Source organism: Tenrec ecaudatus, chromosome 1, assembly GCF_050624435.1.
Source record: "Tenrec ecaudatus isolate mTenEca1 chromosome 1, mTenEca1.hap1, whole genome shotgun sequence".
Taxonomy (NCBI): Eukaryota; Metazoa; Chordata; class Mammalia; order Afrosoricida; family Tenrecidae; genus Tenrec; species Tenrec ecaudatus.
The window spans coordinates 160,051,052-160,170,692 of record NC_134530.1 but is presented as its reverse complement, the minus strand read 5'-3'; the positions used below and the strand labels follow the sequence as shown (position 1 = coordinate 160,170,692).

At 45.7% G+C, this 119,641-nt stretch overlaps 7 protein-coding genes, 1 non-coding gene and 2 pseudogenes across 12 annotated transcripts; 3 read left to right on the top strand and 7 right to left on the bottom strand.

Moving 5' to 3' along the window:
• Nucleotides 1–6,461: 6,461 nt before the first annotated feature.
• Nucleotides 6,462–20,069, bottom strand: PSMD4 (proteasome 26S subunit ubiquitin receptor, non-ATPase 4). 2 transcript variants are annotated; one of them, XM_075561867.1, is made up of 10 exons: nt 19,938–20,069; nt 14,251–14,391; nt 9,698–9,812; nt 9,204–9,290; nt 8,945–9,013; nt 8,548–8,763; nt 7,795–7,912; nt 7,508–7,639; nt 7,361–7,428; nt 6,462–6,747 (listed from the first exon to the last, which is right to left on the bottom strand). In XM_075561867.1, exons 1-10 carry the CDS (start codon nt 19,961–19,963, stop codon nt 6,577–6,579), a joined length of 1,143 nt encoding a protein of 380 aa, XP_075417982.1. In that variant the 5' UTR covers nt 19,964–20,069; the 3' UTR covers nt 6,462–6,576. The 2 variants fall into 2 exon arrangements, with proteins under 2 accessions (XP_075417982.1, XP_075417990.1); XM_075561875.1 differs by having other exon boundaries at nt 7,804–7,912.
• A 6,201-nt stretch (nt 20,070–26,270) lies between these two features.
• Nucleotides 26,271–26,900, bottom strand: LOC142437050 (small ribosomal subunit protein uS4-like; annotated as a pseudogene).
• A 4,495-nt stretch (nt 26,901–31,395) lies between these two features.
• On the bottom strand, nt 31,396–75,885 carry PIP5K1A (phosphatidylinositol-4-phosphate 5-kinase type 1 alpha). Of its 3 annotated transcripts, XM_075561835.1 has the most exons (15): nt 75,376–75,885; nt 52,125–52,156; nt 49,690–49,770; nt 47,638–47,768; nt 46,951–47,068; nt 46,640–46,792; nt 45,539–45,838; nt 41,970–42,175; nt 40,389–40,472; nt 39,535–39,583; nt 39,257–39,341; nt 38,141–38,281; nt 37,830–37,956; nt 33,258–33,306; nt 31,396–32,985 (listed from the first exon to the last, which is right to left on the bottom strand). In XM_075561835.1, exons 1-15 carry the CDS (start codon nt 75,470–75,472, stop codon nt 32,983–32,985), a joined length of 1,656 nt encoding a protein of 551 aa, XP_075417950.1. In that variant the 5' UTR covers nt 75,473–75,885; the 3' UTR covers nt 31,396–32,982. The 3 variants fall into 3 exon arrangements, with proteins under 3 accessions (XP_075417950.1, XP_075417969.1, XP_075417959.1); XM_075561854.1 differs by lacking the exons at nt 52,125–52,156; nt 75,376–75,885 and adding an exon at nt 51,434–51,670; XM_075561844.1 differs by lacking the exons at nt 52,125–52,156; nt 75,376–75,885 and adding an exon at nt 50,062–51,174.
• Nucleotides 50,897–50,965, bottom strand: LOC142438331 (U7 small nuclear RNA; annotated as a pseudogene).
• Nucleotides 65,101–65,204, bottom strand: LOC142438274 (U6 spliceosomal RNA). Its single transcript, XR_012782683.1, has one exon. It is a non-coding gene; the product is annotated as a U6 spliceosomal RNA (small nuclear RNA).
• A 3,998-nt stretch (nt 75,886–79,883) lies between the features above and the next one.
• Nucleotides 79,884–91,796, top strand: VPS72 (vacuolar protein sorting 72 homolog). Its single transcript, XM_075561823.1, has 6 exons — nt 79,884–80,078; nt 84,912–85,064; nt 85,229–85,343; nt 86,318–86,494; nt 90,817–90,961; nt 91,256–91,796. Exons 1-6 carry the CDS (start codon nt 79,962–79,964, stop codon nt 91,641–91,643), a joined length of 1,095 nt encoding a protein of 364 aa, XP_075417938.1. The 5' UTR covers nt 79,884–79,961; the 3' UTR covers nt 91,644–91,796.
• A 1,655-nt stretch (nt 91,797–93,451) lies between these two features.
• On the top strand, nt 93,452–96,878 carry TMOD4 (tropomodulin 4). Its single transcript, XM_075540343.1, has 9 exons — nt 93,452–93,574; nt 93,809–93,965; nt 94,257–94,373; nt 95,011–95,100; nt 95,264–95,394; nt 95,484–95,591; nt 95,932–96,075; nt 96,258–96,402; nt 96,856–96,878. The coding sequence occupies exons 1-9, from the start codon at nt 93,452–93,454 to the stop codon at nt 96,876–96,878; spliced, it is 1,038 nt and encodes a 345-aa protein (XP_075396458.1).
• Nucleotides 96,879–97,478: 600 nt separating this feature from the next.
• Nucleotides 97,479–99,820, bottom strand: SCNM1 (sodium channel modifier 1). 2 transcript variants are annotated; one of them, XM_075561780.1, is made up of 7 exons: nt 99,664–99,820; nt 99,342–99,412; nt 99,049–99,137; nt 98,865–98,959; nt 98,678–98,769; nt 97,795–97,989; nt 97,479–97,644 (listed from the first exon to the last, which is right to left on the bottom strand). In XM_075561780.1, the coding sequence occupies exons 1-7, from the start codon at nt 99,712–99,714 to the stop codon at nt 97,545–97,547; spliced, it is 693 nt and encodes a 230-aa protein (XP_075417895.1). In that variant the 5' UTR covers nt 99,715–99,820; the 3' UTR covers nt 97,479–97,544. The 2 variants fall into 2 exon arrangements, with proteins under 2 accessions (XP_075417895.1, XP_075417905.1); XM_075561790.1 differs by having other exon boundaries at nt 99,342–99,465; nt 99,664–99,788.
• A 104-nt stretch (nt 99,821–99,924) lies between these two features.
• LYSMD1 (LysM domain containing 1) lies at nt 99,925–118,754 on the top strand. Its single transcript, XM_075561803.1, has 3 exons — nt 99,925–100,838; nt 109,078–109,439; nt 109,835–118,754. Exons 1-3 carry the CDS (start codon nt 100,659–100,661, stop codon nt 109,971–109,973), a joined length of 681 nt encoding a protein of 226 aa, XP_075417918.1. The 5' UTR covers nt 99,925–100,658; the 3' UTR covers nt 109,974–118,754.
• On the bottom strand, nt 111,046–112,211 carry TNFAIP8L2 (TNF alpha induced protein 8 like 2). The gene has a single exon (XM_075561810.1). It carries the CDS (start codon nt 112,069–112,071, stop codon nt 111,517–111,519), a length of 555 nt encoding a protein of 184 aa, XP_075417925.1. The 5' UTR covers nt 112,072–112,211; the 3' UTR covers nt 111,046–111,516.
• Nucleotides 118,755–119,641: the final 887 nt, after the last annotated feature.

Sequence of the window (119,641 nt, the reverse complement as noted above, 5' to 3'; positions counted from 1 at the left end):
GCTGCTTCCTCTGAAGCGGGGTGGCGAGCCCTTCTGCATTGTCTGTTCTTAGTCTGGAAGCTCTGCTGAAGCCTGTCCACTTTGGGGTGACTCTGCTGGCACTTGAAATACCAGCATCACTGTAACACACAAGCCAGCAGTGGATGACAAACTGTCTGTGCTGTATTGAATCACAGCGACTCCGCTGCACCACAATTCAGAGAGGCATCGGTTCTGCTGTCTTTCCTCCTCGTCCATCCAGCTTCCACACACAGGAGGCAGGTGAAAGTACCATTCCTTAGGCCAGGCACATCCTAGTCCTCAAAGTGACATCCTTGTTCTTTCACACTTTAAAGAGGGCTTGGGGAGCAGATTTGCCCAGTTTGATTTCCTGACTGCTGCTTCTACAGGGGTTGTTTGAAGATCTGAGAAAAATCAAATCCTTGACAATGTCAACCTTTTCTCCGCTCATCACCATCTTGCCTTCTGCTTCTGCTTTTTTCTTTATAGTGAAATCTAATCCATATTCAAGACGACAGTCTTTGATTTTCATCAGGAAGTACTTCAAGTCTTCTTTAGCTTTCAGCAAGCCTACCACATCTGTGAGCCTTCTTCCTCCAATCCTGACGCTGCATTCTTCTCCACACAGTCAGTTTCTTACACTCTACACTTAGCATACAGAGTGAGTAAGTATGGTGAAAGGATACAACCCTGACCAACACCTTTCCAGATTTTAAACCATGTAGGAGCCTTAGGAACTCTGGTGGCATAGTGGGTTATGTGTTGGGCAAGGTCAGCAGTTCAAATTCACTAGCTACTTCATGTACGAAAGAGGTGCATACCTGTCCCTCTATTCAGTCTCAGAAACTCAAAGGTGCAGCTGTATCCTGTCCTACAGTGTGCCACTATGAGTTGGAATCAACTCAATGCTAGTGCATGAGTAGCTCCTTGTTTTGTTCAAAACTGCCTCTTATGTACAGGCTCCATATGAGCACAAGTAAGTGTTCTGAAATTCCTATTATTCATAATGTTATTGTTTGCTATGCTCCACATCAATGCCTTTGCCTAGTCAATAAAAGACAAGTATACATCGTCCTAAGATCTGGTGGTGTAATGGGTCAAATGCTATGCTGTTCACCGTAAGGTGGGTGGTCGGAACCCATCAGCACTTCATAAGAGGAAGATGTGCCTGTCTGCTTGCATAAGGATTTACAACCGTGAAAACCCTCCGGAGCAGTCCTACTCTGTCTAAAAGGTCACTAGGCCAGAATCAATTTGACGGCAGTGGGTTTCGTTTGGCGTCGTTTAAACATCTTTTTGGTAATCTCCTTTCAGACAAGATCCATCTGACAGCAGCAGTGATATATTTTTACTTCTGAATGTGGCTTGAATTTCTGACACCCCTGGTCAATGTACTTCTGCAACCATTTTGTAATTATCATCTTGCAAATTTTACTTGCATGTGAAATTAATTACACTGCTCAATAATTCCACATTCTGTTGGATCATTTTTCTTTGAGATGGGCACAAATAGATCTAGAAAGGTAAATGTGCAAGTAAGTACTTATCCATGCCTGAGGTTCAGCTGGCTGACTGTATAGTAAAAATGAACACAAGAAATAAAATCATTAGTAAGATACTGGTTTAAACAGATTATGGTAGGGATTCAGCAAGGGCAATGTAACCAACAGAAATTACTGAAACCCAAATGAAGGCTGAGCATGATAGTGAGACAAGAGGAAACTAAAAGGAAATAGAGGAAAGAATTAGAAGGCAAAGAGTATTTATAGAGGTTTAAACATAGGCATGTACATATGTAAATATATTTAAATAGGGTGGTGGGAAAATAGATTTATATACATATATTTATAGTTTTAGTATTAAGGCAGCAGATGGATATTGGACTTCCACTCAAGTACTTGCTTACTCAATTCAAGAACACTTTGTTCTATTAAACTGGCATTCCATGATGTGCACCGCATAAGCAAAGGTGGTGAAGAAAGCTGATGGTGCCCGGCTATCAAAAAATAATAGTGGCTGGGGTCTTAAAGGCTTGCAGGTAAAGAAGCAGCCATCTATCTCAGAAGCAACAAAGCCCACATGGAAGAAGCACACCAGCCTGTGTGACCACGAGGTATAAAAGGGACCAGGTATCAGGCATCAAAGAACAAAAAAAATCATATCAGTGGATGCCCACCTGCCCGATATGAACCCTGAAGACAAATGTGTACGCAAGCAAATGTGGTGAAGAAAGCTGATGGTGCCCAGCTATCAAAAGATATAGCATCTGGGGTCTTAAAAGCTTGAAGATAAACAAGTGGCCATCTAGCTCAGAAGCAACAAAGTCTACATGGAAGCACACCAGCCTGTGTGACCACAAGGTGTCGAAGAGATCAGGTATCAAAGAACAAAAAGTCATACCATTGTAAATGAAGGGGAGTGCAGAGTGGCGACTCAAAGCCCATCTGTAGGCAACTGGACACCCCCTTACTGAAGGGTCATGGGGAGGAGACGAGTCAGTCACGGTGCAGGGTATCAACGATGAAACACAATTTAGTTCTTAAATACTTCTTCTCCCATCATGATCCCAATTCTACCTTACAAATCAATCTAGACCAGAGAGCGTACATTGGTACACTACACACAGGAAATGGAAACACAGGGAATTCAGGACAGATGATCCCTTCAGGACCAGTGCTGAGAGTGACGATACCTGGAGGGTGGAGGGAAGCTGGGGTAGAAAGGGGGAATCAATTACAAGGATCTACATAACCTCCTTCCTGGGGGACAACAGAAAAATGAGTAAAGGGAGATGTTGGACAGTGTAAGATAAGACAAAATAATAATTTATAAATTATCAAGGATTCATGAGAGAGGAGGGTGGGGGGAAATAAGGAGCTGATATCAAGGGTTCAAGTAGAAAGAAAACATTTTGAGAATGATGATGGCAATAAATGTACAAATGTGCTTGACACAATGGATGGATGGATTGTGATAAGAATTATACGAGCCCCAATAAAATTATTTTAAAAATAAATAAATAAAGAGTAGATGATGAGGTTCTTTGCTCACTGGAGGAAGTAAAACAAGAAAGAGGCTGATATTGAAAGAAAACAGAAACTCAAAGAACGTTATTTTTTTTACCTATGTTCTCAGAGTATTTTGACATGTATTTCTTCTCGCCAGAAATAACCAGTATGACATTTCCTGGTCAGTTTTTCTGTTTTGATCACACTTGAAAAATGATTGGTATTGCTCTGTGACCTATAGCAATGTCGACTGTTTGTGGTTAAATGTTTACAGTTGTGGACACTAGAGCCAAACTTCCTGGTTGTGAACCAGTGGTGTTTTTAATTTTTTTTTGGGGGGGGGGGTTGTGTCTCAGGATCACTTTTACATTCCTAAAAGATGGAAGATTCCCAAGAGGTTTTTGTCAAGTTCAATAAATATAGCTACCATATTAGAAATTCTAAGCTGAATTTTCTGTCTCAATCCATCTAAATTAAGAACAATAAAACCATTACATGGGCTTATGAAAAATAGCTATGTTTTCCAACACAAAAATTTCATGAGTTAATTGTTTTTTAACAATTTTTGCAGATCTCTTTAATGTCTGGCTTAATAGAAAACAGCTAGATTTTCATTTCAGCAATTAAGCTATTGCAGTACTGGGTCTGACTGACACATACAACCAGCTGGTTTCGCAAACACACTGTAGAAAACAGGAGTTTCCATGGCCTTTTCAAATAGTTGTGGGTAATCTTGATACTGTACCAAAACTTGATACACAGTTCTTCACTGTTGGGCTGTGTATTTAGAAACTGTCCCAATGAGCATTGTGCATGACTACATTTGATGCTGCTGGTCTTTCTTGCATGGGGAGTGGATGATGGGAGTTGTGAGCAAGACTGTGGCCATCTTGATTGAATCCGTCCTGTTTTCTGTACGATCACTTTTGTTAAGATGTTTCACAGCATGTTTTGATTGTTTCCAAGAGTTGAAATGAGTTTGGAATGTTAATTACTACCGTAATCTTGCTCGGAATTGAATTCCTTTGAACCTACTAGTTACCCAAGCCTCTGAGCCACCAACTGTGCCTCTAGTTCAGCCATCAGGTCCCAGGCTCACTAGTGTGCTAACCCCACTGGCAAAGTCTCGGGGCGCAGTACATAAGCGTACCCGGGCCCGGCAGTTCCAAGGTCCCAGGCCCAGGGCTGCCTTCTTGCATACTATCAGTTTTGCACAATAACTTGGCTTTTGGAACCTACCCATGTAGATAAATGAGGAGTGGGTGTACTATCTAAGTACAAAGTGGGTTTTCTAGCTTTGTGTTGGTAGAAACGTGTTCCCCTAATTATGACTCCAGGGTCCTGGAAATGACAGTCATGTAATCTTAGCCCAGAGGCAAGAGTACAGAATACAGGGGAAGGATGGATTTTATCAATAAACGGTGTTGTAACTGGTTTTCCAGCTAAAAAACATATGTGTCGGGCAGTGATCCATATGGAAAGCAGTTCAAACCACCAGCGAGCTCCAAGGGAGACAGACTGGGCTTTCTACTCCGTAAGCAGTTGCGATCTCGGAACCCACAAGGGCGTCATCGTCATGAGTCAGCATTAGCTCGATGGCAGTGAGTTTGGATTGATTTTCCTTTTTTAGCTTAACAAGACAGAGGGACTCCAGAAGGAATAACTGTAAAAGACAAAACTAAAACTTTAAAAAGAGAACAGAGAATAGCTTTCTGACCTCTGAATATGGAAGTTTGCTAAACAAAGCACAAGAAAATGATATTCTTGAAAAATTTAACTATATTAAGACTTTTGGTTACCAAAGAACTATTTTATAAATACGATGAGTTGAATCACAATGTGCATGTTCTACTGACTATAAAACTATGATCTGCTCTATATACCGCCACCTGATTCACAATAAAAAAACTTAAAAAAAACCACAAAAACGAAATTTAAAGAGCTCCTGAAAGAACACAAAGACACCGGGGATGGAGAAATGGACCAAGGACATGACGAGGGACTTCACGGAAGTGGAGATAAACGGCTTAAATAAAAGAAGAAAGATGGTCAATCTCATTAGTTATCAGGGAAATGCAAACCAGGAGCACAACCAACTACCATTTTACCCTCACCACACCACTGAAGTTAAGAGGGGTTGAATGATACCCAGGGCTGGAAAGGGTGTGCTCATTAGGGAATCTCACACTGCAGGAGGGGGCACAGGACAAGGGAGTTTCAAAGCGTTCGTTGAAAATGTAATTAAAAGATAATAGAACCTCTTCCTCCCTGCCAAGCATAACCACAAGTGGCATTATCTTGTAGGCTGTATTCCAAAGAAACTGTACAAACTCCACTACTGTCCTGCTAGGAGAGCAAACTAAGTGGAAGCAACGCAAAGCCCAGGCACAGGAGTGGACAGCGTGCTAGAGTGCCAGCGGAGCGCTGTAAGCCGGGAAGAAGGAACCAGCGCTTGTCATGTGCAACCACTGTCATGACGCTCAGACACCATATTTTGTTTGAAAAAGTAATTCCCAGAGGATTTAACAGGGCACAACCATTTATTATAAAGCCCCAAAACAGCAAAGCTAAACGTATTCTGGTGAGGGATCTGTACGTGTGTGTCCAAACTATAGGAAATGAAAAACTCCAAATTCTGGACCAGAGTTCCCTTTGCCAGGGATGCCCAGGGATGTTCACTGCACAGCCCCAGTGCTGCGCTAGCTCTTGTGTTAGGAGGCTTCCTCGGGGCTCTCACTTGCTAGTGCATGCATGTCTTCCCTTCGTGCCAGGTACTGATGACCTCCTTTCATATCACTGAGAGGGCTTAGGGAAATGTGGCCCTCTACCCGGTAACACACATGAGACACTGTGTTTGTCCTGGCCTTCCTTCAGCCCCCTTGTGAGTCGGGCCCAAAGGACGCAGACTCCCTGGTGCTCTGGACACTGGCTACTTTCCCATCGCTCCTGCCACAGCCCAAGCAGTCGATGAAGCCCTCCGCTCCTCAAATGTGCCTCCACACTATCAGTACAAGCCGTTCCTACTGCTGGGGAACATCCCTCTCGCTGCCTCACCTGCTGGTGAACTCGCTCCTTCAGAGTGCTCAACTGTCACTTCCAGAAGCCTTCCCAGGCTCCGCCTCTTCGCTGCCCCCACTTCTCTGTCAGCACTGGCCACACACATTCAATGGCTCATGGCCCTCTGGATGCTGAGTCCCCGGAGGCCAGGATGGTTTCTCTTCTGCGGGTCCGTGCCTAATACTAAGTGGGCCCTCAGCTCCGCTTCCCACCACGAGAAAGCACCATGGTCGCAGGGCGGTGGAGCCCACCATGGAGAGAGAGGAGACGAAGAGGAGCTGGTCAGGATTACAGACCAAGAACTGGGGACTTAAGAGAACTCAGTGGAACTCTCTTTCACACCACATGCTCCCTCTTCCCCGACACTCAAAGCTACCACTAACTGAAACAAAGGGGAAAAAGATGTCAAGGTTTATTTAGGGTGCAATAGTTACAGATTGCGTATCTAGCACTATCTCCTACCCCACTCTATACAGTCCCCCGAGCCAGCTCAGCCAGCCCTCCCCAAGCCTCACTTCTTATCCTCCTCCTTCTTGTCCTTCTTCCCATCCTTGGTGGCCTGGGAGGCCAGGGAGCCCATGGCATTTCGAATGGCCTCATTGTTGGGGTCCACACCTGGAAGGTTCTCCAAGACGCTCTGAAGGAACTCGGGGTCCTGCATCACGTCATAGTCATCTTCCTCCTGAAAAGGGGTACCATTAGCTTGTGGGCGGGGGAGCAGGTCAGCTGGGGAGCAGGACATGAGCATGCTGTGGAGCCTCTCTTTCCACTTGACTGAGGGTGGGGGCATCTCTGGCCAAGAGTGGGAAGGAGAGTCAGCAGAATACCCAGGCCTCATGCCTGACCTGACCTGAGAGGACTGCTCCTTGGGCCTACAAGGGTAGTCACGTGTTGTCAGGTTCCGGCTCCGTATCAGTCACTCCCACTCCTTTGTGTTTTCCCCAGACCTCTCTTCACTGTCCTGGCAGCTGCTACCCTAGAGTTTTGTCCAGAATGTTCTACCAGCAAGGACAGAAAACTAGAGCATGCTGGGACACTTCTCCAACTTTGGCCATGAACTTTCTAATGCCTTAGCAAGGCTTACGCACAAAAAATAGGAGGCTTCATACAACCAGTGAAAAAGTTCCATACCCTCAATTCCATTTTTTCATAATCTTTTAGAAGCTCCTTCATATATACCCTCGTGCTTCCTTCTGCTCCCCAAAGAACCCCTCTAGGGAGCTGCGGGCAGAGACCTTTCAGGACACCGGAGGCTGGAAGCCTGGTAGAGGAGGCTCAGCAGGGAGGGCCCTCACCTTTGCAGGCTCCGACGTGTCCATGGCAGAGCTGGCATCGATGTCGGCTGATTCTGCCTGGCCAAACTCTGAGGAAGAAAGGCCTGCTCAGTTTGGTTTCTCTGTCAAGCCCACCTGCCTAGGCCCTGTCCCCAGGCTGCGGCTCACCTGCTCCCTGCAGGGACATCTGCATGGCATACGCGATCTGCTCTTCCTCAGTCATACTGCTTAGGTCAGGGAGGCCCGCACGACCAAACTCCTGCTGGCTGATGGTCATCTTCAGCAGGGCATCGTCCGAGTCTGGGGAAAAGAAGAGAGCAGGGGGCTGGCACTGGTGCCTCACCTCCAAAACCATTTCCTCAACCCGGTCCTTCCACAGTCTCGCCATGCCAGGATGCTGCCCACTCCCACTCCTCCCAGGTCCAGCCCCACAGCCCCGGGACGTCAGATTCCACCTCTTTCACCTTCGGTCCCAGAGGAAGCAATCCCGGCTTCGGCTGCAGAGGCCGCAGCTGCCCGCCTGGCCTCCTCCTCCTGCCGCTGCCGCTGCTCTTCCATGGAAACACGAAGGGCCTGGGAAAGGGCAAGCCAAGGTCAGATAGTGACCAACTCTCACCCAACCAGCACTGGGAGGGAAGTCAGCCGGAGCCAGAGGAAAGGAGCAGGAAGGGGCAGCTTCTAGTGGACACAGGGGAAGAGGCTGGGGAGATAAAAAGTGGTAGAGGGGCAAGAAGGATGGACTTGGGGGAAGTGGAAGTTTAATCAGGAACAACCAACAAGGAGGAGTCTGGCATGGGTGGCCCTAAAGATCAGATGGTGTTATCAGGAAAAGGAGAACAAGGTTATGGGGGTACTTAGAATTGTCTAGTACTGTCTAGGGCGTCACTCTGAGTCGGAGCCAATGAGACAGCAGCGAGTTTGAGTAATATAGGTGTCTGGTAGTGTAAACTGCTAAGAGAGCTCAGCTGCTAACCAGAAGGTTGGCAGTTCAAGTCCACCCAGACACTTGTCAGAAGAAAGGTCTGTCAATCAACTTCCAAAAAACCAGACACTGACAGACAACCCAATGGATCAGAGTTCTGCTCTGGCTTACACGGGGTCACCATGAGTTGGAACAGACTCATGGGTTGGGTTTGATTTCGCCCTGTGGAACACAGATGGGATGTGTCAGCAGAGTGCAGGGAAGGGCCCAGGGACAGTTTGCTCACCAGGGCCAGCTCAGGATCAGCACTGGGATCTACTCCAAACTCAAAATCGCTGGCACCCAGACCCAGCATGGCGCCGCCTTCGCCAGCCAGAATGGGAGAACTGATGAGGGCATCAGCCAAACTGGGTCCAGGAGGCACTGTCACCAGGTGAGAACCGGTCCCATCTTTGCCATTGAGAGTGTTCACAAAGGCCGTCAGCTTGTCTGTGTTCACCTCCTGGGGAAGAAGAACAGAGGAGCTCTTCCTCACGCCCCTCCCCACCCCCGCCCCTCTGAATGCCCTTTCAGCCTCTGCCTGGAGCTCGGCTCGCCGAGGGCAGGCACCCCTTCTGCATAAGGATGGCTCTCTCTGCTTATAACCAAATCTAGTTAGAGCCCCCCAACCAGACCCTACTCACCTCCTCCCCAAAATTGATAATGTCCACATTTACTTTCTCCTTCTTGAGGCGTTTGGCCAGTTTCACCAGCTGGGAAGAAGGGGCAAGAGATGAGGAACACAGCCCCACACCATGAGGAAGTGACATGTCTCATAAAAGCATAGGACTCTGCTGAGCCCGCCAAGCTCTACGTCTTTCCCCAAAGTGTGGAGCACACGGGGTCCCTGCCAGCAGTCCTAAGGACGGAAGGACCCCAGCCCCCAATGAGGCTCGGACTCACATCTTTCTCGTTGTCTTCCACGGGGCTTCCCACAAAGGCGATGATGCGCATCTTGTGATTCTTGCCCTGCCGGTGCTTCAGAGCCAGCTTGGAGAGGAAGAGGCGGTTCTCAGAGTCGGCCAAAGCAATCATCTAGCCCCTTTCTCTGGCCAGCTCCCACTTTTCCTGATGGTTTCTACAGACCGCACATGTACTACGAGGCTCCACAAGGTATAACCCTCTCCCTCTCTCACCCTTTACTCTTGCCGGGCCTCTCTGTGGATAAGGGTGGTTTCCAATTATAGGGATTTTCCCCTTCACCGTGCTGCTCATGGTGTCTGGGGCTCAGCTCACCACCCCCCTTCTCCTGCAGCCTAATTATTGCTATCTCTGGGTCGTCTCCTTTCCCCAGATTTGGCTTGAACACAAGACTGTCAGTGGGAAGGGAGAACCAAGGGCATGGAGATGGGACCTGTGAGCAGGGAGGAGTCATCAAGGGATCCAGGAGGACTCACGTGGGCCACGCGGATACCGGTGCAGAAGGTGATCTTGCCCTTGGGTTGAACGGTGTGGAGCTTGGACAGGATGCGGCCAGTGTCAGGGGTGAGTGTGGTCAGGACCTCACAGTCACTAGGGTATGGAGAGGAGCAGTGCAGTGACTTCGTGGCAACCAGGGCCCACAAAGTGAAACCACGTTTGCAAAATGTGGCTGAGCCAGAAGAGGAAAGGATGGCGATGCTCTCCTGGAAAGGAGCCTCGCTCTCAGGGAAGAGGGGCAGTGCCAGCATCACACAGCTACCAAATCCCGCCACCCTGCTCAAGCCGCAGCCGCGTGTGCCACTTAAATCTGCACGGGTGCGCAGGCCTGGCAGTGATCCCGGCTCCCGCATCTCCCACTTCTTCTAAGTCTCCTATTCCAGGCCTTTGAAGCACAATTGTTTTGTGTTCTGCCTATCACTAAATTGTTCACCTAAATCTGTGAAACTGAATGAGTTCCAATATTGGCTATGAATGGACTCATTCCAACAGGTTCTAAACCCTGGCTAAAAGGCATAGGCCCATAACCTTGGGTGACACTCGGTCAATTGGCACAACACTGTTCATAAAGATAATGTTCTCTAAGCAGCATCTGGCGCTTTAAAAGCTTGTGAGTAGCCCCCACTGTGGTGGCTGGATTTCATGTCAACTTGATGTTAACTGCGTGGTGGTAAGGATGGTGATCAACCTGTCAATCAGGTGGTAGCCTGGTGATGCCTCCGTGGGGTATGGCCTTTTTATAAGAGAAACCGTGAGAAATCTTGTCTCTCTTGTCCTTCACCTTCCCTGCTTGCTGAGATTCTGTCTCAGGGGTGGCCCCATGGGGGCCACTGACCCTGGGAGCGGTCTGCTCCCTGCCATGTTCCCAGTGACCTTGACTCCAAGTCATTCTGCACCCACTGGCCTGTGATCTCCCGGCTTCCCATTTCTGTTGGCTTGGCCTGAAGCAATAGGAGTCTGAAAAAGGTCTCAGGCTTAGACCTAGAGACGTGAGTTGGACTGGGCTGGGGTGGCATCCTGATATAAAATTACTCCTTGATAGAAAGTTATTTCTTATACATATGAGTGTCGCTGGTTTCGTTTCTCTAGACAACCCAGCCTAACACAACCATCTAAGATACAACTATTGGTCTCTACTCATATTGAGCTTAAAAATAAAAAGGAAACAGCTCAAAGAAGAAACCGTGCACAGACTCTAGCCCATAGGCACCGTGGTCTCTCCCAACCTAAGACCACAACTAGATGGCGCAGAGCTACCACTGCCGACTGGCTCTGACCGTGCGCAACAGTCGGTCCGGATAGAAGGGGAGAAAATGTTGAACAAAACTCAAATTCCTCAAAAAGACCAGACCTCCTGGGCTGAGAAGACACTGGGAGAACCCCTGAGCTTTGAGACCACGTCTCTAACACACTCTTTGAACATCGAACCGAGGTTATTTCCAGAGGTGAATTTTCAATCAAGTAATAGGCTGGCTTAGAAAACAATCACCTGTTTTTGAAAAAGTAATCACGCTCTTTAAAGCCTCCCTGTCCACACCACTCACTGCCAATGGAATCAATGCTAACTCAAAGCAGCCTCCTGTGGGTTTCTGATACGGTAGCTGTTTCTGGGAGCAGAAAGCCAGTTTTTCTCTCCAGGGGCTGCTGGTGGTTTTGAATCGCCAACCATGCTGGTTGCAGTCCAATGCAAGGCCGCTACACCACCAGCCTCCTAATCAGTTACATCTGAGGCATCTCTTCTTTGGAGATCTGGGTAATAATTAAAATCCCTAATCTTCTTAAGCAAATTACCAAATATTTTTTAACCAAGCACAGAAATGGTTAAGTGACTGATCTTGTAAGAAACCTTCCTTCTCACTTACACTGTTATAATAACAATTATGTATTTCTTTGTGGTTAAAATTTTTTTGTAATTTTACATAAAGCAGTTTTCTATTTTTTAGTCAGACAAAAAAAATATTTGTGCACTGGGAAAGAAAAGAAAGCTTCTTTCTAATCCCCAGTATTTTCCTCTAACTTTTTGATCTTCCTCACAATAATTTGATGCTACTTTGTAACTCTCCCCACCCTCTCTTGTTCTAGGCCCTTTCCCAGCTCACAGCATGGCTATTGGGGTGAGAGGTTACTCCCTGGAGGATTTCCTGTTTCTAACATGCATCACTGAGGGAGCAACGGAACATGTGCCGTCTGCCCAAGAGGGTTCTACACTAAAATCACTTTGCAATGACTTCAAAATGCACCATGACATTTGCCCCCCGTAGATTTAGCTTCCTAACGGTAATACATTCAGGATGGCATTAAGAAGTTGCTAATGTCCTCCTTGAGTACTGTGTTCTTTTAAGATCTACCGATTTGGGATCAAACTGGTAATAACTGAGAACATTAGGTTGGAAACATAGGGGGCAATTGCTACTGGGGAGGAACGATGCAGAAAAGGAGGGTGACAAAGGAATGTCATCAGCACCACTGGCACGGGCATGCAGAAACTACGGAGTTGGTTTATGTCTGCTGTGTATATTCTTAAAAGATTTTATTTATTCCTCATCATTTTATTGGGGGCTCATCCAACTCTTATCACAATCCATCCATCCGTTCTGTCAAGCACATTTGTACGTTTGTTGCCATCATCATTCTCAAAACATTTCTTTCTACTTGAGCCTTTGGTATCAGCTCATTTCTTCTCCCCCTCCCCTCCATCCCTCACGAACCCGGGATAATTTATAAATTATTATTTTTTCTTGTCTTACACTGTCTGATGTCTCCCTTCACCCACCTTTTTTGTTTGTCTGTTCAACTACAAAGACTTTCTAAGAACATCACCCTGTGTTCCTGGCTACACCACAAGGTATCAAAGCATATATTCAAAAAGCAAACTAAAATTAACTTTAAAATAGTTGAGTTGATTTTGATTTTAGGGGATGACTGAATAACCCTACTCAGTGCTCACAGAGAGATCACTGGAGACAGGAGTGCTACAGCAAAGTGTGGTGAAGAAACCAGATGGTGCCTGGCTATCTGAAAGAATTGTGCCTGGAGTCTTGAAGGCTTGTCTTGAAACGAGCATCAACTATCTATGGGAGGTGAAGCTACGTCCACAGAGAAGAAACATACCAGCTTTTGTGACCCAAGGACTGAAATGATAAAATCCAAGACTGAAGGAGCGAACAGTACTAGCCATTAAATCCTGAGCACAGTCACAGAGGGCTGTGGGTGACAGGGAAAGCCCAAAATTCATTTACAGAGTCCCCACTTGGACTGGCCACCAGTGAATTCCCTCTGACCACGGACTGGGATTGTGAATCGCCTTGAAATCAGAGAGTGCGTTAGAAAGTGGACTGAGGTTGTTCTTGAATGCTTCCTCCCCCACTATCATGACCCCACTTCTCCCTTACATATCCGTTGGACCGGAGGATGGACACTGGCACAGATAGCAATTGGAAACACAGGGAATCCAGGGCAGATGAACCCCTCAGGACCACTGGTGAGAGTGGCGATATCAGGAGGGTGCAGGGAAGGTGAGGGAGAAAGGGGAAACAGATTACAAGGTCTACAGATAACCTCCTCCCTGGGGGACGGACAGCAGAGAAGTGGGTGAGGAAGACGTCAGATGGTGTAAGATATGACAAAATAGTAACAATTTATAAATTATCAAGGGTTCAGGGGGAAGTGGGGAGCGGGGAGGGGAAAATGAAGAGCTGATACCAAGGGCTCAAGTAGAAAGGTGTTTTGAGGATGATGATGGCAACATATGTACAAATGTGCTTGACACAACTGATGTATGTATGGATTGTGATAAGAGTTGCATGAGGCCCTAATAAAAGAAAGTGGATTGATGTATATGTAATTAGGTTAAAACTTAGCATCTTATCATTTTAAATTTGTTCTAGTTTTTATTATGTTGTCATCTCAACGGAGATTTTTCTGTTTTGTTATTGTTGCTAGGCTTGGTTGTTTTTTCTTTTTGTCTGCTTCTCTTTATATGAACTGCAGGACCGGTAGAGCTAGCGAGATAGTGACTGGATTAATATTTCGTAGGGTATGGCAGGGGAGGTGGGGAAGAAAGGAAGCGCTAATACTGATGAGCATAAGAAAGAAAGAACGCTGAGAGACTGACTGTGGTAGCTGCACAACGCTACCACGCTCAAACGCCTGAACTGTAGGCTATGAGAATTATGTCAGTGAAACGCAAAACTTCTTTTTCAAAAAGGGGGCTGACTAAATAAATGACAGGATTTAATGATGTTACTGAGAATTAAAACCACTTCAGTATGAACTAGGAATTTTTTTAAGTCGCTGTTTATGTTACATAGAATAGTAGAGCCCAGCTAAAAGAAGCCTCCTGGATTCTGCTCAAGAGTAACTTAACTGCCCACAGGCGAGGTTTTCAGAAAGTGAGGGGGGAAAAAACGGGCTTGAAAGATACTGAAAATTTCCCATGAATTTCTGAAGCTCTCCTCTCTGGTGTATCACCATGGGGCACAGACGGGAAAACCACTGCTCACATCCCAACCCCTTCCTCAGTCCCACATACTTGGCTAATGTGATGAGGCCCACGTTGTTCTCGGGGTTGCTGCGGGTCTTGGAGTGACACACGATGTTGACAGCGTCCTGTTGGGCCTGTAGCCGGGTGGGCAAGAAGTCCCCATTGCGCATATACTCACTGTTATCCACACTGTCAGGTGAAGGAAAAAAAGGATAGCCTGAACATTACGCACTGCCTCCAGTCCCAGAGCCCCCTCCAACATCTTTCCCGCAACAGGTTCTGTGGTGGCAGGCAGCAGCTCTCAGTCTCTGTGGATCAGAGAATCCCCTGCCAACTTGTTTTTCGAACAAAGAGATGACCAAGCCTTACCCCAGACTTACCAAACTCCTGCAGTGATCCTGATGAGTGTCAAAGGCTGCCATCTGGTTTTAAATATGCCACATTTAAGCATCATAAGCTGTATCCCATTAAAATGGGAGCATTCCCAAGGGAGGAAATGAAGACAGCAACTTCCACACATTTCTACAGTAACGTACATTTGGTGGCACTGAGTGGGGCGAAGATGTGGAAGTGTGTTTCCAGACAGATTGCATCCTGGGAGACTGCATGGGGCAGTTGGCTCTGTCCTGCAGTTTCAAGAGGCTGCAATTGACCGGATGCCACTGAATTTGGACAGCACTCAGTGCAAGGAAGCAGAATGCGACCAACGGCTTCAATGTCTAACAGCTTGGGCAGCTGGAATGAATTGGAAAAATGAGGGCTCATGGGTTTGGGTCCCCAAGCTGCCTTACCTCTTTTATCCCTGCAACTTTTCATAACCCAAAGACTGCAGGTAATACTAAGTCCAAGCTCCAGTTGCTCAGCGAGCAAAGGAGATCAGGTAAACAAATCGCTTTTACAAGTCCCTGAACAGGATCAATTCTTGATGGCCTCTGTGCTCAGCCAATGAGGCTCTGTGCCAACGGAAAAGAAGCAGTGTTGTAGATACCTCATTTCCATTGGCAAACTATGGGCTTGGGGCTTCTCTCCACCCTCCCTTACCCCCCATCCGCTTCACAATGCTTTGTTTGGCAATAAATACAAACCAAAAATGGCAAAGAGAAATAAATAGATACTGAAAAACACATACAGAAGGCAATACAGGTAATCCCCTACTCAAGAGACACAGTATGAATTAGACAAACTATGCTTACAACTATTGGGGACTTTTTCTTTTTTTTAAAACATTTTATTGGGGGCTCATACAACTCTTATCACAACCCACACATAATCCATTGTGTCAAGTACATTTGTTGCCATCATCATTCTCAAAACATTTGTGATTGGGGACTTTTCTTGTACATCTTATCATTCATTATAGTACTACAAGTAACATTGTATCGTTTAATTTGTTAATGTTATCATTCTCAGATATTCACTTGCAGATGTTCAAATACTGCCATATAGATTTAGTTTTCTAAACCAATCAAGAGCTTCTGCTACGTGAAACCATGAGTCCGAACGCTGAGCGCTTTGCTAAAGTGTACAGGCAGATCTGGGAAGCAGGATGTGTGTGTGTGTGTGTGTATTAGTGATTAGGAAATTGAAGCGGGCCTGAGTTCAAATTCTCACTCTGCTACCGACTAATTCTATGGCTCAGAGTTGTTGCCTTCCTTTATGGTCCTGCTTTCTCATCAGTGCAGGGACATTTATCATTCCTACCATTAGAGAGTCGCTAGGAAACATGCACTAAGGGGAAAAACAAGCAAATGAATGGGAGCTGGACTTCCGAGTACAGCAGGGCTTGAGGGAGAGGACAAACGGAGGCGAAGTGTAAGACTGGGTCTCTCACTGCCCTGCACCAGCACCACCTGCGGAAGGGGGACTGTTATGATTCTTGTGACTATGGAAGAGCTGGCTGTGCCCATAAAGAATGACAACCTGGAGGTCCCACATAATATTAGGCGTCCAACCAGTGGCAGTGGATTGGGTTTGATCTATCCCTAAAGAATTACTGTTTTTGATACCAAGGACTCAAGTAGAAAGAAAATGTTTTGAAAATGATGATGGCAACTTATGTGCTAATGTGCTTGACACATGGATTGTGAAAAGAGCTGTAAGAGCCCCGAATATAATGATTTTTAAAGAAAAAAATACTGTTTTTAAGTTTTCCCAATTTGAACCTTACATGAATAGAAAAACAGTATATACTTTTTCCTCATCAAAACAGGATTTTAAAGGCATTACCCAGCTATCCCATAAAGTTGTCATTAAAAAAAAAAGATGGCAGTCGCCCGCAGATTCTGGGAGTCACGCAGTCCTGTGCAAAAAAGCTTTTCCACCAGAAATAAGGACCTGTCCACTGCGATGGAAAATCTTCATAAGGAGCCCCTTAAAAAACGTCGCTTGTGTGGAATGTGTAGATTATAAGAATGCACAGTTTTTATCCCTGTTCATTCTCCGTTGACTGGACGCACTTTTATTCAAGGCACCAACAGGTCTTTGTGGGAAGAAACAGAGAAATCACAAACGCTGCAGGGCACCAATAATGGGTTGTATGCCAGTCACTTACGAAGACCCCACATATCCCAAACACCCCAAAATGTGTATATCAAATATTGGGGGCAAATTATTTAAGATTATTACCGATAAACTTACTTTACCAAAAAAAAAAACCAAAAAACTATTCATGTTGGTGGCACCCTGCAAACAAGGTGAACGTTCCTAAAACCCACTAGACTCTGTATGAAGTGTGGCAAGCACCAAGCCCACACCGTGGCACAGTAGAGCCTGTGCATGCCCAGGGAGAGCGGCGTTCTGTGAGGCAGTGGACAGGGCGGGCAGACTGAGACAGGTTTTCGGAAGCGGGCTAAAACGACAAAGAAGATTGTGTTGAGACTTGAATGTGTTGAGCCCAAGTGCAGATCGAAGGGAATGTTGACTATTAAGAGTTGCCAACATTTTTTTTAAACTGGGAAGCCTAACCAGGGAAAGGGCCAGGTGATCTAGTACTAAACTTACTAAACTTCATTGTGTTTATTGATAACACAATAGAATCCTGATGTTATGTTAAAAAAGAAAAACCAGAGGCCTGGACTCTCCTGGTCAAGGGAGTGTGACTCAACAATTCCATAGTCAAAGCTTGCCTTTTCACACATTCCCCAGGGAACCATGACCCACAGCAAAGCATGGCCCTACAGAAAAAAATTGTTTTAATTAAAATAGGTGGCCCTCATCAGCATCCTGTGTCAAGCCTATTAAAACGGAAAACAAATACGGTCCTTCTGTTAATTCTGACTCACAGCAACGCTGTCGGCTGGAGTAGAACGTCCCACCAGGTTTCCAAGAAGGTAATCTTTACAGAGGCACCCTGCCACATTCTTCTCCCGCAGAGCAGCTGAGGGCTCCAAACAGTGATCTTTCAGTTTGTAGCTGAGTACTGAACCCGTGTGCCACCGGGGCTTCGAGGCTATTAGAAAAGGCCATTCTGGAACGCATTTACCCTATATTCACCAACGCAGACCGATATTCTTAAATGCTATTTGGTATACAAAGCTGCCTCTACCACACTCGAAGCTTTTTCGATGGTGCTCAAGGAAAGGAAGGGTACAGAACAGGGCTCCAAGGCCTCTCAGGTCGACATTCTTGTCTTCTCTGTTGTCCCAGCTACCTTCCAACACAAAAGGAACCACTGGAAACCAACCACGAACCAGCCCCTCAGGAGGCCTGGTGGCGTGGTCACCGACAAGCTGGACTGCCAACCACAAGGTCAGCAGAAGGCGCTGGCAGCCGCTCTGCTTTAGAGAGATGAGGTTTCCTGCTCCAGCAGAGTCCCGGCCGCAGAACTCCCCAGGGGCAGTTCTGCTCTGTCCTACAGGGTTGCTGTGGGCTGGAATCAACTTTGGGGAGTTGGAGTCGATTCCCTTTTCACTTCGGCAGCTTTGGTTAAGCCTGTCCCTGTAACGATTTAATGGCAGCTCCGTCTCAGCATTCTAAGCCCCTTCACATGAGGTCTTGAGGCCTTCCCAAGTACCACTCAACTGGCACACATGCAGTGCTCACCAGTTTGCAAAAATCTATCATCCACACTCCACATTCACGACGACCTCAAACTATAAAGCATGTGAATGTTACTGTCACTTCCGTTTTACAAATAAAGAAGGCATGGGATTAAGTGCTTCGAGCACATCCAGCTGGTTAAGGACCAGGAAATAAAAGGCTTTGGATTCTAAACCCTGTCCTCTTGTCACTCTGAAATGATCTTTCCGGGAGAGAGGGGGAACCGATCACAATGATCCACGTATACCAACACAACACCCCACCCCACCTGCCCGGGGGGATGAACAACAGAAAAGTAGGTGAAAGAAGACAGCGGTCGGTGTAAGATATGAAAATAATAATTTATAAATTATCAAGGGGTCATAAGGGAGGGAGGAAAAAATGAGGAGCTGATACCAAGGGCTCAAGTAGAAAGAAAATGTTTTGACAATGATGATGGCAACATACGTACAAATGTTCTTGACACAATGGATGCATGTATGGATTGTTATATGAGCTGTAAGAACCCCCAATAAAATGATTAAATAAAAAAAGATATTATCTTCCCCAGATGTTGTTAGATTTAGGGCAGTGGAATCTGCATTTTAGATAAACAACAGTAAGCTTTTTTAACACAGGCATTGTATCCCTCATGAAGTAATTGGGAGATTATCCAAAAACCAGACCCTCTGCTACAGAGTTGATTCCAACTCTTACCAACCCTACAGGACGGAGTCAAAGGGCCCCCACAAGGCTTTCCAGGCTGTACATCTTTATGTAAACGGGCTGCCACCACGTCTGTCTGGGTCCAAATTGCCATTCTACTAGCAGGCAAGAGCTATCATCGTTTGGTTGAAATTCAAATTTAACTGGGTATTCTCTACTTTAACATGCAACACGATCCTCTCCCAAAAGATGCCATTTGACAACGTGTGTGTCTGTGTACTGTTCTGTATTCTACTCTGTGCTCACACTTTGAAGGAAATCCTTGAAACCGTGCACAAGTTCATCGGCTTCTAATCTTGCCCACCAGTAGACGCTCGACCAAAGGTGCGACTGCGAGAGAGAGAGAGAGAGAGAGAGAGAGAGAGAGAGAGAGAGAGAGAGAGAGAGAGAGAGAGAGAGAGAGCAGCCTAGCTCACCCGTTGGTGTCTGTGTGTCGGGTCACCGTGGGTTTAAATCTTGGCTCCAGCACTTACGAGCTGTGTGACTTTGGGGGAAATGGTCTCCTCGTGTGTAAAGAGATCGTTACATTTGCCGCGAGGTGTACGTGAGGTAAAGTATGGAAGAGGCCTGGCCTATAAGGAATGTAGAAAGGGTACTTTGAAAGAAGACAAGACGAGAGTTGGGGAAGAAGTGAATGGGCCGGGGAAGAAGTTTCTAGCCTCTCTTCTTAATTCCCATTATCGTGAAGACGGACGTGCTGTCCCAGCAGCAGGACTCTGGCTAAGGACGGAGCGGGGGCTGGCCTCGAGAAGGCAACGCCGGGCAGAAGAGGGCAGCAAAGGCCAGCAGGGGTGCCAAGGGAGGACCCCGGGCCTGTCCTCCTCTCCTGGCCCCGGGATGACTCAGGGAGTCCCGCGAGCGCCTTCTCGCCAAGGCCAAGGCCGCAGCTCGCCGGTCAACTCCCCGCCCCCACCCTGGACCGGCCTGGCCTGCGCGTAATACGCATCCCCGAGCCAGCCCGCCTCCCGCGGGACCCCCGGGCGGCTCCTCACCAGACCATAGTGCTCTCCAACACCATCTTGCCACCTTCTCCCTCCCGGACCGGGTCTCTGGGACATGCCAGCAAAAGGCCCTCCAATTGGCCCAGTGCTCCTCGCCAATCACGGGCCTCGGCTCCGCCAGCTGCTTCCGCCTCCGCAGACGCGTTGCATTCTGGGCTTTGTAGGCGCAGCCGAAAGACCAGGGACGTTCGGAAGCTCCCCGGTAATCTACGAAAGCAAAAAGGGACGTCCCAACTCCGCCTTCCATGCCGTCTGTTATCAAGACTGAATCAAGGAAAGCTGTGGAGGAGCTTTCGCAAGTGCATGTGTCTGTCCCAACTGGATCATTTTAATTTTTAAAAGTGGCGAGTCAGTAGGACGTTTTAGCTTGCTCCATTTTGCGAAGTCCTTTGTTCATCCCAGTATGACAACCTAAACTGATCTGCCTATCCATCTCGCCCATTTAATTAAACGGCAGGAAAGGTGCCGCAACCCGAGTCTGCTAAAGAGGCTGGCATAGGATAAACCAAAGCGAATCTGGTTACAGTGGTTTCAAACTGCCGACCATGCGGATGGCAGCCCTACGCGCAACCACTGCACCACGAGGTCCCCACTGTAAACAGCTGCAGTCCTGGATGGAAACCCAGAAAAGGTTTGCTGGATTAAATAATTTATTCCAGTAAAGCTTTTTTCATTGATTCGTTACGTATAGCATTCAAAGTTGGAACATAAATTGCAAAATACAAAATTGTCCTTGATTTTCAAGCTGTCTTCGTAAGCACATTATCCTGGTTAACGCCGAACATATTTTATTGGTTATTTTTTATAAAATATTCTTCTCTTGGTCTAATTTCATGTGAGTTAACTTCTACTTTGTTCACTATTAATATAGCTACAATGCCATCTTTTATTACTACTGCTTGGTATATTTTCTCCTATCCCTTTTTTGTCAACTTTTATTAGCACATAGTTTGATGTGTCCCTATTTGTATTGTGCTGCTGGTCATTATGTTTGAAGTGATCTTGTCACTGTTATTTTCCAAAGCCTTTCTATCCACGCTGACACTCCATTATTCTGTCCTATGCTTATGTTGACAGATTTTCTTTTCCCCTCTAGTTGTATGGAAATTTTCCTCTATACAAGCGTGATGGTGACCAATAACTTGTGAACATATCCTTTACAATTTATTATGTGGGAAATATCTCAAGCATTCCTTTCTCTGGTCTCTAGCTATGCTGTTATGAGGCCATACTTGGAGAAATATCCTCTAGTACAGCCGGGGTCTTGCATTTTCCAGTTTGGCCTGTGTGTGTGAACATCAAGGACAATTTTGTTAGTGTTCCTCTAAATTAAGACAAAAACAAAGATAAACACATGCCTCAAATAAACTGACAAAGAGCTGAATGTGTCATCCTTGTTCAGGGAAAACAGGATGTCTGGTATCTGTGTAGAGAGGTGTCCCCTTCCACCAAATCCAGCTTAAGTCAAACATTTAATAGGTTATCACCAGATTTTAATTCCTACTGCTTTTTGTTTTGTGCTCTTCTGTATTCATGGATATATTTGCAGCACAGGTAAATAAAAATATAGAAATGTTGTCTTACTTTTGCTGGAAATATATCCTTTAATGTGGAGTCTATAGGGGCCAAAATTACAAAAATGTATTTTTTTAAAATAAATCTCTTTACTGGGGACACTTGCAGCTCTTACAATAATCCCTACATCCATTGTATCAAGCACATTTGTACATATGTTTCCACCATCCTTTTCAAGACATTTTCTTTCTACTTGAGCCCTTGGTATCAGCTCTTCTTGTTTTTTCCCCCTTCCCCACCTTCCCACCTCCTGAACCCTTGGCAAATGATAAATTAATGTTATTTTCATGTCTTACACTGATTGATGTCTCCTTTCACCCACTTTTCTGTTGTCCATCCCCCAGGAGGGGGTTATATGTAGATCATTGTACTCAGTTTCCCCTTCTCCCCACACCTTTCCCCTACCCACATAGTATTGCTACTCCCATTACTGTTCTTGAGGGGTTTATCTGTCCTGAATTCTGTGTGTGTCATGAGCTCTTATCTGCACCAGTGTACATGCTCCGGGATAGCCAGAACTGAAAGGTAGGACTGGGGCCATGATAATGGGTGGGGATCCTTAAAGAACTAGAGGAATGTTGTGTGTTTCATCAATGCTGTACTGCACCCTGGCTGACTTGTCCCTTCCTTGTGACCCTTCTGTGAGGGGATGTCCAATTGTCTACAGATGGGCTTTGAGTCTCCACTCTGACCCCCCTCTTCGCATCAATATGACTGTTTTGCATCTTCTGATGCCTGATCCTATTGACACTTTGTGATCACACAAGCTGGTGTGTTTCTTCTATGTGGGCTTTGTTGCTCCCCTGCTAGATGGGCGCTGTTTATCTTCAAGCCTTTAAGATCCTAGATGCTCTATCTTTTAATAGCTGGACACCATCAATAGTCTTCACCATGTTTGCTTAAGTACCCATTTTGTCTTCAGTGATCTTGTCGGAAGGTGTCACAGAATGTCAGGTTATTAGAACAAAGTGTTCTTGTGTTGAGGGAAGACTTGAGTAGAGGCCCAATGTCCATCTGATACCTTAATACTTGACGTACTTATAGGCCTATTGTTATATATAATTATATTTACTTATGTATTTGCCTGTATTTAGACCTCTATAAATGTCTTTTGCCTCCTAGTTCTTTCCTCTATTTCCTTTGACTTTCCTCCTGTCTTACTATCATGTTAGACCTTCATTCAGCTCTCGGTAATTCCTCTCCACGAAAGCATCTTAGACATAACCACACACTTTGAGAGAATACGTTAATCAGTGTAGCTTAGTCACACACACAATGTTCCACATCCTAATTTGATGAATAGCAATGGAGGCCTGAAAGCAGTGGTTTTTATGGCTCAACGGGTCCTGAGCAGTCATCTAAGGGACAGCTTTTGGTCTCCCTACATCCATTCCTCCACCAATGGGCATCTAGGTTGCTTCCATCTTGTTGCTATTGTGACTTGTGTGCAGTGAACATGGGTGTGTGTGAGTGTGAGTCTGGGAAGACTAGAGAAACAAATCCATAGGAACTCATATGGGTATAAGAAAGAATTTTATATACAAGAGCAGTGGAATATTGAGAAAACATCCCAGCCCAGTTGAGATCAAGTCCGTAAGTCCGATATTGGCCCATATGTCTGATACCAGTCTATAAAGTCCTCTTCGGACTCACGAAACACATGCAATGATACTGAATGCAGGACGATCTCAGGCCACTGGGTAGAAAGTCTTTAAATCCAGTGGCGTTGAAAGCATCTCAGCGCTGGCAGGGGTCTCTCTGTGGCTTCTTCAGTTTCCAGGGCTACATCAGGGTAGGTCCATGTGGCTTCTCCTCAGGGATATCTCAAGGGAAGTGAGCAGAGAGCGTCTCCCTCCTCCAAGAAGTAATAGCAGATTTCCCAGAATTATCAGGAGAAGGGCATGCCCACACAGAGACCTCATTGGCTATGATCTGATTGACAGACTGGACTCCACTCCTTCACTCTTAATCCGCAAATTGACAGATGATTATATAACGACCACAGTGTGCATATTATCTATCCGTGTCATGGATCTTATTCTCTCGGACAGATAGCAGGCCGAGAACTTGCTGGATGCCATGGTCTTTCGAATCCTGCCTTTTGTCAGAAGGGCTGCACTGCTTTCCGCAATGGTTACACCCTGCCACAGTCCCACCGGCAGTGTGTAAGGGTTGCAGGCTCTCTACTGGTTCCCTGCATAAAATTATTTTTGTTGCAACTTCGTAACTCTAATTTTGCTACTGTTATGAATAAGGTGACCCCTGTGAAGGGTCGTTCGACCGCCAAAGGGGTCGCAACCCACACTTGAGAACTGGTGCTCTATAGGGTCACCATGAGTCAGAATTGATTGGAAGGCAGTGGAGTGTGTGTGCGTATGTGTGTGTGTGTGTGTGTTGAAGGAGTGAATGTCTACCAGTTTGTCACACTGTGGGGGACAAGATTGGACTCATTAACAACTGTACTATGCTGATGACACAACCTTGCTTGAAAGGAAGGGACCTTCAAGCATTCCCTACTCATGAAGATCAACGATTACATACAGACTTGCAACTACATGGAGAGAAAATGAAAATCTTCACAACTGGACTGTGTTAGACCAGGTTGACGAGAGAAACAAATCCAGAGACACTCATATAATGTATGAGAGAACTTTAAATCAAGAAGTAATCATGTATCAATAAAATATCTCTGCCCAATCCTGACCAAGTCCAGAAGTTCTGTATTAGCCCATAAGTCTGATATTAGTCCATGAATTCTTCAGACTCACGCAGCACATGCAATGATGCCAAGTGCAGGAAGATCAGAGGCCGGTGGGTGGAAAGTGCTGTGGGTCCAATGGCAGTGGACGCATCTCCAGGGCTCTGGCTGCCATCAGTGTGGCTCCATGTGGCTTGTCAACAGGAATGTGAAGCACAGTGTCCTGCCTCCAGGAAGAGAAGAAGCTCCCAGAATTCTCACCAGGCCACATACACAGGAAGACATACATTAGGCAGTGACCTGATTGACAAGCTAGACTTCACCCCTATAACCTACTTATCAAGTTGACGTTAAATTATATAACCACCACATGGACCAATAGGTAACAACACGATAAACAGAAAAGATTGAAGTTGTCGTAGGAGTTCATTTTTCTTGCATGCACAATCAACACGCATGAGAGCTGTAGTCAAGAAATCAAATGACATATTACGTTGGACAAATCTGCTGCAAAAGACCTTTTAAAAATGTTCAGGAGCCATATACGAGCAGGTACCCTCCAAAATCTGATGCTCATTTGTTTTTGTTTTTTATGTGAAGGGGATAGTGCATTTGGAGTTCATTCCACCACCTCAGACTGTTAATCAGGCTTTCTATTTAGAGGTTCTGAAAAGATTGCATAACTGTGAGGGGCAACAAAGACCTGGTTTGTTGCAGAAAGGGGACTGACTTTGCCACCATGACAATGCACTTGGTCACACAGCCATCTCAGTGCGCCAGGTTTGGGCTAAAAACAGCATGCCTCTCTTGCCCCACACACCTTGCTCAATGGGACTTCTTTTTGTTTCTTTTGTTTTAAAATGTTTATTAGGGGCTCATACATTTCTTACAACAATCCATACATACATCAATGGTGTCAAGCACATCTGTACATTCATTGCCCTCATCATTTTCAAAACATTTGCTCTCCACTTAAGCCCTTGGCATCAGGTCCTTTTTTTCCCCCCCTCCCTCCCCACTTTGCCCACCCTCATGAGCCTTGATAATTTACAAGTTATTATTTTGTCATATTTTGCCCTGTCCGACGTCTCCCTTCACCCACTTCTCTGTTGTCCGTCCTCCAGGGAGGAGGTCACATGTAGATCCTTGTAATTGGTTCCCGCTTTCCATCCCACTCTCCCTCTAACCTCCCAGTATCACCATTCATACCCCTGTTCCTGAAGGTCTCATCCACCCTGGATTCCCTGTGTTTCCAGTTCCTATCTGTACCAGTGTACATCCTCTGGTCTAGCCAGGTAGAATTTGGATCATGATAGTGGGGGAGAGGGGAAGAAGCATTTAAGAACTAGAGGAAAGTTGTATTTTTCACCAGTGCTACATCAAACCCTGACTGACTCAACTCCTCCCCAAGACCCCTCTGCAAGGGGAGCTCCAATGGCTGACAAGTGAGCTTTGGGTCTCCACTCTGCACTTCCCCCTTCATTCACTATGGTAAGATATTTTTTTGTTCTGATGATGCCTTATACCTGATCCCTTCGACACTTTGTGATCGCACAGGCTGGTGTGCTTCTTCCATGTGGGTTTTGTTGCTTCTGAGCTAGATGGCCGCTTATTCATCTTCAAGCCTTTAAGATCCCAGATGCTATACCTTTTGATAGCCGGGCACCATCAGCTTCCTTCGCCACATTTGCTTATGCACCTGTTTGTCCTCGGCGATCATATCATGGAGGTGTGCACCCAATAATACGATATTTTTTTCTTTGATGCCTGATAACTGATCCCTTCAGAACCATGTGATAACACAGGCTGCTGTGTTCTTCCATGTAGGCTTTGTTGCTTCTGAGCTAGATGGCTGCTTGTTTATCTTCAAGCCTTTACGATCCCAGATGCTATATCATTAATAGCTGGGCACCATCAGCTTTCTTCACCACATTTGCTTATTCTCCCACTTTGTCTTCAGCAGTTGTGTCGGGAGGGTGAACATCATAGAATGCCAATTTAATAGAAGATAGTATTCTTTTTTTTTCCTTGATTATTTTTATTATCTGATTGGGAAACTAGGCCCAGGAGGGGCTGGGCGGGCTTAATCCTCTTCCTCATCCTCACCAGCTCCAGCCCCGCCCTGGCCCTTCTTGGCATTCTTCCTCTTCACGCGCCCGGGCGTTCTCCTCCATAAGGAGAGTGGAGGGAGAAGTCGATGTGTTTCTGGGAGTCCAGGCGGACGATGAAGGATGGGATGTTCACCACCTGCTTGTGGACCCTGATGTGGCGCTGTCGGATCAGCACTCAGGCATGGCGCCTCTCCAGAAAGTCTTCGATCTTCAGGCCCAGGATGTAATCCAGCTTCATCTTGCCCTCGTCCAGCACCCCAATGCGGACCAGCCGCCGCAGCAATGCATTGCCTTCAAATAGACGCCGCTGGTCCTTCTCGTCCAGCGTCAGCAACTCCTGGGCGGCTTTGCGGATCTTGGCCAGAGTGAACTTGACCCTCCAGACCTCACGCTTGTTGCGGAGCCCGTACTCGCCAATCAGCTTCAGCTCCTGGTCGAGCCGAGACTTCTCGAAAGGTCTCCGAGGGGTGACATAGGTCTTCCGACAAACCCAGCTCCGAGCGACCGGCATGCTGGCTCCGCTGGCTCGTGCGCCTGAACGCCGGCCCCCGTGGCAAAAAAAGCGAATAAAGTATTCTTGCATTGAGGGAGTACTTGAGTGGAGGACCAATGTCCTTCTGCTACCTTAATACTAAACCTATAAACATATGCACATAGATCTATTTCCCCATCCTTATATATATTTGCATATGTACATGTCTTTATCTAGACCTCTATAAATGCCCTGTGCCTCCCAGCTCTTTCCTCTATTTCCCTTGACTTTCTTCCTGTCCCACTATCATGCTCATTCCCCACCTGGGTTTCCGCAATACCTCTTCATCACATTACCCTCGATCATGCCCTACCAGGCCTCCCACACCCACCTCACCACCGATTTGGATCACTTGTTGTTCCCTTGTCCCTGGTTTTGTTAACACCATTTCCTTATGCCCCACCTCCCCCTATCCCATTTACCCCCGGAACTGTTGGTCCCGTTGTTTTTCCTCCAGATTGTTCATCCAGCCTATCTTATTTAGACAGACCTGCAGAGATAATAACATGCACAAAAACAAGACAGAACAAAAGCAAGCAACAATATACAACAAAACAACAACAAACCACTGATAAAGAACAAAACAAAACACAAGAAAGAAAAGCTTATAGTGAGTTCAAGGATCGTTTGTTGGCCTGTAGGAGTGTTTTCCAGTCCCACCACACCGAGGCAAAGCACTGGGGGAGTGCAGCAGAACAGCCAGTCAGGATGCTATGCAGCAATGATGAAACATACAACTTTCCTCTAGTTCCTAAATGCTTCCTCCTCCCCACTATCAGGATCCCAATTCTACCTTGCAAGTCTGGCTAGACCAGAGGATGTACACTGACTGGTACAGATAGGAACTGGAAACACAAGGAATCCAGGGCGGATGATCCCTTCAGGACTAGGGTGTGAGTGGCGATACTAGTAGGGTGGGTTGGAAAGGGGAAACTGATTACTAGGATCTACATGTGACCTCCTCCCTGGGGGACGGACAACAGAAAAGTGGGTGAGGGTAGACATCGGACAGGGCAAGATATGACAAAATATTAATTCATAAACTATCAAGGGTTCATGAGGGAGGGGGAAAATGAAGAGCTGATTCTAGGGGCTTAGGTGGAGAGCAAACGTTTTGAGAATGATGAGGGCAATGAATGTACAAATATGCTTCACACAATTGATGTATGTATGGATTGTGATGAGTTGTATGAGCCCCAAAGAAATGATTTTTAAAAATTAAATACATAGCTTGGAGGGGGGGATCTGTTTTTTGGCGGGGTATCCTGTTGTATGTCACGGACTAAGGTATGATTGCCCCAAGCCATGGTAAGTTTAATTGCCTCAAAAACGTGTAAAAGCTGGGCAATGAACAAGAAACACTGAATTAATACTTTTGAATTACAGGGTTGGCAGACCATTGACTGTATGAGAAAGTGCTTACGGAGCCTTAGTGGTGTAGCAGGGTGTGTGTTGGGCTGCTGACTGCGAGGTCAGTAGTTTGAGTCCAGCAGGCTCTCCTGATGAGGCATTCTGCTCCCACAATGATGTAAAACTTCAGGAATACAATAGGTCAGTCTTACTCTCTTCCTGTATGTCAGAATCGGCTTGATGGCAGTGGGCTTGGCTTTGCCTTTGATAGGGCTTTTAGAAGAATGACAGCGATCTTTGTTGGAAGCAGTACAGACATAATGCTCCTTAGCAACAAAAATTGCAAGACTTTGTCTCATATTGTGAGAGGCCAGTTCCTGGAGGGCATCACACTTGGTAAAGCGTGAGTAAAGAGAGGAAAACTCTCTGTGAGATGGACCGTCACATGGCTCATTGGTGGGCTCGGACCATAGCAATGGTGAGGCTGGTGCAAGACGACCAGGCAGTGTTCTGTTCTACTGAGTCAGAACCGACTCTAGGGCACCAAACCAACGGGAGTGAATGTGCACCAGGAAGGGATAATGACTGACCCGTGGAACATCAACATTTAGAGGTCAGCGAGAAAGGATGCAAAGAAAGGAGCTCACTGGTTAAGAATGAAGGCAAAGTACTCCAGAAGGAAAGTGAAGGAAATGTTTCAAGTCAAGAAGGATGGAGGACTGCGTCCAGTAAGAGGAGGGATATATTTATTAACAGGAAAAACGGCCCTAGCACGACAGGTTTTGATTAGGTAGAAGAGACGTACACTGGCAACTTGGATCAGCTATCTTATTTGTAAAGATTCATTTGGGAGACAACTGGTGGACCTTGGACACTGACTAAGAATTTGATATTAAATATAGTTTTAATCACAATGATCATGCTGTTATGGTTAAAAAAAAAACTATTGAAAGAAGAGACTCCATAGAGGTCTGAGGTAGTTAATTGTGCCAACCTGGCCGATAAAACACATGTGGGGTTAATTGAAGGGCGGAGGGATAAATGACTCGGTGAGCCTCGCCTTTCGAGTTCTCAGGTCTCTTGCTTTGTGGTCGGACCAGGGTGCAGCTGCCTTAGCCAGTTCCCTGCTTCAGCTGGCAAGGCTCACTTCCTGCAAGACATCCCTGAGAAGCCACATGGACCTACCCCGATGCAGCCCTGGGTGCTGGAGCCGCCGTGTGGAGACCCCTGAGATGTTTAAATATTCACTAACTTGGCTTTCCTCCTGCAGTTGGCATCGTTGTGTCTGTTTTGAGATGGAGGAGGACTTTGTGGATTGGTGTTGGACATATGGGTTAATGTTGGACTTGTGGGCTTAGGCAGCACTGGGCTGGGATGTTTTCTTGATGCACACTTAACCTTTATATGAAACTCTTATACATGAGTTTCTATGGATTTGTTTCACTAAAGTACCCAGACTAAAACAAGGTCTTTACCTGTTTTATATGATCATTGCTGTTGGGTTTGCTCCTGTTTGTGTGTTTCTATAGGGAAATCGGGATGGGGGACCTGGATTGATGATTGCCCAGATGAGGGTGGGGTACCATCAAGGGGGACAAGAAGGAAGAAAAAGTTCCAAAGTTGACTGTGGCGATGATTGCACAATCCTTTTTGATGGGAATGAATTATTGAATTGTATGTTAATTGTACAGATCAATCTCTTTTTAAAGACTCCAATTCTGCTTCCCGAATGGCTGCAATTGTCTCATGCTTTAGAATAAAACATTAGAGCATATTAAGATTTTGTTTTTTATCCTATAATTTTCATTCTTTTAATTATATAAATTTCACACCAGTGGGGCCCACCAATTTTTCCTGAGTATGTAGAAACTTCCATGAACAGAAATGATTGGCTGCTGTTGCTAGCCACTAGGGGGACCCTCTGAGCACAAGGCTATCTACAGCACCCTTTCAGCAGTGGCAGTACAAAGGAGACACAGACATCCAACTCAGCCTTCAAGGGTATTTAGACCCACTGGCAAGCCTGTAAGCCAGAGAACTGCAGCCCCGTGGGTCTCTGAGACTAAATCTTCACGAGAGCAGACAGCTTCATCTTTCCCACGGAGTGCTGGTGGTTGCTTTGAACCGACGATTTGGCTTTTGCACCCCTATGAATAACCAGCCATACCACCAGGCTTCTTTGGGGGTCAAGTCAGAGTAGCTAAGAGACCACTGAAGCCTCACATTTACGCTCCTACTAGAGAGAAATGCTTTCTCCTTAGTCACACCTCAATTAGTCTAACTGGTCTATTTTGTATTTCCCGCCACCCCACCTCCAAGAACTTTGCTAATAAATTGGTTTCTCTATTTTTTTTATCATGTCTTTTAATGCAGATGTCCCATGGTTTCCCACGGCTTAGCTTCAAACAAATGTGCCACAGGCTAGGACAGGCTGTCCAGTGTTGCCCCCACTGACATCTCAATATCACCCCCCTCGGGGCTCCCTCCCTCCACAGGGCTCTCTCCCTCCACAGGGCTCTCTCCACAAGGGCCTTCCTTGTGGCTTCTTTCTGGTTCTCTACACAGACCTGTTTCTCTCAAACTCCCAGCCCACAGTAACGGAAGTCTCTTTGGAGAACTTAAACCCTTAACTGTGTCACATTCATATGCTTTTGTATTTCCCAGATGCTGTTTCTCTCTCGAAGGGCGAATACTTCTTTTGACCTCCAACCGTTCAGTACGATTCTCATGAACTGCTGCACAAACATGTGTACAGGGACAGGGAAGAGTGGCAGGAGAGAGCATGCTTTAATGTGCTTCTCTCCCATGCTGTCCCTTCTGCCTGCTCATCCAGTCCTCGGAATGTGCCCATCTTTAGTCCCGTTTCTTATCCCAGTACAGAAGGGGGAAACCGAGTTAAGGAAAAGGGAGCCCTAGGAGCAGGGGGCTTCCAGCAGGCTTTCCCACTGTCCTTTCCTCCTACCCCAAATCAGTGTTGTTTGGTCTCCTGCGTCACTGTCAAGTTCACGTTGTTAGGAGGGTGGTGGGTCCTGGGAGGTAGCTGAGCTAGACTAAAGCGGAGTTCAGGGGTCTTGGAAAGGGCGCAACTTCCGTTGAGCAACACGAGGAGCCTGGAGGTGGGGATGGGCAGTAAGCGGCAGGAGCAAAAGGAAACAAAAACACAAAGTAGGAAGCCACCAGATGTCTAAATAACTGACAAAAGTTTAATACATTAAAACCAGAGATTTATCACTTATACTGCATTTGCCATTTCTGAACAATACAAAGAGGCAAATAGTGACATTTCATAAAAATTTTGATACGTCATTCCCCAAGACCCAGCCCTCCCTCACATATTCCCTCCCATTCCTACAGAACTCTGTCCTGAATGAAACACTTAAATACATCATAAATAGTACATTATGAAAAAAATAGCAAGAACTGTTTCTTTCCTTCTTGTAAAAAAGAACATGGCAGCAAAGACAGGCAGCCAGAAACTGGCTGGAGGTGTCTAATATAGACAGTTACTCGGGGGTACAGACTAAGCTACTATGTCAAGGCAGGGTGGAGAGTCAGAGGGTAACATGGGAGTTCAGTAATCTGCCTGAGGTGCTAGGCCCCCTGCTCTTCCTGACCAAAGTAGGCGGGTCCACCTGATGAAGGACCACCACCTTTGGAGTGGATTTGCATAACCCATTTTAACCTTTTCTGCACAAAGAGGGGACAGGGCATGTGGCACAGCACTGACCTCACCCAAGGCAAGAGTCTGCTGGCTCCCCACATACGTTTAAGAAAATAGTTTCTCACTTCATAAAATCTGGACTGCCTGCTCCACTGACACAGGTGTCCCTCCCCCCCAGTTTCACAAACAGCAGAACACTGTGGGAACAAAAGGGGAAGAACAAAGAGGAGATCTCCTTTGGAGAAGGCGCAAAAATTCCTTTGATAAGTCTTTATATTTAGAAAACAAGCAGAATATATTTCAAATTGCAAGACAGTAATAATCATGATGGCTTGGCAGTCACTCAGGTCCTGCCTAGAAAGGGAGCTATTTCTCAGCCCCATTGTTTTAAAACGAAAGGGGTAGAAATTACCCCAGGTCCCACTCTCCATTCCTTCAGCCTTAACAAATCCATCCAGAAAGACATGGAAGGAGAGAGGCTCCTGGCAGAGCAAACACCACTTCTGCTTCGTGAACCCGGGCTCTTCGAAGGGAGTCCTGTGAACACACATACTCAGCTCTCTGATACTTTTGATGTGAACGAGTCCTCAGTTGAAATGTGTGCTGTGCACTTTTTTTTTCCTTTAAGAAAAAGAGTTTTTTAAGTAAAATAAATAAAGGTTTGGAGGTGGTTAAAGACCTTCATGCCACCAAAAACCTTTCCGAAGATTGCAGGGATCTTCGGCAAAGAGCTAAGATAGGATAATGTGCCAGCCCGTCTGTCCTGAGGGAATCAGGAGCCCACCTCCTGGTGAAAGGTGGACGAGGGGGAAGAAAACCACGTCCAGCACCCCCACTTCGTGGAAGTCAACACGAGCCAGTTGGAAATACACGCCACCCCGCTCTGGCGAAGAGGAGCGCTGCTGTCCTCAACTGTCCAAGGCACTGATGCCCAGTTCCGAGGAAGGGGAGGGGGAGCAGGCTCTTCTTCAGGCAGGAGAGCGCGAGCCAGCAAGCTCCTCTGGCCTCCGTGACACTCCTTTTCCTTTCGATGATCAAGAAGAAACTCAGCACTGCTGGGGACCACAGAGGCTTCGAGGTCTTACTCCAGGGGTGCCGAGGCTTGACACTCACTGAGGAGAGAAGAGGCCATGTTAAAGATGGGGCAATGAGTGAGAGCGGAGGGAGGGGGCAATTTCAAGAGACTGTTTCTACGTGGCTGGCAGTTTTATTTCAGCCTGTTTCCAAACACTAAGGTACAAAACATACAGAATAAAAATAAGCGATTTAGGTGGCACCTGGTGCCTCTACCCAGGCCAACGAATCCCGCGCTCCATTCCACCAGTGGTCCTCTTTAACTCTTTGAAGCGTTTACCTTCCCCCCACATCCCTATCACATACTCACATGGGAGAACTCTGACTCTGTAATTTCAAGCTTTTCCAGGAGGGATGAACTGAAAGGTGGGGGTGGGGCAAGAAGAGAAGAAAATTAGAATAGGGAAAAAAGGATTCTCCTCTCAAGTCAATTCTCATGCTATCACGCCATATCTCATCTCGGAATCAATCTCATCTCGGAATCAATCTCAGACTCAGAAAGGGTGGCTAAGGAACTACGCAGGAATTCTTAGCTTCTCGAGCATGAGGAATGACTTCCTAGTAGCCTTCCTGTCTTCAATCCGCAGTGCGATCGGGAGCCTCTAAGGTGGCCACAAGTAGCCCTTGCCTCCTGACACCCACTGCTGGGGCATTCACTACAACTCAGGGTGACCCTACAGACAGAGGACGACCGCCCCACAAGGCCTCCGAGACTGCAACCTCTGTGAGAGCAGACTGCCACGGCGTTCTCCCCAAGAACAGCTGGTGGGTCCACGCTGCCAGCTGCCACTCGTAGCCAAGTGCTTACGCACTGTGCCACCAGGGCTCCTTCCTGGTACTGTGCCTTCATGCCGCTCCCCCCTCCACCAGGTGGGCCATTTGTGGCTCTTTCCTAATGAACAGAGGCAGCACCAGGGAAGGGATGTCGGTTCCAAGAACAGGTAACAAAGAGTGTCGTTTTCACTTGGGCTCATGCTCTCACCTCTGTCTTGCTTGCCCACCAAGAAGGGAAGCAAGCTCACATGCTAACATCAAACAAGCTTGTGCAGAGGGTCACTTGACAATGAACTGAGAGTACCAAGGGCCCACAAAGAACTGAATTCTGTCCCCAGGTGAGCCTTCAGATGAGATAGATGTCTAGTGAACAGTTTGACTGTAATCTCCTGAGACCCTGAGCCAAAGGCACCCAGCTAAGCCACACCTAGATTCTTGGTGCTCAAAAACTGTAAGGTGATAAACATTTGTTGTACTTAGTTGCTAACCCTTAGGGTAATTTGTTATGCAACAATAGGTAATACAGAATTTAGTCACTAAATGTAAGGTGCTGCAATAAGAATAGATTATGTTGCATTTGTGGAACTACATAGGAAATAAAACCTCCTGAGAACTCCCTCTATCCAATTATTGAGGAATAGGAGAAAAGTGGCTACTAAACAAGGTGCATTAGAGACGAGTATAGAAAACCAAAGGCATAAATCTGACTTGAACAGTTAATACTTTGTCTACAGACTTCCCCAATGATGTATGTTGGATCTGATCTGGTTTCCAAAATGTTCTGTATTGTTTGGTTTTTGTTTGTTTGTATTACAGTATATCTCAGAGGTGCTATGTCACTGGGGTCACCCTCTAGAAGTTGTGCTCTACGTTCTTCAGTTGTTCGGGCTTGATGAACCTATAGACACAGCAAGTAGAATAAGAATTTCGGAGCGGAGGGAGTTAATGGTGGTGGGGGGGGGGTGAAGGGGAGGCGATGTCAAGGTGTCCATGTAGGAAAAAAATTGGTGGAAACTGATTGTGGTAGCAATTGTACAATTCTACTGGAGGTGGTTGAATTCTGGAATGATATGTATTTAATCACAATTAATGCATTTGTTTTTTTAAAAAAGGAATATATTATGTAAGGATGGTTTTTGGACAAGGAAAGTAGGCTTAGAGGGCAATTTATGTGAAAGCTGAACACACAATAGAATTCTGTATTGAAGGGAGTTTATTAGTGAGACACTGAAGGAGTAAGAAAAAAACTTTCATGAAACTGGAGGGAAAGAGATCCCCGTCATGCAGTATCACAGAGTTTTACAACAATGTTATTTGAAGAGATGAGGAAAGTAAATATGTGCCTAATGAACTGGGTAATCTAACTAAGGAGATTTCCAAGCAGAGTGTTCAAAGTACCACATAGTTTCCTCTGGAGATTTACAGTGAAACGTGAGAGGAAGGAGAAAGATTGAAGCAAGGGCTGGTCCAACAATCTAGGAGCCAGGACTTGATGGTCTGGAAAATGCTCAGGATCTCCAGATGGCAAATGATTCTAAAAGGAGAGGTTTTCTAATAAAGATCCAATTCAGGGCAGTCCCAGAAAAATGTGGTCTGAAAATAAAGCTGAGAAATTGACTATAAAATATTTTATTAAGATCTCAGAAAAACTCAAAGATGGTGCCTCTGAATACTATTCAGTCATCAGAAAGGCCATTCAGAGATTAAGGCTCTCACAAATCCTCTCAACTGCTTAGCAGGGTCTTTCAGAAGAGATTTGTAAGTACAGGTATGTCTAAGAGTAAATCCAATGAAATGCACAGGACTACTCTAACAGAAAAAACAAGGCCACCTGACTACAAGAGAAGAGGGAAACCAAACCACACCAGGGCCGCAGCCCTCGAGCCAATTCTGACTCCCGGTCATCCCCAGATGTGGCGAAACAGAACAATTCCATGGTGCTCTTGACTACCATGTTCACAGAGGAGTGTGCCAGCCCCTTGTCTTCACAGTGCTGCTGGGGGAGCTCAAAGGCCAACCTATTGATTAGCAGCACAAGCCACTCATGTGACATTCAAGCTCCCCAAAACAGAAACAGTAGGAAGTGCAGGGAGTCTGGAGGGCCCCACCGAATCCTGGCAGGAAGGCAGATGGGAAGCACAGCCTAGCACAAAGGATGAGCCAGAGGGCAAAACCCAGAGTCCAGAGTGTTGGGTCAGAAACCAGGAGAACGATGCTCAGCAGGTGAGATTTACCAGTGAACGTCTAACATTTTCAGGATTTCAGAACTGCTAAGGATCAATGGCTCCTTTGTGCCTCTCCTTCCCCTCCTACGCGTGAATGTATCGTAGCTATCTTAAGCCTATCTTAGCCTCTACTGCAAGTTGGTTGTATGCAGAGCAGACAACTTGTCCTTTAGTTTCACAGGTCTACACATCACATGAAGGAGTACTGTGTTAGAAGAGCTGGACTAAGGAACTTCAGCCAGGAGCCTCATTACACTTGGATCTGATCTAAATGACCAAAGTCTGACCTGCGGCGAACTGATGCTGTCTCAGACTTCTGAAAGGCTTGCAAGGGCGTTGCTTTGTACATGGGAGGGATGTGAATCACTGGAAAATAGAGGGTAAGCTGTGACAGCTTCCCCAATGCTCAATGCGCCTTCTGGTATGCACAACATTATGCAATCTCTTCCTCTGAAATGTGGGCTGGATTTAGTGATGAGAATGCAGTACAGGAGATGGGATGTCAATTCTGAAACCGAATTACAAAAAGACCGTGGTTTCTGTGTGGGTGTGTTTCTAGTTCACTCGTGGAGGGGACGTAGATAAGGGTCTGAGATGCCCTACGGCGAGGGCCCTTTGGCAGAGAGCCAAGGACAGCCTCCAAAGAAGAGGGTCCCCGTTCAACTGCCTACAAGGAAATGTGTCCTGGCAGTAAGTACATAAGTGAGCTGAAAAGCAAACCCTCTTCCAGGTCAGTTCAGTTCAGACTCAATAGCCCTGACTTGACTGGGATTTCCTAAGAGATCTCGAGGGCAAAGCTTAAATTGTGCCAGAATCTTGACCCCCAGATCCTATGAATTTAGTTATTTTGAATAGTAACATTTGTGGGTAACTCACACCATAAACCCACTGTCGTCCAGTCACTTCTCTTACCAACCCTATAGGACCGTAAAGTTGCCCCACCAGGTCGCTCACGTTGCAAACCTTTACAGAGAGACTGCTCCTGTTGAACTCCACAGAGTGGGCTGGTGTATTTGAACCACTGACTTTGCAGGTAGTATTTTAAGCACTGAGGCACCAATACTCCTTGTTCACACACCAGGGAACAAAATTAAGCCACAATCGATCTGCTGGACCCTTTTGTAATGTTGACTATCATTGTTTTCCCTGTCCAGGAAATCTCTCCAGACTTAAAAGTCCTAAGCTAAGAACAAGAACCCTCTTGAACTCCACAGAATGAAGATCAGCTGGGCTAACTGATTGAGCTAAACGCCTCCCAAAAAAGCCTCTAATATGAAGGCTTCCCTCTAACTCTAAAGTAGTAGAGATGTTGACATATTTTTCTTTTTTTAAAAATCATTTTATTGGGGGCTTGTACAATTCTTATCACAATCCATACATACATCCATTGTATCAAGAACATATGTACATTTGTTGCCATCATCATTCTCAAAACATTTGCTTTCTACTTGAGCCATTAATATCTGCTGCTCATTTTCCCCCTCCCTCCCCACTGCCCCTACCTCATGAACCCTTCATCATTCATAAATTATTATTTTGTCATATATTACACTGACGAGATGTCTCCCCTTGCCCTCTTCTCTGCTGTCCCTCCCCCAGGGGGGAGGCTATACGTAGATTCCTGTAATCATTTCCCCGACAAACTTTTGTAAACGTTGAAAAATGAGTTAAGAAGGTGAACCTGCAATGAATGTACAAATGTGCTTTAAATTGATGTTATGTATGGATTGTGATAAGAGTTGTACAAGCCCCTAATAAAATAATTTTTAAAAAAGACGAACCTGTACAAATCTGGTGAGAGGAAAAAAGACAAATAATGGTCCCTAGGAACAAACTATCTTTCTCGATGGTATGCACCTGAACAAAAGGAGCAGGGGACCGACCTTGCAGCTAGCACGTGCAAATCCTGTCCAGCTCCAGGTGTGGAGCTGGGGTCGGAAATAAATGACTCATTGGTTTCTTCCATAGGTGGAGTCTGAGGTAAAACATCCGGGCGACCGAGGTGGACACCTAGAAAGAGAGAGAAGAAAATCAATAAATATTAGAGGGAAGAAAATAGGGTAGGGAGGAATCAAGAAAAACATGCAACAACTTGATTTTTCCTGGACAGGAACGGGGAGCAGAATCTTTGTCAGTTAAACAGAAGGAAGGGAGGGGGTACCCATTACATGGGGACCCCACTCCTGGGGCTGACCTGGCTCCACTTCCGCCTTTGTGGTCACTTGGGCCTTGTGTTCCCCAGAGACTGTTGGCTGGCAGTAGGAGTTGCCGCTGGAGCCTGCTCGCCGAGAGAAAGACGCTCCAGACCGAAACTTTTTGGAAGGAGAAGGCTTCACTTCAAAAGGGAAAGAGAAAGCTACTTAACACCCACCTCAGAAACCATCACCAGTGTCCCAGCATGCACCCAGACTTGTTCTGCAAGGTAGGAAGAAGGGCTATAGCCACAAAGACGGCCTTAGGAGCTACTCTCTAGGAGAGTGTCTCAGTTCATTCTCTCTGGAAAGGAGCAGAGAGCCCAGAACAGTGAAGCCACAAGCACATCTCCCCACTCATACCACTTGTAAACTTGACGGATGTGTCAACCTGATAAAATGTCCTCTGTCCCTTTAATTCCCTTTAACAGGGTCCTCCAGTGAAACCTGACAAAGATAACTCTTTTATTTTTACTTGTCCTTAGTACTGGCATGCCCAGCTCTAGGACAATGTATTTACACACCACTTAGAAAAGGCTTCGGAAGGCTTTTCCCACCTTTCTGAGGTCTGTCGCTAAGTCGAGGTTCTTCTTGCCTGACTGAGGGAGAGCTGATGCTCATGATGAGGTGAGGAGTTGGAATGTGCCAGTGGAAGGCAGCATGGGAGCTCTGAATAGAACAATACTAACACTTCCCAACCCCTAAGACAGAAGAGACTGAGAACACCTGCTAAGCAGAAATCAGAAAATGCTTCTCCAATAGTTTGAGCCTCATCTGAGAAGTCCTCAGCCTTAAGAAGATTACCGACGGAAAAACACTGGCAATATCCCTGCTCATCTCTGTCCACAAATGTCTGCTTCTGCAGTCCCACTAGCTCCCCGAGAAGCACCCCTCACCTCAATGGCACTTGTAGGGAGAGCCAGAGGGATAGCAGCAACTTGGAAAGGACTGGGACCGACAGAGCAACTGACACAAGGATGGGCAGCAGCTCTCACAGGATGTCAGTGGAGAAGGAGAAGAGGCCTTTGACCTTGGCAGCTCTCTGACAAAGGTGTCCTGCCCCCCATCTCTTGGGGGGAAGGGAGCTCTTGGGGGGTCATCTGGTAGAAGGCACTTACAGGGGATCTTCTTGAACACTGTGTTGCACATGAAGCGCTGGAACCGTTCAGCATAGAAGCCTGGGCGATGCACTGACACGGTGTCCTGCGGAACAGAGGGGTGGCTGTGGGGTTAGAGATGGAAAGCTTTCCAAGGGGGCACTAATCTATGAACCCTTTCCCACTAAGTTGAGACCACCTCACAGATGAAAGGGTTAAGGACTAAATAGAAGGAACTGAGAGGGAACGCTAGAGGAAGGGAGGCAGATCAGAAGAGTCTCCAGCTGATTGCTGCTTACCCCATCGTGTACCAGAGCTTTCCAAGAGTGCTCCAACTTCTTAATAAACCTGCCAAGAAAAACTTCTATGAAGCATTCACATAGTTTCATATTTTTCTATTTTAGAAGACTAGAGGGATAGTAGTAATGGGAAAACGTAAAAAAAGGAAGTACTCTCACTATGATATGCTGACTTTCCACGGAAAAGGCATGTTAGAGTTTGTTCAGCTGGAGAACAATGCTGTTTCTAATTTAAGTCAATTAACACCCCTGGATAAAGGTTAGGCAAAATGCCACTAGCAAGTCAGGCACAAGAATACCAATTGCAAAGCAAGCGCTTGACAGGGGGACAGGCAAACCTAGAGAGGGGAGTTCAAGCTGGAGCATACCTACTGCCCGGTGCTCACTGGAACCTGACGCCCCAGAGAGCAGAGCTGGGCTCCAGCTCCTCCCTCCTCACCATTCACGGCCGCTTAGTTGCACAGGCTGACAGTTTTTACAGAACACAGTGATCTTCTTGTTTTTCCTCTGTAGAAGAGGAATGTGTTTCTAGCTATGTCCCAATGTGGAGTATGACTCATCTCACAGGTTTGTCACAGAAGAGGCAGACAGATGGCGTATTCTACCCTGGTGTTTCCAGGGACTGACTCAGCTTTCCACAGAAAGGATATGTCATGTTTGGGGAGATGGTAGAGCGAAGAAGCCCAAGAGAGAAGAACTTCAAGGAAAAAAACTATCACTTGAAACTCCATGATGTAGACAACCACTCAGAATTCTTGCTTCAGGAAGAACTTGCTGACAAACCAGTTTGCAGGAGACCCGTGAAGGGTTAGCCTTCCTCCCTGCCCCCAATCTGAGACCCACATGCTCCTCACCTGTACGACTGTAGAATGTCAATGATGCCAATATAAAGCAGCAACCTTTCCCCTTTATTATTCCGGGCAGGGATGCCACCCATACTGGGAAAGACAAGAAGGAAATGGTAAGAAAATAGTCTTGACTAGACGGTAAAGGCTGCTTCTAAGCTTGGGTCAAAACAGCACATGGGAGAGACCGAGAATACAGCTCTTACCATTTCCCATAAGCAGGGGAAGAGGAGGATTCTCCCCACTACCCAAAGGACCACTCTGGAGAATGTCCAATAACTTCTCTCTCTCCAATCTCACATACCGGCTGTTCCACCCCAGCTTTACCAAAAAAGAATGCAAAATCACCCTAGCACCGTAATTTTGAGAACGCTCTGGCAACTAAGTACATTCACATCTTGTTTTTTTTAATCAATTTATTTGGGGCTCTGACAGCTTTTATCACAATCCATATATCCATCCTTTGTGTCAAGCACATTTGTACACATGTTGCCATGATCATTCTCAAAACATTTTCTTTCTACTCGAGCCCTTGGTATCAGCTCTTCCACCCCCCACTTCCTCCACCCTCCCACCCTTATGAACCCTTGATAATCCATAAATTATTTTTTAATGTCTTACACCGACCACTGTCTCCCTTCACTTACTTTTCTACTGTCCGTCCCCCTGGGAGAGGGTTATATGTTGATCATTGTGATAGGTTTCTCCCTTCTCCCCCCACCTTCCTCCTACCCTCATGCTATTACTACTCCTATTACTGTTCCTGAGGGGTTGATCTGTCCTGGAGTCCATGTGTGTCAAGAGCTTTTATCTGTACCAGTGTACATGTTCTCGTCTAGTCGATTTTGTAAGATAGAAAGAGGGTCATGTTAGGGTGGAGTTGGGGGGTGGAAGCATTAAAGAACGAGTCAAGTTGTATGTTTCGACGGTGCTATACTACTGCACTTGACTGGCTCGTCTCTCCCTTGTGATCCTTCTGTATTGTCTACAAATGGGCTTTGGGTCTCCACTCCACTCTCCCCCTCATTCACATGGATATGATTTTTTGTTCTGGGTCTTTGATGCCTGATACCTGATCCCATCGATACCTCAGGATCACACAGGCTTGTGTACTAATTCCATGTGGGCTTTGTTGCTTCTCAGCTAGATGGCTGCTTATTTATCTTCAAGCCTTTAAGACCCAAGACACTATATTTTTTTGATAGCCGGGCACCAACAGTTTGCTTCACCACATTTGCTTATGCACCTACTTTGTCTTCGGCAATCGTGTCAGGGAAGGTGAGCATCACAGAATACCAGGTTATTTGAACAAAGTGTTTTTAGTTGAGGGAGGACTTGAGTAGAGGCCCAATACATTGACATCTTAATATGCCTACTAATAGACTCTATGGGGTACCTTAAAAAAATAAACCACCTAAAAGAATTGAAGACATCTTTTCCTTTTGCAGTGTTAAAAGCTGATTCTACTGTTTGATGCTATTGACTTACCTGCTAACTCAGGGTTATTTCTTCCCAGAAGCTGGGCCCTTCTCTTAAGAAAAAGTGCGGTAAAGTTATGCTTTCCTTTCTCATGCCCTTGAATCCACTTACTGGTCATCAGTTTCCATCGTGCCACCGCGCCTCGCCTCGCCTTGGATGGATTCCATGGCTGTGGAATACAGAGCCTTTTGGGGGGCTGGTCTTCGAGTGTCAGTTGAATTCTGTGCTTCGCTGCCTACTGCTTCTCGTTGTGCATGATCTGTGTTGTGGACGGATACCAAAAGGCTGTAGTCCATTATCTTGAAGCTCTGAAGCACCTAATGGGAGGAAAGACCACAAAGACTTGGGAAGTATGTGAACTTTTGTCACAATCCCACAGTTCTCATGATATAGTCTTTATTGTGAGCCTTCAACACTAACTACAGGCTTATCCTTTGTTCCTCCTGCTCCTTGGAGAAGAGTCTATTAACCTCCTCATGTCACTCTTTAAGGAACCCTGGTGAGGCTACATGTGAAGTGTTGGGATCCTAACTGTAAGTCGGCAGTTCAAGCCCACTAGCTGCTCCAAGGGAAAAATGCAGACTCTACTCAATGGCAGTGGGTAAGGTGACGGTATTCGTTAGGGACACCTTCCCTCTCTAGCACAGTCTCTTTACCAAAGTCACACTTGGTAAGTGGAGGGAGAAAGCCTCCACAAGACGGGCTGACACCGTGGCTGCAACAAAGGGCTCAGACAGCAGAGCAATCCTGAGGCTGCACAGACCGGCGGGGGGGGGGGGGGGAGGGGTTCTGTTCTGCACAGGCTCCCCTGCCTAGCCCGCAAGCCCTGCTTTATCTGTTCTATGCTGCACTTCATAAAAACAACATATTCTCAAAGAAAGAAAATGTACGTGGGGGAGCCTCAAAAAAGGGGAAAGAGCTCTGCTGGGCCGAGCTGTCACAGTACTGGTTTTCCCCGCGAAGCGAGCATCGAGCAGCTTGCTCTGAGTGCGTGCACCCAGTGGCACTGCCTCGGAAGGTTCGCTCTGGTCAGTGAATTTTTTTCGTAAAAGCAGTTTTGCTCAAACCTCGTTTTTTGTGATGGCCAATTTATGAGAACAGCATGCTGTTCTAAGTGTGGGAAAAATGCCACAGAAACTTATGATGTTGAACACAGTACACATGGAGAGTGTTATGGGAAAAACTCAAGTGTACAAGTGGTTTTCTCATTTCAAAAAAGGCAGAATGTTGATTGGTGACAAACCTCATTCTGGAAACTGTCAACTTCCCGAACAGACGAAAATGTTGACTTAGTAAATTTGGAGTTCATTCCACTAGATCAGGCTGTTAATCAAGCAAGCTTTCTATTTAGAGGTTCTGAAAAGCTTACCTAACAGAGTGTGTGCAACAAAAATGCCCGATTTATATAGCCTTCCCTCCCCAAAGGGGGATGAATAACAGAAGGGTGTGTATAGGGAGACAATGGACAGTGTAGGACACGAAATAACAGTAATTGATTAAGGAGTCATGAGGGTGGGAGTGTGGGGGAGGGAGAGGGAAAAAAGAGAAGGTGATACCAAGGGCTCAAGTAGAAATTGTTTTTGGAAATGTTGATGACAACATATGTACAAGTGTGCTTAATACTATTGAAGGGTGGATTGTTATACGATTTGTAAGAGACCCCTAATAAAGTGATTAAAAAAAAAAAGGCCTGATTTGTGGCAGACTTGAGCGGGAGGGGGCAGGGCAGGACACTGTTTTTACCACCAGGATAATGCACTCGCTCACTGCGCCATCTCACTGTGTCAGGATTTGGCAAAAAACTAGCATGCCTCTCTTGCCCCACGCACCTTACTCACCTGACCTTGCTCAGTGTGACTTCTTTTAGTTTCCAAGAATGAAGAGGGACATGAAAGGACAGTGGTTTGACGAGGTAGAAGACATGAAGAAAAAAATGTGGGAGGTGCTGTCAGCCATACAAACAGATGGGTTTGAAAAATGTTTCCAAGAATGGAATTGCAGATTTGTCAAATGTATTAAATGTAATGGAGAATACTTTGAAAGGGACAAGGTTGTTTTGTAAAAAAATTTAAATACATAGCTTTGAAAAAAAATTCTTTTGGGGGGGTACCCCCTTGTATATTTGTGCTGTAAAGAATACACCAGGAAAGTCCACTAAGAGGACATACCATGGCAGAGGACTCTGTTGGAGGAGCTTGTATTCTCAGTTTCAATTCATTTCAAGATTTACTGAGTTCCCACCATGTGTAAACACTGTGCCTCATTATGGAGATTTAAAAGCACATGAGAGCCTTCCTGGCCTCAAGGATATTATAATTTAATGCAATACATTAAAGACGCATACATACAACAATAGATGTAATTACTGAATGAAAAGCACTGTACAGAAGACCAGTAGGCTTTACAGAAGATAAACGGGAGCAAAAAGAAGTCCAAGTAAAAAATCAGAAGAAAAGAGTATTATCAAGGCCCAGAGTCATTATAAAATATGATACCTTCAGGGAAGTATGATTTGGTATTGGCGGAACATAAAACACAAGGAATACGAGTAGTAGATTAGAGAGGGTGACAGCTGTAAGGCAATCATTGATCTGATTTGTCATGATGAAGAGTATCAACTGTACTCTAAAGTTGCCAACACTCCCATCGGCTCCAAAAACTCAGCCAGAGTTTGTGAGTAGGAGGGTGAAGTGAGAAAGGAGGAGAGCACAGGACTGATTAAATCACTTGTCCTTGCAACCGAAGCTGACTGACTGAAGTAAGAACCACCGTGGAAGCAGACGCAGTGAACGAAGGAGGGTGGAGAAGAGCAGCCTTGAGGAAGGAGGAGCAGGCCCCTCCAAAAGTAGGCTGAAGACACCAAGTGCGAGCGGTGGAAAGAGGCAGCAAAAGGTGTCACAGAGCCAGGGTGTGTGTGTTCAGTACAAGGAACCAACTTCAAGTGACCAAAGGTCTACGGCTGTGACATCTAGGTGGCCACAAGATGTGGCAGTGCTTATGGAAGTGGTCACCACAGAGGCCATGGACTGTGGCCTGGAACAGAGATGAGAAAGAAAGATGAGCAATGGAGTGGCCGGTGGTTGAAGATGAGAGAAAGGACGGAAGTGATGAAGAATGGATCGCGAGCACGAGCTGGGGAGGAAGGAGACTAGAATGGTTTTAAGTGTAAATACAGTAGTAACTGGTCACGGAGCAGGACAAAGGGATGGAACAAGATGGAAAGGTGGCGTCTTTCCCTGAAAAACAAGGGGGACCTGGGAGTTGGACAATGTTGAAAAGAGTTCCAAACATCTGAAATCTCTGTTGAGAGAAATAGGAAATTGAATGATGAGCAACACAAAAGGCTCAAGTGAAGCTGGATCTCCCAAATCTGTAGTTTATTAAAATTATCAACTAGTTCAGATTTCAAAAAGGACAAAGTTCAGAGTTAGGAAAGGTGGAGGAGTGGCAACCAGAAGCCAGGAAAAAGCAGGGTAAGTGAGGGTACCTTGAGGGGATGGCAATGGATGAACTGAGACAAACTGTATATGAACTGTTGCATGTACACTGTGATTTACTCAGGAAACCTTCATCTGCTTTACAATAAAAACTTTATAAATAAAGCTACAGAGGAGCCGAAATGTGAAGCTTAACCACCAGGCTGTTTTAGTGTCTAAGAAAGGCAAATACGAGAAACTCACCAAACAGTCACGCTGCAGGGTCTTACACAGAGCATTGTACATGTCAGCATCCAAAAAAAGACCGTCAGGTATGTCTTGTATGAAGTCCAGGTCTTTAAGGGTGGGGAGAGGCTTGTCTCGCTCTTTTTGAGAAGCCCGCCGTTTGTAGGTTGAGCCCTTAAGGTCATATTTGACATGCATTTTGACTGATCGTGGCAAGAGATTGTTCATCACTACAATTCGAATATTCTTACCACCTGCCTGCACACAGTACAATCCATAGAATTTAGGGAGCAGCGTCCGAGGGTTCTGGTTGAGGTTCTGGGAGCACAAAAACACAAAGGAGAGCAAGTTAGCTCTTGTCACTCAAACTCAAGAGCTAAAGCTGCTAGCTCCTTTAGTCTCCTACGCTGGACTCAGGCACAGTCTGTCTGAAATGAGCCCACACGATGTGTTAAAAATTCCTCAATATACTGATCTCAATGGTTGAATCACCACTGAGCTGAGCCACAGGCCCAACACAGTCATCAGTAAACCTTCAGAATGTATAACGAGTCTTATTTATTCAACAGGGTTGAAAGAGTCTTGACATTTACCCTGGCGAGAGTACAGGTAAAACCTGTATTATCTAGCACCTCCAAAAGTTCATCAGTCAGAACGAGAGCAAATACACTATTGATGGAAATAACCCACCGTATGTCACTATATAGGGCAGTGTGTCACAAAGTGGGTGATTCCATTCCTTGGGGGTGGGGGACAGAGGGGAGCTGTAAAAGCAGACACCTACACTGTATCAGGATTGTAGGCTATAGTACAAAAGTTTTTAACTGCTATGCGGGCGCTGAAGAATTCTTTTCATAATGGGAAGCACGACAAACAAGTCTGGGAACTTATGATCTAGGAGCTAAATGTCACTAAACCTTCCCTGTGGACAAGGTCATCTAAGTGAAATAACACTTAAAATAGGACAGATAAAATCCTTTTAGCCACTGAGAGGCAAGAGAGATGATGCAACAAGTACAAAAATAGACTAGTTTCTCAGGACAGAAGCACTGACATTGCTCAGACCCCAGAGTTGTCCAGGCAGCACAGGCAGCCAGGCGAGGCTTCTTTCCCCCTCACCATGTAGTATCCTGGAAGTAGCTTCTGGAGAAACTCCGCTTCTTTATGCTGGACCGTCTTAATGATGAATTCATCATCACTGGACACGTAGAAAAGGGAGCCACTAGCCCCAGAGTTGCAGAGTTCAATCAGGGGCTCACTGCAAAGAGAGTACTGGCCAGAGAGAATGGAATATGAGAGTCAGAGACATTAGAGATGCAGTTGTGTTTTAAAGAAAAACTGACGTGAGATTGTCGGTGGGTGGGTTGGTGGGTGTCTTCCTTTGGGAATAATCCCCTAGCATCATGGGGTCCTGATTTCTAGAAACTCACCAAGTAATCATCAGGCCGGATGCCAAATAGCTCCCGAAAGTAGCGAAAGGCAACTGGTGCATATGTCTTGAAACGAAAGTCATTGTAGTGATGAGCAGGAGTCAGATTACTCCCTTCGCTAGGGGATTAAACAGACAAAAGTCCTAATTTACCTGGCTCTGTCATCCAGGGAGTCCACCCCCAATCACCCATCTGCCCGAAGACATTCAAAGGAAAGCTAATACATCCCTGCTTTCAGAACCAGTAGAATTAGGTCAGGCAGTTACTTAAACGTGAGAATTAAGTCACAGGTCCAAAAGATTAAATTTATCTCCTACTTACCATACACACTCGTGTATAAGCTGAATTTTTCAGCACATTTTTATGCAGTTTTGTGATAGAATTAGGTGCGTTGGCTGATATTCAGGTCAGCTTATACTCAAGTATATATGGTAATGCATTAATTTGCTAGGATTCATTCTATAGGCCAGAGGCTCACAAAAGGATCTAGGAGACAGCATCTGATCTCCAAACTCTCCAGTCCCACATCACCTTAATTTGTCTAGCTGCCTTAAAATCAGGTTAAGGGGGGGAAAAAATCAGGTTAAGGACTGAACAGGTGACTAAATTAGCTATGCCCGAACTCTTAAAACTGCCCTGGGGCAGCTAAATTTCCCAAGACCTTCCCCAGAATATTAACCTTTGTACCTGGGGAAGAATATACTCTCCACCACGTAGAAATCTTGCATGAGGACATCCCGTTCTGGTTTGGTACTTAGGCTCCCCACAGTGTGAGTAATGCCTAATTGGATGGCACCTTTCAAGGCTGATGAGGTTGTCTGAGAAACAGAAAAGAGAAGAAATGTTCTAGGACCAACACAGACCCAGGAGGGAAGAGCTGGTAGGGAGACTTGAAAGGAAACGTTTTCCAGTATCTCCTCCTTGCAGGGTGCTGTGCTGGCAGTGAAGCACAGATGGGATAATGTGGACAAGGTGTACCCTCCTATTAGCCGGCCTACACCAAAAGTTCTACATCGATACTTGGGAGATCTACAGCTCAGATCTTACTCCTTAGTGGCCCTTCAAACATTTTATTCAGCTAGCATACAATGCAACTAAAAATTAACCAATTTTCTGATTGACTACCTGGTTACGAAGCATCAGCTTCTCTAAGACTGAGCTTGATGAATGGCCCAAAGACAGTGCCATGGCAAAAAGAACTGCATGAAAAACTCAAACTATTTCTGAGGAAGAAATATTTGTATTTATAATTATTACACTATGGCAATTCTAAAAACAGAAATACAAAAATCCCACTCAACCCATGATGCGACATTAAAAAATAATAATAATTAAATTCACTTTCTCAGGCTTACAAGTCACATTTCTAGAGGTTACCATGTTAGCACAACTATAGTACATTTCCATTACTGTAGAAAGTTCCATGAGACAGCTTTGCTGCTCTAAAGTATACTCCTCGTCTCTAATGCCCATCCGACATTACCTGTATTTCTCTCTAGTCCTCATTGAGTATTAAAATTACAACAAATTACTTATGTATTTGCCTTTCTAACTAGACCGGATCAAACCAAACCAGAAGCATTGACACTGAGTCCATTCCAACTCACAGCACCTGAGAACAGAGGAGAACTGCCCCTGTGGGTTCCGGAGACGGTCCACCTTTGCACAAGTAGAAAGCCTCCTCTTTCTCCCACAGAGTAGCTGGTGGTTTCGCATAGCTGACTGTGCGGTTAGCAGCCCAACGGGTAACCACTAGCTCATCTTTTTATTTCAATGTTCAACAAGTAAAAGGAGCTCAATACACATCTGCTGAATTGATAAGGGCCTCACAGCCTATTCCAGGGTAAGGTCACTGACTGGAAACATGGGTCAGTCCATGTTTGCTTTTTGGACAACGCAATAAAGGCGGAGAACAGACACACACTAACATAGGCCAGAAATGGGAGTCTTAGGAAACCAGCAGAATGTACCAAGACAAGGTACCAGCCTGAGTGCTAAGAAGGAAGCGAAGTACTATCCCTAGGGAAGCCTAACAATCCACAACTAGACCAAGAACTGAAAGGGTGGGATCACTCCAGCATACTTCTCTCTTGCTTTACTTCTCAGTTCAATTTTGCCTTTGGGGCTATTATGACCACCTTTCCACGCTGCCTAAGGGGCACTGGTCACACCAGTCACACCTCAAAAGAACGACGAGGCTATCTGCTCCCATAAAGATTTAGTCTCACAAATGACACAAGGTTGCCCAGAGCCGAATCCACTTGATGGTAATGGATTTGTGGGGGTTTCAATTGTTCAATATAGCTCAAAAGGCAGATGTTCTAGGCGTTATCCACAAGATGGAACTTTTTTTAAGGAGAGAACGAATAAAATAATTAAAAAATAAAAACCAAAACACTCCAAGCTGCTGCCTATCCATTCATGTACCCACAGCACCTGGGGGGCGCTGTCAAGTAATCCGGTTCCCTACAGTCAGGTAATAACGACTTTGAGGAACCACTTCAACTTTATACCTTAAAGAAGGAACACAGTTTCGCAGCACCAGGTTTACCTATTAACAACATTTTCATTTCAATACACGTATAGGAATAGGAGACAATTCATCCTTTGAGGAGCACATTCCAAAGCTCAAGTTGCATGAGCGCTGCAGTGCACAGGCCTAAGCTAGCACGGGATCACAGAACGCAGTGTCCCCTCTGCGTTCCTGGAGTAAGATGAGAGGGTCTCACCCAAACTCACCTTTTTATATGTTGTTTCTCCTGTGGAATCAACACTCCGGTGGCCTATTTTCTTAATGGGCATGCCAGAGGCACAAGGCACCTAGAAAGAGAGTCAGGATTAGTATACAGTTGCTGCATCAGACATCCAACAGCTACCCTCATGATCCATCAAAACAAAATCAATAAAACACTGAACACATTCTTTCAAGGTGGTTGTTGGCAGGCGCCATCTAGTGAGCTGTGGCCCATAGTGACCCTATGCTCAAGAGAACAAACCCTGCCCGGGCCTGGACCACCCTCCCGATTGTTGCCATGCTTGAGCCCGCTGCTGCAGTGCCTGGGCCAATCCATCTCAATCAAGGTATTCCTCCTCACTGACCCTCTACTTCACCTGGGTATTGCTACACTTTCTCCAGGAATGTGCGAGATAAAGTCTATTCTTGATTCCAAGGAGCATTCTGCGTGTACTTCTTCCAAGACAGATGTTTGCTCTTCAGGCAGTCCATGAAACATTCAATATTCTTCACCCAAACCATAACTTATATGGCATCAATCTTTCTCCTTATTCATTGTCCTGCTTCAGAATGAACGCATGTGAGGCAACTGAAAATGCCAGTTTGGGTCAGGTACACCTCTCTCTAGAAGACCAGCCCTATGCATATCACAGCTACAGTGCTGCTTTTCCCATGGAACTAATGTAGACAAAAAAACTCTATGGGACACAGAGTTCACTCTTGGTTCTCCTAAAACTGCTGTAGGAAATAAAAGGGAGTATCACTGAAGAAAAACAAACAGAAAAAGGGGATTTTCAGTCCCAGAAAATGCAATAAATCTCAGTTCACCAATGCAATTCAAGTTAATGGCAGAGTCCCACAACCTACTGTTGCCCAGCTTCCTCTCAGAAATTACTTCTCTCTTCCCCCTCACCTTCAACCTAACCCAAATTATCTCTAGCACAAGTGAACTAGCCACTGCCAAATAGAATTATAATGTGGAGACAGTAACACGATGCTTCTGAGACACGAGCCACAGGGCTTTGTTTCCACCCACGTGAATGCCCCTTCAGTCAGGGAGAAGACTAGGGGGGCAGAGCTTAAAAGACTATTCCCCAAAACTGAGCTATCAGGGTAACAGGCTGGAGGGCACACTTCATTATGTCAATACTCATTACATTAAGAAGCCAGGAGGCAAAAAGGCTAAAGGAAATAAGATGTCACAATTTGTGGGGGGGAAGTTTCCGGAAAAAAAAACAAAAAAACCCCTGCTAGACAAATTCTAAAAGAGCTGTAACACTAAGATGTCACAATTCTATGATGACATTCAAGTTCCACTTTCTTGGCCAGGCCCTTAGTACCAGAAGACCCTCGGTAGATAACCTGACAGATCTAGAAAGCTCTTTGGGGTAGAAAAATCTACATCTCAGGCCAAAAGGGTCAGCATTCTGAGCCCCTTCACAAAACCTTAGCAAGGCAAGAAATAAGAAGAGGGTTAAGAAATGCTCCATAGGAAGAAAGTTAAAGATAGTCAACATAGGAAAGAAAAACAGTAAACTTCAGTTTCTGGTAAATAAAAGAAGCACTTCTTTATAATCACTGAACGATTGGGACGAGGAAGTCAGTAATAGCAAAGTAATTAAGGGTTTGGTATCAGACTGGCTAGGTTTGAATCCCAGTCTTAACATTTATTAATTATGTGACTTTCAATAGGTTACACTATCTCTAAGATTCACTCTACTGTAAAATAGTGATAACAATAGCACTTACCTCATAGACTTGCTTTCAGGATTAAATAACAATATCTATATAAGGAAAGGTGCCCCAGTAGCTTAAGGGTTAATTGCTTGGCTGCTAACCAAAAGGTCTTCAGTTCAAACCCACCAGCTGCTCTGTGGGAGAAAGATGTAGCAGCCTTCTCCTGTAAAAAAAGCAGCCTTGAAAACCCTGTGGGCAGTTCTGCTCTAGCCTAAAAATCCTTATGAGTTAGAATTGACCGCACAGTACACAATAGAAAGGAACTTACCACAGTCATTGATAGATTTGAAAAATGCTCAAGAAATGTGAGGTATTAATAATAAACTGCAATAAAGGGAGAGTGGCATAATTTCAGATTTGAGTGGCGTAAGCAATTTATCACTGGTTGCTAACATAAAGGTCGGCAATCTGAACCCACCTAGGAGCACCCTGGAAGAAAGGCCTGGGAATCTGCTTCCATAAAGAAATTACCAAGAAAATCTTTGTTTGCTTTTTTCTCCAGGAAAATCTTATGAAACAGTTCTCCATAATACATGGGCTACCATGTGTAAGAAATCAAAACTTGATAGTAAGTGGTTTGATTTAAAAAAAATAAAATGTCTGGCTTAGACTTAAGAGTTTTAGTTTCTGAAACCTAAAAGGGGGTGGAAGTAAAGGTTTCATAAGGTATCCAAATCCTGAATCAGTTTTATATCAAACTCACCTCAGCTGCCATGGGTCTCCTGACTGCAGATGCTGTTAAAAAAAAAATTCAAATTTAAGTGTGTACATAGTACTTTCACCATCCCTGTCAAGTACACTGAAAGAATTAAGTGTGTGATTCCAACTACACAAGACAACACGCTCCTGCCTCTTGCTCCATGACCCTAGGTTCTTTAGGGTAAGGGTTTGATACGTCTCTCTGCCCTCTGCTGCCACATTCAGAGCCCTTAGGCCTTTCCACTCTTGTAGCCACATTCTTATGTGTTAATATTTCCTCTGGGAACTATAACTTTGTTCTTGATACATTTAACCAGGAGACTGGGCCTCATTTGACCTGATGACTGAAAGAGAAAGGCTTAAAGCATAGCTAAGACTCAGAATTAAGCCTCGGCAAAGCACTGGGGGAGTGTAGCGGAACAGTAAGAGAATGTAGCGGCAAGGTCCCCAGGGAATGCTGAAAGTGGACTTTGGGGCCAGGGCACGGTGCCCCAACAGACTGGACTGGAAAACACTCCTAAGGGCCAACAAACGATCCTTGAACTAACTACAAGCTTTTCCTTCTTGATGTGTTTTGTTTTGTTCTTTGTCAGTGGGTTGTTGTTGTTTTGTTCTCTGGTTGTATACTGTTGCTTTGTTTTCCTCTGTCTTGTTTTCGTGCATGTTATTGTCTCCACAGGTCTGTCTAAATAAGACAGGCTGGATGAACTATCTGGAGGAAAAACAACGGGACCGACAGTTCCAGCGGGACTTGGGATAGGGGGAGGTGGGGGGTAAGGAAGTGGTGTTAACAAACACAGGGACAAGGAAACAACATGGGGCCCAAAATGGTAGTGAGGGGGGAGTGGCAGGCCTGGTGGGGAATGATCAAGGGTAAGGTTGCGTAGAGAAGAGGTATAGCTGTAACCCAGGTCGGAACGGAGCATGGTAGTGGGGCAGGAGGAAAGTCAAGGGAGATGAAGGAAAGAGCTAGAAGTCAATGGGCATTTATAGAAGTCTAGACAAAGACATTTACATGCAAATATATATATATGAAGATGGGGAAATAGATCTATGTGTCTATATTTATAGGTTTAGTATTAAGGTGGCGGAAGGACCTTGGGCCTCTACTCAAGCACTCCCTCAATGCATGAATACTTTCTTTTATTAAATTGGCACTCTACGATGCTCACCCTCCTGACACAACTGCTGAAGCCAAAGTGGGTGAACAAGTACATGTAGTGAAGAAAGCTGATGGTGCCCAGCTATCAAAAGAGATAGCGTCTGGGGTCTTAAAGGCTTGAAGATAAACAAGCGGCCGTCTAGCTGAGAAGCAACAAAGCCCACATGGAAAAACACACCAGCCTGTGTGATCATGTGGTCCCAAATGGATCAGTTTTCAGGCATCAAAGAACAAAAAACCTTATCATTGGCAGCACACCTCCATGATATGATCGCCGAAGACAAACGGGTGCATAAGCAAATGTGGCGAAGAAAGCTGATGGTGCCCGGCTATCAAAAGAGATAGTATCTGGGGTCTTAAAGGCTTGAAGGTGAACAAGCGGCCATCTAGCTCAGAAGCAATAAAGCCCACATGGAAGAAGCACACCAGCCTGTGAGATCATGAGGTGCCAAAGGGAACAGGTATAAGGCATCATGCAAAAAAATATATATATTATATATATATATATACCATAGTGAATGAAGGGGGAAGTGCAGAGTGGAGACCCAAAGTCCATTTGTCGGCCACTGGAGATACCCTCACAGAGGGGTTTAGGAGAAAAGATGGGTCAGTCAGGGTGCGATGTAGTACCGATGAAGAACACAGCTTTCCCCCAGATCCTGGATGCTTTCTCCCCGCAACTACCATGATCTGAATTCTACCTTGCAGGACTGGATAGGGCAGAGGTTGTACACTGGTGCATATGGGAGCTGGAGACACAGGGAATCCAGGGTGGATGATACCTTCAGGACCAAGGGTGTGAGGGGCGATACAGGGAGAGTAGAGGGTGAGTGGGTTGGAAAGGGGGAACTGATTACAAGGATCACATGTAACCTCCTCCCTGGGAGATGGACAGCAGAGAAGGAGGGGGGGGAGGGAGACTCCGGATAGGGCAAGATACGACAAAATAACAATCTATAAATTATCAAGGGCTCATGAAGGAGGGGGGAGCGGGGAGGGAGGGGGTAAAAAAAGAGGACCTGATGCAAAGGACTTAAGTGGAGAGCAAATGCTTTGAGAATGATTGGGGCAGGGAATGTGCAGATGTGCTTTATACAATTGATGTATGTATATGTATGGATTGTGATAAGAGTTGTATGAACCCCTAATAAAATGTAAAAAATAGAAGAAAAAAAAAAGAAAATGATGATGGAAATGTATGTACAAATATGCTCGAAACAATTGATGCATGAAATGTTATGAGCTGTAAGAGCCCCCAATAAAGTGATTTTTTAAAAAAAAAAAAGAAAAGAATTAAGCCTCGGACTCGACTGATATTTTTCCTAGTCAAGCTAAACTTTGGATGGAACTTTCAAGGCCTACCTATGGTACTGTGTGCCTGTGTTCATTATTTTGAATGACAGCGATGAGGTGGATGCAATGAGTCTATGGAGACAAGGTAGGCTAAGGATGAGAAGAGGCGACGTCAGTAAGCCAGAAACTGACTCCTCATCCTGATTTCTACTGTCAGGAATTTTTTTGGTTTAAGATTTACTTACTAAATATTTACTCAGCATAAACATGAAAGGTAAGTCTGTGGCTAAATGTCACAAGTATCAGTTATGACCTTTATCTACTTAATCTACTGAAGAGCATATCTAAGAAAATTTGCTCTGAAAGGTTAAATCAACTCTAAAGGGTTTGCCATCCCTGTGACACTGAGACAGCCTAGCCTTCTTCTCATAATGGAGAAAGTTGGTTTTTGGAATAAAGATTAGCCATATTAAAGAAAACAAAAAATTGAACTGGGATGATTTTCCAATATTGTAAACTATTATCTGAGTAGAATGGTCTCAATTCCAGTTCATATAAGGTAATTAATAGGTAAGGCAGTAAACATAAACACAAAAAATTTGATGGTAATTAGGTAAAGCTCTGATTTTTGACGATGAATGTGATGCTATTCCTCCTGAATCTGTCGTTCTTGGCATAGCAGATACAATTGTCTGATTCAAATGATCAATGCTAGTCCATTTCAGCTTACTAATGCCGAGGGCATGGTTCTTTATACATTCCATTTAATTTTTGATGACTGAGTGAGCACTCAGACCAAGAAACACAAGAAAAAGATAAGCAACACACAAGACTTACCCTCTTCATTGATTAAAATTTCACCCTTAGGGTGGATCCCAGTTATTACAGAACAGTAAACCAAAATAGAAAATAAAAACAACACCTGGAGAACCTAATCAGTCTTGCTATAAAAAGGTGTGCCCCAAGGAAGACCAGCATAGGTATACAGGGAATGAGGTGTCATCTACTAAAACTACTTGGCCACTTGCACTGGGCTTCCGGTCTCAGGAAACACACTCAACTAGCATACTATAGTCCATAAAGACTACTGAGGCCTTACTATGGCATGAGAGCAACCATCTATAACACAAGGATTGGGCCCCCAGCCAGAGCAAGTAAGAGTGAAGAAAACCACAGATGCAAGGAAACCATTTGTTCAAATGACCAAGGGACCCCCACCCTGAAACAAGAACTAGATGGTACCTGGCTGTCAGTACCAACCACTCTGATAGAGATCACACTAGAAGGTCCTGAACAGTGTGGGCGGGGAAAGGTGAAACAAAATAAAAAATCATTGTAAAAAAGCCTAGAGATACTGTTTCAAAGAGACTGGTGGATTTCCTTCAAACCTGGAACTAAAACCCATTCCCAGAGCTCAACTTCCAGCCAAACACTAGACAGGCCTATCAAATGAACAGTAGCTTACACTCGTGAAGAAAACATGTTCACCTGAACACTCAACTCTACCAGACCAGAAGTATTTGCCCCCCCCCCCCCGGCCAGTTTCCTGCCCTGAAAGGGGCAGGAAAGATGTGGCATAAACTACAACACAACAGGATTGGGAAAAGTGCTATTACACTGAAGGGACTGTAACTAATGTCATAAAACAATGTGTTAAGAAACTGTGCAACAGAAAATTAATTCACTTTATAAGCTTTCACTGACCCACAAAACGTTCAAAACAAAACTTGACCACTTGGCCCAAAGCTTTGCAACAAGAAAATATCTACTGGAGAGGTTCATGAGAAAAAGCAGTACTGTACCTGTTTATCTATTAGGCCTTGTTTTTAATAAACACCGAAACACTGCATACCTGTGAGAGAAATGCTAGGAAGCAAGGAAGAAAAAAGGAGAAAAAAAAAACAGGGTAATGCCTGCCATAGAAATGCCAGTCAGATAATGTTGAAAGGTAATTAGGATTCAGCCTAATGAATAGAATAGGCCCAGAATATTCTTCAACAGGAAAATTATCTTCTGTCATTTTTATGAAAAACACTCTAGAATAAGTCCATCTTTATCCCATACATTTTTTTCAGGTGGGGACTACATGTGTGTGTTTGAAAATAATGATGTGTGCTATATATAGGACCAATTCTGACTCACACAAACCCTATACACCAATGGTTCTCAACCTGTGGGTTGCGACCCCTTTGGGGGTGTTGAACGACCCTTTCACAGGGGTGGCCTGGTTCATAACAGTAATAAAATTACAGTTATGAAGTAGCAATGAAAATAATTGTATGGCTGGGGGTGTCACCACACCATGAACTGTACGTATTAAAGGGTCGTGGCAATAGGAAGGTTGAAAACCACTGACCTAGATTCTAAGTGACCAGGAAATTGAATAAAGATAGTTAAGCTGCTTTTGCTCTATGATTTTGAGTATATTCCTTAACATCTTTGTTCCCCTATGCTGTCATTTATTAAAAAGGTTCGATTAAAAACTCTTAAAGGAGCGACTCCCTACTTCAGTAAAATTGGTTATGAACTGTTAGCTTGAAGCTTCATTTGTTGCTACCGGAGCTAAATCCTCAGCTTGAACTACTCAATGCAACCACTTTCATTACCAGCTGTAGCTTTGCACCCAGATTGAGATAGACTTTGCAACATAAAATTGTGCCTCTGGGTCTTTTGTCACCTTACTCTCTTCTGCAAAGGCTGTAGGGCATGGTTGGGTCTGGATTATTTGATCCATTAAAAAATAAGTTACTTGACCATTATTGTTTACTCTCTGATGCAGCCTGTTTGTCCTGAATGTTTATTTTTTAGCTCCCAATAAAGCAGTCTTAGCTAGGAGTTTAGAATGTCTCTTGGTACAGGGCTTATTAATAAAGTAGGAGTTCCACAGTCATGAAAGAAGCAAATGTGGCATGAATTGGGAAAACACTGGAATATAAAAATAATTTCACTGACAGAACTTCAACTTTAATGTTTTCTCCTGAGAAAACCTTTCAGAAAGAAGTCAGGTAAGATGAAGATTTATATTCTATTATTTTTCCCCTAAACTTTATTATGAAAAATTTCAGACATGCACAAAATCAAAAGAGTAATAACGTCTCCTTTCATGTGCTCATCACCAAGATTCATCAGCAACATTTGACCAATTTCTTGCTTCTGTACCTTCTCATTCTCCCATCTCTGCTCCCAGGAATTTTTGGTTTATTTATTTAAAATAGGCTTTGGCTTTTTACTTGTCTCAGAACTCTCTCTATGGGGAAGGGAGGGGAAAAAAGAGGGCTCAAGTACAAAATGTTTTGGAAATTATGGCAACATATGTACATATATGCTTGATACAATTGATGTATGGAACATTGTAATAGAGCTATAAGAGCCCCCAATAAAATGATTACAAAAAAAAAAAAAAAAGAACTCTCTCACCCCCTCCCTGCCATATAGTCAATTTTGACTTATGGAGATTCTCTCGCAACTCTTACATCTCTAATAACAATTCATACATCCATAGTGTAAGCATATTTGTACATACATTGCCATCATCCTTTTCAAAACATTTTCTTTCTACTTAAGCCCTTGGTATCAGCTAATTTTTTTTCCTCCTTTCCCCATCCCCCCACTCTCATGAACCCTTAATAAATTATGTTGTTATTTTTACACTGTCCACTGTCTCCCCACGCTTGTTGTTCGTCACCGTGGGTATGGGTGTGGGGGTATGTATCCATCATTGCAATCAGTTCCCCTTTCTCCCTCCACCATCTCCCTACCCTCATGGTATTGCTACTCCCATTACTGTTCCTGAGGGATTTATCTGTCCTGGATTCCATGTGTCAAGAGCTCTTATCTTTGCCAGTGTACATGCTCTGGTCTAACTGGATTTGTAAGGTAGAAACGGGTTAGTAGGGGGGAGGAAGCATTAAGTAACTAGAGGAATGTTGTAGGTTTCATAGGTACCAAACTGCCCCCCGACTGACCAGTCCCTTCCTTGTGACCCTTCTTTGAGGGGAATTCCAATTTCTACAAATGGGCTTCATTCGGCTTTCCACTACAGCACCCCCTCATTCACATGGACATGCTTGTTTGTTTTGGATCTTGTGAGGCTGGACACCTGATCCCATTGACACATCATCATCACAAGGACTGGTGTGCTTCTTCCATGTGTGCTTTGTTGCTTCCCAGAGAGATGGCCACTTGTTTAACTTCAAGCCTTTAAGACCCCAGACGCTGTATCTTTTAATAGCCCGCCACCATCAGCTTTCTGCATATTAGCTTATGCACCCATTTTCTCTTTGGCAATCGTGTTGGGAAGGTGAGCATCACAGAATGCCAGGTTATTAGAACAAAGTGTTCTTGCGTTCAGGGAGGGCTTGAGTAGAGGTTCAATGTCTGTCTGCTACCTTAATACTTAACATATAAAAATATGTATCTAGATCTATGTCCCTATCGCTATATAAAAATATATTTACATATGTACATGCCTGTACTTATAACTCTATAAATGTCCTTTGCCTCCTAGTTCTTTCTTCCATTTCCTTTTACGTTCCCCTTGTCCCACTATCATGTTTAACCTTCATTCACCTTTCACTAATTCCTCTCAGCTACACTGCACTTAATCAAACCCCACCAGACAGTCTATGCCCTCCTGGCCATCAATTTTAGTTCACTTGTTTTTTACCCTTGTCCCTGGGTTTGTTGGCTTCCCCTTTCCTTTTCCCCACTTCCCCCTCTCCCTTGTCCCCCCAGAACCATTGGTTCCATTGTTTTCTCCTCAGGATCATTTATCTTGCCTATCTTATATAGACAAAAAAAAAAAGAGCCTATAAATCGTTCCAGGTCTGTCTGTTGACCTTTATGAATGTTTCCTGATTGAGTCTGATGAGGTGCCAAGCCCTGCCCCCGAAGTCTATTTTTGGCATTCCTCGGGGACTTCATTGCTTTGCTCCCCTTGCTGCTCTGTTGCGCTCCCTTCACGTTTCACCCTGGGGCGGGGAGTCCGACTGGGCACAATTCCTGCACTGTCTCCAGAGCTGTCCCCCTAGTGCTAAGGGTCATTGAGGGGACACTGTGTCTCAGGGTAGGGCTGCTGTACCGCCCTCTTGTGCAGTGGCTGTTCCAAGCAGGAATATAGTCCTCAGAGCTTGGTGGTCCTCTCTCCCTCCTCCTCTCCCTTCTTCCCTTAGCTTGCTCCTGAGTGTCCTGAGCAGACCTGCCTTCTCCCCGAGCTGTATCTTCAGCGCTGTCCTCTGAAGAACATTCTTCTGGCGAGGGCCCCAGGAATATCTTAAAGGAAGCCCCGTCTTAATGTGAATTCATGCATAAATACCTGAGAATGTATTTCTACAGGTATGCCTGCCTACATGCATGTGTGTAGCGTGGATGGAAAGGGTAGGTAAAAGGAACTTTAGCAAGTTATAGCTAGAATGCTAATAATTATTATTTTTTGTGTGATTCCTGTCTCAGAAATGTATTTTTATAAGATATTTTTGTTTTTCTCCCCTTCATATTTCATTTGGTAGATGTGCTTCTTAAGTCTATAGTTAAGAGGTAGTTTAGTCTTTGTAGTTGACAGTCGAATGAGATGTGTGTAAGCGCTTAAAGTACTGTCTGTGTAAGTATAAATTATTTAATCAGAGAAGAGAAAGAGGCTTTTATAAGATGTATCATGTTCAGTGTAGTCTTAAACTCATCATTTAGGAGAAATAAAACGTGGAAATACCGGAGTGATGGGAGGAAAAAAACTTAAGTAATTGAATATTGAACGAGTGCTAAGGTGTGTTAAGTCTAGGTGTGGTCTATCTAGGGCAGTGGTTCTCAAACCTTCCTAATGCTGCAACCTTTTAATACAGTTCCTTATGTTGTGGTGACACCCCCAGCCATAAAATTATTTTTGTTCAAGATATGACAAAATAATAATTTATAAATTATCAAGGGCTCATGAGGCAGGGGGGAGCGGGAAAAAGATGACCTGATGCAAAGGACTTAAGTGGAGAGCAAATGCTTCGAAAATGATTAGGGCAAAGAATGTGCAGATGTGCTTTATACAACTGATGTATGTATATGTATGGAGATTGTGATAAGAGTTGTATGAGCCCCTAAAACAATGTCAAAAAATTATTTTTGTTGCTACTTCATCACTGTAATTTTGCTACTGTTCTGAATCAGGCGACCCCTGTGAAAGGGTTGTTCGACCCCCAAAGGGGTCACGACCCACAGATTGAGAACCACTGATCTAGGTGAATGAACTAGAATGATATAAAAGATTAATTTCAGAATTGCTAATGGATAATACAAACATTTGTTTCCCAATGAGTCAAGAAAATACTTCAAAATGTTCTTTAATGAAGGACTAAAACCACAGTTTTCCTTCAAGTTCTTAAAATGAAATGTACAATAGCGATAGACTTCAGACACCCTGGTGGTGTGTGGGTTCAGTGCTGGGCTGCCCACCAAGGGGCTGTGGTTTGAACCCACAGCTGCTCCAAGGGGGACAAAAGAGCACAGTTCATACAGATGTACAGCCTCTGAATTCCCATGAGACAGTTCCACTCCGTCCTATTCGTCTGCATCAACTCTACAGTAGTGGGATTGGCTTGTGGTACACGTTCATCCTCTGGGAGCAATCATCAGTGTCAGTGGCACAACTTGTAGAAAAGTATCTTTCACTTCTTTCGAGATTATCTTTGTTTTGGACTAAACAATGCCAGTATTCTAGAGAAGCAGAAAGTATCTTTTGAATCTGATACTTAAAAGAGCAGTTTCACAGCTTTATAAGCAGCGAGGTCTTCTTCCTTTAAAGAACTCTGCTGTGTCTAATGGAAATAAACAATTCAGAAATGGGGGGTGGCAGAGCTACATCCACCAAATTTTCTTTTTAGTGTATGTAAGTACCTATTGGATCACTGTGAGGACGAAGTTACTTGATGGCAGTTTTATGTTGTTTAAAAAAATTTTTTTTAAACTACCATGCTTTTCTCTGACTAGAAACATAAGACTTAATGCCTAATGGGTTTGCAGTGGCCAAAAAAATCCTACGAAAACGATTTCTGACAGGGAAACTCTTTATATGCTGTTTTAAAGACCTTGGCATTATTGGCTGCAAAATCAGTTATCAATCTTTAGAATAAATGCACATTAAATTTTAAAATATTTTCTGGAAAGAATGATCAATAACTCTATATATTATGCAGAGAAGCTCGGGTTTTTATTTGCTTTTTAGGACTTAGGGCAGATGAAGTTCCCTTCTGTAGTATATTCTCCTTCACCAAAGACTGGTTCAGGAAGAAAGTACCCATTCAACAACAAATTTTTAATCTGATTTAAAATCGCGTTAGTTCACACACTTTCAACTTTCAGATTAGTGAGGAAAGCAGAAACAGCAGAGTGCGGAGGAGTGTCTGACAAAAGGACCCACTATTTACTAACAATGTAACCTAGGTAGGACACGGTGGTTAAAATGTCTCTGGGTCTGAAAAGTGGAGGAAAAACATCATGGTTGTTATGAGATAAATGATGTACAGCATTCAATATATACTAGCAATTATTCTCACTGTGAACTATGAATCCCCTCTAGAGAATGGGAAGGGTCAGAGGAAATAAGAAGTACAGCAGAAAGCAAAAAGGTAGAAAGCTGAGCAAATTTACTGAAACAAAAGGAACCAATGTTACGGAATGACAAAGGGTAGTCAAATGATTCATATTATGATTTGGAACTACTATGTGAAAAGATGCATCTATGTTAAGATAGCATTTTCCTTTTTCATTCTTTCTTTTTTAATAGAGGAGCAAGACCAAGGGATATGAAAGCTATAGTTAAATAACGTTTGCCAGACAGCCACAGTCTTCTCAGGAGAAGACTGCATGCACTACTGCTACAAGAAGTGTGCAACTGTTACAGGGAGAAGAGCTGGCTGCTAGTTACTGCCAGGAGCTCATGCCTTCTGCAGCACAGGTACACATCAGATCTACCTCTTTCACGGCTGACCCCACAGCACAGAAACTTGCAACCTAAGTGAGGAAAAACAGGGGAGTCTACTTACTTACAGCACAGCAGAATAAGCATACTTTAAAAGTACACTTAGGTTTGAAATTAAGAACAAGACCTGGTCTGATCCCCAGCACCATAATATCAAATGTGAGATGACTTTGCATTGCAAAGTGAGTGAGTGAGTGAGAGAGAGAGAGACCTTATAGAAAAATTCCAAAGGGTCACAAAACTTGTACCCCAAACCATTTCACTCTGAAATTATTTCACGTTGGCCAAGCATTTCAGGCACTAAACTACTTTGTATACAGGATTCTATCCTTTAAAAAAAAAGAGTAAAGCACCTACATCTCGAAGGGCAATTTAACACTAACAAAAACCTTAAAAATACAAACACTGGCATACCTTGGAGATACTGGTGGCACAGTGGCTGCTAACTATAAGGTCAAGAGTTTAAATCCATCAGCCATTCCTATCGAGAAAAGGTGAGGCTTTCTACTCCAAAGGCAGTTCAATTTGTCCTGTAGGTCACTATGCATCTGAATCAACTCTAGATTGAGATATTGTAGAGCAGGGGTCCTCACACTTTTTAAAAAGGGGGCCAGTTCACTGTCCCTCTGACCGTTGGAGGGCCAGACTATAGTTTACAAAAAAAAAACTATGAACAAATTCCTATGCACACTGGACGAGTGGGCTGCTAAGCAGGACAGGCAGCGGTGGCAAAAACACCGGGTGTGCTGGATAAATGTCCTTGCGGGCCACATGTGGCCCATGGGCTGTAGTTTGAGAAACCCTGCTGTAGAGGTTCGGTTTCAGACCAGCGAAATAAAATGATCATTGTAATGAAGCAAGTCATAGGAATTTCTTTGTTTCCCAGTGCATATAAATTACGTTTATACTATAATCTACTAAAAAAACCCTCGTGGTCTAGTGGGAGAAGACTTAGGCCAGAGGTTCAAACCACCAGCTTCTCCAAGTGAGAAAGCTGAGACTGGCTCTCTGTAAAGATCTTCACAATCTCAGAGGCCTAAGGAGCAGTCTTACTGTGTCCTCTAGGGTCACAGGGGTTGAAATCGACTCGATGGCACCAAATGGAGGTGCTGCCTATATGCTAAATGTCTAGAATACTGTGAAAAACACCACAATGTGACACAGAGACACAAAGTAAGCTGTGGATCCAAGCAATATGAAATCCTTGACAACTTCAACTTTTTCTCCACTTATAAGCACATGCTGGTGGTAAAATAGCACCAACAGACTTTGCCTAAGCCTGCAATTTATAAATAATACAGTATCTGTGAAGTGCAACTAGATGAAGCACAATAAAACAAGTGATGCTTGTATAAAGGATATGGGGAACCCTGTGAGGAAATGGGAAGGTTATTATAGTGAGCAAAATACAACTAAAAACTTGAACAAAATGCATATAAATTGTTGAATGGAAAACTAATTTGCTCTGTAATTTTTTTCAATTAGCAATTAATTGAATAAACCTCACTAGCTACGATATTGCCACTGTGTAAAGCGTGCTCTGTAAATTTTTTAAAACTAATAAATATATACATATAAGTAGACATCAAAAAGTTTGTGGAGAGCTATTAGGAGCCAGCAATAAAATGATTTTTTTTAAGTTTGTGGAAAAATTCTATTATCTTTCATTGTATTTCCCATGAACTTTTTCAGGTCCCCCTGTATAATTCGGCCCAGCAGTCTACTTCTAGAAATGTATCACTTAAAAATAATCTGTTCCGCTTCTTTGTACCCCTTCCCTCCACCTCTCTCTTGCCCTCTCATCTCCTATCTCCACCTCCTCACGTGAACCACCAAGCAGGGCTGAGGAAAAATATCCAAATATCGTGCCACTCCCAGAAGGTGCCACCTCTAACTACATGGCCAGACATGCTGGGACTGGACAAGAAGAAAGTTACAGAAAGTGCACCTCTCAACTTCCACACCTTGCTAGGAGTGCTTGGAATCAAAGCTTCTCTAAAAAACATGATGGAATTATTTTCAACACAGAAGAATGACTAGTTTACGAAACTGAACACTGACGAAATAGATTCTGCACTAGGTAATTTATTATTTTATTGAATATAAATATTTGCTATTGTCCATTTAGAAATCAAACCCTTAAAACATGCGATTAATGCCATCGGCACATGTATAAGCTGTCATGACATGAAAAATAACCACATCAGTCAAGGGAAGAGAGATGGTTACTGCACTGTCTACAGCAGCCATAACTGAAAGGACTAACATGAAAGCCGTACTACACTACACAATGGGCGCTACGAATTATGGTGCAGCCGTAAATCAGAACATTGTACAAGTCATCCCCTCCTGCGCCTCACCAACAGGCTGCCACAATAAACTGTGAGTGGAAGAGGGTGACGAAATTATAAAGCACATCACTCCCCCCCAATAGTTTTATTGGCATATAATTCACATATCATACAATTCACTTGTTCAGTTAAATCAAGAACTGCACAATCATCACCACAATCTGCTTTAGAACTTTCTCTTCTCTCTTGGAATTGTTGATAGCTCCCATTTAAAAATATGGAACGCTTCACAAATTTGCATGTTATCTTTACACAGGGGCCACACTAGTCCCCATATCGTTTCCATTTTAGTGTACGTGCTGCTGAAGTGAGCACATGTCACTGTTTTTGTTTTTTGTATGTATATGGAAAGAGATTGTTTTATCCTTCCTGAGCTTTGCAATTAAAAAAAATAATTTTATTGGGGGCTCACACAACTCTTATCACAATCCATACATACATCAATTGTATAAAGCACATTTGCACACTCACTGCCCTCATCATTCTCAAAACATTTGCTCTCCACATACGCCCCTGGCATCAGCTCCTCATTTTTTCCCTTCCCTCCCACCTCCCCCTCCCTCAAGAACCCTTAATAATTTATAAGGGTTTTACAGTGTCTCACAGTGTCTGACGTCTCCCTTCACCCACGTTTCTGTTGTCCATCAACCGCACATGTCACTTTTTGTAAAGCATTTTCTGTATCACGTTTCATGACTATTTCTAGATGAAGGGATTAGGTTGATTTTTTGTAACTTGTAAGTTTCTGTTTCCTTTATCTAAATAAATTGTCTATAACAAATATTTTCGATGTATACTATTATGTAGAAAAATTAATGAAAGGGAAACACAAGGATGACTTTATTGTTGCTTTTGCATTTCTCCCAGAAACCTACTACTCAATAGCCCCCACACAGATAGTCATCCCTGCCCCTCCTCCATGTTAACACTAGCTCATGACACATGATGCTGCTATAGAGACAAGCTGGAAAGAAAATGCCTAGAAAACTGCTGACAATCTCAAACTACAGAGGAGCATGATTCCTATACACCCACACCCTCTTCCTCAATTACATGCTACACTGAGATACCTGCATCACTCGAAACAAATCTATATTAGTACCTAAAAGAGGCTCTTCCTGTACAGGTGTATCTTTCATATCCCTGTGAAAATAAGTATTTTCCTACAAAACAGGAATATCTAATTTTAGCATACTTTTTGAATGTCAAGCATTAAAAAAATCTAAAAGCCCTAGCCTTAAAATTCTGAAAATAAGCTGGGGAACCTTTAAGATTACTAAAATAATCTCAGAACAGCTAGGCCAGCCAAGACAAGGGCCAAAGGGAAAGCAACCCAGTCAATACTTGTCCAAATACGAAGTTGAATCATCACACTGTGCCACAGAAAATTTTTCTGAATTACTCGGTGTCAGTTTTAAGGCAGTACTTCATTTTAGCTCTTGGTCTCAACCTGAATTGTCTTGGGGAAGAAAAAGTACTGGTCACTTGGTAAAACACTACTGAGACTCTGCTAGAGGGAGAGAATAAATTTGCCTGCTAAGCCACTGGAGACTAAAATTCACTATTGAATGGCAGATGAACATGGCACATGGCACATGACAAATTATTACTATATTTCTGAGAAGTGTGACAAAGGCAAACTTCAGAAGGAAAAAGAAGAAGCACTCTAGAAGAAGAGATCATTGAAACAAAGAGACTTTCAGAGAGTGGATAGCTCTGAAATGAGAGTGTTTTCTCCCTGGTGCATGGAACAAAACCGAGTTGGCCTTAGTGCCAGCGCCTCTCCCTGTGCTTTCCGAGCAGAGGCATTTCCTTCTGGCAGGAGATGACATCATCTGCCACAGGCAGTGCATGACTGACTTCAATGCTTGAAGTCCATATAAAATTTGGGGACGCTAAGGCTTACCGGATGTGCATGCCTCAGACAACTGGAGTTTTGCATGAACAAGTCATAGAAACAGCAGTCCCTAGACTCAGCTCAACAATGACCTATAAACATTACTTCATAATGTACTAGTAATTCTACATGGAGCACAAGTGATAAAGCAGTCTTCTTAGAAGCAAATTAACTTTTAGGGGGTTCTTGGTTGATAAGATTGAGAAACAAAAACATCGGAATTGGATGGGGTGGGGTGTGAAAAGCAAAAATTCCCGTCAACAACCTATCTGTAGCAACCTAGTTCTAGTTAATTTGGAATACCGCAATCCATTCTAACTATACCCCGCAGGTGGGAGGCACAATATGTTCTCCATATGAAACTACTCTGAAATGTCAGTACTGCGGAACACACAACTCTAACGGATAGGGTTAAAAACAAAAGAAACTACCATCAGTAATAAGGACTGAACAGAGACAATTAGGAAACCCATGCCGCATCAGAAAAAGACTAAATTTTCTTAGCATATGTTGATTTTCCCAAAAGCTCTTCTGATAAAAAGTTTGAAAGGCAAAGATGATCCTGTAAAAACCTTGAAGGCATGGCACTTTAATCTGCAGGCCCTGGGGTCTAGTGAGAGTCCACCAAATGCAAGGCAGCAGGGGATGAGCCCCACCTTTACTAGGACTTCTCCTCATGACATGCAGTCCTCACACACCTTCACTCAACTCGCTCTCCTGGGAGTTTCCTCATTTGGATAACAAAGAAGTTAAAGCATCTCAACATTGCCTTCTAGTGATCCTGTTAAGGTTCTTCTCAGGCTTCAAATGGGCCTTGGCATCGAAACTGTGGTTACTATGATGAAAAACCAGCCAAAGTCCTTTATAAGACTTGGGCCTCCTGGATAAACTGGACATGGTCAAGAGGCATTTGAAATTTCTGACGGAATTCCACCTCCCAATTCTATTTCCAAACCTGACTCCATTCATCTTGAGAGAGTAATAAATCCTGCTAGATTAGAAAACACTGACTTAAGCAGGGAAAGCTTAACTTTAATGAGTAATATAATGAGTACTGCCCCCAAAAGTGCCCTTCCAGGCAATTAGTGCCCTCCAGGAAATAAGGGACCTGGCCATCAGGTCGCCCCGAGGGCCTGGAGGTTGACCAGGCGTGTTTATCTGCTCTGTACACCAGAAAGCTAACTACTGCTCTCTACTGTTGTTAGTGTTGGTCACTGTCAAATTGATTTTCACTCATGTTGACCCCAAGTGGGCACAGAATTTCATTCACCGCAGAGTCTCAGCCTGTGAACGTTTGGAGATCAGATTAGCAGATCTATCTTCCAAGGACTCTAGGTGGGTTAGAATCACCAATCTTTCTGCTAGTCAAGCACTTCACCCTTTGTGCTACCCAGGGGCTCCTCTCAGTATTTATATACGCAAAAAAAAAAAAAAAAAAATCAAACTCACTGCCATCCAGTCAATTCTGACTCTTGACAACCCTCACAGGACAGGATGCAACCGTCTCTAGGGGCCGGACTGGTAACTTTTTAATGGTAGTAGAAAACCTCATCTCTCTCCCATGGAGCCAGATATTTATATAACCTAGAAATGAAAATAAAATGTGCCTATTCTATTCCCAGAGCTTCTGCTTATCTTTCGTTGAACCCACCCCATCAACCTCATTGATCCTCTGGAACAGTGTATTCTGGGTTTATTCCCTATTGCTCAGTTAAGTATCCAAGTCAAATCTTGAGAAATAGTTCACTCCCTAGAAGGAATCTGCCGTCCCCTCACTTTTTTTTTCTTTTTTTACATTTTATTAGGGACTCATACAACTCTTATCACCATCCATACATATACATACATCAATTGTATAAAGCACATCCATACATTCCCTGCCCCAATCATTCTCAAGGCATTTGCTCTCCACTTAAGCCCCTTGCATCAGGTCCTCTTTTTTTTTTTTCCCTCCCTCCTCGTCCCCTCACTTTTGATACAATCTTCTTCACATCCCAATAACATTATATGCAGTTATTACAAATAAAAAAGACCAGAATTTCTCAGGAAGGAGAAAAAAATGACTGGAGACAAAGGCTTTAAAAGATGGAATGGCTAATAGAAAATTTTCACTTAAAAAACAGATGTGAAGATATGCTCAACACATATATGGAAACATCCTTTTTTTGGGAAACATTCTTTGGTTGGAAAAGCAGGGGGGGGGGGAATAAGGGGAATGTGCTCCAAAGGGGTTTCCTATGGGAAACACCCACCCAAAGCCACTAAAACGGAATGGTGGGCTGGGTTTGAAATCCAGAAAACAGATATTCCCTCTCCCAGGCTATCAGGTAGAGGCTAGCCGCATTTTCCTGAAGTAATGCCAGCAAAAGGAGAGGAGCCATCACAATGCTGGCCTTCTCATTACCTCACGTCGAATAAAAAAAAACACACCCAAATTCTAGGAAGGGAAATGCTCATCTAAATAACCACCCACCCTTTCCTCAGTTCTACCTCTGGTTAAGTGTTACTGTTGCCACTCACATTACAGGTTACAGTTTCCATTGTATTATCAAGAAAAAGCAAGCTAATAAAATATGTAATACTTATTGGGCAGTACCTATTTGGGAAAAGTATTAATCTGAAGTTTTATATCAGCCCATAAGAGCACAAGAAATTTACAAACAAAAGTTACTATTTTGATTTTCAAAGCTAACTTCTAACCAATCACTAATAAATATCAAGATAACTGGGGAAGAGGAGCTAAAGTAGAAGGCAAATGTTTTGAGAATGATGATGGCAACAAATGTACAAATGTGCTTGACACAATGGATGGATGTATGGATGGTGATAAGAACTGTACAAGTCCCAAATAAAATGATTTAAAAAATAAAATTAAATTAAAAAGATGAAAAAAAAAAATCGTAAGATTAGTCAAAGATCACAACAGGAGGTCCTAGAAAGGGAGAAAAAGGTAGACCATAACTCAAAACAGTAATAATAAAGACCAGGTTTACTGGTCTGATAAGAAAATGGAGGAAGCCCTGAAACTATGGCCTACAGGTTTCCTTCAACCCTGGGACCAAGCTCATCCAGCCACTCACCTGCCTCTCCACACCCCACTCAACTTTTAGCCAAAAGATAGACAAGCCTACAAGGTGAACAATAACACTAAGGAGGCATGCATTCCTTTAACAATTAACTACAGGAGATCAAAAGGGCAGTATTTGCCCACGGATAAAGCTCTGAAGGCAAGAAAGGATAAGAATGGTCAAATGAAAAAGGTAAACATGGGGAGAAAATAAGTAGATTGTGATTACACTGTGGGGATTGCAATCAGCATTACAAAACAAAGGATGCTAATTGTAAAATGGAAAATCAATCTGTACTATGAACTTTCACCCAAATCACAATTAAAATAAAGGCTAGTTGTACATAAATACCTGGGACACTGTGCTTATTAAGCAGCCCCAGCAGAAATACACAGTTAATGCAAAAAAAAAATCTGACTTCAAACCTTAAAATAGTTTTGGAGTAGAATCTATCAAAGGAGAGAAGGGAAAGGGAGTTTCAAATCTCTCTGTGGAGAGAGCAAACAACAAAGTCTCCTCCTAAAATACCAACCAAATGAGATTCTAACTACATGATATTCTGATCTATCTACCAGTTACAAATTTCAGTTTCTCGTGCAAACCAAGTGACAAGAACCCCTATCATTTGGAGTTACAAGATTACAGCATCATTTACTTGTGGGGCACTGCTGGGTACTGAATAAACTGAATAAACTAAGACAAAACTCTCAAGCAAAAATAATTCACATCATGTCCCCTGGGGTTTCCCTCAGCAGTTTAAAAAAAAAGTGGAGAAAGAAACTGTAAAATTATCTCCAAATCATTTGTGGTCATGATACAATCGTTTATGTAAAAGGCGACCATTTGGATGTTTTGAACTGAAGCAGAAGGGGATGGCAGCTTGTGATCATCTAAGGTTTCAAGTGCCTTTCCTTGGGAGTCAAACGTGATTTGATCACACAGCTCTTGTTTCAGGGGACTAGTGTTTACCTTAACACTTTACCTTTCCTTCAACTCCTCCACGAGCTACAAATTTAGTCTCCAAAACAGAAACTCTCTCTTTCCCTCACAGTAATAGGAGGGAGGGCTCAGTAGCTGAATTTCAAACTCTCTCTCCATGAACTATAGGAAGTTTAATAGTGAAACAGGCTCTCTGCACATTCATGTGACAGAGGGTCACGCTGTCAGCAGCATCTCATCAGGGCTGATTTTAGTATTACCTGGTGTTATTGTCCAAATGATGAAGATGAAGAAGAAAAGAAAGGAGTAAGTTCTCTTTACACACAAAAAGCTGAGCCTAGGTGCAAATTGCATCACCTTTTCTTAACAACGACTGGTGTTAAGCAGCAGCACATGATGGAGGCTGCTTCATGGGATAGTCATTTATAGTGGCCTGACCCCCACAACCACCCCAAAACCAGACATGGTAATTACTGTAAAGGAAAAGGATGTTAAACATCTGTTAGAGCTTATGATTGATTGGTCTACCCTCTGTATTTCAGGTGCCGGCAATTTAAAAGACCGGCCCAAGCTTAAGGGTCAAACAACTAGGCTCACAGCCAGAGTTCATTCTAACTCATAGTGACTATAGGCAAGGGGTTAATATTGACAGAGAAAAACTCTTCTAAATCACCTCTCCTTCCTAATTTGAATGTCAAAAGATTTTGAATTCCCAAAGGTTAGGAGCGGATTCTCTAAAACAGAAGTCAGCAATCTGTCACCACAAACCTAACATTTTGTATCTATTTTCAACCCTGCAAGACAACCTTGCCTTTAGGATTTCAAAGTTTTACTAAAATTTAAGTGGAGTTCGGCTAAACATCTAATAATAATAAATTGGTTTTAGGATGGTTAAAACAAATACACATTGAATTTATACAAAGCTGGCCTTCTAGGATTTAATAATTTCAACAAGCACAAACCATCTCATTCCTGCCAACTTCCCAATTCCCTGTTGTCACCCAGAGAAGTGCTCTTCTCCAATCAAAAACAAAAGTCTGTCTAACAGACTCGTCCCCGTCAGGGTCAAGTACCAAGCACCATGTCCTCTTTGAAAACATATCCTTGAAAGGAAAAATATGGAATTCACTTAAGCCCACGCCCAAGTGAACTTGCAGTTACATGTGCAAAAAAAAGGCAACACTGTGTACTTGCATAGTTATCCCAAAATGTTTTTAATCCCAAAATGTTTTTAGGTATATTGAGGAACTGAATTTTTCTTTAAATACAGTGGAATCCAACAGTTTCAATTATTTACCAAAGAGGCAAGCAACAAAAAGTAAGGAAAAAAAAGAGTGAAAAGGAAACTTAAAACTACTTATTTTTAATTTGGACAATTTTAAACTTTGATCTCACATATGAAAATAGAAGCAAAAAATAAATAAATAAAAATTAAAAAAAAAGAAAATAGAAGCAAGGAGGTGTAAAGTTTACTAAAACCTATCTTGACTTTCTGGTGAAAACAGTATGGAAAAAATTTTTTTTCTTTCTTTCTACACTGAACCAACTGGCTCGTCTCCTCCCTTCCACCCTTCTGTAAGGGGATGTCCAGTTGCCTACAGATGGGTCATGGGTCCTCAATCTGCACTCGCCCTCATTCACTACGATTTGATTTTTTGTTCTTTTATGCCTGATACCTGATCCCTTCGACACCAAAAAATTTTTTTTCATCTTTTTTTACACAGTCCATATTATTAGCTAACCCTAGATTTAACAGAGAACATAAAAGACTATACAAGTATCAGAGAGTAACCCTTTGAAAACATATTAGGACTATCTGAATTTGAAGTATGGAAAGAAGAGGTGAAAGGCCTATCAATAAAACAATAAATAATTTTCCTTTTTACTCTTAAGTCTGTCTACCTGGTCAAAACCTCCATGAGAGAGAATGAGCCAAATTCAGAGATATAAACTCCTTAAAATTAACATAATTTCTAACATCCATTCTATATTACCTGGGTCCATTCTGATTTGACAGTTAAGTTTGCTTAATACAAAAGAGTGTAAACTCATTCATAAACAAAAGAACCCTGGTGGTATAGCATATTATATACTGGGCCTATAACCCCAAGGTCACTAGTTTAAACCCACCAGCCACTCCAAGGGAGAAAAGATGAGGCTTTCTGCTTCCTGTAAAGATTTACAGCCTCGGAAACCCACAGGAGTTGATCTACTCTGTCCCTACAGGGTCACTATGAGTCTGAAATAACTCAATGACAGTGTTTTTTGGTTTTTAATGCAAAGTCAGGCCAGATGCCTATTACAACATGAATTGAGTTTGGGAAACATTATGGTGAGGGAAAGCAAAAACAAAAAAACAACACACTGAGTCAATTCTGACTCATAGCAACCCTATATAGGGTTTCTGAGGTTGTAAAGGTTTACGGGAGCCGAAAACCTCATCTTTCTCCCTCAGAGCAGCTGCTGGATGTAAACCAATGACTTTGAGGTTAGCAGTCCAATGCTTACCCAACAGTGGCACCAGGGCTCCTTATGCCAGTGAAGCTGGCAGCAAAAAGAAAAATATTGTATGATCCACTTATATATAAAATATCTCAAAGAGTTGAATGCATACACATCAATGTGTACTAGTAGTTACCAGGAGTGGGAGAAGGAATTATTGTTTAGGATACACTAAGTATCAGCTAAGGATTCCTGGTTGAACAGTGATTATGGTGGGCTGCTATCTACAAGGTCAGCAGTTTGAAACCACCAGCTGCTCAGAGGGAGAAACATGAAGTAAGCCTGCTCCTACAATGATTGACAGGCTAAGAAACCCTTGGGAGCAGTTCTACAGGGTTGCTATGAGTCAAAATTGACTTGGTAGCAATAGGTTGGGTTTGGAGTATCTGTTAATGGTGATGGAAAACTTGACAAAAGATTTGAGTGATGCTTGTAACGCGATTCATATAACCAATCTCACTGAATTGTTCATGTAAAAAATATTGAATTAATAACTGTGTGTTACTTACTCCTTTGCCCTCCGACCCCCCCCAAAAAAGTCTGCTTACACATCTAGTTTACCATAAGTTAGGCTTTAGGCACACCTCAGGGCAAGATTGGTAGTTCAAACCTACCAGCCACTCAGAGAGAGGTAGATGAGGCTGCTTGCTCCCATAAAGATTCACAGCCTGGGAGTTGCCATACAAAGCCTAAGTTGGAATCAACTCGATGACATTGGGGTGGATGGGTTTGATGGAGCTGAGGGGAGGTTTCAAATTAAGTAGCCACTGTATAAAAAAAAAAAAAAAAAGAGGCCACTTTTTCACTTAATCCTTCAAGCTTACTTAGGACACAACATGAGTTGTTCTGGTTCTCCAATGCTTTTATAGGAAAGGCAAAAATCACCTCACAGGACACTAAAAATAGATGTACATAAATAAAACTGCTGCTTATAAAGAGAAGGTAGTTGTGACTATGCAATCACTCATCTGAGCAGGAATGCCAGAGGTGGAACCCTCCCTCTACCAGTCATTTCAAAATGGCCAGGATGCAATCCTAGGCCCAAGGAAATGTCCACATCGCTAAGACAGCCAAACATCTGGCAATCGCGGAGGCAACAGTCACTGGGGGACACCAGGCACTTCTGATGGAACCTCTAGAACAGTTTCTGACTCAAACTCACCACCACCTTTTCCCTCCTACACACAGTCTGTTGTTTTTCTTGTGGGCTCCTCCGCCCTCCCTCAATCTTCCTCTGTTTCTAACCACCCCGAGTTCTCTCCATGCCTTGGCTCCCCTGCCAAGTTCCAATTTCCTGATACATCCTAAGCATGTTTCCAGTTCATTTCCTATTATGCAACTCCCAGGCACCCCCTCCTCCAGCACTCAGGCTCAATTCTCAGCATCACTCCCCCATCCTTACTGCAATGGCAGGCTCGAGGTCATGCCTCCCACTTAAGTCTTTGGACCCCAATTTTCCACCTTCCTCCGCCTTCTTTTCACAACACCCGTTCCTTCTCAAAGTCAGGCAGTCTAGGGAGAGTGGAGTCACCAAAGGCCAGGTGTCCTGAGAAAATTGGGGTGGGGGGCTTGTCTGTGTAAGGGGGGGCTGAGAAGGAATGACAGGTGAGCGGTGAAACAGAGGGGTCGACAACTCCCACCACAAAATTCCCGACTCCCCAGCTCCCCAGCCACCGAAAGCGCCCTCTAATGCGTCACTACCTGTGCGTCCCAGGGTTTTTCTTCCACTTTGTTTATCCAATTAACCCCCCAACCACTTGACGTCTCCCATCCTTCCCTCCCTACTGTTCGGCGCTCTCCCTACACAAGTTTCTTGACCCCGGGTTTCTCCTCGTATTCCCATCTTCCACCTCCATCCCTTCCAGAGCCCTCAGCCCGGTCTCCTCCCAGGCAGCCAACGTCTCCGACAGCTTCCCTTTTCTCCACCGGACCCATCCTTCTCTCGCTCCGAAAGCCCTGTGCCTTGAGAGGCCAAGCCAGCCCTCGGACGCCCCCAGCCACAGGTGCCCTGCCGGGACTCGCTCTCTGACCCCCTCCCACAGTCGTCACTAGCCCCCTTCCCATGCCCCGCCCTGCGTACCTGCGGACGAGGTGTTGCAGGAATCCGCGAGTGAATACGCGGTCGTCGACGGCCCTGAGGAGGCGGTCGTCGACGGCCCAGAGGAGGCCGTCGCCATCTTGGTAGCCCCCCAACTCAGCGCCCTCGCTCCCTTTCAAGCGAGCACGTCTCCTCGGAATCGAATCTTCCTCACGTCTCTTCACAGAACGCGCGTTCCGGGGGCCACCTCCCCGCCCCCTCCGGGGCCTCCCTCGCCGACACGTCGAGCCGGCTCCGGGGCCAGTTCAGGGCCGCACCACTAGGCCAGCATGGGGGGGGAGAACGCCCATCTCGCAACCCCTCCGCAACTTTACCCGCTTTCCGCGGGGCTCCTCTCGCCCTTCACAGGGGCGTCCGGCTCAAGCCAGAGTCCCACACCCCGCGCTGGAACCAAGCCCCGCCTAGAGGAATGAGGAGGCGTGAGACGCCCTGCCGGAGCGGACGCCCCGTCCCCCTCCTCCCGCCCGCAGCCGGTGTGTCGCCCAGCCCCACGGCTCCTGTCCGGGAGCCCAGGGAAATCCGGGCACCGCGCATGCGCCGACCGGCCCAGCGCGCCAGCCCACGGAGGGGACGGAGGCCGCCTGGGGCGGAGCAGAGCCAATCGGGAGGCGGCCCCTGGGCACGTGACGCGGGCCCCTCACGCCCAGCGAATCCTGCAGTGGGAGACTTGTGCTCCCTACGGTGCCTGGGAGGGCCCAGTTAAAGGCAGCAATTTGAAAGAACTGCGTTCCGTGCCCCCAGCTTCTGGTAAGTCGACGGAGCCTCGGCGGCAAACTCTTTGCCATTGAATCAATTGCTGCTGGCAGCGACTCCGGAGGACGGGGTAGAATGCTTCGTGGGTTCCCGAGACTGTAACTCTTTACCAGGGATAGAAAGCCTCATCCTTCTCGTCTTTCTCCTGTGCAGCGGCTGGTGGTTTCGAACAGCTAACCTTGTGCAAGTACTATGGACTGCCAAAAGAACAAATATACCTACATGGAAGAAGTACAGGCAGAATGCTGCTTAGAGGCAAGGCTGGCGAGACACCCTTCCTGTCCTTTGGACATCAGGAGAGACCAGTCCTTGGGGAAGGACGTCATGCGTGGTAAAGTGGAGCTCTGACAAAATGGATTGACATGGTAGCTGCAACAATGGGCTAAACATAACAATTCCAAGGATGAGCAGGACCGGCCAGTGTTGCGTTCTGTGGTGCATCGGGTCGCTGTGGTTCGAACCGAGTGGACAGCACCTCACAGCCACCACTACCTTGTGGTTAGCAGCCCAGCGAGTTGGCACTACCAGGGCTTCTCATTCTTCTCAAAGCCAAGGAAGAATGCTGGGAAGAAGTACTTAAGTTGAATCTAAAACAAGAAACACTCCAACACAACAAAACATCACAATGCATCAACAATCCTTCCTGGCCCTTTACCGGCTTTTCTGCCTTGTTTATTAGTTCACTGTGCTTGCACGTCTTGCCTTTTGAAACATCTCCTGTGTTTCTGATTGCCTCAAACACAGGGCTTGGCATAAATATTTGGTAAATGAGGAAAGTCTTGTCAAAATAGGTCACGAAGACCATTAAATATATCACAATCTTTGTGTGATCCAAACCCTTAGTCTTAATTCTCTATGCTTCAAAGAACATACAGACAAAACAAAAAAATTACCTTATTCTCATCATCTAGACTTGTATTAACGCACTCGAGTTTTTAATAGAAAACCTTGGAGATTCTGAACCCTGGTGGGGAACTGTCTGAGCATATTGTAAGCTACTAGAAAGATAGTCTTGTGTCTCACCATAATTGGGTTTGGGTTTTTGGTTTTTAGGTACTGCCCACTCAGCTCTGATGCATAGTGACCCTGTGTACAACAAAATGAAACACTGCCAGGTCTTGCACCATATTAATAACTATCACTGTGTTTCAGCCCAGTGTATCCCCATGTGTCAATTAATCTCATGAAGTATCTTCCTTTTTGCTGACCCTCTCCTTTCCAAGCATGATGCCATGCTCCAGGGACTGCTCCCTACTGATAACATGTCCAAAGTACATGAACTTAAGTCTTGTCAGTCTTACTTCTAAGGAGCATTCTGGCTATACTTCTTCCAAGACAGATTTTTTTGTTTTTCTGGAAGTCCATAGTATAGTCAATATTCTTTACCAATGCCATATCAAAGGCATTGATGCTTCTTTGGCCTTCCTTATTAATTTGCCCAGTTTTTTTGTACATATATCAAGCTCAATAATCATTTGTGGCATGAGAAAATGGAAAGGTATAGGGGGGGAAATCAAAACACCTGGTTTGATACCCCTTAAAATGTCCTGGCTATTCTATCCAGATGTCTTTTGGGTTCATGAAAAGGTATCTAGGACCTGAAAGACCATAAAATATCCTCTTCTATCCCACCCCCACCAAAATCCAAGATAATTGCTTCCATGCTGCCACCTGCTGGATTCTTCTTCCCCTGGTGGGTGATAAAGTAGACAAAATTCAAATGACTGGATTGCTGTTTAGAAGTTCACAGCAGTGGGACTCAGTGTCAGTGACGTCTTTATGAGACCTACACCCCTGACCCAACTAAGCAACAAACAGTCTATATAAAGCATATTGCCTAGCACAGGTTTGGACTCATAGTAGGTGTTCAATATTTGTTGAGTAAATTCTTTTTGCTTCCGCAGAAAGCATGGTGCCACTACCATTTCCTGAGTTGCTTTAGCTAATAGCTGATGTAAAGGTAAAAAGCTGTTTCTGCTTTAAAAACTGAAAAAAATAAAAATAAAAACCAAAACAACTAAAAATAGACCCAATAAAGCCCTGACATGTCACTTGGGTGGAGGCATCCTGAAATAAGAGATTCCTGTTTTGTAGCTTTTTAGGGGTCTTAGTTTCTCCTTTATGTCCTAGAAAGAGTTTACTGTTATTTAACGCCTTGTAGTATGTCAACCTGTTTACTATTTGTCTCCCTCAAAATCTATGAACTCTTCGGGATCAGGATAGCATCTTAGCAAATTTTCATATCTCAAGTAACTGAAGTAGGTACCAATACACAATTCTAAATATATGAATGGATGAAGGGCAAAGTTAAGAAGAGGAGCTAGAAGTATCTAAGAAGCAGACATCTCCTACCCCCACCCATCCATCGAAACCTTGTCTCTGTCCCCACTCCTACTTCATCCTTAAAGTGTCCTCTGAGTCAGAGTCAGTCGGCCCCAGTAACATTCCTAGCATAACAAAACCGGGATGACGTGGCAGGGTGTGGAAGCAAGGGCAGGGCAGGACAAGTTGGCTTGGTGCTCCGAAGGAAGTTAAAAAAAAAAAAAAAGTTCACCCATATATACTTCAGGAGGGGCAGGGGGCAACTTGATGTCCGCAATATAGAGCCTGGAAGACATACACACTTTAGAAAAGCTTTCTTTACATCTTAAAACAGTTCCTAAAGTAAGAATGGCATGCCAAAAGAAGTCAGGTGGTTGACAAAGGCAACACAGAGGCAAAAATAACAGGATTGGTATTTATTAATTCCATTTGTCTCGAGATAATTCAGTCATCCAATGTACATTATTTACCGGTAACCACAATTGCCCCACTACAAGAGTTCCTAGTATAGTAGATAAAGTCACTGCCTTCAAAAAGATAAAAACAAATAAGTAAGACAGACACACAAACCATGACAATCAAAAGTCTCATCATAGAAGACAGACAAGTGCTATGCTTTGACAGCCCCATTTTCAGATAAAGCAAGTGGAAACAGATATTGACACCGAATCCTAAATATGCTCCAGATTATTTTAAATTGGAATCATCCCAAAGATTCTGGGAGGCATGATCCCCATAGTTAGAGCAACTGTTCCTGGAAAGAGAAGAATGGATGTGACAGGAGACTTCACTGTCTTACAGAATGAGAATGGTGCCAGGGTGACAGGAAAGAACAGGGATTCTAAGGAGAGAAGAAAAGTATGGAGGTGTAACAGAGAACTGGGCTAAGAGGAATGATGCTAGAATAAGATATATGTGGTGATACGGTAGAGGTGAGTTATTCTTCATAATAGCTTTAAAAGTTCAGTATAATTATTAGTCCCATTTTACAGATGAAGAAATGAAGGTCAGAAAGGTAAGGTCACACATCTATAAGACCTTAAAGCTCACATTTGCACTCAGTCTAATAAACTATGTTTTCGAACACAGTAATACTCTTCTCAAAGAGGTAAGCCTATGCAGTAGAAGATTTGGGGCAGTAGCGGGTTTTGAACAGAAGAATGACAAAGTCATCTATAATGGAAAAATTCTTACTGGCATCAGAGTGAAAGACTGGAGCAGGGGCTACTCAAAGAAAACGGGTAGACACTCAAATTCTGGATTTAGATAATAAGTGCCACCAGGTAGAATCGTGATTCTAAGGGTAGGAGGGCTTAATGGGCTAAACTGAAAAAATAAAGCAAGACTAGAAGCTTTCGACATTCTGTTGCTTCTGCCTGCAGACGTCCCGTTTCCGGCACGTCTGCCATCCGCAGGTAGTGGTATCGAGCGCCGAGCGCTGAAAACCGAGCTGGGTCAGGGGCCGCAGGTGGCGGCGCAGTCTCGGGGTCGGTATGAGTTTGGCTGGGGGCCGGGCCCCCCGGAAGACCGCCGGGAATCGCCTTTCGGGGCTCTTGGAGGCCGAAGAGGAAGATGAATTCTACCAGACGACTTATGGGGGTTTTACAGAGGCAAGAGCCGGGTCCAGGAAGAGGGGGAGGAAGCGAAGTGAGGAGTCTTGACAAAGAAGGAGGCGGGGATAAAGAGGAGTCTGAATGCTCTTACGGGACGGGGTGGGGAGTCTGGGGGACGTGCAACGGAGGCCTTTAAAAAAACACGGTTGAGGGGGTCAGGGATGGAGAAATTCAGTAGAAGGAAGCGCCGGAGGATAGAAAGAAAACCTACTGTGTATTTCTCTAACTACATCTCCCACCTAGCTATTGACGTCTAGTCACGCCGGGTTTATGATGATGGTTAATTGCGCGATTCTTTACCTGAGATGCAGAAAGCAATCTCTCCCCAAGTTAGAAGGACTTAGCCGATTCCTTTGTCAGCCTTCAAGGCTCAGCGTCTCCTTAGAGTTCTTCCTTGACTGTCCTAAAAGCCTCCCCGTATGTTGCCTTCATGTAGCACATCTCGATTTGTCGTTAGTTTTGGTTTGTCTATATTTCTCTCGTATGTTAAGCTCCATAAGGTTAGAGAACATCTGCCTTGTCCAACAGTGTAAGTTCTGTGCCTAGTGTAGTGTCATTACATTTTTATTGATTGCATCTGTTTATTAAATATTATGGAGTACCCAGAGCATGCTAGGTACTAGCCTCTAAGGAAACAATATTAAAAACACCAATCTGCTCTTACATATTCCTTACCCCATTAGGAGAACTAGTTGGGTCGAGAGGCAGTTAAAAAAAATCTGTGAGAAAAACATAAAACTAAGGGATAAGCCTCGGGTGTTATAGTAATCCATAAGAGCCAGAGCTGTGGTCAGGGTAGGCATTCTGAGGAGGGCTGATGGCTAAGTTGAGGTCAGTGTGACAAGTAAGCCATGGCTGTTTGAAGCACAGTAGGACCGGGAGCGTGGTGCCCGTAGTCAGTACACTGGAGGGGGTGGGACAGTGGATAAAGGCACTGAGATCTAGCTCTAATTGGGGACCTGCAAGTTTACCCTAATTTTCTAGGGCATGAAGGGGAATAAAGAAGGGCTGGCAGAAGTAGACATAGGCCAGATTTTGTAGGGTGTGTATGTAAATGATTTTTAATCTTCAGACACAAGATTTCATCCAAGTTCCATGGTCGGTCAGATTTTAATTTTTAAAAGATGACTTGTTCTCCATTTAAAAGCAGCTACTGTTTTGTTAACTGACCAGATTACAAAAATAATCATGGTAGATACCTTAGTTGATACTTGTAATAAACCTGTTGCTCTGGTCTTCCCTGTTGCCAGTATCTCCACCTTCTATGAAATGGGTGGTCTTTTTCTTCATGCCACCATGTGGAGAAGGTCATTTGAAAGACCACAGGAAGTTATTTGCTGCTTTGAAGCATTTCCCAGGAGCATAGATCTCGTGAATCAGATTCTCCATGTAGATGATGCCATATTGACCAGGAGATCTTGCGATCAAGAGTGTTACCTTTCAGAACAATATATTTCTTAATGATTTTGGCATAACCACACATGAAGATCGGTTCATTCACTGACTTCAGACGTGGGCACCTCCATGAAATGTATGGTTCCACAATCCTTCGCATGTTCATAGAAGCCTTGTTCAGCTTAACAAAGGTGCCACCGAACATCTGGCAAAGGCGAAGAAACTGCAATACTTGTCCAACTTTTGGGGCTCACATCATTGATACCTCTTATGCTGATAACAAATGCCAGCTTGGGTTCTCCGGGCACAGAGAAGCTGCCAGCTTTTCTTGCCATCCTAGACATTCGGATTTCAAACTGTCCATCCGCCTCTGTTCCTTGTGATGGTGCTCAGCTTTCTCATGGATAAGCTTCGTCATCCTTGCCCTTTAAAGAATCTTTTAGGCAAACTTCTTTCTCAGGCACTTGATCTTTTTAGTTCTGTGAAATTCCTTTGCTTTATCTTCAGGGTCTCTGGAACAGCAGGGCCTTCTTTTTCTGCAACAACCTGCATGGTTCCAGCCAACTTAAAAAAAAAGGGTGGGGGAGGGAGATAAATCTTAATGAAGAGAATAATGTAAAGGGAGAAGACTAGAAACTAGATTAGGCAGCTGCAAAAATCCAGGCAATTGGGGATGACCTGAACTGAAGTTGTTGCAGTGGGAAGGAAAATAATAATAGGAAACTTCAAGGAAAATTTGAAACAAGAAAACCAAAACTCACTGCCATCGAATTGATAGTGACTCATGGCGACACTATAGGATAGGGTAGAACTGCCCCTGTGGGTTTCTAAGTCTGTAAATCTTTACAGGAGTAGAAAGCCCTGTCTTTTTCCTGTGGAATGGCTGTGGTTTTGAACTGGTAACCTTGCAGTTAGCAGCCTGACTTGTAATCACTATGCAATCAGAGCTCCTTCAAGAAACTAAGGAAATAGAATCCACAGAACTTGTTGACTAATACGAGTCATTACGTACGTGGTTCTACCCAAGTAGTTTAAAATAGAACTTTCTCATCTCTCATCTACAGCCCATTTCCCTCTCTCCATTAGCCTATTCCTGTCATTTTACGAGTAGTTATTTAATATGTACCCTTCATGCTTCCAAAAAGGATTTAGGTAGGCTTACTATATAAACAAAAAGTAGGAACAGTAAACATAGAGACAGATCACATCATTGTACCAGGAGTCTGTGCTAAAATGGTTAGAGCAAACGATAATAAATTTAGCTCTTAGCTGCTTGACAGCTACACCTCAAATTTAGTTTTTCTTTAATCAGAAAGGAGCATATCATTCAAGAAAAACAAACTGATTGAGAACTAAGTCCAAGGACGAATGTGTCATTGAATTTTTATAAAAATAAAGTAGCCCTCAATAAAATGATTTTTTAATTAGTAAAGTAATAATGGTGTTACAGATGTCTTAGTAATGACCCTCAATAAAAGACAAAAGAATAATAGTAAACTCATGAGTTAGTGAAAGCCTTTCTGCTGAGCACTCAGCTATGTGTAGTTGAACCACTATCCTCTAGCGATAGGACTTAATACCAGTTAGGGCTGAGGGGATTAATGTGCTCCCAGGCTGTCTTTGGCAAATGTCAGCTGGAAGGAAGTGCTGGTCATCCGTGCAAGGTTGAACTCGGCTGGCTTGGCGCATTACCCGTCAGTGTTGCTTGCTTTGGCAGCATGTGTACCAAGATTAGCCCATTAGTCTGTATCACTGATTGAAGAGAGCCACATGTTTGAGGTGCCACCTACCCCAGTTGACTTCCCCACTCCCAAGTGCTTTTTCTGCCTTGCCTTTCTGTGGTGGCTGCCACTGTAGCTATAATCTGCACCATCCCAGGCCTAGGCTGTACTCCAGGCTCTCATCCAGGCCCTCCTTTGTACACAGTAGTTTCACCTCCCCTACATCTTCCAGGGTTCCATGGTTCCCATTACCGATAGTAGTAGCAACACCCAACTGTGCATCTCTCCCAACACAGTTGAGAAATGAGCCATTTCTCACAGTGAATTTACCTCAGTGGTGATTATCAATCTAGGACAGATAAGGAGAGGAAGAAGATTGACAGTCACTGGCCTGCAACTTATTAGCCTGGCATTTGAACTTCTCCATAGGCTGAATTGTTACGGTACTGTGTCCGTTCATTTTGCCCAGGGTCTTCCTCAACGTTGCCACGCATAGTGTCCCTTTCCAGGACTGGTCTCTCCTGATAACACGTCCAGAAGACATGAAAGAAAGTCTCTCTGTGTTTGCTCCTGAAGAGCATTCTGGCTCTTTATAACAGAACTAGTGTGAGGACGGCCCTGGGCCCTGGAGTGTACATTAGGTCTTTATGAGACGGAACTGACTGTGTGGCCCTGAACACCAACAACTTAGGCTGAATGCAGCCTTCTGTTAAATCTTACAGCCCTCGAGCTCTGAACATTGAGAGGAAGCCGACTGTGCTGGATCTAAAGACGTTCAGCTGAAAAGGCTTTTTGCCTTTAAGAAACCCTCTACTTAATTCTGAATCCATATTTCAAAAGCATATGTTATACATTCTTGGTTCTATACCTTTGTCCTTACTATTCCATCTGCCTGTGATTTTCCCCTTCGCTCTTGGTGATCTTTTACCCATTCCTCAACTTTGTCATCATGGTTAGTCTGCAAGGACTGGTCATTATGCATCTTTTATAATTATATGAAAGATGTATTCAAACTACAAAAATTACTTGGCAGTTATATAACTGCCAATCACATCATTACATAACTGTCAAACAACTAAGAATCATGTTACTTTTTCCTTGCTTCTCGGTGTTCATTATTGCCAGACTCAGTTCATGAGCAGAAGAGCTGGAAAATTGTTGTAAATGTGGAATGTCAGATAAGAGAGACACTGTGAAGAGCAGGCTTGCTACCATTCTTTAAACCAAGGCACAAGTCTTCATCCTTGAAAACCTAAAGCAGAGTTTCACAAAACTGTGGGCTACACACCAAATTTGCTCCACCATGTTTCTGTTTGGCTCTTAGCAGAAAAAATTGCTGAAGGATTAATGTATAAAGTTTAGGTCTTCCCAGACAGAGCCTTGGAAGGTTTTATTGTCAGTTAGTCCTCTGTGTGTTATCTTGTATTGAAACTTTTCTTTTCGTGATTCAGGCCTGTCCTCCAGTAGACCGTGAGCTACCTGGAAGGAGACACCAAGACACAGTCCTTCGTTTTCTGTAAGACAGTGTGCTATAGGCAAAGCACAGTCAAAAGTCATCAGTTAGGAAAGCTGCTTGTCCTGGGGAAATGAACAGCTGGATTGGGAAATGGTATGGGGCAATTTTCTTAGCTGGAAAATGAGGAGATTCTGTTCCTCCTGGAGATGCATTGATATCTCCAATGCCAGCCTTACCCTCCTGTCCCTTTGCCCTCAGGAATCAGGTGATGATGAGTATCAAGGGGACCAGTCAGACACAGAGGATGAGGTGGACTCTGACTTTGACATCGACGAAGGGGATGAACCATCCAGTGATGGAGAAGCAGAAGAGCCAAGAAGGAAGCGCCGAATAGTCACCAAGGCCTATAAGGTGCAGAAAGATTTCTGATTTTCTTTGACGGTCTCTTTACTAGAAGAACCCAATACTCCCTATGCCAGTTTCATTTGCTAAATGGTAGTTTTCTGTTAAGATTCTAACCCCCCTCCTCCCTATCTCTTCTCTCCCCTGGTCTCTGCTCCCCCAATCGGTCCCAGGAACCTCTCAAGAGTTTAAGGCCTCGAAAGGTTAGCGCTCCAGCTGGCAGCTCTCAGAAGGCTCGAGAAGAGAAAGCACTGCTGCCGCTTGAACTTCAGGATGAAGGCGCGGACAGTGAGTCGGAACATTGCTTGCCGTGGACTAACTGGGGATGCCAATCCTGTTCATGTGTAGGTTAGAGAACAGGTGGCGGGAGGACTGGACGGGCAGAGAGTCAGTCTTCTAGTGAGGCAGTGGTTCTCATCAGTCCTCGTGCGCGGCCCTGTCAGACAGGTCCTCGTGTGGTGGTGACCCCAGCCATCACATGATTTTCACTGCTACTCTTACGAATCGCAATGTAAGTATCTGATACGCAGGATGCACTTTCATTGTTACCTATTGAACATAATTAGATCATAATGATGAATAACCAAAACAGCATGTAATTCTATATTATGAAATATTTTTTTAATGACAAATAAGTGAAAGGTTTTCTTAAAGCATGGTGTAGCATGGGTAACAGTCTTCACGCTGGGTTCTCATAGGCGGGGTATCTGCATGTGGTGGACCCGCTCTGAGACAGACAGAGGAGTGGCCTCTCGGTTCCTAAGACCACTGGAAATAAGTGTTTTCCGATGGTCTTAGGCGACCCCTGTGAAAGGGTCATTTACCCCCAAAGGGGTCGAGACCCCAGGTTGAGAACCGCTGTGTTAAGGGGTTCGTATCAGTGAGAAAATAATTTTATAGAGGGTTTACAGGCCAATTTGTGAGGCAAAAAAAAGTATAGATGGTCCATTTAAAAGGAAAAAACACACTGCCATGGAGTTGATTCCAGCTCGTACCAGCGCTACATAGGATTTCCAAGACTGTAAATCTGTAAGGGAGCCAATAGCCTCAAGCTTCCCCATAAGCTGTTGGTGGCTCTGACCCGCTGAATTTGCAGTCCAACACTTACCATACTATTCTTAGAAAACGCACACTGAAGTGTTTAGCGGCAAAGGGCTATGCGTATATAACTTACATGTTTGAAATTACTTCCAATTAAAGTTCAGAATAAAGAGGGCAGTCATGATATTTCAAGATTTCTTCCTGTCTGATTGTCTTCTCAGGTCGGAAGTCTATGCGTCAGTCTACAGCGGAGCACACGCGACAGACGTTCCTTCGGGTACAGGAGAGGCAGGGCCAGTCGCGACGGCGAAAGGGGCCCCACTATGAGCGACCACTGACCCAGGAGGAGCTGCTTAGGGAGGCCAAGATCACAGAGGAGCTCAACCTCCGTTCACTGGGTCAGTCCGTGGGTCCAGGAGCAGTGAGTGGCCAGTGGGGCTGACAAGGCTGTGAGACCTGGAGGACTAGAGGAACCAAAGCAATGGAGGTTTAGAACCAGGGAGTCGGGAGAAGAGGAATAAGGGAGAGTAGAACAAGCTAAATTGAGGTACTTTTGGGGTAAAATAAGAATCACATAGAACTGATTTTAAATCCAGGTCCTGCTATTTACTCGCCATGAGACGGGAGACAAATGTCATGACCGACCTGTATCTCGCTTTCATCGCTCACAAAGCACTAGCGCGTACTGTCAATGGATCGTTCCTGGACAGGCTTCATGTGGCTTGGCTCCTTCGCTCACCTGCTTGCTTAACCTCTCTCATATCTCAAAAGTGACTAACTCAGATTATACCCTATGCTAATCCTGCCTTGCTAACATCACAAAGACCACCCATTCCCAAATGAGATTGTACCCATAGGCATAGAGGTTAGGAATTATAGTACAGTTCATAACACTCTACCCTTTGGCCTCTCAAAGTTCACGTACTTCCTAATGCACAACACATTTACCCCATCGTGTCATGCCAAAATTCTGAATCAACTCCAAGCCCCAAATCTCATCTTCTGAATCATCTAAATACAATTTGGGGGATGTTAGGCTTATTCCACCTAGGAGCAAAATTCCTCCTCATCTGTTAATTTAATGTGTAATCTAGACTAAAAGTTATCTGCTTCTAAAATAGACAAAATGTAGACACCCCATTATAAATAGGAAAAATTGAAGAAACGAAGCGCTAACAGGCACCAACCCCCAAACCCAGACGACAATTTACATTAACTCTCAAAGCGTGAGAAGAATCCACTTCTCTGAGACCATGGCCTCTTTTAACGTTGCTTTTTAGGTTCTGGGGAAAAGCCCCTCATCTCAGCGCTTGCTTTCAGCTCTGCTTTCCAGCCCACTGAGCTGGCAATTCTATGTGTTGAGCTCTGGGCCGCCTTATTCTCCTTGTTCATCTGAATGGAGACACCAGCCCCTAGACCCCAGCGGGCCTCCTTGTGCTATGACAACACTATCTCCTTAGCTTTGGGAAGTGGCCTGTCTGCCTGCTTTCCCTTAATGACGGCCGGGGCCATGCCCCCACCCTTTGAATCCGAGAAGGTCCTGTTTCCTCTGCTCCTTCCAATAGTTCTGTGATCCCTGAGCTGCTCTGGAAATGGTACAATAGAAGCCCGGACCTCGGCGCTAGAATCCGTTCTAGAAGGAGCATTGAGATGTGATGCAATTGAGTTCCAAATCATTTTTTTCCCAATAGCAATAACTGAAAACAAATTAATCCATCTTGACCACCAAGTTTTTACCCTAACCTTACCTTTTTATACAAAACATTACACACACATTTCAAAGTAAATAAGTTCAGAGTTAAGTAATATAATTTAAATAAGAAACAACATTTAAAAAGTTTTTAACAACTACAGTATGTCCCCTACCTTGAGATTGATGAGGATCTGGATGTGTGGACACAGATGTGGAGAGGAGGGATGGAGAGAGAGTCATTGTTTGGAAGTGGACTCCCCTGCCATAAGAATCAACTGGTGGCTGCTTTTCAGAAGTGTTCCCCCTTCTTTGTCTTTTTTCACTAGGACCTGGCTGGGTCGCTCTCTAAAAAATCTGTCTAATGTGGTCAGCTGTTGTCGTTTCCTTAACTGTTTTCTAACTGGGTTTACTAAGTCATCATCAGCAATATCAGTAACACGGTTACCAGTTCGTTTTCCTGATGATTCTTTTCAAAAAACTCTCTTAGGACTCCTGTGTTTTATCCAAAAGCAGTATGAAAAGCTGCAAACAATAAGAAAATAATAGCAAACACTTGGAACACAGCCCCCAAAGGTTTAAGCAATGTGTACTAAAAACGCCAACTAATGCTGAGTGACTGAAACATGACCTGCTTTTTACAAAAATCATGTGCGTCGGGTCAGATTCCGATGTTTTGTTCGAGGCCTGATGCAGAATGTTCTCGACGTTCAAGTCAAAGTCTGATGACGTTGACTGCCGATGCGGTAGAGGGCCAGGGTTCTACTGTCCTGTTTTCTTGGTGGACAATAGACACAGCTTCTTTGCTCTTTTTCTCTTCCGCATACAGAATTCCATGAGGCAAGTACTCTGTTTTCCTTTCTCTGTCCAACTTGTTCTAAGCTGCTCGGCCCGCTGTGGTAATCAGTCCAATCCATCAGGCACAGGCTGAATTGATGTTGCAGAAGATTGTGTGGCCACGTCCTAGGACATTCTTTATTTTCCATTAGAACTTTCTAGTTCCTTAAATTCTGTTTTACTTTTGTATCATTCCTTTTTAAGTCCATTGGCTTCCTCGCCATTTCACTATGAGGAGTAAGGAGAAACTACGCAGCCCCTGAGAAATCACATCAGCCAAGTATCCAAGTTTGTCATTATAAACTCTGCCTTCTACTGTAGTTTCACATCATTGAGACAAGTTCTTTGCTACAAAAAGCATCACCTTCTGTTGTCCAGCCACATGTTCATTCTCCTTAAAAGCCTCCCCAGAAGAGTGTCCCAGCCCACATTCCTAAAGCAGTCTTTTGTTGGTGCCGTGCGTATTACCTAAGATGATAGCACGCAGCTCCGTGTTTCTCGTCGCCACTTTAGTCTGAGCCCTGTAGGCAAGCCCGGCTTCTACTGTTGTCGTTGTCGTTAGATGTCGCTGAGTTGGTTCTGACTCATGAGGACCCTGTGTACAAACAACAAACCACCACCTAGTGCTGAGTCATCCACAGACTTGTTAACGATGTTCAAGCCCCTAGTCGTAGCCACTGGGTCAATCCGTCTTCTTCTCTGCCCCTGTACTTGACCGAGCCTGATGCCCTTCTCCAGGGACTGCTCTCTGCTGGTAACTTGTCCAGTGTACGTAAGACGAAGTCTCTCCTTTCCTTTAAGGAACATTCTGGATGTGCTGTTTCCAAGACAGATTTGTTCTTTTGGTAGTTCATGGTCATTATATTTTTTAGCCAACACCATCATTCAGATGCCTTGGTCAGTGCCCAATTTTCATGTGTATATGAGGTGATTGAAAATACCATGGTTTGCGTCAGGCGTAAAGGATAGGATTACAATGCATACCTGGGGGAAGCAATTTGGTTCATAACACCTGCTGTGTAGTTGGTTTTGTTGGTTTGTTTTTCAGTGTATGTGGGCAGGAACTCAGAAAGGAAGTGCAGGCTGAGAGGCCCGGGGGATGGGGAGGGTGCGGAGGGGTCATGCCCTAGGTGCCTGGAAGAAGTCGAGGAACGGGTGTCAGGAGGAGGAGGGCAGAGACCTTTACACTGAAGCTGTGGAGCCATGAGAAACTGATGGGCCGGCTTCAAGAAGGTTGTTGGTGATTAGTGGTAAAAGGCTTGCCCATGTGGACGTTGAAGTCACCAGGGCGACTAAGGTGATCGGCGATAAGGTGGAAAGGCAGAGGAAACTGGTGTCCGCAGTAAGTCCGCAGTGAGTGCAGGTGCCCAGACCTTGGAGAACTGGTAGGGAAGGGACTTAGGGGCAAGGTAGAGGAACAGGGACCGGAGAGCCACAGTGGGGGGCTTCTAGGACCCAGGCCTATTTTCTCATGTGAGGTGTGAGAGAACTAGCAGCCTCCCCAGAAGGCCATGGGGGAAGAGGTGGCCTTTGCAGATGCCAGGTTTCAGTTGAGACAAACCGTGGTGTCGGTGAGCTGCTATTAATAAAGCAGTCAAGGCTAAAGGAAGGGTTCCAGAGAAGGGGAGGAGCCCGAGGGTGAGTCCGGGAGAGAAAGCCCTGCCCCTTCAAGTCATGCCACTGCAGAGACTTTTGGGGGGAGGAGAGGGACATAGAGTGGTACTCATACTTAAAAAGGATTGCGTCCACACCGCACTCGTTTAAGAATGACACGGAAATTTGGAGTTCCTTCAGAGGAAAGGAGCCAGGAATAGCTAAAGCTGTGTATTCATTAACAAACATGTATTGAGCCCCTTGATATGTAGACTATTGGGTGAGCCTGATAATATCATAGGTAATTGGAGTCACAGTCACTGCCCATCAAGGAAAGGCTGCAAACGGCACCAAACTGCTGTTGAGCGGTGTCCCCAAGTGCTGCACTGCCGAGGGAGAGGAAGCAAGTGGCCAGAAGACATGAAGAGCAGGCCAAACAGAAAACCTGCGGGACGTGAGGTGCTGGAGGCTGCAGGACACTTGCTGTAGCTGAAGTGAGCAGTGGCCAGACAGCCAGGGAGATCCTTGAGACAAAGGAGCAGCATTTTTGGTGAGACGAGGGGAGACACTAACGATTCCTGTGTTCCTTTTACCCTGAAGAGACATATGAGCGACTTGAGGCTGACAAAAAGAAGCAGGTTCACAAGAAACGGAAGTGCCCTGGGCCCATTATCACCTATCACTCTGTGACAGTGCCACTTGTTGGGGAGCCAGGCCCCAAGGAAGAGAATGTGGATGTGGAAGGGTGAGTGAGTCATTGGGAGGAGGAAAGAGGTTCCCCTTCTGTATTCAGCTCGGGTTCTCTCGGGCCCCATCTCACTTGCCGGCCTCCCCAGTTCTCCCTAACAACGAGGTGGTCTTCCAGAGTCCTTCCTGTAGCACCTTCTCTTTCGTTTTCCTTTGTCCCAGGTATTGAAGGGTTCTCAGACTGCTCCCTACCGTTCGTTTTGCCTCCTTTTTCTCTTGCCTGGCCTCTTTCTGTATCCGTCGTCTTCTCTCCTTGGCTCCTGACTCGTTTTCGTCTCTTGTTTGCTTTCAGACTTGAACCTGCTCCCACAGCTTCAGCGCTGACTCCCCACGCTGGAACTGGGCCTGTTGTCCCCCCTGCCCGCTGCTCACGCACCTTCATCACCTTCAGTGATGATGCGACGTTTGAGGAATGGTTCCCCCAAGGGCGGCCTCCAAAGGTCCCTGTTCGGGAAGTCTGCCCAGTGACACATCGCCCAGCCCTATACCGAGACCCGGTTACAGACATACCTTATGCTACTGCCCGGGCCTTCAAGATCATTCGTGAGGCCTACAAGAAGTACATCACTGCCCATGGACTGCCACCAACTGCCTCAGCCCTGGGCCCTGGCCCTCCACCTCCGGAGCCCCTCCCAGGCCCCGGGCCCCGAGCTCTGCGTCAGAAAATCGTCATCAAATGAGATGGCGCATCCTTAGCAGCCTCCTCCTTGCCTGACTTGGGTTTCTCGAAGTCTCCCGCTTCTCTCTGTCATCCCTGACCTCTACCCAACCATGTTGTTCTTCGGAATTCCTTCCCCTTTGTTTTTAATCTAATAAAATAGAACGATCCCTTTTGTCTGGTGTCTATTAGAGGGTTGCGACTAAGAAGTATTTGTACATGTTGGAGTATATGTTGATCTTTATATTGGTTTGATAGCATTTATTACGAGTTACCTTTTTTTAATTGTAGAGTACACCTACAACTATATTCTAATTAATGCTTTAGAATTAAGATACCAAAACAAAACTATATTCACCTTTATATGCCTCATAAGGAGCCCTGGTGTCCTATAGTAGTTACACTTTAGGCTACTAACCGCAAGGCTCTACTCCCTTAAATATAGTCTCAAAAGAAAAGTACAGCCTTGGAAACTTCCAGGGGCAATTCTACCCTGCCCTATCTGGGTCACAACGAGTTGACATCGACTTAGTGGCTGTAAATTTAAGTTTTCAAGTTTTATATGCCTCAGGAAATTTGAACGTAGCAGGTGCCAACTAAGTAGCAATCTGCTTCTTAATAGAACAGCAGGGCTCGGGTTTGTACGGGACAAAGGGGAGGAAGTGCCATGTCTGTGAGCGGCCACTAGAGGCTCTCTAGGCTGGGCAGGGTATGGGGGCTGTGTGTATGTGATCTCCCACTACCCCCACCTTGCCAGATCTAAAATAATAAAACGCTGAGCTCACTGTTCCCCCACCCTCTCCCCGGCACCGGGCTCCTCCTGCTGCTGCAGAACAGACAGACCGACCAACAGAAGGGGAGGTGGCCATCAGGACTGGTAGGTGGGGAAGGCAGGGGGCTTATGGGTCAAAGTCTGGTGGGAAATGGGAGGAGGAGAGTGGCAATAGTTGGGAATAATGGGGATGGTCCCTCCGTCTGCCTGTCACAGGTATGTTTCTGCCACTGTCTCCTGCCCCGTCTGTAGTTTAAGTTCAGTGTCTCAACGTTTGTGTCACTCGCACATTTACCACGGTGTGAATGTGTAGCTTGTATGTACTCTTCAAATGTAAAAGACCACGCAGCTTCAATCTGTCCACTGATTTGAGACAAGCTATCCCATGTAGAAGGCATTTCCCACCCATTGAGTCAGTGTCACCTTCCAGTTCAAAGCTAGGGACAAACGAGGGGGACTCTGAGGTCTAACCACCCTTCCCCCAACCTGGAAGTCCCTACGGCTTTCTGAACCCGGGCTTTGTCAGGATCTAGAAATCTAGCAAACACGGACAAGGAACTCTTGATCTGCTCTACAATAAAAGAGGAAACGGGAAGGGCAAGAGAACCGTCCTCCTTGCCCCCATGATCTTACACGTTTCCTACTTGCTTTTGGGGGAAAAACAGGATTCTGGGAAAGAAAGGAATTTCCCTGGAGGTCTCTGCCCACCTCCTTCCCTTCCATAGGAACTGGGCTCAGAGCCAGCTGTGTTGGCAGGGCCTCCCCGCAGCTGTTACAGGTTATAGGGCAGGCAGGGCTGCTGCCAAGGTGTCTCTGTCATACAGTGGGAAGGCAAACCCAGCGTGGGTGCTTGGGATCCCCATGCAGAGTGGCTGGAAGCAGGGAAAAGGCGCTTCTGCTTTGACCTACAAGCAACCTCACATTCCCCTAACTTCTTCCTCTGCTCTGCTCTGCCCTGATGATCTCCATCCTATTGTACCCACTCCCTCCCTCCGTTTTCACGCACTCTCCCCATATTCCCCAGGCGCCCAGCACAGCAGGGAGGGGTGGGGGCCATCATGTCATCATATCAGAAGGAACTGGAGAAATACAGAGACATAGATGAAGATGAGATCCTAAGGACCTTGAGCCCCGATGAGCTAGAGCAGCTGGACTGCGAGCTACAGGAAATGGACCCCGAGGTAGGGGCCTCTGTGGAATCCAGACCATCCGTGGGAACCAGGGGTGGCAGTCCCCAGGAGTTTGGGAAGGAAGGGTGCTGGGCCCTGGGTGGCTAAGACCAGGGTTGTCTGTCTACAGGGCCTGCAGTCCCAAGAAGGCCAGGGGAAAAAATGTCTGAAGATATTTTAGGGAGCCCTAGAGGTGGCCCAGCTCAGAATAGAGATCTGACTTGCCCCCCAAAACTCATCCCTAAGAACATGCTCCTGCCTGCTGGATTCAGACAACGTGACCAGACAAAGAAGAGCCCAACCGGGCCGCTGGACCGAGAGGCCCTTTTGCAGTACCTGGAACAGCAGGCACTAGAGGTCAAGGAGCGTGATGACTTGGTGCCCTTCACAGGCGAGAAGAAGGGTATGGGGACCCTGCTATCCATGCTTCCTGGACCCAAACATCTGTCTCTCCTGAGCTCCCACCCTGCCAACTCCCTGCCCCTTCCAACCTTTCAGCTCTGAGCTTCCCAGGGCCTTGGTGCCCTACTGCCTGCATCCCGAGGAGCGTACACTTTTGAGTTCCTCATGAGAACAAAGGCTCAGCAGTTTGATTCCTGAGCTTGTAGCAGATTCACTCTGAGAGAGGGACACTGGAGGCCCAGCTCATGGGAGAGACAGCCTCTACCTGAGCCTGCCTTCATCTCCCCATCAGGGAAACCCTTTATTCAGCCCAAGAGGGAAATTCCAGCTGAGGAGCAGATCACCCTGGAACCGGAGCTGGAGCAGGCACTGTCCCATGCCACGGACGCTGAAATGTGTGACATTGCAGGTGGGCAGCTGGGGGCAGTTGAGGATGGGAGGAGCAGAGGCCGACCCTGGCTAAGGCAGGGGGCTAGTGGGGAAGGCCCTGAATCAGGTCATAGAGATCAGAGAAAACCTTGAAGGTTTTTAACTTTTCTTGATTTTGTATCGATTCATTCATTTCCTTTCAACTCAGTTAACACCTCTGAGGGCCGTTTTATAGGGATTGTAGAAGCCAAGGCAAGTGGAACTCTTTAGGCGGAAATCTGGGAGGACTCTCCCACCCTCTAGTGCTCCGTAGGGACCTTCCCTTAGCCCTCTGAATGCTTGAAAAATGACTCCCTGGGGCAGTGTATAGGAGGCCCAGTGGTGCACTGGTGCATCGGCCGCTAACAACAGCAAGCTTCACAGTTCGAAACCACCAGCCGCTCCTCTGGAGAAAGATGGAGCTTTCTACTCCCATAAAGAGTCTCACAAACTCACAGGGGCCATTCTCTCCTGTCCCGAGTGAGGGACCTCCTAGGGCCCAGGGAGGATGGGGAACCGCTGAAGCAGTAGAAGAGGTCGGGACTCACAAAGGCTGCAGCCGACAGATTCAGAATGAGGTGGTGAGGTGCTGAGCCCGCCCTTCTCAGCCTCGCGCCCTGTCTGCTTTCCCTCTCCAGCGATTCTGGGCATGTACACGCTGATGAGCAACAAGCAGTACTATGATGCCATCTGCAGCGGGGACATCTGCAACACTGAAGGCATTAGCAGTGAGTGGGGGGGGGGGGGCGGAGCTCGACCCCAGGACTCTTGGCAGGTAGTCCCAGAGTCTGGGAAATAATCCTAAAGGGTGAAGCCGGCTGACTCGGGAAGAGGACCAATGGGAGATGGTGGGGAACATGGTGGGGTTCCCTTCCTGCCCTCACCCACCAGGTGTGGTGCAGCCTGACAAGTATAAGCCAGTGCCAGATGAGCCCCCCAATCCCACCAACATTGAGGAGATACTAAAGAAAATTCAAAGCAACGACAAGGAGCTGGAGGAGGTGAACCTCAATAACATACAGGTATTGATGCCAGTCCTCCACCTAAGTGGGATCATGACTCCAACACGGCCAGGCCCGTAGCCCGATATCTTCTGGTCTCCTCCTGGTAGGACATCCCCATACCCATGTTAACTGAGCTGTGTGAGGCCATGAAGACAAACACCTACATCCGGAGCTTCAGCCTGGTGGCCACCAAGAGTGGTGACCCTATCGCCAATGTAAGGCTCGCCGACCTCCCTACCGCTCCCCCCACTCTGGCAGGCACCCTTGGCAGAGCTGTCAGCAGGGGTCATGCTGGAGGGATCTCTTAGGGCTGCCCTCCCACCCACAAGGCTGATTCTCAGCTCATTTCCCCAAAGGGCCACAGCCCTAACACTCCCAGCTCCACTGCACACCCCATCCTCCTGCTTGCCCCCCAAACCTGCCCTCCCCGCCGCTCCCCTCTAGTCCCTTCCAGCTCAAGGACTCAGAGCCGTGTTCCCTCTTGCTCCTGTTCTTTCTCTCCTCAGTCATCTGTGAAACTTCTCCCTAACCCTAACCCAAGTCCCTACTACCCAGGCGGTGGCCGACATGCTGCGGGAAAACCGTAGCCTCCAGAGCCTCAACATCGAGTCCAACTTCATCAGCAGCACAGGGCTCATGGCTGTGCTCAAGGCCGTTCGGGAAAATGCCACCCTCACCGAGCTCCGGGTGGACAACCAGGTCAGCACTCCCTTCCTCAGGCTTTGCCTTCAGCTACCACCCACTGAGGCCTCTCACGGAGCCACCACCTCATCGAGTCACCTCAGCAGAAACAGGCCTCTTTGACCTCCCAGAGGGGTCCGCGGTCTGGCACAGTGAATAGCCCCTAGGTCACGGATGGCTCTGTCTCTCCATTTCTCCAGCGCCAGTGGCCTGGTGACGCCGTGGAGATGGAGATGGCCACTGTGTTAGAACAGTGTCCCTCCATTGTCCGTTTCGGCTACCACTTCACCCAGCAGGGGCCGCGAGCTCGGGCCGCCCAAGCCATGACCCGGAATAATGAACTCCGTGAGTGATTGTGGACGAGAGGGTGGCGGGGGCAAAGAGGGGACTGCTGGGGGAGACTTCTACTGCAGACTGAGGGGCAAACAGCGCTGAGGCTGCCAAAGAAAACAGTCAAAGGAGGAGTTCAAATCCTGAGTGATCAGGAAGGAAGCTGGGCAGAAAAGCCCGCCGCCCCTGGCGGGATATACACAATGGGGCTTGGGAACGGTCATGGAAAAACTTCATTCTCTTCATCTTCGTCCCATTTCCCATGAACGTTTTGAAGCGCCTCAGAGAGAAGCGGAGAGGAGGAGAGGAAGCTAGAGGTGGCTGGGCAGAGGCACCTTTTCTCGGCTCGCGGAGTCGTTTCTTGTTTTCTTAAGGCAGTGTGGGCCTGCCAGGTAGCTTCAACCACGACTTCTTCAGGGAGAAGAGTGCTTCGCGGAAGGCTGGAACAAGGGCGTCTCTTCTTTACAGGTCGCCAGCAAAAGAAGAGATGACGCTGCCTGTCCTGTACCGATCAGAGCTGGGCACCCGCTTAAAGCCTCATCTACTTCCCTCCTGTACATAAAGGTCCTTCTGTCCATCCACTCCGCGTCCTTCCTTGGGTTCTGGGGTGGGAATCTTGGCACTAACCTCTAAGGAATACTGCCAGCTCACCAGGGGATTATTTATACTCTGGGGATCAGAAGGCAGGGGTTCAGGTTACCAGGAGGTGGCAAAGCTCCCTCCCTTGGTGTTCCCTATGACACTGCCAACGCCTTTGATCTATTCAACTTTCACAAGGTATCTCATCTCAGCATTTCCAGTGTGCCCACCCCTGCCCCCTTGTCAGTGCCTACCCATAGCCTTCATGTGATTTGAAGGGTAAAGGACTTTTAGTGGATGTGGGAAGGAGGCAGACAACATGAAGGGCAAAGACCTCCTTCTGACAGACTTATTAATAGGGCATCGGGCTGCATGCAGCTGACGCTTGGCATGCCTTCCGTAGAAGGTGGGGGGAGGGTTAGAAGTATGGGAAGCTGTGTACATCATAGGGAAGGAGTGTCTAGCCTGGGAATGAACAGATTGGAAATCCTGGGAAGGGACAAGGAACTGGACTCCAGGAAAAGTAGGCTCCCAGTGACTGTGGTCGTTTATTGGGGAACTCAAGGGGAGGGATGGCATCAGTCCAAGGGGAGGCCAGGGGGTTCCTCCTCATCAGAGTCAAACTCAACATTCTCATCTTTCACCCATCGGCCTTGTCCATCTGGGAGCCATCCTGAGCTGGAAAGATGAGAGAAAACAACCTGGGTCAACATGAGGGATGGAGGGTTTATTAGGAAGTTAGTGGGGATACGAAAACAAACTGAGGAGGTTTGAGAAAAGGATAGAGAGGGAAAAAAGAGGAAACGGGAGGCAAGGGACCAGACTCACCTTCGAAGGGTGAGGTAATGATCCAGGGCCCGTCTCCGTGTGGGGCTCATGGGGGCGGGGGCTGGGGCGGTTGCTGACTTCTTGGCCTGTGGACCATCTTCAGGCTCAGATTCCCTGCTGATCTTCTCTTTTTGGAGTTCAACCTCTGGGGGTGGCAAAGGGGTCGTGGAGACTGAGGGACCAGGGGCTTCAGATCTGGGTAGAGAAGGAAAGAAGTCTATAAAAGTGGTTAAGGAAAGGACCAACTCTCCCCGTCACTCCCAACCCTTAAATCAGTGTTTCCTCAACTACGTTCCTCGAGCTAATCATTTTGCATAAAGAGGACTGTGAAATAAAAAAAATTATTTGGGAGAGCTTGGGTTAAGCCACATTATTCAAGTTTCTGCTTGTGATTAATTTCAAGACCTTGTAGAGCCCTTGGAGTAGGCTAATACAGCTGTCCGTCATCTAGAATTACCAAGCATCATTTCCCACACTTTATTGGAGATGACTCACGTCACTTTCTCCAGGAATACCAATTAGTAACTTCAGAGCACTAGTCTTCCTCAGAATACGATTTGAAAAACATTCATTTTAGAGACTTCTGTCCCGGTCTCCCTACACCAGAAATTCTAGATCGCCACTATCTCCATCTTTTCCTGACCCTAACCATTAGGAAATACCTTTCCACAGTTATTCCCCTACTTTCAATTCCCCCTACTACAGAAACCTTCAGTGGAGAAAGACTAGTTTTCTTCGTGCCAGGGCAACTGCGTAATCTGACCGTGTACCCCAGGCCCACTGTAGCTATACAAATGAACCAAAATGGATCAGAGACATAAATTTTAGAGCCAATGCAGTAATGCTATGCTCTCCTTATTCCCCGTCATTTTCTCCCACGGACCTGTACTTCCTCCGCCGGCAGCAACTGTTATAGTGGGGAGCTCTGTGCAGAGCGCTCTGGGTGAGAAATCGCGTTTGGGCCAGCAGAGGAGCCTGGTATGGAAGTCGTGGGAAAAGGGTCAGAGCCTGCAGACCTGAGAAGTCCAAACCCTTCAAGTCTGGAGACACACTTTCCCCTTCCTAATTACCTCAGCTTTGGTATCGTCCCTCAATCCATTCTGCTGTCTTGGAAGCTGTTCCGTCCCCTTGCCTGGTTGTTTCTTGCCAAAGAAACGCTGCAAGCCTGAGGAGCACGGGAAAGAGAATTAAAGCTAAGTCCCAAGAATGGTCTGCAGAGATTACTCCTTATCCGCTGTCTTCCTCTAAACTTACTGGACAGATGTTTCTTCCCTGCACGGTGGGCAGTCAGCATGGCCAGGGTGTCCAGCACAGGCCGGTGCGGGCAGATAGCACAAGCAAAGCTGAGGAAAGGAACCGGGATGGGAGACCTGCTGTCGGGTCCCTGCCAAAGCCCAACATTCCAGGTTTCCTAACCTCCACCACACATATCCCTGCCACTTGCAGTCGTCCACTCCCCGCCAAAGAATTCGCGATACTGCAGGACTCCTCCTTAACAGCAAAAACGTATTGAGCCTCCCTCGGCCTCAGCCACCGCTCAGTCTCACCGTCCGTCCCGGAGCATCAGCGCCTCATCCTCCGGTATATAACTGGCCAGCAAGTCCCCGACTCTTCGTTTCTGAAGGGGTAGGGGGAGAAGTCTGGATGGGATTAGCGGGACAGGAGGGAAAACTGGAGAGGAAACGACGGGACGAGGAGTCAAAGGGACTAAGGACCAAAGGGGATCAGCGACCACAGGAGGAGCTCTAGTAGCCGGACTCCCGCTCGCCCCGCACCACCCGGAGCTGTTTTCAGAGCAACCACACACAGCTCCTTCATCGTCTTCAGAGGCGGCTGAAGCTGCTCCAGACCCTCTCCTCTGGCGCTTACTTTGAGCACATTGAGTTGACTCCAATCGTCTCCTTCTCTCTTGAAAGACATAGCGACCGTGGGTCCCAGAAACAATGTATCAGCGCTCCCTGCACCCGCCGATCCCTTCAGGCCACCGTAGCAAGAGAGGGGCGTGTCCCCTCCCGCTTCCGGTGTTTTTCCGGTCGGCCTCCTACTTCCGAGGATCCGCTTCCCAGCATGCACCGCGCGACGCCGGAAGCACGCCTCTGGTCCCCAGGAGACTGCATTTCCTATGGTGCCCTGCGACCCCGCAAGCGCTTAGCCTTTTGGGAAATGAAGTCTTTTCTCAAAGAACTTGTCACCGGATTGGAACCAGGTCTTTCGCACCTTGGCAGGTTCGCGGCATTTGGAGAGCCCAAGCCTATACGTGGAGTGTATGTTTGAGCCCGAATGGAAGACGGGTCTGACGTAGAGCGAGTCCTTCAAGGATCTCTGAGCGGGTAGCGGACTACAAATTTATCGTCCTCACAGGCTTCGTCGACGGCGCCACCCATTCGGGGTGGGCCCGGCTGGTTTCTGACCCTGGAGAACCCACCCCTGGACGGGGCGGAGCCGAGGGGAGGGGAGCCCGGAGGCCGGGCTGCCCCGCTGGGGTGCCCACCGAGGAAAGGGTGTGAAGAGGGCTCATCGAGGTCAAAGGTCAGGGGTACCGTGGCGCTGTAGGGGCTCTGAAGAGAGACTCTAGTAAGACTGACTATCCAAGGGCCAGGTTTGTGGGAAAGGTGCTGGGAGGTAAAAGACGCCGGACGTACTCTCAGGCCAGAATGTCCTAGGTCCCCGGGAGACAGAGCGGAGTGCCGGGGCGGGGGCGGGTTCTGGGAGTGTTCGGGATCGGGGGTTGACGCGGAGGGAAGATTTAGGGGAGACAGGAAAGGAGTCTCCCTGGATACCCTTGGCAGACCCGGCCCCGCTACTGTTGTCCGCGTAGCCGGTCCTTTCTCGCTCCCAACCGTATCCGTCAGCTGCTGGGTGAGATGGCGTCCCCCTCTCGACAGCCCCCGCTCGGGGGGTCAGGACTGCTCCGAGGCAGCCGGGCTCGCTCTTATGGAAGCCTGGTGCAGTCCGCCTGCTCCCCGGTGAGGCAGAGACGCCTGGAGCATCCGCTGGAACCTGGAGACACTCTGGCTGGACTAGCACTCAAATACGGGGTGACGGTGAGTCTCTCAGGACCAGGGCGCTGACCGCCAGTTAGGAGAGAATGCCTTAAATATAGTGACCCTTCGAGGTAACTTTTTCTAATTGGGGTTGTGTCTGCCTTTATATTTTTGGTTATTTTCTCTTCTCAGTGTTGCTCTGTGGGCTCGGGACAAACCCTGTCCCACCCTCCTAATGGAGAGGAGCAGCTCCTATGTAATTGAAGCCGGCTGTATAAGCCAGGGCCTATGCTCGGTGCTTGACACATCTTAACCTACTTGAGCCTCCCACCCCAGCCAAGTGTACAATGACGGTTCCCTGTTTGTGGATAAGGAGCCCTGACGGGTAGTGGTTACGTGCTGAGCTGCCATCCTCGTGGACCAGCAGCTCCACAGCAGAGGACTGGACTTTCTGTTCCCATAAACAATTACAGCTTCGGACATCCACAAGGGGTCGCTATGAGTCAGCATTGGCTCATGGCAGTGAGTGAGGTTTTTGTGGCTACAGAAGATGACACGTGGATTATCTGCTAACAGAGTTTACTAAAATTAAATAGCTAATGAATATCAGAGTTGGAATTCAAACAGGTCTTTCCGACCCTACAGCCTGTAACTTTATTAACTACATAGACACTTTTTAATTTGCAATTGATGGAACATTTACAGCAAATAATGGAGAGCTGGTTTTAGTTCTGAGTTCTTGGAGAGCCTTTTGGTTCTTTGTCCTTCTCAAGGCTCTGCCTTCTTTCCAGTATGGTGGCTTTTCTTGGCAAAGGAACATGTGTCTTTACACCAAGTACTCAGGGGGTATTTGATAGGTATAAAGATGCATTGCTTTAAGGCTTGGGAGGATTTGTCTGTGCCCTGATAAATCTCATACAAACAGCTGTTGAATTTAGCCATTTGCTTGACTGTGATGTTTAAAGCACTGAGGTAACCCCTTTTGGAGATAGAAACAAAACCTGTGGCTTCACATAACTTACAGTCTAGTGAGAAATTGCCTGGGACACAAAAGATGCTAGTAGCTGGCAGAATGTGGGGAATTTGTAGTGGTGTTAACAAGGGGTGAGGAATGAGAAACAGATGAGTGTTTTATTTGGAGGGGGACAGAGGTGAACTTCAGTGCAAGCTGTGAATGATCCTTAAAGACATAGAAATTTCTTCCTCTGGACCCCTCTTGACAGTTTATGTATTGCTGTTGTCTATCTAGATTTTTAAAAATCATTTTATTGGGGGCTTGCATAACTCTTAATCACAATCCATATATCCATCCATTGTGTCAATCACTTTTGTACATGTGTTTCCCTCATCATTCTCAAAACATTTGCTTTCTACTTGAGCCCTTGGTATCAGCTCCTCATTTTCCCCCTCCCTTCCCACTTCCCCCTCCCCCCATGGACCCTTGATAATTTATAATTTATTATTTTGTCATATCTTACACCGTCTGACGTCTCCCTTCACCTACTTCTCTGCAGTCCATCCCCCAGGGAGGAGGTTATATGTAGAGCCTTGTAATCTGTTCCCCCTTTCTCCCTCACCTTCCCTCCACCCTCCTGAGATTTTTGTCTTTTCAATAGCTTGTACTCTCCTTAAAGGAATACTGGGAGCACTGGTGACTCCTTATTTAAAGACTCAGCTGCTAAGCAAAATGTTGGCCATTTGATTATACCACTGGCTCCCAGTAAGAGCCCTGGTAGCGGGGTGATTCTGCATTGAGCTGTGACCCTCATGGTTGGCACCAGTAGCTCTATGAAAGAAAGACAGGACTTTCTACTCCTATCAGTAGTACAGCCTCGGAAACTGACAGGGGTCACTATGAGTCAGCATTGACTCGATGGCAGTGAGTTTGAGTGGCTCCCAATGGTGATCTACGTATATACTCGAATATAAGCTGACCTGAGTATAAGCTGAGGTACCGAATTATTACCTGGGAAACCAGAAAAACTGATTGACTCGAGTATAAGCCTAGGGTGGGAAATGCAGGATGTGAATTAACACAGAGACCAGAGGGGAGAGACGTGGCGCGCAGCCACAGACACATCCTTACCAGTTCAGCTGCCTGCGTAAGTGAATCTCACTATGAGTGCTTCTGCGAATTGGAGCCGTCCACGTCACAGGATGGCTCTGATTGGTTAGATATGAGTAAACAAGCATTCAAAGCCCTGCAGTGTCAGGGATGTTACACCTCTGTGGGGTACCACTGACCTGTGTATAAGCCGAACCCCAGTTATTCAGCACATCTTTTGTGCTGAAAAACTCGGCTTATATACGAGTATATAGGGTACCTCCTTTAAGAGGATAGCCTAGGAAACATCTTCGGCAGTTCTTCTCTGGCCTATAGGATCACTAGAGGTCCATAATAACAACCAATAATAGCATCACACTTTCCTTAAGGATAAATGCTATTTCCTTTCCATTTTATATCCCTGTAGCCTGGTATAATCCGCAGCACGTAGAAATTATTCAGCTTCTCAGACACCTGTTAAGTTGTTCTGAATGAATGAATGAGTGTGGCAGAGATGTCTGCACAGAAACGGGGAGTACAGCAGAGAGAACATTACAAATGGAGGGAGTGGCCCAAGTGGGTAGGGAAGCACAGGACATCCCTTAGCTCACAGCAGGGGCTCAGAAGCCTTGGAAATAAGGGAACTGAGCAACGAATGAATTGATAAGTACATATTAGGCTTTAATTGTTTGTTTTTGCTTTAAACCCTTTCTAACACAGAGCAGTTCTGTAGTCTAATGAAGGAGATCCTTAGATTGGAGTCCCAATCAGCTGCTTACTAAGTGACTGTGCTTTTTTTTATAATTCTCTTGGGAGCTCTGACAGCTCTTCTAACCATCCATCCACCCATGGTGTCAAGCACATTTGTACATATGTTGCCATCATCATTTTCACATTTTCTTTCTACATGAGCCCTTGGTAACAGCTCCTCTTTATTCCCTCCCTTTCCTTCCTTCCCACCCTCGTGACCCCATACTAAATTATAAATTATTCTTTTTATGTCTTACATTGTCCTGTCTCGCTTCACCTACATTTCTGTTGTTTGTCCTCCTGGGGGGTGGGATTAACACGTCAATCATTGGGATTTGTTTCCCCCTTTCCACCCCACCTGGTATTGCTACTCCCATTATTGTTCTTGAGGGGTTGATCTGTCCTGGATTCCGTGTGTCCAGAGCTCTTATCTGTACCCGTGCACATGCTCTGTTCTAGCTGGATTTGTAAGGCAGACAGGGGTCATGATAGTGGGGGGAAGAAGCATTAAAAAACTAGAGGAATCACTGACTTTGCTTTTAAGTCACTTCCACTCTTTTGAACTTGTTTCCTCACCATTTACAAAGTGAGGAATATGTATTAATGAAAATTACTTAAGTTATTATCTACTTTTCATTTAAGAAAACTTGCTATATACATGTTACCTTACACAAGGGTAAGTCGAAAAGTATGGCTACTAGGGTCCCCGTGATACCTGCGTGGGTTTAGTACAAGCCCAACATGCCCAACATGTCTCTGTGGTGGCTGCAAACAAGTTCTCTCGGTGATAACACTTGTATTAATCTCATGAGGGTGCCTCCAAAACAGGTCTCCTTAAAAAGTGACTTTTGAGGGGATCTGCAGGGCCAGTGAACTTGAAGGCAGCGAAGCCAGCTCAGAAGGTGATGGTGAAACCCTCCACACAGACGCACCTAATGGGCAACAAAAATCAAAAGAAATTAGATCTAGGGCACAAACAGAAAGCAACTGTTTTGAGAATGATGAGGGCAACAAATGTACAAATGTGCTTGACACAATGGATGGATGGATTGTGGTAAGAGTTGTACGAACCCCCTAATAATTTTTTTTTTAAAAACACAAAGAGATAAGGTTATGTTTTTTGGGGGAGTCCAAAGGATAATCTTGGTAGATTTTCTTGAAGGACACTGGATGATTTTCAGTACTTATGACGTTTTAAGAAAAAAGAAAACCACGTTGATGAGAAAAAGGCAGGGACATTTGCTCTGAGGAAATCACAGCAGCGCATCTGCGTATTCTTTGAGGGTGCCAAGGGCTGTCCTATAAGAATTTCACTGGGACACCAAACCTGTTCACCCCCCAGCCCTGGTCTTGCCAAAGCTTCCTTTTTTAAGTGTAAATCAAAGAATGTAGAATGGGGAAGGATTAGAGAAAGAGAGAAACACTGCCTTCAGGAGTGTATAGACCTTGATAGAGGATATGTCAAGAAACAATAGTCTCACGTGTTGATATTTTTTATTAATAAAGTCTGATTTTGTACCGGTAGCCTTTTATTTACCCTCATATTATCTTCATAAGATCCTATGAAGTAGGTTTTTTAACTATTTCCATATAAAGATGAAAAAACTGAACCCTAAGGAGATAAATTCACTTAGATCATGCAACTAGTAAAACTGGTAGAGCTAGGATTCAGACCTGGTGGTGGATCGGGTTATTGGCTAAACTGCTAATCATAAGGGGGCAGCAGTTCAAGCCCACTGGTTGCTCCTTGGGAAATAGAGTTACAGTCTTGGAAACCCTATATCCATGGTCTCCAGGACGCGTCAAACCTGACTGGACTCAAGTGGGGTGTTTTGGGATTCAGACCAGGTGGGCTCGTTCTACAGCCCTCACTTTTCATTGCTCTGCTTTACTAACACGCCACTCAAGAAGCTCAGCCGCTAAGCAGACGGTGACGGGTCAACCCCACGGGGTGCTTCTGGGTCAAAGATGAAGCAGTCTATTTCCGTAGATAATGTCTTGGAAACCCTATAAGGTAGTTCTATTCTGTCTTATAGGGTCACTGTCAGTCAGAATTGACTGGATGTGATCAGGTTTTCTTTCTTTTTTTAATCGTTTTCTTAGGGGCTCATACAACTCTTACCACAATCCATACATGCATCAATTGTGTAAAGCACATTTGTACATTCTTTGTCCTCATCATTCTCAAAACATCCGCTCCCCACCTAAACCCCTGCTCTCAGCTCATTTTTCCCCTTCCCTCCCCACTCCCCCTTCCTCATGAATTGTTGATAATTTACAAATTATTATTTTGTCATATCTTGCACTGTCCAACGTCTCTGTTGGACCCACTTCTCTGTTGTCCGTCCCCCAAGGAGGAGGTTATATGTAGAGCCTTATATTTGGTTCCCCCTTTCCAACCCACCCTCCCGGTACCACCACTCACACCACTGGTCCTGAATGGATTATTGGCCTTGGATTCCCTGTGTTTCCAGTTCCTATCTGTACCAGTGTCCATCCTCTGGTCTAGCCAGATTTGTAAGGTAGAATTGGGATCATGAAAGTGGGCGGGGGGCATTTAGGAACTAGAGGAAAGTTATATGTTTCATCAGTGCTACACTGCACCCTGACTGGCTCATCTCCTCCCTGAGACCCTTCTGTAAGGGGATGTCCAGTGGCCTACAAATGGGCTTTGGGTCTCCACTCCGCACTCCTCCTCATTCACAATGACATGATTTTTTGTTCTGATGATGCCTAATACCTGATCCCTTCGACACCTCATGATAGCACAGGCTGGTGTGCTTCTTCCATGTGGGCTTTGTTGCTTCTATTTATTTCTTTATTTTTAATTCTAATAGGTTCTAAGGGCTTTTCTAGCTCTTAAAGACTGTGGTGTATGGCCCAGGGTCCCCCTAGGCTTTGACTTTGGTTATATCCTTTTTAGAAATAGAATGATTTCTGCTTATATGGTGCTTCAAGGATATGGTAAAAGAAAAAAAAATCATAGATTAATTCATAACATCTTGGCATTGGACCTAGGAAATTATCTAGGTAAAATAAAATTAATAGCTTAGCAGCACTTGGCAAAGTAAAAACACAAAAGTGCAAGCCAATTTTAACTTTTTTTAATGTTCAGGTTAGTCAAGTTTTGTTTGAAACCCCATTATAGCAGTATCTTAGTCAAGGTCATTATGATAGTCTTCCCCTGATATTTGACAAATAGGGGCTTTCCAAACTGACCATGGGTTTCCAAAACAAGCAACTCACTCTCTTAGAGCACTGACGTACTCTATTGTGGTTCCTCTGTTTGATTGGCTTATCTGTTCATAAATCATTAATGTTGTCTTGTTAGGTCCCATTGAGTCAGTGTGGCTCATAGCAACCTCATGTACAACAGAACCTAACACTGCCCGTCCAGGTGCTGCCCTCACAGTAGCGTTATGTTGGAGCCCATTGGTACAGCCACTGTGTAAATCATTAATGAGACCATTACCATCAAACACTGTGGACGCTGAATAGCGCTTTGGGCATACCAGACAGCTAGGTACCTTTTTTTTTTTTAACCTAAAGGACTCACCAAGTGGTGGGAAAGTAAGCATGCAAAAGAGTGAATAACAATATAATAAAGCAAGTAAAAATTTCCCAAGGAGCTCTGGTGGCCTAGAGACTCCCATTGGGCTACAAACCATAAGGTGAGCAGTTCCAAACCACCAGCCACTCTCTGTATGGGAAAAAGACCGGCCTTTCTACTCTTGCAAAGAGCTTCAGCCTCAGAAACTCACAGGAGCAGTGCTGCCCTGTCTCCAGGATCACTGTGAGTCGGAGTTGACTTGATGGCAGTGAGTTAGTTTTTAGAGTTTGAGTCCCGAATGTTCTGGGAAGCCCAAAAGAAACAATGCAGATGAGTCCTGGTTTGGCAAGCAGAGAGGCTGGTGGGAGGCATCTAGGGCAGACAGGATTGTGGTGTTACAGACCCCAACATGTGAGAGAGCCTAGGCTGTTCCTAGAAAGGAGAAGCATCTATAATAACAAAACGCCTAGATGGCAAGAAAGAGACAAAGCGTGTTTCTTATGGAGGCTAGCCTGAGAAAGACCCTGAATGCTAATTGGGATTTTGCCTTTTGGAGGCTGTGGGGAAGAGCCATAAGAAGTTATAAACCAATGTTAAAACCGTTAAGTAATCCAGATGAGAAATATGAATGGTCTGTTTTAAAGTACCTCTGGAGAAAGATCAGTCTGACTTACAGCCTTGGAAAGCCAAATGGGACAGTTCTTCCCTGTAGTGGCTGTGAGACAGAAACTACTCGACAGCAGTGAGTGTGATTTGGAGGATTTTGAATCAGTGGCACAAAACATAAGGATGAGACCATAGGTGAGAGATGTTTGAAACGCTTTCGTTGACCAGCAGGCTTTGGTGGTAAAGTGGGCTAAGCATTTGTCTGGTAACCTAAAGGTTGATGGTTCAAACACGATAGCCAGCCATGGGAGAAAGAAGCCAGGCTGCTTCTGGAAAGATGGACAGTCTTGAAAACCCAACGCAGCGGTTCCACTCTGTCCTATTGGGCAGCTGTGAGTCAGGATTGACTTGGTTTTCGTTTTAGGTTTCTGTTGATCAGTTGACTGTGGGTGGTGAAAGGATGGCATTGGGATTTCTTCCTTGGTGGCCAGGTAGCTAAATGGGGATACCAGTTACTATATATTTGATAAATATTTTATCATTGAAATTACTAGTATTATCTACCAAGAATAACATTTCTAGAAGGAATATAAAGCCCAGGATTCTAGTTCTCACTCTGTCATTAACTTGCTAAATGATCTTCTGCAAATCATTTAGCCTCTGAGCCTAAATCCCTCTATCTTTAATAGCAGGTGTCAATTGAGGTCAGGGGACTCCTCGGGCTCCTTGAGGCTCTTTCTGGGACCCAAAGCGTCAACATTATGTTCATAGTAATAAGTACAAGATGCTGTTATTTGTCTTTTTCATTCTCATGCTCTCATGACTATAGTAGAGCTTCCCACAGACAGCAGGCTGCTGAGTACTGCTTCAGACTGAACGCAGCTACAACTAAGGGAATCTAGTTGTCTTCTATTAATTCAGACATTAATGTGATTTGCAAAAATCCAAAACAGCACCAGACTTCTTGCTCAATTTTTGGTTTGGAAAATAGAGTTACTTTTCATTAGAGTATGTTATCATATAAAGGGTTGGTTACTGTAAAATAAGTACTTGTATATGTTTTTAAATTTCCTCAATATCAATTTATGATGCATTTAATATTGACCTCTGTTACCCACCTAAACAATAGCTCTTTGGAGTCCTCAGTAGTTTTTTTTTAAGCTGTAAAGGGGCCCTGAGAGCAGAAAGCATGAAAACTGCTGATCTATAAAATCGGGGCGATTACAGCCCTTTGTACTTCGGCTTGGTTGGTAGAGGGTCAGACGAGGCACTGTTTTAAAAGAATGAAATGTTATGAAATGCAGCCTTCATCATTATTCCTGTGAGTAATTGGTGACTTTTCTTTTAAGATGGAGCAGATTAAGCGTGCAAACCGCCTTTATACTAATGACTCCATCTTTCTGAAGAAAACCCTCTACATCCCCGTCCTGACAGAGCCCGGAGACCTGTTCAATGGTTTGGATTCTGATGATGAAGAAGAGGGACAAGCGGAGCAGCCAAGTAAGGCTGAAGCTGGGCCACACTCAGCGGAGAGGGAAAAACAGGAGACATGTTGGAAGCGTGCCCATGGTGAAGTCCTCCCCACATCCGGCCAGGAGCCCGCCAAGTCCACCCATGACCTTTCGGTCTCTGATTTCCTTAAGAAGCTTGATTCACAGATCAGCCTGTCCAAGAAGGCTGCTGCCCAGAAGCTGAGAAAAGGGGAAAGCAGGTAAGTCTTGAATGATCCTATAGAAGCCCCTTTAGGATCTCTTCCATTCTCCCAACCTTTCTTGGACTACACACACAAGTCAACACAGGGCCAGCAGAAGCAAGGGGTCCTTCTTCCTCAGGCAGCCCCACGACAATGAGCAGAGCCAGCAGCTGCTGCCAAGGGTAAAGACAAGGAAACAGTCCTGGATTCTCATCGGAGTAGGGCTTCTTGCTCTGAAAGTCCATGAGGGAGAATTAGAGTTAGGGTCTATCCTCTAGGGGGCATTGCTAGGCCACCGTCTTATCATGAGATAGGGGAGCGGATTGATTCGTTTCCAGTGTACCTCTCCATTTGGGACATCCTCCAATTCTTGCTGACCTGCCACTCTTTTCCCCACGTCTCCTCACCTGCAGGGTGCCTGGAGAGGATGCAGGGCCCCACCTGAGCTCCCCTCGGATGCAGCAACGAGCAGTCCTAGGTCCTGTGCCTCTGACCCGGACCTCACGGACCCAGACACTACGGGACCAGGAGGATGAAATCTTTAAACTCTGATGTCCCAGAACTGATTGAAAGAAGCAAGATGTTGAAGGAACAACTTGAGGGGGAGAGGAGCCTGAGGTGATGCTCCAGAACATGGTTTCCTAGCCACCTCCCTCCACTCCTGCCATCACCCTCGGCCCTCTGGTCCACCCAAGGGCTCCTGGGGCAGTTTTACTATACAAGTTGGGGTTGGAAAATCGACCCCTTCTCAGTCTTTCAACTGAATCTAGAGCTGTCCTTTAGATTCAAAAGGCTCTTTTTACATCCCTGCTGCCTTTCCCACCCCTTGACCTTAGAACAGGGAATCGCCTAACCTCCACCTTCCTCCTGATCCCCAACTATGTATGTAATTTATTTGGTGCTATATTGAAGTCATATTTATTTGGTGAATTCCCTCCCTCGTTTAGCTGAAGAAATGGGGTTTCTAAAGTAGTCCCAGGGTGAAAGAGATCCGGGCACAGCGAGCCAGTGACTACTGGTTCCCACCTCCTGAGTCAAGCGCGATGTGCAGGGCAGGACACTCAGTGACCCAGTCCCCTTGCAGAGATGGGGGATCTGCTGGGGCCTTCCCCACAGCAATCTGAGAGTTAAGAATTAACTAGCTCCCTATAACTTCCCAACTATTGTTCTGAGAAAAGCAGTGTGTGGGGTCCTGAACCTCCTCCCCCACCAGGTCTCCCCCTGACTTACTCCTTTGCTTAGCCTGTGGCGGGCACAGGGGCTAGACGAAGCATGATGTCGATGTCGGAGTTGGAGAGGATGCTAGCCCTCTGCGGAGGCTTTCTCCCTGCGGCACCCCTCCTCCACCAGTGTCTGCTAGCTAGGCCTCGCTCCTCACTGCTTATTTATCCGCAGTGTGTAGCACTGATGTGCGGTGCTGCTTGTTTTATTTCCTGTGTGCTGCTTTGCGTTTCTTAAAAAGAAGAAGTAGGTAAGACAACTTCATGGATACTGAAAACAAGCCTGTGTGCTGTACGGAAATGGTGAGAGGTGAGATACACACTGTTTCTTTCCTGCCTTTCCTCTGTAGTGATCATAAGGGGTGAGAAGCTGGAGAGATTAAACACTGAGCCCTGGCATGTTTTAGTAGTTTTATTTACCCTGTGAGACTCTTCCCTGCCCTAGCGCTTCTTCCTGCACTCAGGAACAGAACCTCCGGATCTGGCCAGCCTCTGTCCACAGCTAGAGGTTCTAGAGTGTCTCCCTCTGTCTTTAGTGTCCCCAGAAGGCTTATATGAATGGTACCCCTTCCCTCAGTTCATAGAGGAGGGGGATTTCCTTTGCAGAAGTCCCGGATGGAGGAATTAGCCATCTGAGTTTCACTTCATCTTTGTCAGGCAGCTTTGTTTCCGGTCTTGGGGCAGTGGGAAAGGAGCGTCAGCCCTCAGCATTTCTCCTTCTCCATCAGCAGTTTGGGTGTAGGGTGGTCTCAGGGCCAAAAGCACTCTTGGGAAGGGCGGAAGCCTGAAGAGTGTGACGTATTAGTGGCCGATGAGCGGGGCTAGAAAGCCCCTTGTCTGCTGTGTGTCCAACGTGGCACCTGCAGGGTCAGCACTCAGAGCCGGCCCTCATCCAGCAGCTTCCTGAGCCCATCACAGATCTTGCTCAGGTGCTGAGTGAAGGCCGGCCCGTAGAGGGCCGTGAGCAGACTCTGGTCAGAGAAGTGGTCAAACACGTGGCGGATGCGGCCGTGTGACTTGGGCGTGAGGTGGTGCTCCACCAGCTCCAGCAGCAAGTCCCGGCACTCGGTCAGCAGGTCGGCCAGCACGGCTGCCTCGAAGGTGAAGTCCACCTCGCCAAAGCTAAGTGCTGTCATGGCGCCCTGCCGCAGCTTCTGGCGAAAGCGGGTAGCCAAGGCCAGCTCATTGGGGTCAAAGCAGCCACTGCGGTGCAGCACGGCCACCTTGACGGCCACCTTGATCAGGTCCTTGATCACCCGCTGGGCCTGGGGCCGGCTGTGCGTGTGCTCTTTGGACACACGGTAGAGCTCGTCCAGGACCTCACTGCTCGTCTCGTCGATGAAGAGGTGGGCCACAGAGCGGCCTGCCATCTTACTGAGGAGCTTCTTCTCTGCCTGCAGAGCTAGGCTCTTTGAGCTGAAGGTCTCCATCGTTCCTGGGGAGCGGGTGCGTGCGTGGTCAGTCACAGGCCACAGGCTTCCTTAGAAAGAGAGAAATGTTTTTCCCCCTTTCTGTCTCGCTTTGGTTTCTTTCCCATCACCTTTACCATCTTCACCCCCTACCCCCACTCCTCGCCCCCTCATTTCTCTTTGACTCCCTCCTACTTTTTCCTGTGAAGGCTGTAGGAAACCTCAGTCCCTAAAACAACAGGAACAGTAATAGCTTTGACAAAGGAACGAGGCCAGCCCCACCGCAAGCTAAGGCTAAGGGGAAGTAGGCTGTTGCCACTGCATTAGAGAGGAGGGGCCTTATCTGACAGATGAGTCCCACAGCTACCGTGTTGGGCCTCGGTGTGCCAGTTTGAGACCGAGTCAGTGTCGGCATTCCTGCGCCTGTCTTACCGCTGAGCAAGCGGAGGCTTGTGATCAGCAACCTTACCATAAGCTAGGCCAGAGCGGACTGCCTTTCTGACTCCAGACCCTTCTGTGTCACCAAGTGCCCTGTTGAGCCTTCAAAGAAACGAGTCTTTCTAGTAAAAACTAATATTAACCGATACTTACAGAGAGCCTCCGGGTCTCGGGATGGCACAAGCAGTTTGCACTAGGCTACTAACCACAAGGTTGAGCATTCAAGCCCACTCAGCAGCACCGCAGTAGAAAGGCCTGATGATACACTTCCATGGTGCCACTACCAAGAACCTCCTGGAGCAGTTAGACTCTCTTAACACGTGAGGTTGCCCTGAGTGGAAATGACCTGATAACACCGGTGTGGGGGTTTGTACTATGTGCTGAAGGCTTTACGAGTTATCGCAGTCTTCCTGACTGTCAGTAAGTAGCTGTCCTCAATGAGAAAACAGAAGCTACAAGAAAAGCAGCAGGTGAGCTAAAGTCACTAGTTAATGATGAACCTGAGCTTCCAGCAAAGGGATCCAAGGAAACCTCCTTCCCTGGAAGGCTCTCAGTGAGGTTGACACACCTTGAGGAGGCCTGATAAATAAGTACCCCAGGGGGTGGGGGCCGGGGCGGGCTGGACCAAAGGCCTAAGGTCTTCAGCTGGGGTTGAACTTGGGACCTTCCTGGTACCACATTTGCTATGTGCAGTCAGGGTTGAGGTTCTTCTGGTTGTTTTGCTTCTTACTTCCCCCTCCCCTTCTCTGCAGGATGTGGCTGCAACCGCAGCCAGCTAGGAGCAGCCTCGCCCTCTCCCCGAACCAACAGGGGAGTCTGAAGAGGTAGAGGATTTGGGTGACGGGGGTCTCCTCCCCAGCTGAGTCAGTCCAGGAAGAACCTGGACACTTGCTTGGCCCCCCGCTTGGCTTGGGGCTTTCTGGGTTATGCACCCCAACCGGAAGAGAAGATTGCTCCATGTGAGCTTGCCTTCCTCCTTGCCCTTCCTGTCACCCGCTCCTTTCTGCCCCCATGGCCATCTCACGCTTGGTCTGCTGACCTCTCCCTCTGTACCCCTCTGCCCCCAGCTTTTGATCATCCGGGTCTTGCCCTGTGCTCCTTTGGCCATGCTTTCCCCTGGACCCTTACCCATTTACCTCCATGTCTCCTGGGGTTTCCTTGCAACCTTCCGTTCATTGTCTCACACCCATACCACCCCCACCCCACCCCACCCCACCCTTGGCCCCTCAGCTTTCCTTGGCCATCTCCACGCATCCAAAACCTTGCCTTTCTTTCTGCGGCTGCATGGTCCCAGGGAGCACTCAGTGGGACGCCACCACTGCAGACCCAAGACTTCTCTCCAAGGGAGAGTCTCCCAATATGGAAAGCTAAGGCTGGAGGAGCTTGGGAATGTCCGTCCACCAACACCCCTAAAGGCCTACCCTCTGTCGTCAGCCCTTCACCTACCTTGTGCCAGGTGCCAGTCTTGCCTTGGGTGTCCCCGGGAGAGCTGACAGAATGGAGAAGCTCCTAAGTGAGAGGCCCTTTGGTCTGGCCCCACCCCTCAAGACCCGCCTCCTTACTCTCTTCCTCCTCCCGTTGGGTGAGCACCACCATCACCAAGAAGCCCTACAGCGCAGCGCCTCCTGGAAATAAGACTGCTGAGCAGCACGCGGAGCTTCCCATCGACCCGCTCTCCAGTGGTTCGGTTTGCCTGCCTTCCTTCCTTCCTGCCGGGCGGGCGCGCTTACACTCTGATGCTGGGGAAGAAAGTCCGCATGGCTGCGGCGAGGGTCCGGTCAAAGTTCGGGAGACTGATGCGGACTGAGCTGGAGACCCCGGGCCCAGCCGGGAACCCGGAGGTCGAGGGTGTTCGGGGGCAACATCCCACGGGCACGTGCTCCCCGCTTCGCTGGGTAAGAGGGAGGGTGCGCGGGACCGCGGACGCCGGCCGGGTGTGACCCGCAGGGGGCAGCACGACCCGCACTAGGAGCAAGTCGGCCGGACCGGGCAGCTCGCGATGGGCGCTCACGATTTTGTTTCTGGTGCCCCGTGCCATTGAGTTGCTTCCGACTCTGGGGGCCCTGTGTACCCCAGAACAAACCACTGCGCCATCCTCTTCATCTTTGCCATGGTTGAGCCCGCTGCTGTAGCCCCGTGGCAAGCCATCTCTTCACCAAGCATCGTAATGGCCCTTCTCCAGGGACTGGTCCCTCCAGTTTCTGAATGAGGCAAAAAAATATTTCCCATTAAGAATCTCACAGCTGAGCCCTTCGGGATGCTGCATGCAAAACAGTTCAGCATCTGACCTACCGTCATAGGCTGCCCTACAATACAGCGGCTAACAAAACCAGGCTGCCCACAGCCCCCGGTAATAGAATGATTTGCCCTTACACCAGGAAGGTTAGGCAAGCCCCAACATCTGCATGTGGTGTGTGCCCGGGCCAACTCAAGGGAACGTGCTGTGTGCTGTGAGAACTACGATTCTCATGAAGTGGTGAAATAAAAAACACAACAGCCATCAGCAGGCCCCTTGGTGGTTCCATGTGTGCTAAATGTGTCCGGGACAGGACCAAACTGACATTCCTTACTGACCAAACTCATGTTCCTTTTTGAGGAGCAGAAAATCTTTGGGAAAGTGTTGAAGGTATAAGCACAGAGCCTGAAAGCTAAGTGATTAAAACCAAATGATGCTGTTCTGAATCATAAACAAAATAAAAAGAACCATACAACCTAGTCAGGGAGATACATTTTAAGCACAGGGAACAATAATACAAGGCACACAATTATCTGTGGTCATTGCTGGGGCTGGCAAGTCACTTTGACGTTTAAAGAATTAGGAGAATAAAGGACTCATTATGGAAGGACCCCAAGCAGCCTTTCTGGAGAGGCAGGCTTGCAAGGATGGAGTCAGCTATTTAATGGGCAGACATGGGGAAGAAGTGCTTCCCAGACATAAGCAAATATCAGGAATAAATAGACTACAGGGCATATTCAGGAAATGGTGATCTATCCAGTACAGATTGGATGAAAGAAGTGAAGAAGAAAAAGTCCAGATCATGGATGCTGTAAAGGAGTTGGTGACTCAAGGGCTCACCCTCCTCCTGCAGGGAGAGAGAAAACACAGAAGCCTTGGAGCAAGGGAGTGAAGTCATTAGGTCAGTGTCTGGAATGGGTTAAGTGCTTCAACCTTTTTTTTTTTAACTGTGGAATGGTCATGCTTGAAAGAAAGAAGAGTTCAATGGTATCGCCTGCTTAAATGCAGTATGGGAACCGACTGACAGGGAACCTTGGGATTTGGTGAGTTTGTTAGAAATTCTAGAAGAATGGGAAGGCTTGGAAAATGGACTGGTTGTAAAAAGTCAAAGAGTAAATTGAAGTCCAGAAGTGGAACCAGTCAGCATACCAAAAACCAAACCCGCTGCTACTGAGTTGATGCTGACTCCTAGGGACCTTGTAAGACAGGGTAGAGCTGCTCTTGTGAGATTCCAAGACTAACTCTTTATGGGAGTAGAGAGACCCACCTTTCTCGCACAGAGTGGTGGCGGCTTTGTAGTTGGCACCCCCACGAGGGACCACACTACAACCCCAGGTTCCCACAGTCAGCATACCACTGTCTCGGGAGCTGCCATTTGCTCTTGGAGACAGTGGTTGGGTGATAGTCCCTTTAGTGCTCGCTTTTCATTCCTCGCCGGGTCCCAAGCAGAGGGCCCATCATGCGACTTGGGTTGGGAAGTATTGATAACGCTTGTAATAAGTGTAGTGAGAAAGGGGTGACGAGAAACGGGAAGACTCATTAAGGAGCGCTTTGGAGGCAAGAGAAAGGAGGTTGAGAAGGTGCAAGCGAAGGAATGCTTATGGAATCGACTGTAGGGACCGATGGAGAGGAATGAGGCTAAGAGTTCAGATAGGGAAGGGAGTGCAGAGACAGGAAAGTAGTGCTTGTTGAATGTACTTAGAACTGTTGTAGATGTGGAAGTATCTCATTTAATCCTCACTGTACCCTTGTGAGTGAGATATTACCGTATATACTCATGTATAAACAGAGTTTTTCAGCACATTTTTAATGCAGTTATTGTGGTAAAATTAAGATACCTTGGCTGATATTCAGGTCAGCTTATGCTCGAGTGTATGCAGTATATTCTGTTTGCTCATGAGGAAATAATCCTTAAAGAGGTTAAATAGCCTGTTCCCGAGTTACAGAGCTAGAAAATGGCAGTCAGAACCTTGTGTGATTCCATGGGAGCCTCTGCTTTTTTTTTACAATTCCCATACAAGTTTATGAGATAATAATGTTAACCTCATCCTGTTTGTGGCAACATTTTACCCGTGTAGCCACTGCCAGCAAATGGATTTGATTCATAGCAACCCTCTAGACAAGGGGTCCTCAAAGTTTTAAAATAGGGCCAGTTCACTGTTCCTCAGACTCATTGGAGGGCCGGACTATAGTTTTTTAAAAAAAAAAAAAAACTGAACAAATCCTATGCACACTGCACACATCTTATTTTGAAGTAAAAAAGTAAATGGGACAAAATCACCTGGCGGGCTGGATAAATGTCCTCAGCGGGCCGCATGTGGCCCACGGGCCATAGTTTGAGGACCCCTGCTCTAGACACTTTCTAAAACTGCATCTTAGGAGAGCAGACAGGCTCCTCTTCCTCCTGCAGAGCAAAGTGGGTAGCCCAACACTCACTCACAGCAGTGCCATCGGGGCTCCAAACCTCTGTGGGCACGCTCTATCAACTCGCTCATCACAGACGAGGATCCATCCTGTCAAGAAGCACTGGAAAAATAGATGAGTCATTTTCCCCCAAGAAATGTACAATTTAGTCGGAAAATTGGGGTGTGAAAATGCAACAAGCTGCAAACACAGTAATACTTCCACTTGATCTTAACCAAAAGGCCAAGAAGCGATACCCAGCAATACTTCCAAATCCAGAATTCAGCTATCAGCAGCCTGCTCACTTCTCCGGCCCTCCCTCTCGTCTCTCCCTTGCTTCCCTGCCTCTCTCTCTCTGTCCTTGGCTCTAGCATGTTGACTCCTCACCATGGTTAGTGGTCTTCCCTATATTTGTCTCTTGCTTTCTCTTTCCCTCTACCTTTGTTCCAGACCATCGCTCTCATACCCCTCAGCTTGGAATTATCCTCTCTTGCATACCTCTGCTCTGCCCGCTGATTCGTACTCACCCTTCGCGTCTCTCCTAGAAAATCACATACTCTGCAAAACTGTCTACATCTCCCTTCCTGAGTTACATTAAGTCCCTCTAGTCTGCAAAAAAGAAAAAGAAAGCTCTCCTACTGTAATATTCACTCTTCTCTGTAATTTGTGATTTTATGAACTTCTTCCTGTACTAGATTGTAAGCCCCATGAGGGCAGGGAGTCTATTTTAGTGCCTGGCACGTAATTCTGCTTAATAAATATTTGCAGAAAGAGAGAATCAAAACACAGCCAAGAACCTGGAAGTAAGAGGAAGTACAAGTAGCTTTCTAAGAGGTCATTGAGAAAATGAATGAAAAGATAATGGAACTTTTCCAGAATGTTTTAAAGCCCCCTGGTAGCAGCACTAAAACAATTAATTACCTGTCGCAGCACTCTTTCATTTCATTGACCAGGAGAAGCCTTGTTTTTTGCTTTTTCCTTTGTCTCTGCCCATTTCTACTAATCTGGCATGTAATTAACAACAAATCCAGAGGGAAAGGGTGCTTTTAGGAGCAGGAACATTGATCACTATGAGAACTTAATGGACGGGAGGCCCTGGGAGACAAAAAGCAAAGCGGACAATGGACCGTCCCAGCCTTCTTGGCTCTGTCAAGGAAGAGCAAACAGTGTTCAGTACAGGCAGGCTAGGTGTTGGTCTTCACTATTTTTCTGGACAGTTGAGTTCACAGTGCTGCCTCTGCGAAGGAAAATCACGAACGATGATCTCTTCCATATGCAAAACACTTTTAAAATTTACAAAACATTGTCAACGATGGTACAAACTGTCTCTGACTTACAATAGGATTCAGAATCCCATTTTGACAACTCCATAGAAAAATCTTAAACTGATTGTCTCTGTTTTGTTTGTTTGTTTCAGTTTGCATTATTATTGCCTGTCATTATTGGTATCTTTGTAAATCACAAAATTGAACATCAATGAATGAACCTCTGCGAATGATGACGCCAGCAAATTATGTACTGCAACATTGTATGTAGTACATGTTACTAATGGTCAGCTAAAGCCAGACTCACTGCCGCCATCAGTTCCGACCCTATAGGACAGAGCAGAACTGTCCCCGTGCGCTTCCGAGATGGTAACTCTTTTATAAAAGTCTCATCTTTCTCCCCAGCAGCTGTCGGTGTTGAATTGCTGGTCTTGTGAGTAACCACTTAGCCACCAAGCTCCTTGGTACTAACGGTAAGATGGGCAAAAAATGACCCTAAGTGCAGTTCCTAGAAAGCAGATCGTGTCGGAAGGCTGGGACTGCCTATATCCTATTTGCCGCTGAGAGGTAGGAAGCAGGGTCATGTCCACTGGCAAATGCCAGATTCAGCCGTAGAGATAAGTGGTTGATCCAAAGCCATCCTCTAGACATGAAGCTAGGTCGTAATGACTCCAATTGGTGCTCTTTCCACTACAGGGCACAGGAAGTTCACACCTTTTGGCATAATCTGTTTGAAACAGTCAGAAAGTAATGTTTTGCACTTAACTGGATAAAGGAGTTATGGGGGGGAGGGATTATTCAGAAACGAATATCCCTCTGGGTTCTGATTCTCACGATGTTCTCATGTCAGTTCAGAGAGAGAAAGTTCTGTGTAATTTATAACAGTCAAGCAAGACTTCATTCTGATACAGCTTTTAATATTTGGTGCATTTACTGCCCTACAACTAAGTGCTGTCATTTCTTCCCCTTTAGAACTAAGTGCTGGGGATGTAAAAGGTAAAAGGCAGGCTTCATTTCTTTAGACCAAGTCGTAAATAACTGTGAAAAATCCAAATGGAAATATCAAGCAATAATATGTATGAGTGTGAAGCTCAGGAGAGGCCTGAGTTGGAGACCTAGACTTCTACAGTAAGTAAGCAGCACACAAGTCCTGATTGTAACTGTTGGTGTGGATTTTCTGGACCATTGAGAATGCAGCGAGCAAAGAGAAGTGGCTAAGGTCATGACCTTAGGGAACACCAATAGAGAG

Bases quoted from the DNA above. Each gene is read 5' to 3' on its own strand.
- PSMD4 (XM_075561867.1), bottom strand. From the start codon at position 19,963: ATGGTGTTGGAGAGCACTATGGTCTG. The intron at 9,014-9,203 runs GTGAGTCCGAGC...CCTTCTTCCCAG, and splicing joins TGGAAGACAACGAGAAAGAT to CTGGTGAAACTGGCCAAACG. The intron at 8,764-8,944 runs GTGAGTAGGGTC...CTTCTTCCCCAG, and splicing joins TTATCAATTTTGGGGAGGAG to GAGGTGAACACAGACAAGCT.
- PIP5K1A (XM_075561835.1), bottom strand. From the start codon at position 75,472: ATGGCGACGGCCTCCTCTGGGCCGTCGACGACCGCCTCCTCAGGGCCG. The intron at 47,069-47,637 runs GTACAAAGGTTA...TTAATCCCCTAG, and splicing joins GAGAGTATATTCTTCCCCAG to CGAAGGGAGTAATCTGACTC. The intron at 42,176-45,538 runs GTGAGTTTCTCG...TCCTCCCATTAG, and splicing joins CCCTGCAGCGTGACTGTTTG to GTGCTTCAGAGCTTCAAGAT.
- VPS72 (XM_075561823.1), top strand. From the start codon at position 79,962: ATGAGTTTGGCTGGGGGCCGGGCCCCCCGGAAGACCGCCGGGAATCGC. The intron at 85,344-86,317 runs GTGAGTCGGAAC...TTGTCTTCTCAG, and splicing joins TCAGGATGAAGGCGCGGACA to GTCGGAAGTCTATGCGTCAG. The intron at 86,495-90,816 runs GTCAGTCCGTGG...TTTACCCTGAAG, and splicing joins GCTCAACCTCCGTTCACTGG to AGACATATGAGCGACTTGAG.
- TMOD4 (XM_075540343.1), top strand. From the start codon at position 93,452: ATGTCATCATATCAGAAGGAACTGGAGAAATACAGAGACATAGATGAA. The intron at 93,575-93,808 runs GTAGGGGCCTCT...CTCATCCCTAAG, and splicing joins TACAGGAAATGGACCCCGAG to AACATGCTCCTGCCTGCTGG. The intron at 95,592-95,931 runs GTAAGGCTCGCC...CCTACTACCCAG, and splicing joins GTGGTGACCCTATCGCCAAT to GCGGTGGCCGACATGCTGCG.
- SCNM1 (XM_075561780.1), bottom strand. From the start codon at position 99,714: ATGTCTTTCAAGAGAGAAGGAGACGATTGGAGTCAACTCAATGTGCTC. The intron at 98,960-99,048 runs GTAAGTTTAGAG...CGTGCTCCTCAG, and splicing joins AGGGAAGAAACATCTGTCCA to GCTTGCAGCGTTTCTTTGGC. The intron at 97,645-97,794 runs GTGAGTCTGGTC...TCATCTTTCCAG, and splicing joins CATTACCTCACCCTTCGAAG to CTCAGGATGGCTCCCAGATG.
- LYSMD1 (XM_075561803.1), top strand. From the start codon at position 100,659: ATGGCGTCCCCCTCTCGACAGCCCCCGCTCGGGGGGTCAGGACTGCTC. The intron at 100,839-109,077 runs GTGAGTCTCTCA...TTTTCTTTTAAG, and splicing joins CACTCAAATACGGGGTGACG to ATGGAGCAGATTAAGCGTGC. The intron at 109,440-109,834 runs GTAAGTCTTGAA...CCTCACCTGCAG, and splicing joins CTGAGAAAAGGGGAAAGCAG to GGTGCCTGGAGAGGATGCAG.
- TNFAIP8L2 (XM_075561810.1), bottom strand. From the start codon at position 112,071: ATGGAGACCTTCAGCTCAAAGAGCCTAGCTCTGCAGGCAGAGAAGAAG.